Below are 115,443 nucleotides of genomic sequence, written 5' to 3'. Positions count from 1 at the left end.
ATTAAAAATTACAATATTTAAATGATTTATTTAATTGAAAATTAATTAAATCATGTAGCTAAAGAATAGTCATTGATAAAAAAATAATTTTTAAATACAAATAATCAGCTGTTGGAAATATTGAGTTGGAGTATTAAAAAAAGCATCTGTTCTTTTTTGGAAAATGTAATAAAAAAAAAAAAAAAAAGAAACTTAAGACATGTGTTGTATATTTTTTCATTCGAAAAGAATCCCTTGACTTTTTTTTTTTTTAACAATTAAAATTAAATACTGTTTGTTTTTAAATTTTCCAAGTTAAATTTTTAAAATGCATTAATATTTCATGATTTTTGAGTAATTTCTATCAACCAAAAAAAAATTTCGAAATTGTTAAGTATAATTATAAATATATATAACAGTTGACTATGAGAAAGACCCCATAGGTTTTACTGGTTTGTGGCACGCGCTGCCAGCTGCCTCACAGCTGTCTCCATTTATTTTACACACAGTATTACTTATAATATATATTTCTCTTTTATTTTTTTCTAACACACAAAATTCCCCGGCTTTTCTCTCCCCCAGCTCTTGGGTTCATCCTCATCCCCCACAGGATGTTTTTTTCATATTTTTTCATCATCGTCATCATCAGCACCATCGTCATCATCATCATCATCGTCATCATCATGATTGCATTTAAAAGATGAATATAAAAATCAAAATTGATTTCGAATTTCGATCAATTAATTTTATATTATACTTAAAACAATGACTCCTTGTTTCCTGACAATTTTATTCAAAAACAATTTGCGGTTTCTCATCCGGCTTTGGTTAATATTAACAGGATATATTTTTGTCATCCTGAAGTGTCCTAGTGATGCTTGAAGCTGCGTCCGGGGGCAGTGTCATATCATATTACATTGAGGGAATAAAAAAATAAAAATAACAAGTGGAAAGTATCGCTTCGTGTTGAGTATATCGAAAAAAAAAAAAGAATTGTTCAACACAAAAAAAAATAAAAGATACACCGTTTTTTTTTTTTTGTATAAAATAATGATAAAAAACAGGAAGTAGAAGAACATTCAACCCTTAAATTCTTTATAAATTTAAATATATTATTTTTAATTGTGTTAAAAAATAAGTAGACATCTGGAAGTATTTTTTTTTTTTTTTAAATATAATATTGATTAAGATATTTAAAAATGTTTTTTATAAAAAAAAAAATATAAATAATTATTCGTTGCTTTTTTGAGTTAACATACACACGGTATCTTTTTTAAAGACAGAATTATATTCTGTAAATAGATGAGCTCAACTTCCCCCCTTTAAATTACGTTCCAAAAATAAAATTAAATATTTTTCTATTAACAAGAATTAAAAAAAAAAAAATCTTATATATTAAAATTTCTTTATTTATCTGATGTTAAATTGCTCAATAAATAACATCAGTTTTATGTTTTTTTTTTTTGCAATTTTTAAATAAATATAAAATTACTATCGAAATTTTAAAATAACATCTGTGTTTTTTTTTTTAAAACAAGTGTACAAATAAAAGTATAATTTTTTTATTGGGAATAGAAAAACAATTGTTAATTATTTTTTTTTTTAAATGAAACAATTATTTATTTTTTTGTCTTTTTTTGTTCTTTAGCTAATCGTTGATTAGCTTTTTTTTCTAGCATGTTACAAAATTCAGAAAACATCATACCAAGTGATGGATAAAATAATGGTAACAATGATAATTGTGATAATTTAATTTGCATATTATCAAATGCAATACCAACATTTGATAAATTAAAACCAGCTGATGAATCTGGTAACATTGGCATTTTAGAATAACGTTGACTAAAATGTGTTAATAATGTAAATTTCGAATTCATATTTTCACCAATTTTAATTGCCTCAGAAATTGTTGAATGCATTTTTTTTTTTGCTTCAAATTCAAGATTATCTTCCATTGTTGCTTCATGAATTAATAAACTACAATTTTTTCCAAGTTCAACAAGTGATGTGCAGGGTCTTGTGTCACCACTAGATAAACAAATAACAAAACAAAATAATTATATATTTATTTATAAACAATTAAATTATATTAATTTAAAAAATACCTGTAAACAATTTTTTGCCCATCTTGAAGAGTAAAAGCAACACCAAATGCATGAATACAGTGTTCAACTTCAACAGTACTAATATCTTTAATTTTAAGATTTTTCTGTATTTCATCATCAGTACTTTGTGCAATTGTCTTAAAGCCAAGTATCAATGATTGATTTGGAATAAGATTATATGTTAATTTAATTTTTTCAAATTTATGATGATAAAATTTAAGCCATGGTTCAATTTGTTTTGGTGCAAAAAGATAAACTGGTTCTTGTGTTAGTCGTTGACGTTCTTGAAGAATTCCCAAAAGACCAAGATGATGATCAGCATGAAGATGTGATACATAAATTGCTTTAATACTTAATACAACTTTGTCAGCTTCTTTGATACCAAAAAATCTTATAATTTGACCAATAGTACCTTCTCCACAATCAATAACAATTGATGTATCTTCATCAACTCTCAGCAATAAACCAGATGTATTTCTAACTTTATTTGGTATGCAAGAACCAGTACCAAGTACCAAAAGCTTTGGAAATTCAGGTTGTTCTTTTAAACTACTCAATTGATTATTTATATTTTTTTTAAGCTCCTCCAGGGATTCTTCAAACCCATCAACATTACATACTTCTTTAACATCAGCATTTTTATCAATTTTAACAACAAATGATGAGTCAATACCATCTGGTGGTCTTAAATTAACAGTATTTAATGTTTTAGCACGATAAACTGATAATCCATCATCAATAAATATTTTATTCAACACATCATCAGTAGTATCATCATCAAAATTTTTATCATGTATCATTGGAAATATATTTGAATCAAGAAGTGTCAATTGATGTTGAATTCTATGAAGTGCTTCATAATTATAACAATTATTTTTATCATTTAAAATAATATGTTGTGTATTATTTGTAAATTTTTTCATCCATTCACGATATTTTTTGTTAATTAATATATTTTCTTTTGTAAAATGGATGATATAATTATCTTGATTTTTTAACACATCATTTGTTTGATATTCATTTAATATTTCATTTTCAATTAATGAATCTAAATAATCTTCATCTGGTATTTCTAAAACTGCAAAATTAAAAACAATTAATTAAATTAATAATTTCAAAGATATTTTATAATTTTTTTTACCTATAAAAAGTGGTCCAGGAACATCTTCATCACAAACTTCAGAACTTTTAATATATTTATAATTTGTTGAGTTAATGTCATCATTATTTTTACATTTTTCTTTGATTTTAATATCATAACCAGCTTTTAATAATGCACAATATGGTCCAGGTTTAATTTTAAATATTTTACTTAATTTATTTTTATCAAGACCACCTGGTTTATTATGTAATTTACAAATATAAATTAAGCAACCACGTATTTTATCAATTTCTAAATTTTCATTATCAAATTTAAGATATTTATTTGGTGGATTTGAATAGCTACCATCTCTTTTACCATTTAAATTATATTCATGTCCATAATAGTCATTATCATCATCATCAATAAGTGTATCAGAATCATCATCTGTACTATCATTATTATGTTTTTTAATTAAATTAACATATTTAATTGTCATACATGAATCTTTAAATTCATCATTACATGTTGCTTCATTGACATTTAAATCTCTTAATAACACAAATTTTCTAGTTGCATTAAATAGCTGTGTTATACCTTTTGGACCATGTATATTTATTTTTTGTACACCATAATCTTGAATTGTCAATGACATACCAGGCAAACCTCCCATGTTTTTCCATGTTGGAGTTGTGAAAAAAACATGTTCCAGTTTGCCTAGTTTGAGGTGATGCTCATGGGCAAGACGTTGAGTACCTTCACCACAATTAAACAAATATTTTGAATGATCAGTTGACACATACAAGCTACTTGGTGATCCTCTTGTTCCACTACCCAATATCTTTAATAAAATAAATTAATTTATCATTATTTATGTAATGTAAACAATCAATTTACAATTATTAATTACCTGAAGAAATATTTTTCCTGATAGATAATGTTTATCTGTACTTAGACCTTTTGCACGATTAGCATCTTGCAATAATTTGTGTATTTCTTCAAGTGTTATGTCACTGACATCAATTGGTTCTGTCATTTTAAAATTAAAAAGAGCACATTCATTGATGTATTTCAAATCAATTGATTATTGATTGTTTAAAATATTATTTTTATATTACTTAATATCACGCAATATTGTTGTAAACAATGTTATTATTTTGTTGAACATTTGACGTATTGTTTTTTATTTTTTTTTTTAAGGTTAACTTAAATATACACACGTGTGTTACAAGTCAACATGATAACAATAATAAATGTTCTGTTTAGCCAGCTGAGCATTTAAAAATGTCGGAATAATATCAATTGTAAATAAAATAGTTTTTTTTGTAAATGAAAAAAGATAATTTAAACGAATAAAAAAAATATTCATGATGACAAAAATGATATTGTTTTTATATTTTAATTTATAATTATAATAATAAATCAATTGTCATTATTCATTAATTTTTAAAAGAGACATAAAACTATACATTTTTTTGTAATAATTATTATTAATACATATATTTATTTATTTTCTTTGCATAAAATAAATTGATTTCTCGTGGAAAAAAAATACAAGCGGTTTGACAAATTATTTTATATTTTTATTTATAATTACAATAATAATTATATTACTAGTGCTATCATAAAAAAAGTTTTTACAATATTCTGTTTTTTACGATTAAAATTAACGTATATATTTTTTTTTATCAACGTTAAATATAGTTTAAGAAAATAATTAAAATTACGGAAATCCAGATAGAATAAAAACTGTGGAAAACTCTCCCCCGCCTTGACCCTTGTCAAGCTGACCTGAGCTATTATCCACGTGTAAGTACAGCAACAATAGCTGAATTAAGAAATCATTTTTGTAATTTATGTCAAGATGATACACTAATGGGGCGACGTTCAGCATCATCAAAATTGGGAGAATTTGCGAAAGTTGTTGAAATCGAGTATTTAAAATCTGATTCAATTCTAATGTTTGTTATACTTGCACGAGATGAACAAGATTCTGATTGTTTATTAGCTGTTGATGCATGTGTTAGTATATTGCAACATTATTACAACGAGAAAATGTTGAACAACGTGTTATGCCAAAATTACGTCAATGTGCTGCTGATTTATCATGGCGTGTACATTATATGATTGATGATAAATTTATAGATCTTGGAAAAGCAGTTAATTATAAACGTACCACATTCCGAAAATATAATTTTAGTTTTTCTGAGTCATTAAATGTGATGGTTAGTTTAAATAAATATATTTGATAAAATTGATGAACATATAACATTTCTACATTGTTTTTTAGTAATCTCATGCCGAATTAATTACTCCGGCATTAATGTTATGCCGGAGTAATTATTCTGGCATAAGATGAATGCTGAAGAAAATGCTCCGGCATAAAACTAGTGGCGGACTAATTTTTCCGACATTACTTTCATGCCGGAGTATTTACTCCGCCATCAATCTCATGGCGGAATAATTTTTCCGCCGTCAATCTCATGCCGGAATAATTTTGTCGGCATGAAGTTAATGTCGGAAAAATGAATCCACCACTAGTTTTATGCCGGAGTTTTTTCTCCTTCACTGATCTAATGCCGAAATAATTTCTCCTTCACTGATCCCATGCCAGAATAATTTCTCCGGCACGAATCCTATGCCGGGATAATTCCTCTGCCATCAATCCCATGCCAAAATAATTCCTCCGCCATCAATCCCTTGCCGGAATAATTTTGCTGGCATTAATCCCATGCCGGAACAATTTCTACGGCATGAATCTCATGCCGGAATAATTTCTCCGCCATCAATTCCATGCCGGAGTAATTTTTCCGCCATCAACTTCATGCCGGAATAATTTCTCCGCCATCAACCTCATGCCGGAATAATTTCTCCGCCATCAACCTCATGCCGGAGTAATTTTTCCGCCATCAACTTCATGCCGGAATAATTTTTCCGCCATCAACTTCATGCCGGAATAATTTCTCCGCGATCAACCTCATGCCGGAATAATTTTTCCGCCATCAACTTCATGCCGGAATAATTTCTCCGCCATAAATTTCATGCCGGAGTAATTTTTCCGCCATCAACTTCATGCCGGAATAATTTCTCCGTGATCAACCTCATGCCGGAATAATTTTTCCGCCATCAACTTCATGCCGGAATAATTTCTCCGCCATAAATTTCATGCCGGAGTAATTTTTCCGCCATCAACCTCATGCCGGAGTAATTTCTCCGGAAATGGGCCAAAAACGGAGAAATGCCGGAGTAATGCCGGAGTAATATTTCCACCAGGGCGATTACTGTTTAAAATATTGGTTTATTTGATTTATGGCTTCAATAAAATTATTTTGAAAAATGTTAAACTTTTATTTATGTATAAGGACCTTATTGATTATCCCCATATGTTTATATATTTTTGTCCCCTCCAAACCCCCTTTGATATAAAAATTAAATAAAAACAATTAAAATATTCAATTTATTCAAGAATTTATAAAAAATAAAATAGCAATTATATTTTTACATATTTTTTTTTTAATTTATCATTTTGGTTTATTTTATTTAACAATTAATTTTACGTTTGAATTAGCTGTCCAAGCTTTGTCAAAATTCATAAATAATAAGCATTCACCAGAAAAAAAAAAGAAACATGTAAAATTTAAGAAATAATTTTGGTGTTAATTTTTTTCTTAAATAAAAATATATTTTTCCACAACTTTTTTATAAATTTAAACTGTATAATATTTTGAAGTAATTCAATCAATTTATTTTCATTGTTGTTAATTAATAAATGAATAATTAATGTGCCAAATACTGTGATACTGTGATTAATTTAAATTTGAAGTTATTTATTTATATATACAATAGATGGCTGCTGCGCCCTAGCACGCCCCCCGTTTAAATCATTTTTGGGAACTTTTGTTGTTTGATGAAAAATCCCTCCCCAAAATTGCCAAAAAGAGGGGAGAAAAAATCTAGTGGTTTTTATTATATTTCAGTGCGGTTACATAATTAAAATTAAATAAATTAAATTAAATAGGACAATGGCGTCTGTACAAGTAACACAAAATAAAAAAATGAAAGTTCCACAAATTGAGATAAAAGAGGTAAATAATTAATTGATTATTAGTTTTATCGCTTGTTGTGTTTTGTTTTTGATTGATAACTAACTTTAAATTGTGTAAAAAAAAAGAAAACATGGCTCTTGATTTATCTGTTAAAGTTTACCCAGGGGTTGAGTTTGGTTATTTTTTTATTATCATTACAATCTTGATGTATTATTTATTTAATTTACTTATATGTTGATATTTCCCCACGAAAAAATATATCTCCTGGATATACGCCATTCGAATATATCCAGGACATATCCGAATGGCGTATTTCCAGGATATATATTTTCCAAATAACATCGACAGGTTGGTAATAATTCATATATCAATGAACAAATGAACCATCTGTACAAGCCAAACAGAAGCCTGTACAAAAGCTGCTAAACAAATTGAAAGAAAAAGCAGCATGTTTTTTTTATTTATTTTATTATTTAATCTATTTTTTTTTGTTAGGGAGGAGATTTACTCAATTTTTTTTTTTTTTTTTTTTTGATCTTGTAAATAATTCACTTGCTCTAAATTAATTTTATCTTTTCTTTGATAATTCAAATGTCGATTATTTAAATTATCAAATTTATGATTCAAATTTTAATTATTTAAATTATCAAATTTATCATTACTCCGAATTTCTCCGTTATTACTCCGAATTTCTATCAAATTGACCCATGCGGAGAAATGAGTGAATAATTTTTTTTTGGTATGGAAAAATTACTCCGTAATTTTTCGGCAGTCGGCACTTTCGCCGAAAGAGACTAACGTAGAGAAATGTAGAAAAATATTCTTTACTCGGAGAAATTTTTCCGAATTTTCTCCCCATTTTTTCCAAAACAGAAAAAAGTCGAGAAATGATGATGAAAATATGTTTTTAAATTGTAAAATTTAATAGTGTTGTATCAATGTTACTATTTTTATATTGTACGTAAGGAACAATAATTAATAATAAATACTCCATTCGAAGTTACCGATTTTAATGATGAATTATTTGTTTTGTTATTATTTAAATGCAGTGTTAAATGCAAGCATTAAAAAAAAAAAATTAGCTCGTATGTTTTTGCGTTCCTTACATCTAGCAATAAAAATTAATAATCAAATTTAAAATAAAATTAAAATTTAGTAAAATACCAAAATTTAGTGTAACAAAGATCGAGGGGCTATTCATCACCAGCAACCCCTAGAATTACTGACACCACGGCTACGAAATGTAGTCAAAAAACACAATGTATAATGATAAAAATATATAAACAATTTTTAGAATTCATATTTGATTAATGAGTTTGTTAATTTATTTGGTTTTTTATATTCTTCTTTGAATATAGTTCCCTAATAAGTAACAACAATTTAAATAAAATAATAAATTTTGTAAATATAGAAAAGAAAAATAGAAGTTTAATTAATTATTATAGGTATATTTAAAGATAAAAAAAAAATTATCGAAAGTTGATAAATTTAATGTTGTTTAAACTCAACCACAAAATAAATAATTAATAAAAGTAATCATAATGATAGTTATAAAAAAAAAAAAAAAAAAAACAATTATTAAAAATTATATTTGATGAACAGAATGGATTGCTTCGAATCAAATAAACAAAATCAATATACAAATTAAAAAATGACAAGCTAATATTATTAAATATTTATTCTAGAATATTTAAAGATCACTGAAGCAACACAATTACCATCAACATCATCAACAACAGCATGTATAGAAAATAATTAAAATTACAGAAATCCAGATAGAATAAAAACTGTGGAAAACTCTCCCCCTCCTTGACCTTTGTCAAGCTGACCTGAGCTGACCAAGCAAGCATTATGGTATAACACGTTTTTTCCGTTCTGTTGGTTCTTTTCGTCAGATTAGTCTTGGCTTCGGTAGCAATCACGCCATTTACCATCATATTAAAAATATAACCTCGCATATTAATATAATGAAAACAGGTGCAATTAATACTCAATCGGTCATGTCAACCATGCAGCAAGAAGTAAGTATTTAACTATACATCATGTTTTTCATTATAATTCAATACCTGATGAATTTATTAATATACCAGATAAATTCTCAGTTTTTAATTAAATTAAATAATAAATTATTCTATTTTATAGGTTGAAACTGCAACTGAAGTAAGTGCACGTGGGCTTAAACGTAGTGCACGTGCTATATCACCCATACCAACTGAAAATGAATATACAAGTGATAATGATGATGATGTTAACGACGGTGATGATGATCATACTTTACAAGATATTGATTATGCTACCAAAGAATTAAATATTGCGTCTAACCAAGAAAAATTGAAAGAGCGTGAGGCATGCATGGAGACCATGCGATCACTATTTGCTACTGAACCAGAACTTGAAAGAAGTAATATAATCAAATTAATAGTATATAATTTATAATTAAAAAAAAAAAGATTGTATAATTAAATAATCTCAATTTTTATTTATTTATTATTTCAGTTTGCAAGGATTGGAACAATAATTTTGTTGATTCAAATTTAACAGAATATACATTTATTCATTATACCAGGGATCTCTGTGAAACAAACCCTGATGATTCAAAATATATAATCAATCTCAAAGGAAGTAGTTTGACAAAGCTGAGTATTTTTAAATCTTGTTCTTCTTCAGTGATGCCATTGATTAAGTCTAATTGTCCAAATCTCAAAGAACTGGTAATTACTTTTGATGAAATAGAGGATGAAGATTTTGAAAATTGTTTTTCCAATATGCCTCAACTTGAAGTACTGATAATTCGATTGAAATGTAAAAATTCAATTGTACCAATGACTTTGGTTAAGTCATTAGAACAAGTTAGTGAAATCTTGATAACGTTTACGCTCTCAATTACACCAAAACAAAATGAACTTTGCTCATCAGATTCATCAGTTTCAGTAAGTATACATTGTTACAACTATAATTAAAATTAAATAAATATATTATTAATTTTTTATTTATTCTCAATAAATAATTATAAATAATTTATCTTTCAGGGATTTCCTCCATCAACTGAAGCTTTAACGACTGTCATTAGTAATATGAAAAACATCGAAAAGTTAATGTTTTATTTAGATCATGGTATTACAGATCAATTCTTGATAAATCTTGTCAATACTGCTACAAAAATAAGATTTTTGTATTTCACGGGTACAGATATTACTGATGCTGGTATAAAAGCAATTAATGATGCAAAAGAATTGGAATACTTAAGTTTGGAATGTTACGAAGAATCAGCAAATGAATTCATCACGGATCAATCACTTGAATGTCTATTCAACAAGAAAATGAAATACTTGAATTTAGCAAATTGCGATAACGTCACTGATAGTGGAGTGATTACACTTCTTACGAACTTACCAAATTTACGTACTCTGTATGTTGAAAATTCTGAGGTAACTGATGAAATTCGCGAAAAAATTGCTGAATTAAAAAATCGTGGTATAACAAAATTAATCTTATTTGACTATTGAAACTCGTTATGATAATTATTAATCAAAAGTTATGTTTCTCGGTGTATAAAGCAGCTGAAAATACTGATAACAAGTAACATATAATATATATGCTGTATAGTTTTTCATGAACATATGGATTAATTTTAATAAAAAAAAATCATAAATTCATTCAATGTTAAAATTTAATTGTAATAATTTAATATAATAATTAATAATTCAATAGTTTGCTTTTTTTTTTCTTGGAATAATTTTTTATTATTTTCCTTTCCATGGGATTTTTTATTTTTTCATGATGATCATTCAATAGTTGACTGATAAAATATTGTTTATTATTTATATTTTATTTCAGGCTTGTCTTTATTTAAAAAATATATAAAATAATTCTGATAAAACATGAGCCATCTGGCTGACAGACTCAATCCAGTTATAAGTTATAAGCTTATAAGTGTGTCTTTTTTATCTATCAAGTACTGAATTTTTCCTTCAATCCATTTCCTTGATATCATTGTCAATAGCACCAGATATTTTTCATTAGATGTAGCAGTTTTAACCTTGTGAAGAATAGAAATCGCAATTAATAATATTTAAAACTCGAGTAGATTATTTTTTTGTTTTTTTTTTTTTAGTAAATGATTAATTATTACTCGATAAGTGTTGTTAAGTGTATAAATACTAAAGTTTTTTCATGAAAAATAAATCTAGTTTATACCAAAGTTATATTTAAATTGAGTTTATACCAAAGGTATTATTGTTTAAATAAAATACAAAATCATTTTCATTTATTAAAAAGTATATAAAAATTTATTAAAGTTTCCTTTTTTATTATGAGATGAATTGAACAAATGAAAATTAAATATATTTATTTATGAAAATATTTTATTGGTAATATTTACATTTCTATTTCTTGAAAATGCATACTTATTTTATATATTTTGGTGTATAGGTAAGTTTTACGTTTTTTAAAAAAATATGTTGAGAAAAAAAAAAAAAAATTATAACTTGTTATTATTATCAGTAGGTACATTTTTCTAGAATTGTACAAAATTCAGAAAACATCATTTTTTAAAACAAGTGTACAAATAAAAGTATAATTTTTTTATTGGGAATAGAAAAACAATTGTTAATTATGTTTTTTTTTAATGAAACAATTATTTATTTTTTTGTCTTTTGTTCTTTTTAATCGTTGACGTGCTGGGAAAGTATCAGTCAAAATTCAGAAAACAGTACTGATGATTCGATTGAAATGTAAAAATTCAAATCAAACTCCAAATATACATCTTTACTAAATGTTGTAAATTTAATACTTTCAATATTTTTTTCACAACTGTTGAATATCAATGAATTATCAACTTCATGTAATTATCCTATTGCTGCGAAAGAACTTGAGAATGTCCTTCTAACATAAAATGTCCTGGTTTGTCAAGGTTTTTTTTTCCAACTAATCTGATATTCCTGGTGAAAATATTTCTCCGCGTTTACTCCGATCATTTTCTCAGTGACTACGAATTTTCTCCGAGATCTTTGACGAGGGAAAATTTTTTCGGCCGTTTCTCCAAAAGACTCGGGTGAAGAAATGTTCGGAAAAATTTCTCTGAAACAAGAATATTTCTCTCCATTTTTCTCCACGTTAGACTTTTTCGGAAAAAGTGCGGAAAAAGTTGAAAATAATTATTCTACGCCAAAAAAAAAAAAAGTTCTCTCCTCATTTCAATCTTCTCAGCTCATAATTATGGAGGAGGAGGAGGGTGCTCAGCAAAATGTCCTGCTACGAGATTCGGCACATATAGCGACCCTGATTGATTAACAATATAATTGCAAAATAAAGCTTTGTAGTTATTTAATAACATAAACAATAGATATAGCTGCTGGTGCACCCTGGCACGCCCTCCGTTTTTCGAATGATTTTTGGGAACTTTTGTTTGATGGAAAATCTCTCCCTCAAAATTGCCACAAAGAGGGGAGAAAAATCTAGTTGTTTTTATTGTTGGTCCTTGTGGTTACATAACCGCAGACATTAAATATCCACAATGTCAAAGAAAACAAAAAAATGAAAGTTAATGGTGCGCTATAAAAAAAAGCAGCAGCAAAAAAAAGCCCGGCAAAAACGAAATTATCAACAGTATGAGTACCGAAAGACAATGATGAGGGTCTAGTGTACATCAAGAGATTGAAAAAAAATTCAATTTATATTATATATAATATAAATTTCTATAGAGATTTATTATGTTATAATAGGGAAACCGAGATGCTTTGTTCAAATTCTTTTCCTTTTTATTCAGTGAAAAAATAAAAATATTTCTATTTTGAAAATACTACCATCTTTAAAAATATTTCCACAGTTTGATAAATAATTTCAATTTCAATAAAACATTATCAAAAGTATTGTAAAACCATATTTTTTGACAAAATCAAATTTGATAAAATATGTTATTTTAAATTTATTTATCATTACTGCAAATTTCTCCGTTATTACTCCGAATTTCTATCAAATTGACCCATATGGAAAAATGAGTGGAGAATTTTTTTTCGGCGTGGAAAGATTAACCCGAACTTTTTCAGCGATTTCACCTCAAAAGACTAATGTGGAGAAATGTAGAGATAAATATTTTCGACTCGGAGAAATTTTTTCGAAACAGACAAACGTCGAGAAATGATAACAAAAATATGTTTGAACTGTAAATTTTAATAATGTTGTATAAATATTATTCCTACATTCTACATATAAGGAACAATTGATAATGCCACATTTAATTATAAGTTAACAATGAAAATTCACTCACTATTTGTATAGACAAGTAATTGTAGCTAAATAATTTATAAAAATACTTTAAAACATATAAAAAATTTCAAAGCAACAAGTGTTCAGTTGGCTGAACATCCATTTCCAATTTAATTATCCTCAACCAAATCTCTTCAACAAAAACATAGTTAAAAAAAAAAAAGAAACAAAATTTATATTCATTAAATTATAGGTATAATTAAAATCTAATACAACATTGACGTGTATATAAAAAAAACTAAACTAAAAATACATTATAATAAAAAAATATATATTTTCATGTCTGACGTGATAGTCTTGTTGATGGAATAAAGGTATTTCCATTGACAAAACTTTTGTCATCTTGTGTTATTTGTCTGCCTCTAGCATAATAAATTGGTTGAGCCTGTTGAACTGGCCACGGTTCAACGAGATTAGGAAAGTTGCTAGAATCAGGTTGATCATAATATCCATAGTCTGGACGAAATGGTTCCGGGCCATAGGCAGGTGGTTCTGACAGTGTTGATGGTGGACCATATAAACCCTGATAATTAAATCCTTGATTATAAAATGGTCTATAATTATAGCCATTTTGTGGTGGTCCATATGTGTCTTGTACCAAATTAACATCACTTGTATTTTGTGCATTTCCACCATAATAATAACCATTTATTGGTGATACTGTTGTTGTTGTAATATTTTGTTCTTTAGGCTTCTCTGTAGGCTTATCTGTTGGCTTCTCTGTTGGCTTATTTTTGTCTTCAACTACATCTGCATTCATGTCTTCCAAATCATCAGCTTCACGTGATGCAGATGAAGGTTTTCGTGGCTTATTATTCTCATTCTTAAACATAAAAACAAAAAATATTATTCTCATACATTTTCATAATTAAAAATAAATATAATTATTCTCACCAATGCTTCAACAACTGATGATCTAATTAAATCTTTTAATGCTGAAATATTATCAAATCTACTTGAATTTTTTTTTAATTTTGTCTCTTTAATTTCCAAAGAATCATCGTCATCATCACCATCAATTGTTTCATCAAATTGTTGATGAATCTTTGAGGGTTTTCTACTGTTTTGTCTCTCTCGATTGTTAATAGTTAACTTGGCATCTCGAAGTAACTTATTGATTGGTTGAACTTGTTGATTTGATAAATAATTTGATAATGCAAGTTGAATTTGTTCATTGATATTTGGATAATACTGAAGCATCGAAAATAATTGATTATTTAATTGTGATGCTCTTGGTGTTACCAGAGGTCTTACAAGTTCATTTATTGATGACTCATCATCTACACCAGTATTAATAAATTTTTCTAAATCTACCAAAGCAAACACTGATTTACCATGTCTTTTATTTTCACTTGTATTTTTAACTGATAAATTTGCCTCGTTGACAAATAAATTTGTTGAATTTATTATTCTCAAAATATTCTGATTGTCATCAACTTTTTCAGTTGATAAATTATCAAAATTTCTTGCAATTTTATTAACAACATTTCCATTAATTTCTATAATTAAATAAATAATTAAAAATAAATAAATTGCAATATTTTTTTTTCTATAAAAAGTGGATAAAATAAAATAGCTTACCAGTTGAAAAAAAATTCAGGATGATAGTTGTGAGGATAATATTCAAGTGAGACGTTCTCATGTTGATTGTTCAAATGTTAAACAAGTTATAATATTAATTTTGCAAAAACACACATAATTATTTATATTTATATATGCGGGTTAAAACTACCCGCATTTATTAATAAACGAAAGTTAAAACTTTCACGTTTTTTATGACTAGGTTATCACAAACTTTTACATAAATATATGGGAATAATTTTATCTAAACTATTTAAATAAATATTTGTTTTAATTGTTTACTTTATTTTCATGTTTATTTTTTTTTTCTAAAAAACATTATTTCTATTTTTTCTATAGGCAAATTAAAAAGCAAGAAATTTTTCCCGCTAGAAATTTATGCGTGCGCATGTATCAATGGTGTGTGTTTGTGTGTGTGATGACAACAAAATAATAAAAAAATAAATAAAAAATACTCACTCACATGTTGATGATCAGGGCAGCAGAACAATATTGTTATTAAATTAAAAAATAAAAATGGATAATGCAACAAAAGTCAAAGCAGAAGAGCCTGAATTAATTCCTGATTTTGCAAAACCAGAAATTCAAGAAGCCAGGGCATTTTTAAGAGAAAGATTTCTAACATTTATCAATGGAATTGTTTGTAAGTTTATTATCAATAATATTCATAAATATATATTTTAATTTATTGTATTTGTTTTAGCCAAAGATGCAAAATTTAATTTATACGAAAATTCAAAAGTATCTGGTGAATTTCGAGGCACTGATGTTGATTGTTTAGAATTATATGTCAAAAATTTATCAACACCATTGGGAAAAATACCACAAGCAGTACTAAGAGCAACAGATGTTATAACATTCGAAATAGAAAATTTAAAAGATGAATAAATAAATCTAAAAAAGAAACTCAAACAATATGTTGATAACTAAAAATTTATTTGTCTTTTTTTTTCATTCAACCTTTAGAGATAATTTCAAACATTGTATATTTACAGAAAAAAAAAAAATATTCTACGATCTTCTCATACTCAACATGGTATTAATTTCAGAAATAAGACGTCTCATTTGATTGATGATTTCCTTAAGATGACGATTCTTAGCAATAACTTGCTGTAATAAAAAAATTAACTATTAATTTTTTGCATAATTAGATATTATTAATAATTTAAAATACAAAATTTACCTCAGTAGCTTCTTTATATTCTTCATAAGCAATTCTATATGCTTCTGATGTTTTTTTTTCTTCAGATTTCATATCCCATTCTTCTTTTAGAGGTATTAAACTTTCAATATGTGTATATTCCATACCTTGTAATTGTCCAGTTTCATTACTTCTTTCATAAATAACTCGTAAACGACGAAATAAATAACTACATGTACGTAATTGTTCAACAAATTTAATTTTTTTTTCTTTAGCTATATTTGCACCTTGTGCTGTACCTAAAATACAAATAAATATCAATAAATAAATTGTACAAATATTATGAATTATTAAATAAAACAAACCATTTGGTAATTGAAGTGTTTTAAGTGTTGAAAAACATTCAACAACTCTCATGAGAATTTCTTGAACAGTTTCTTGTCCAAATTTACACAATGTAATTGCATTGTATTCTTTATTTTGTGGTTGTTGACCAGTTTGATGTGTCTGTGGTTGTTGTTGTTGAGATTGTTGTTGTTGTGATTGATCTGATTGACCAGATTGTTGTGGCTGTTGTTGTGGTTGTTGATGTGTTTGTGATATTGGTGCTTGTGATGGTTGTCCAACTTGTCCAATTGGTTGATTACCCTGTGCAACTAAATTTGCTTGTTGTTGTTGTTGTTGCATTTGCATTTGTTGTTGCTGTTGTTGTAATTGTTGTTGCTGTTGTTGCAATTGTTGCATTTGCATTGATACTGATTGTTGTACAGCTAATTGTTGCTGTTGCTGTTGTTGTTGTGCATTTGACATGACCATGGAATTTCCACCAACGTTAAATTGTTGAGGACTAACCATACCTGTGTTTAACAAATTAATTATTATTTGTTTTTTTGTTTTTTTAATTTTAATAATGATAATTTAATAAATACCTCCTTGTTGTGGTCCCATCATACCTGGTACCATTTGTCCACCACCAAATTGACTTCTCATTGCTTGTTGTTGAGCTGTTGGAAAACCAGATGGAAAAGGATGTTGTTGGCCTGACATTTTGTATTTTATACAATTTATTTATCAACTATTTATCTGTAATTAAATTTTTTTATTTATTATAAGTAAAAAGTTAGGTTAATCATTAATTATTTGAATAACTAATTCAAGTATCATTTAAAAAATAATATTTATCATTTAGAAAAATTAAAAAATAACACTAAACCTGTATATATTTCTATTGTAGATTATTTTTATTTTTTTTTATGAAAAACAATAAAAAGTATAAACATCAAGTGACATTAGTTGTTGACAGTTTTACTAATCATAACAATGTACATCAACACATTAACACATGTTCAGCTTTTGTGTGTGTAATGTGTATGTGTATTTCGTTGGAGTATTCAACAGCAGAGGCAGCACAATTCAGAGCACTTTTTTATGTAAACATATTGTTGTTATGACAGGTGATTCAACAAGTTACCATGGCTACATGATTAACAAACAATATAAACAATTAATTGTTTATAAAATAATTTACTTTTGATTGGTAATATTTATTTGAAGCATGGATTGGACTACTGATAATGATAATTCATCAAAAAAGGTAGTAAATTTTGTTAAATTTATACAGTTATCATTTGGAGTAATTAAAAATATTGTTTATTTATTTTTCATTAGAGCTCAAAAACAATGGGTGATAAAAATTATTTACAACAATTAATACCAAGACTTGGTAGACGAGCTGGTCAAAATAATTTACAAGAAGATAATACAAAATTTGATGATGATTTTTTGGAAGGTAGTGGTGTATCATCTGGTGCATCAACTAGAAGTCGTCCTTTTGCTCCACCAAGAGCACGTAAAACTGGCTGGGGAGATGAATTAAAAAGTGCAAAGTATGTTATTTTAATTTTCAAATATTAAATTTAAATTAATTTCTTATTTTTTAATTTTAGAATGAGATCAGCAAATTTATTAGAAACGTGAGTTTATTTTATTTTCTAACTTAACTTAAAATATTAATAATGTTATTAATTTTTTTGATAGAGAAATAAGAAGAAGATCATCTGAAGAAGACGATGGTAATTTTCTAAATAAAAAAAAGAAAATTAATAAATTTTTTTTAATGATTTAAAATCAATTACAGATATTCCAGTGATACCTGATATTGATGAAATTCAGGAAGACAATATGACCTCACCAGACTTAGCAAATGCTCCCTCGTAAGAAAAAGAATAATAAAATAAATAACACCTTTTGATATATTAATTTCCCCGAGAAATAAAAAACTAATTAATTTTTATTTTTAGTGTGGGAATTAATCGTGTTGCAGCATACAAAGAGCTGGACAGTGATTTATTAAAAAATTCATCATTTGCAATGATAGATGATATTAATCTTTCATTGCTAACTGAAAAATTATATCCAGATAAATTACTTGATGAGCCTGATGAAGTTTGGAGCTGGGATCAATTATTTATCCAAGTATCATCAGAATTAAACAGCGAATTGATAAATTAATTTTAAATGTAACATAATTAAAAATATAATAACTAATAAAATATAATTTTAATAATTAAATAATTGTCGACTGTTTTTATAAGAATAATTTAAAAAAAAAAAAAATCCAAAAAACATGGCATACTGCGATCTGCAGTGCCTTGTATATGGAAGCGACAAATTACCTCGTCTGACCTATTCGATTGCCCCCCAATTTGGAAATCGCGGTTCGAGGAGCGACGTGAAAGCTCAACCGTGCAGGCGTTATTCAAATCCTTGATGCCGGGACATTAAGAATTTGGTAACGCGCATCGGGAGCCGCACACAAGCTACTTTGAAGCGACAATGTGACTCAAAACAGACTGAACAGATCTGCTGCAAACGCATTAGCGATCGATGTACAGCTGTGATATCACTAGCACACACTTCCAATAGCTAAAATTTTGAACTTGTATATATACTAACTATGTCTGACTTCACAACATGTGAGTAAATTTTCTTTACATTTCGCGGGTTAGCGGATTATCCTTTTGTTCAATCCTTAAATATAATTTGAAATGATAAATTTATTTTTTTATTTTTTTTTCTTGTAGGCTAATGATTTTTCGTTGCAATTTAAAGAAAATTATTAATTGTTTGTTTAATTATTTATTAAATTATATGGCATAGAAGAAAATTGGTCAATTTACTGTTGAGCTTGTAGAAATCTACTGTCATTTTTGTATTTTAAATTTAAATTTTTCTCTATCGAAAATAAAGACGTAAATTTAGTTGAAAAAATAATATGTAAATTTTATGTTTCGATTGTGGAAAATTTTATTCACGAAATGAATAAATTAAAAATATTTTTGTAATAAAAAAATGTTTTATATTATCTATAAAAAAAATATATGAAATCGAGTTGAAAAATTTTTAAAGATATATAAAAAATATTTTAAGAACAAAATAAAATTTTGATTTAAAGTTATAAATTGTTTGGATATCTTTTTATCTTAAATTTTATCGAAGGGATAAGCTGTGACGAAAAAATTTCGAAAGATTTATATTTTTTTCGATTGAATTATTTTTTAAGAATAAATAATGAGGGAGGCTTGCCATGCGCCTGCCGCTAGAATATTCAACAGAATTAACATCAGTCTTGAAGGATCCGTTGAGAGACAAACATCTCATTTTGAACGTGATTTTTATTTCAATAAAAAAACTTAATCATATAAATTAAAAAACAAAAAGACAAAAAAAAAAATCAAGTAACTTTGTGTAAAAAAATCCAAAACAACAATTTTCTTTTTAAAAAGTTTATTTAAAAATCAAAAGACAAATTTTTGTGTTAAATTTAATCAAGAACAACAAAGATAATTAAAAAATTTTTTTAAAGATTCAAAACAATAAATAAACAAAAGTGATAAATTAAAACCAGAAAAGAAAAATCACCTGGTGATGAAACAAGTGTTATAAAGAGCGACAAATAAATAAAAAAAAAAGATAACACACAGCGTGCTTCGCGTGTACAACGTGACTTTATTTATTATTTTTTTTTATTAATTCCCCTTCTTTCGAATCAACATGCCATTAAATCATTTGTTATTTATTAATCACTGCATTATTATTTTTCCACACCCCCTTGGTATCGTCAAACAATGAATACACAACATAAAAAAATAAAATAACAATTTTTTTAAAATAAACAACATATAATTTATTATATAAATAATAAATATTGTTTATATTTTTTTTATAAAATTAAAAACATTAAATTTTATTCTTTCAAATAATACAGTAGTAAATTTTTATTGTAAATAAAAATTATTTAATTTATAATAAAAAAAAAAAAAATACTATTTGCTTGAACAAATATTAAAAGTAATTACAAAATTAAATGAATAAAATTTAAAAAACAATTTAAACAATTGAAAAAAATTGTTTTAAAAATATGAATTTATATAAACAGTTTGATAAAATTAATTTTACAAGTGATTATGATGATGGTGATGATAATAGTACAACAAATATCAGTAATATTATAAAAAATTGTACAAATGATTATTGCATATCTGATGAGGATTACATTGATCTCATTGCTGATTATCTTAAACCGACAATTTACGGTTGGTTTCTCATAACAATGCATACAATTGTTTTTTTCGGTGGTATTATTGGTAATTCATTAGTTTGCATTGCTGTTTATAGAAATCATTCAATGAGAACAGTTACTAATTATTTTATAACAAATTTGGCTTTTGCTGATATATTAGTTATTTTTTTTTGTTTACCACCTACTGTACTTTGGGATGTTACTGAAACTTGGTTTTTTGGTGAAAAATTATGTAAAATTATTTTATATATACAGGTGAGATATTTAAATTAAATAATTTTTATTTATATTGTATTTTTTTAATTTTATTTTAGATTTTTCGCGGGTGAATAATTTTAATTCTAATTAGAATTCTATAATTTCGGCGATTGATTTCACTTAAAAAAAAAAATATTTCTAAGCTAATATTTTATGAAATTATAATTCTAGTATTTAGAAAACACCTTAATATTATTATTCTAAAATTTTAAGGAATTAATTTCAATTATTTTTATTTTTTTTTAAATTTAATATTTTATATTTTTCGCGGATGAATAGAGAAAATTCTATAATTTCGGCGATTGATTCCACTTGAAAAAAAAAATATTTCTAAGCTAAATTTTTATGAAATTATAATTTTAGTATCTAGACAACACCTTCATATTATAATCCTAAAATTTTAAGGAATTAATTTTAATTATTTTTATTTTTTTTTCAATTTTATATTTTTCGTAATTGAATAGAGAAAATTTTTTTTTTTTTTTATAATTTCGACGATTGATCCCGTTTAAAAAAAAAATATTTCTAAGCATAATTTTCATAAATTTTTGCTACCAACATTTAGACAACAGCTTAATATAATTATCCTAAAAATTTAAGAATTAAATTTCAATTATTTTTATTTTTCTCGCGGATCAATAGAGGAAATTCCATAATTTCGACAATTCATCCAATTTCAAAATTAACTTATTTTTATACTCCATACGTATTGCTTTTTTTTATCAATTAAAATACTTTTAGATTAATGTTGAATAAAAGAAAAAAAGTATCTGATATGACGATTTATTTTTTTTTAATTGACATTATGGTCAAGTATTAAAAAAAAACATGGAAAAATAATTCTTTCAAGTATTTAAACGAAAAGAAAAAGAAAAAAAAATAAGTAAAATATCAAAAGCTCAGTCAATATACAAGTGACATTAAACGTTCAACTTTATTAGACTCTATCACAAACCCTATTAAATTACCCAGTTAATGACATTATTTAACTTTAAAAGTCGATCAATTATAAACAACTTTGTCAAAGATATTTTTAAACGTCGTTTATCAATTATTTCTTCATCAACGTATTAATAATAGCTGCATAGTAATTATTATGCATTAATTTAATTTTTTTTTTTTGATAATAAAATGGGGGAGGCGTCAGTGCAATTCGGCAGCTAACAGCCTCACGTTCACAAAAATTATGTACTGGGTATGTCTTGATAGCCATACCCCGCCGATTCAATATTGAACCAACGCGCTATTAAAGTAGCGAGCACCCTTTTTAATCTGAAGCAAAGATTCAATTTTTATTTATCAGCTTATAAGCTTTAAAATTCATATGAAAAATAAATATTAACACAATCCATCTAGTGGTATCAGCACCAAACAAAATTTTATATTTTTAATAATTATTTTCGATTAAAAAAAAAAGGAAAATTTTAATTTAAAAAATTCTGCAACTGACAAGTTGATAAAAAAAAAAATCATACTTGATTGGAAAATTATTAGAGAAGAGAATAAATCATTGGCTCAATTTTTTCAAGATTTTTTTTTAATAATTTAAAATCAAATTATCATTTGATATATTTAATTTGATATAGGTGTGTGTTACAGGTAATATTTTATCGATGCTATTATTATCTTTCTCATTTGCCAATTTATTATACGTAAAATATCAATAACTTGTAGAAATTTTAAAAGTATCTTTTATGCTAATTAACATACTAATAAAATTTATTAAACAATGATGATAAATTATCATAAATAAGCAAACAATATATAATTGAATCAAAACTTGGAAAAAATTAAATTTACTTGATGTTAATAATAATAAACACGCAGGTTAATTTATAAATTTAATTTTTTTTTTTTTTTGCTTCAAGTGCGTGACAGAAGAATCACAAATTAAGGTCAGGTTCAAGCATTATAGACTCATTACGTTTTAAATAAATAACGAAAAAGAAATTTAAAAAAAAAAACAACTTTACCGGGTTGTAAATGTAAAAAAAAAATTTATTATACTTTTTTATTTTCATTTATTTTCAGCTGGAAAATAAATATGAAAAGTATATTCAGGAACATTGGGGGGTTGAGATAATTATTCTTTTCAATTAACTGATAATGTTTTTTATATTTTTTTTTTTCAGACGGTGTCTGTTAGTGTTAGTATCTTGACCCTAACATTTATATCAATCGATCGTTGGTATGCCATATGTTTTCCTCTGGAATTCAAGTCAACAACGAGTCGTGCAAAAAAAGCAATTTTATTTATTTGGATTGTTTCACTTATTATCGGTAAGTTTTAATGAAAAAAATGGGAAAAAAAAAAGTTTCATGTGTTTCTTTTTATTACCTCTATTATTCTTAGATTATTTTTTATCACTTTTTTTTTTTCCTTGATCTTTTGGACATTTTTATTTTTGATAAATAATGTTTTTATATTATGTATTTTTGTTGTTGACAGATGCACCTGATCTATTTGTCTTACATGTAGAACCAGCAAGCCATCTTAAAGTTGATACAATTTTTTATACTCAATGTGAAACATCTTGGAGTAGAAATAGCGAAAAAATATTTATTTATACTAAATTAATATTTTTTTATTTTGGTCCATTGACGTTTATGTCATTTGCATATGCACAAATAATACGTGTTTTATGGAAAAGTGAAATACCTGGTTATAATTGTGAGTAATCATCAAAAAATATCATTTCGAAATTTCGATTTTTTAAAGTAATATTATTTCGAAATTTCGATTTTTTAAAAGTAATATTATTTCGAAATTTCGATTTTTTTTTTTAAATTTTTCTATCGATAAATTTTAATTTAATTTGGCAATTATCTTTATGAAATTATTAAATAAATATTTAGTTGATTTATTTATTTATAAAATTTAATATTTATTTTTTTTATTTTTATAATATTTATCAATTTTTAAACGTATTTATGTTCATTTTTAAAAATAGATTAACAATGACAAAGGTCAAAAATTTTATAAATAAAAAGATAAAAATTATCATATTTTATAAATAAGTAAAACATTAAAATGTTTTTAAATTTTCATTTAATCATTGTTTATATTAAAATTTAATTAAATTTTAATTACAAAATAAAATCATGAAATTAACGAGTTTTTAAACTATTTTTCTAATTGAATTTTTTTGTTTCTGTGTATTTTTAAATGAATTTTTAAATTTAAAAGAAAAAAAAAAAAGATTTAAAAAAATAAACACAACAAAGCATGGGTTTTATATCGTTGTGTAATCGTAATATTATACTTTGAGAATATCATTTTTGATTCTCCACGACGCAATATTTTTATATCTTTAAGAAAAAAAAAAATATATATTTCCAAGAAAAACGGCTAGACAAAAATATTATAAACCTTATCATAAATCCATTACAGGTAATGTTCCACCAGTTACTGAAATAACATCATCAACAATGATTCATGAAAACCTTGAAGGACAATTAAATTCACGAAGAAAAGCAGCTAAAATGTTGGTAGCTGTTGTTCTTGTATTTGGAATATGTTATTTTCCAGTTCATTTACTCTCAATACTAAGGTAAAAGAAATAAATTAATTAAAATAAATCTCTTCATTTAAATAATAATTAAAAATTATTATTTTTTTTAGATTATCATCAATTGGTCTACCATCAAATGATTTCACAGTTGCATTCAGTCTCATAGCCCATTGGCTTTGTTATGCCAACAGTGCAATTAATCCAATTATTTACAACTTTATGAGTGGTAAATTTTATTAAAAATATCTATATGTAAATTTATATTTTCAACCCCAAAAAAAAGCCATAAATTAATGCCAAAAATAGATCAAGATAAAGAATTAAAATTAAAAGAAAAAAACACAAACAAAAATTCAAATAAATCATAAAAAAGATAATCATCAACTAACTCTGTCGTCATAATGGATTACCACTTGCATATTTACACAAAATAAACTTTTTTTTTTTTTTATGATCAAGTAATAAAGCTGATGATAAAAAAAATTATTATTTTTAATAATCATAAACATTAAAATTGTATTTGCTTTAATTAAATTTTGTTTCAGGTAAATTTCGTAAAGAATTTAAACATTCATTTTATTGTGCTCATGGTGGATCATCTTACGATCGTAAATTTGATGGAAGAGTTGTATATCAATTTCCTGGTACATCACAAATCACCGGAGGAAGACAACGTACTTTAAAATTTATTTTTAAAAATAATAATAATAATATTGAAGGACACAAAAGTAGTGAAATTATTCCACTAAGTGAAATATCTCATTCACGACAAAGTAAAAGTATTTAAATTAATTTTATATACGTTTTTAATTTATTAAAATTATAAATAATTATTTTTTTAATCATTTTTAAGTCTATTTTAATGGAGGGGTTATTTATTTGTTGATAAATATTTTAAATACAAATGAAATTTTATTATTACTATTATTATATGTCGTGATTGAAGAAAAAAAAAATATTTAAAAAAATTTATAATTTACTAATTAATATGAATCGTGTTATTTTAAGTTTTATTATTTTTTTTTTTCATAGCTTTTTTTTTTGTTTATTTATTATTAACTTGCACCGGAATATAAAATATTTTTTTTTTTTATATATATGTTATTATATGAATTTTTAATTAATTGCAATTGTTAAATAAAAAAATAAATAAATTAACAAGCATAATTGTTTATGATAATATAAATTGTTTATAATATTTTTTCCTAAAACATTTTTTTTTTTTTTTGTTTTAATACTAATTTATTGTTAGTTTTGCAATTTTTGTGATTAATGTGTAATCGTATTTCAGTATTATTATTTAATTTATAATTTTTAATTGAAAAAATTATGTACAATTTATGTACTCAGACCAAATAATTTATTACAGGCACATTTAAAAAAATTCAAGCAAAATTGACCTTGCTTTTATTATTTTAATATGGTCATACATATATTGCTTATTATTTTGTTTTTTTTTTTTTTTTTATATTAATTACAATTGTTTTTAGATTGCAGAAAAATATCTATCGGCAAGATTTGTCTTAATTATATATATTTTAAATTGCAAGCAAATATTTTATTTATAATTTTTGAAGTATGTATTTTTTAATTATCGATACTAAATTGATAAATTAAATTTTATTTAATTTCAATTATTTTTTATCAGAAGAAAAAACTAAACTATTTCTTTTTTTAATTATTACATTTATAATTTTTTTTTTTTTTTTTCGTTCAACAATGAATGATACTAATAAAAATTTAAAATTTTTCTTTTTCCAATAATTCATCTACAATTCGTTTCGATTTTTTCTTTCGCATTTTTTTTCGAAAATATTACTAAAACATGAAAAATAATTAAAGCGTATTATTATTTTTCCTACAATGGAGCTATTTTTAATATCCTCCACTTGATAATTATTTAATTCAACTAAATATCGAAATTCACGAAGAGAAAAAAAAAAAACAAAAAGAAAAAAAATATATTTTTAAATCCCCTATGAAAAATGTTGCTTTACATTTAATGATTAACGTAACTATTAATTAATAATTTTATAAAAAAAAATATATATGAAATATATGTTCAATATTGATTGATATTTATATATGTATAAATTTTTCTTACCAAAATTTTAAGCTGCTGCTTTTTCCAAAACATGATTATCATTAACAACTTCATCAATTTTTTTAAATTCAATATCATTGTTATTCGAAACATCGTTATTCAATTTATCAACAATATTTATTGTTGATTTATTTATTTCATTTTCAGCATCATTATTATCATCATTTAATGATGCATTATCAACAGCATCAACTGTTTTTTTAACTTCAATTATTTTATTATCTAAAATATCATCAGATTTAATTTTATTTTCATCAGCTACAATTTCTTCATCAACATTATTTTTTATTTCTGTTATTAATTCAGGTTTTAATTCATCAACAGTTATTTTTTTTTCTTCATTAATATCTTTTTCTTTATCAATTGATATTATTTCTTCTTCTTCATCATTATTTTCTTTATCAATTGATATTATTTCTTTTTCTTCATCTTTATTATCAATTGTTAAATTTTTTTCTTCAACTATATCATTTTCTATGACAATTTTATTATCTTTTTCTTCAACAATATTTATTTTTTCATCAATATTTTCTTTAATTGAATTAATCTCTTCAATTTTCGTTGCAACTTCTTGTTCATTTTTATTTTTTGTCAAATCAAAATCAGTATTATCAGTGATTTCATTAATTATTTTATCATCATTATCATTATCGAATTTTTGTATTGAATTAGCTGGATTATTTTGATAATTATTTGGATTATTTGTAACTGGACGACCACGTCCTCTGCTTGTTTGATAATTTTGTGAATTATCAGGTGGTGGTAAAATTGGAATAGCTGCTTTTGGTCGTCTGACTGGTGCTGGTTGTTGTTGTTGATGATGATGATGGTGATGATGAAGATGTGATTGTTGAGCTGGACTATAATAAGTACAACCCTGTGGTTGAAATAATTCTGGTGGTGGTGGTGGACCTTGTGGTTGTACACTTGGATTATAACCCTGATATCCAGGATAAGCATTTTGTGGAAATGCTGGACCATTTGGTGCTGGTACATAATTTATAAGACTTGGTGGTGCTGTTTGTGGTGGTATAAATTGTGGTTGTGGAACTAAAAATGCTGGTGGTGCATAGCCAGATGGTTGACCAGTTGGAGCTAATGGCATAACAGCTTGTCCAGCCATTGGTGGTGCTGTTGTTGGTACTGGTGTTGCTTGTTCAAAATGTCCTTGTGGAAAACCTGCAATATTTCATAATAAAATTATTATAATTGTTTTTATTTTTACTTTTCAAACACTGTACAAAATTAAAACCTTTTAAAATAAAAAAACACACATATTTAAATATTTATTATTCATACCTTGTGATTTTATAACACCATGTGAATTTCCAGCTACTCATCATTATGTTAATTTCAAATAAAAAAAAAATTCGTTAGATAAATAACAAGAATTTGTTAATAATATTATAGGATAAAATTAAATGAAATTATTAATATAAAAAAAAATAAAAAATCTTTACCTTGAGGAGGATAAAAACCATGCTGAGTATGTGGTTGAGGAAGTTGAGCGTGTTGATTATGTGATTGTGGATAAGCTTGTTGTCCAGGACCATCTGGTATTGTTGGACGTTGACGAAGACTTGAATAACGTTTTGGACGATTAGCAACAACATCAGGCAATGGCTGTTGTGGCTGTGTTTGTGTTTGTTGTGGCTGTTGTTGTTGCTGCTGCTGTTGTGGTGGCTGTTGTTGTTGTTGTTGATGAGAAGAAGAATGTTGATGAGCTGGTTGTTGTTGTTGTTGTTGCTGTTGTTGTTGCTGTGATGATAACTGTTGCATTCTAGGTTGCATTGTTGGTGCAGTTGGTCTTTGTTGATTATTAGATTGAACATAAAAGTTTTTATTTTGTCTTGCATTATTATGAAGATTATGATAAACACCATCATTAATATTCATGTGTTTAACATCATTAACAATTTGTTCATCATGATGATGTTGATTGACATTACTACGTCTATTATTATCATTTGTTTGTGTTATTAAACCATTACCACGTCCTTTTGGTTTTGTTGTTGTTTCCATTCTATTACCAATTAAATTATTATTTGGATTTGGTTTGAAACCACGTCCTCTTGATCTATTTGCTGATAGACTAACACTCTCTTGTGTTTGATTACGTTTATTACCATGATTATTAATATTATTAATATTATTATTATTGTGTTTTATATATTGTTGATTTAATTTATCACCACCATCATTATTATGATTATTTCTTACTGGACTTAATTGTTCATTTGTATATTTTGCATCTTTTTTCCATGCTGGATTTGTTGGTTCATTTGGTGCTTTATTTTCATTTGTTTGTAAATTATTTGTATCTGATAATTTTGATTTTTGTTCATGTTGTTGTTGTGGTTGTAATGGTGGAAACATTTGTTGTTGTTGTTGTGGTTGTTGTTGTTTATTTTGATGTTTATTTTTATTACTATACCATGCTGATGATATAACTGGTTCATCTGTTTGTTTATCAACTTTATCATTTGTTGTTGATGTACCTTTTAATGCTGGAAATTCTTCACCAGTTTTATTTGAACGTCTTGTTTTTTGTGATGTATAATTGTACATTGGTTTACCATATGCCTCTATATCTTCCCAATGACGAGTATATTTACTTGGTCCACGTCTTAGAAAAAAATAAATAAACATAAATTAAATAATTGCAAGAAAAATTAATTTATATTAATTAAAAAATATATTATTACCCATAACGACGACGTCTTCTAGCTCTTGGTGGACCTTCCTCGTTTCTAATATCATATCCATAAACAGCAATAAGTTCATCATGACTTTTTGGTGCTTGTTCATTTTGATCAAATCTATCATGACTCCATTTATCATCTTTTTCTTTCCATATTTTTTTTCCATCTGCGTCTCTTTCTTCTTCTGGTTCTTCCTCAACAATAACTTTAATGCATTCTCCTTCTTCTTCGTCATCTCCTCTATAATCATGCTCATAAAATGAACCACGTTTTGGTATATACTGAGGATCAACTTTAACTTTATCATTATCAAGTTTTTTAGATGGTTTATCCTCTTCTTGACCATCACCACTCTCACGTTTTACACCATCTTTTGATTCAGCATCTGATTCATCATCACTACCACTAGCTGTATCATACTCTGACTCATTTTGTTCTTGTTCTTCTTCCTTGTCTTCTTGATCATCGTCTTCTTCTTCTTCTTCTACTACTGGTTCAGTACTCTGTTAATAATAATACTCCAATTAAAACAAATAAAAAACTTCATCCAAGCAAAATTAATATACCAGCAATCATAACCTCAGAGATAGAAATAAACTTTATACAAAAAAAAATAAAAAATAAATTTACAGAAAAAATATTATAACGAGTTTATCAACACTTGCAAATAAAAAATAAAAAAAAAATAAAAAATGCATGATGATACCGTAATACAGACGACCTCAATTTTCATAACAAAAAAAATATAAAAAAAACATACATACATTCACCCGGACATTAACTAACTTGATCGAATACGACCCAGAATTTTTTTACATTTTTTTTTTGCTCAAATTCATCTTTTTTTTTTTTTTACTAAATTTTTCAACATATGTAGGTATATATAGAATTTATATATAAATTGCAAACGATCAATGATTATGAAATTCGTTGCAATGAATTATATGACAATAATGATTAATTAAATTAATAGATATTACCTTAATTTCCTTGGATGCATTTAGTTCATCAATTGAACCAGAAAGGTCATCAGAACCAGCCGATTGTTCAGATTGACGACGACGACGTGTATCAGACATTTTTAAATAACTTGTGTTTATTGTTAAATTAAAACACTGTTGTTGTTGTTGTTGTTTTATTTTGTCTCTATTGTTTATTTAATTGTTATTAAATTATTACCAATCAAACGTCTTGATTGAAAATTCTAAATCACTCGTCTCTTGGAGAGTACACAGCAGTTATCTCTCTTTACTATCAATTTTATTTCTCTCACTTTAATTCTGGTTTGATTTTTCTGGTGAAAAATAAGGCGGGGTAATTTTTATATCAAAGGGGGGTTTGGAGGGGACAAAAAATATATAAACATATGGGGATAATCAAGGTCCCTAGATTAAAATTATTAACATTTTTCAAGGTCAAGTAATATGAGCCCTTGTTTTATGACTAGTTAATACTACAAGAATGTCAGATTATTTTTGTATTTATTTTTCATTTAATTAAGGGCATATTTAATAGATAGCTGTATTGATTTATTTACTTGTTTTTTTATAAATAAATAAAACCGGTTTAGCTGGATAATCAAGCCGCCATTTCGAAATCAAATCAATCGAAATAAAACTGCATTATCTAGCGATGATAATTGATAAATAATTATAGAAAAAAAAATTAATAATTATATTTTAAAAATATATAAATAAATAAAATGTTTATAAAAATTATTATCAACAATTTAAAACAATAATTAAATTTTTTTTTAATTGTTGTTTTACATGGAAACTCGCTCAGATATTATTCCAAAAATTTGATTGGTTATTTTTTTTAACAAACAAAATGGCAGATTCTTGGTAATTTGCGACACAAACTAGACATTAAAAAAAAAAAAAAAGTGTCTGATTTCAACCTCCAAATTTCAACGTGGACGGTGATCCATTAAAACAATGACCGTTCCGGCTGTTTTTATGGATCTTGCTCCTGAAGATCAGGTAATTTATTATAAAAAAATTGTAAATCAATACTAGCAATTTACATATAAATTAGTCATGTAAATTGTTTTTGTAATGTACAACAAAACACACTCACTGTCATCTTGAATTGAGAGGTTATGTTGTCTAAAATTAATCAACACAAAACTTGATTAATGCATAAATTTTTATTGTTATTAAAATATTAATTAATTTTATTTGTTTAAATAATACAGGCGCAAGAACTACGTATTTTCTTCAAGGGTCTCGGTGCAGAAATAAGTGATGAAAAATCACCAAGAGGTATTGAAGATGATTTACATAAAATCATTGGCGTCTGTGATGCCTGTTTTAAGGAAGGTGACGAAAAAGACATTGAAAATATTTTAAATAACATTGTATCAATACTGATTCATATACCAGTTGAACGTGCTGAAAATTTAATCCTAGCATTTTGTGAAAAGCTTAAAAAAGCAACTGGACTTACATTAGGTTCAGTATGTTTAAAAGCATTGTGGTTATTATTTCAATCATTAGAAGAAAAATCACCAATGAGATATCATGTTTATTATAATTTGGTACAAATTGCACGTAATGTTGATCAAGTTCAAGCTGTATACAGTGGTGTTGAAGATCTTAAAGAACAATTTAAGGCATTTCCACCAAATAATGAACAAATGCAAAAGCTATTACGTTTATTACATGAAATATTATTGAGTTGTAAAAAAGGTGATCAAGCTGCAGCAGTTATGGTTGAGCTACTTGGTACATATACTGCTGAAAATGCATCAGAAGCACGTCAAGATGCACAACATTGTATTCAAGCTGCTCTTGCTGATCCAAATACATTTTTATTGGATCCATTACTTGCTTTAAAACCAGTTAAATTTTTAGAAGGTGAACTTATTCATGATTTGCTATTTATATTTGTTCAAGAAAAATTACCAGCATACATTACATTTTATAAAAATCATAAAGATTTTGTTGAAACACATATTGGATTAAATCATGAACAAAACATGAAAAAAATGCGATTATTGACATTCATGCAACTTGCTGAAACACATCCTGAAATGTCATTTGAGACAATACAAAATGAACTACAAATTGCTGAAGAAGATGTTGAAAGTTTCATCATTGATGGTAATTTTATTTATTTGTTTGTTGATTATATATTAAGCCCTGATGTTATTTAATTTATTGCTTGATTTTTTGTTGATAATCTTGGATAATTATCATCAGGGAAAATTAAATGAACCTATACTGGCTCGATTGGCTATCAATGTCATTCGAGTTATCGAAGTATTCGACATAATTAAAATGTTTATTTGATAAATAAAATTTTGTTTGTTAATAACAATGTAATAATATTTTTTGTTTGTTTTTTAACAGTCTTAAAGACAAAACTTGTACGTGCACGTATGGATCAATCAGGACGTAAAGTTTTGATTTCAAACACAATGCATAGAACATTTGGTAGACCACAATGGATGCAACTACGTGATTTACTTGCTGCTTGGAAAACTAACTTGTCTAGTGTCCAAGATGGTATGAAAACAGTTGCTACTGCACAAATGGAACTTGCTGCCAAGGCTAAAACATCAAAAGCCCATTAAACATTTAATTGTTTGTTTTTTTTTTTTTTTTTTATCATATTACTTTTTCCATATGAAAAAAAGAATTAGTAATAATTTTTTTTTTTAAACTAAATTTATCATGTCATGTATAATGAACTTTTCAATACTATAAAAAATAAATTGATTCTATACTGAATCTTAAAACAATATTCAATTTAATATTTTCAATTTTTTATTAATTTTTATATTTACCATAAATATTTTTGATAAGTACAATTAATTTTATTGTTTTAGTGAGAAAAATTAATTTAAAAAATGATTTATAATTACAGATTTTAATTTATTTTCCAATTGATATGAAAATTATGTTTGTTGATGATGTTTATATTTAATATTCTGCGAAAAAAATATTGTCCTAGTTGTTGAAAAAGAGCATCATGATGGAAATGGACTCGAACAAGGTAACTAATAATTTACAAAACTAAATTCATTTGTATAATATGCATTTACATAATAAAAATTTTAATAATTAAATAAATCATCAATATTTTTAATTAATTAATTAACTATTATTACTTTTCCATCGAAATTTAATTTAACTTTTTTATTTTTTCGAATTATTCAACTATTTTTCTATCCTCCTGTTGGCAAATATTTTCCACTTTTATTTTTATTATTAATATACTTTTATTTTGTTTATCCAGAGGATAATTTTTTTTTCTTTTTTTTTGAATATTATAATGCCTATTTTTATGTATGAGAAAATAAAAAAAATATATATTTCAAATAATAATTATTATTAATTTTGAAACACAGTTGATATAAGACAAAAATAGGTTTTTTTTTTTTTCTTTTGTTAAAAATAGGGATGAGTAATTTGACGATAAGAAACGTGACTGGTGATTAAGAATTTTTGTTTTATTTTTTTTTTCTTTTTCGTCACCAATGACTTTTCTAATACCAATAATAAAATGATAATAATAATCGAAGCTCAACTTGCTTACATGGTTTATAATTTTTTTCTTTTTTAGTTTGTCAGTGGCAGTGTCAGTGTTGATAGTTAATTTTAAAAATTCAGTACAATTGATACAGTGACTTTTTTAATTAATAACACCTGTATATATTTTTACAGTGATCTATTAAAACTTAAAAAATTAAAATTGTAAATTTAATAAACAAAAAGGTAAATTTCTTCATAATTTTTAACTAGAAATAAAATTATTTTTATATCAAAGTACTTCATTTAAATAGTAAAAAAAAATTTACATTTAAAATTTTTAATAATATTTCTACACAATATAAGCTGTATAAAATTTTGTTTATTTTTTTTTTTGTTTAAACTATTTCAAATGAGTCATGCAACGTGGCCAAGCAACAGGAGGCATGTAAATATTATTTTTCAATTGTTGTGACACGTTTACACAATTGTATAAATCAATTATTAACACTTAATAAAATTATTGTTTATCTTTTTTTTTTTATAGAAAATCAACAGTTATAAATTGACAAAAAATATTAAATTACCTGGAGCTGAAATTTATACAAAACAATAAATAAAAAATGAATATTACGTTACAAAAATTTTCAATTCTATTATGGAAAAATTATCATGTTCGTAAGAAAAATTGGATATTTTCTATATGCATTCAAATGTTATTAACAATAGCAATATTTATGTACTTCCATCATGAAACACTTCAAGTATTAAAAAATTCATTATCATTGTACAAATCAAATTTTAGTTTTATTGAAATGGATTGGAATAAACGTCCAGAAGTAATGTCAAGACTCTATACACTTCAATCAAAATATTATGAATATAAAAGTTTAAAAATACTCAAACAATGTCCAATTAATAACGTAATAAATAATAATAATATAACTAGTGATGATAAAAAATGTATTTTAAAATTTATAAATGATAAACTTCTTTTAAAATATGAAGATACTATAGATGATACATTATTGGAATTATATAATGAATGTTCACTTGAACATCTTGATTTGGAAAATGATAAAAGTATAGATTGTTTTTTGGATTCTGCAGAACGTAAAGAAACAATACACATTCGTTATTCACCAAAAATTGATGATACAAAAAGATTAATGACCTTATTTGAACGCTGTTCATTTTCTAAATTTATTGACTTAAAAATTCATAGTTATTTTAATAAAAATATATCTTCTGTTAATATTCTATTTGAAGATGATAAATCAAATGACACAAATAAAATATTTAAAAATGGATTACAATATGATATATTTGTACTATCAATGCAACCCAATGAAATTGATTCAAGTGTAATTAATTTAATTCAATCTTGTATTGATAAATCTTATATTAAACTTCAAACAAATACAAGCATTATTGATGAGCCTGAATTTTCAACTAAAGAATATTCATATTTTGATCGTTTTAAATTTATTTATCTTCAATCAATGTCATGGAGTTATTCAACTGTTACTTTGCTTGTAATTTTAATTACATATTTAGTTGAAATGACATATATAGTAAAAGAAAAAACAAGTGGATCAAATGTGAGTAATAAAAAAAACATAACACATTTATTTAAAATAAATAAATAATATTATTTTTATATATGTTTAGGTATTGATGTCATTGAATGGAGTTGATAATTGGTTGAATTTATTGAGTTGGCTTGTCACTGGTGTCATTTGGAACATGCCATTGGTGGTGACAATTGTATTGTTGCTTAAATATTCATGGGTATCTGATGTACATTTATTTCTAACAAATGGAAATACAATTGTTGTGATTTTACTATTACTATTACATGTCATACATCTTTTTTGTTTTGGATATCATGTAGCATCTTATTTCAATGAAGGTATGTTTGATAAAAAAATTATTACGTTTTAATTTTTTCGATTAAAAATACTATTGTTAATTGTATTTATTTTTATAGCATGGAATGGAGTGAGTGTCTCATTGGGAATCATCAGTGTTACATACATATTTAAATTAGTGGTAAAATTTATGTCTAATAAAAATATAGATACTAATCGTTTCGACATATATCTGGGGCTATTTATTCCAAATTTTTTAATTGAAGAAATTTTTGATGAAATTAAATATCATGAAGTTCAAGGTAATTATAAATTTACTGATAAAAGTAGCATTTTTATTATTTTTTCTTTGACAATTTATATTTATTTACAGGGGTTGGAATTGGCTTTACAAATATGTTTTTAATTGAATTTGATAGAAAGCCATTTGAAGCATCAATTGGTATGATAATGATACTGTCAATATTCGCAGCAATGTTTCATTTTTTCATGGCACTATACATTCATGCAATTTTACCAGATAAATATGGTGTAAAATGTCATCCATTTGGATGGTTTTTAAATAAAAATAAAACAGAAAATAGTCAAATTCAACTGGACTCTGATGAACTTGAACAGAATGAAGATTTTGAAAAAATTCCTGCTGGTAGTCTTGTAGCAGGAGTACAAATTAGAGGCCTTGAAAAAAATTATAATACAGGGTTAATTAGAAAAAATGAATTTCATGCATTAAAAGGAGTGTCAATGGATTTTTATCATGGTGAAATAACAGCATTACTTGGTCACAATGGAGCTGGTAAAACAACAATGATGTCAATACTATCAGGATTAATTGAATCATCAAATGGAGTTGTTATAATTAATGGAAAAAATATTCTAGATGATAATGTTATTAATGATAATGTTGGTCTTTGTCCTCAAGTTAATATAACAGTTCCAGATTTAAATGTTTATCAACAAGTTTTATTTTTTGCTAAGCTACGAGGTAAAAATAAAACTCCAGCACAAATTAAAGATGATGTTGATAATTTAATATCAAAAGTTAATTTACAAGATAAAAAAAATTGCATACCAGATCAATTATCTGGTGGACAAAAGAGACGTTTGTGTTTGGCAATGGCTGTGATTGGTGATGCAAATGTATTAATTTTTGATGAACCAACATCAGGACTAGATGCTGAAAGTAAACGTGAAGTTTGGGATATTATTTTAGCATTAAAAAGTGACAAGACAATATTAATTAGTACACATGATATGGAAGAGGCAGATATTCTTGGTGATAGAATTGCCATAATGCATTCAGGTAGACTTAGTAGCTATGGAAGTTCTATGTTCTTGAAAAAATATCATGGAAATAATCAAGTAGAAGTTAGTCTTTCACTTGAACCTGATTGCGATACGTCCAAGATACTTGAATCAATTTGTGACAATGTTAAAATTTTAAATCAACGAAATAACACAATTGTTTTAGCAATTCCCAACACTCAGTCACTTCCTGAAGTGTTAGATAAACTAGAAAATACAAAAAAACATTTAGGAATTACTGGTATAAGTGCGTCAATAATAAGTTTGGAACAAGTTTTTGTTAAAGTTACTAATGAACATGATGATAATATTGATGAAAAAAACAATGAAATTAATAACGACTCAAAACTGTTTGATAAAACTACAGGACTTGATTACTTCATGCAAACTTTTTGGGGATATTTAATGAAGAAATATGCATATGCAATGAAAAATCCATGGAGTTTTATTCTTCGTCTCATTCTTCCTTGTCTCATAACAGCATCAATGTTGTTATATTTACTGGAATCATCTGAACCAATTGACACGACAAATTTGTCTCTAAATAATCAATCAATTTTATTTTACAAAAAATGGAAAGACACTGAAGATAAATTAATATCAAATGAACATATTACAAAAAGAATATCTGACAAAGAAATGATTGTTACTGCTAAATTTCATAAATCAAATAGAACATTTAATATTAATCAATTATTTTATTTAAATAATGAAAGTGATGAATATTTTAAAATTATAAATGGCATTTACAATACTTTATTAAAAATATATAGTAATAATTCAGATTTAAATATTCGAGCTGATAAAAGTGATATTGTTGCATTAGCAATTAAAAAAGCTCAACATAGGAACGAAGAAAGAATAAGCTACATTAGAAAAATTGCTATTTTAGAATTTATGATAATATTGACGATTATATTTTTGTCTTTTTATGTAACTGAGCCACTTGGTGAACGAACAACTGGCATCAAGCTACTCCAAGACATGACTGGAGCTTCAAAAATTTTATACTGGGCAACTATGTTTATTGTTGATTTTGTTCATTATACAATTACCATTTTATTACTATTGACATCATTAATATTAGTTGATAATATTTTAAATACACAATTGTATAATTTCGAAAATATTCCAGTTCTTCTGTTACTCTTCTTGGCATTTGGAATAACTGGTTTACCATCAGTTTACGTTGTAAGTTTATTTAAAATTTCTAAACTTGCATCAAAATTTTTTTTAATAGTATTGCCTTTGGGTATCTCTCTGCTTTGTGAAATTTTTTATGGTTTACTATACAAAGAATACCAAGATAAGAACCAACCTGTACCAAGTGTTTTAATACTAGCTAATATATTTTTACTAATTCCACAAGTTAATTTTTGCTATTCAATTATTCATTTTCATTGGATCATTTACAACAATGCAATCTATCTTATTAATCCAAATGATCGAATTATAGAACCATATTGGAGCTTTAAAAAATATGGACAACTATTGTCACTGCCATATTGTTTAATTATCTTTGTAATATCATTGATAATATTTATTGCTATTATGATCATTGTCGAGCAAAAATTAATAACAAAAATTATCAGAAAAATTAGAAAGAATAATTTGAGCATAAGTACAATTGAAACTGATGAATTGGTACAAAAAGAAACAGCTATTGTGAGTGAAAGAATTGAAAAACATCTTACTAAAATAGCTGATGATGATGAAGATAATGAAAATGTTTTCTTGGCTCATGAATTGAAAAAAAATTATGGTAATTTACAAGCTGTTAAAGGAATTAGTTTTCGTGTAAAGACAAGAGAATGTTTTGGTCTTCTTGGAGTAAATGGTGCTGGTAAAAGTACAACTTTTAAAATGTTAACTGGTGAAGAAAGTCCTCATCATGGTATGATGTACCTAAAACAAACTGGTATGCATGAAAATCATCGAAAATATTTATCTCAAATGGGATATTGTCCACAGCATGATGCTCTTATAGAGCCATTAAATGCCTGGGATCATTTGTATTTATTTGCAAGACTAAGAGGAATCCCAGAGTCACAAATAAAATTATCAGTTGAAGGATGGATAAAACAATTAAATTTAGGTGCTTGTGCTTCACGTCCAAGTCATACATACAGTGGTGGAAATAAGAGAAGATTAAATATTGCTTTGGCATTGATTGGTAGGCCGTCATTGATATTGATGGATGAACCAACAACTGGAGTTGATCCAGCAGCAAGAAGATCACTCTGGAGAACTTTAAATTATTGTCAAAATTCTGGCCAGTCAATGATTCTTACTTCTCACAGTATGGAAGAATGTGAAATTCTCTGTAATCGATTGGTCATCATGGTGAATGGAAAGCTAGTTTGTGTTGGTGCAGTTCAAGAATTAAAACAACGTTTTGGTGCTGGTTATAATATTCATATTAAAATATCACATGTTTCAACAGCTGAAGATGTGCAACAAATTAAATTCACCATTGAGTCAACTATCATTTGTCAAAAAATGGATGAAAATAGTGGTTTTCTTGGGTATCATGTTACTGATCCTTGTGCAACCTGGACAGTGATGTATGGTATGATGAATACATTGAAAAATAATTATAAATGTATTGAAGATTTTACAGTACTTTCATCAACACTTGAGCAACTTTTCATCCAGTTTGCTAGAGCTGAGAATCATCATCATGAAAATCTTCCTTAAAACAAAAGAAAAAATTAATAAATGACTTGAATATATGTATATTAATATTTTTTTTTTCATTTATTTTTTTTTCTTTTTAATTAGAGTTTATATGTAAAAAATTTATGTACAAATTTATGTAATTTTTATTTAGGAATTATTTTACAGGGTACATAATATATTACTGATGCTGGTAAAAGCAGTAAATAGTGCAGAACAATTGGAATATACTTTAGTCTTGCCTTATTTACCAAAAAATCAGCAAATAAATTAATCACTGATCAATTACTTAAATGTCTATTCAACGAGAAAATGATATACTTGAATTTATCAAATTGCGTTAACGTCACTAATAGTGCAGCAATTACACTTGTTACAAAATTACCAAATATAGTTTATTTGTATTTTGATAATTCAAAGGTAACTAGTAAAATTTGCAAAGAAATTGATGAATTAAAAAAATGTGGTAAAACAAATTTATCCTTATTTATAATTATTATATTATTAACAAATTTAGTTTAATTTTGTTTTACAAATTACTGTATCAGTAAATTATGACGAAAAATGAAAATATCAGGAATTTGATAATGAGAATTTAGAAATTGATAAAATACGTTTAGTATATTTTTATAATTAATGTGGTATATAATTATTCATGTTTATTACACTACATATAAGATATAAATACCTATATATTTAAAATCAGAAATTATATATATGTATACATAACTTGGCATATCTGAAAACTCTCCCCCTCCTTGGCCTTTGTAAAGCTGACCAAGCTATGCACATGGTACACGTTTTTTTCTGTTCTGTTGGTTCTTTTCGTTCTTTTCGTCAGATTCGTCTTGGCTTCGGTAGCAAACACATGCCATTTATCATTATATTAAAATAAGAATTAACCTCATATTAATATGGAGACAGGTGCAATTAATACTCAATCGGTTGATAAATCCATGTCAACCATGCAGCAAGAAGTAAGTATTTAACTACATCATGTTTTTCATTAATCATTATAATTAAATACCTGATGAATTTATTAACATGCCAGATAAATTCTCAGTTTTTAATTAAATTAAATAATAAATTATTCTATTTTATAGGTTGAAACAGCAACTGAAGTGAGTGCACGTGGGCTTGAACGTAGTGCACGTGCTGTATCACCCATAACAACTGAATATGAATTCACAAGTGATAATATCGACGATAGTGATGATGATGATAAAAGTTCTGTTCTTCAGATGAAAAAAGACTCCGAAATAAAAATAATCGAGGTTGATGAAAAAAAATTAAAAGAGCGTGAGACACGCATGAAGCACATGCGGTCAATATTTGGTACTCAACCAGAACTTGAAAGAAGTAATATAATCAGATTAATAGTATAATTTAAAATTGATAAAAAAAAAAAAAAAACCATAATTAAATAATCATAATTTTTATTTATTTATTTTTTCAGTTGCCAAGGGTTGGGCAAATGCGTTTGTTGATTCAAACTTTACTGAATATCATTTTACTCATTTATGTGATACTAACCCTGATGATTTAAGATACATGATCAATCTCTGTAGAAGTAATTTGACAAAATTATCCATTTCTAATTTTATGGATTGTCCTTCCTCCATGATGCCATTGATTAATTCTAATTGTCCAAATCTCCAAGTACTGGAATTGACTTTTTATGAAGTGGAGGATAAAGATTTTGATAATTGTTTTTCCAATATGCCTCATCTTGAATCACTGGAAATTCGATTGAAATTTGTAACTTCAACTGTACCAATGACTTTGGCTAAGTCATTAGAACAAGTTTGTGAAACCTTGAAAATTTTTTTAATTGAATCAGAGGAAAATCAACTTTACTCACCAGATTCATCAGTTCCAGTAAGTATACATCTTACAACTATAATTACAATCAAAGAAATATATTATTATTATTTTTAATTTTTTTAATTCGCAATAAATAATTATAAATTATTTATCTTTCAGGTATTTTCTCCATCCACTAAAATTTTAATGAGCACAATTTTGAAGATGAAAAACATTGAAAAGTTATTTGTTCGTTTAGATCATGGTATTACAGATGAATTCTTGAAAAATCTTATCAATAATGCTAAAAAAATAAACACATTATTTTTGAGGGGTTCATATATTACTGATGCTGGTATAAAAGTACTTAATAATGCAGAACAATTGAGATACTTTGGTCTTCACTTATTTACCAAAGAATCAGCAAATAAATTCATCACTGATCAATCACTTGAATGTCTTTCCAACGAGAAAATAATATACTTGGATTTATCAAATTGCGTTAACGTCACTAATAGAGGAGTAATTACACTTGTTAAAAACTTACCAAATATACTTCATTTATTTGTTAATTATTCCAAGGTAACTGATGAAGTTCAAAAAGAAATTGATGAATTAAAAAAATGTGGTAAAACAAATTTATCCTTATTTACTTGTCATGGGGATGAATTATAATTCCATATACAGAAAAAAAAAGCCATGTTTCTCTGTATATCAAGCATCTGGAATACTGAAAACGAGTAACACATAATATGTGTGTAGTTTTTCATGAACAAATGGTTTAATTTTGTTGAAAAAAAATATTGTAAAACCATATTTGTTGATACAAGTTAATAATCATGAATTTCTTTAATATTAAAATTGAATGACCATATTTATACATGGTTCAAATTATAAAGGTTAATTATATAATAATTTAATAAACATAATAATTTATCTTTCAATTTCAATGTGTTAACTTTTTTTTTCTTGGGGTGATTTTTTATTATTTTCGCTTTTATGATATTATTTTTATTTTTTCTTTCATGGAATAGTTGACTGATAAAATATTGTTAATTATTTATATTTTATTTCAGGATTGTCTATTGTCTTTTTTGTTCTTATTTCAGGCGAAGCCCCTCCCTCCCTAAACTTAAAAAAAAGAAAATTATATTATATTGTATAGTCATATTATCATTATATTTTTTTAATTTATATAATATATTTATTTCTCTCAATGAAAAATATTATTTTATTTTTTGTATCAATTGATAAATGATATTGACAAATTGATAAATATATATAAAAAAAAATAAAACAATTTTTTTCATGATATTCTTGGTACCTTGGATATCCCTGGTAGAAATATTTCTCCAACTTAATCCACCATTTCTCCAACTTTTCTCCATCACTTCTCCAACTTTTCTCCATCATTTGTCTGACTTTTTTTTAACTTTTTAAAAATAAAACTGAATAAAATAAAAGAAAAATAATTGAAAAAAAAGGAAATATTCTTTAAAAAAATTTTTCACTCAAGTAAAGTTTGACCTGATCAATGGGGAAATTAAAAAAATTACACAATTATTTTTCCATGTATAGATGAAACTTGTATATATCCAGAGCGGTAGGTTGGATGGTCATCTTGCCGCAAGTCAGACAAGATGCATCTTGCCTTAAAAATGTTTATTAAATATTAATATTCAATACTCAGTAAAAATATAGTATATGTTCACTTCCAATAACAAAACTAATTAGTAATAAATAGATACAATATATCCAATTAGTGTCGGGGGCATTCTTGTAATCAGAAAAATATATCATCATTTTTTTTTGTTTTCGATTCTTAATAAATTATTTATCTTTCAGGGAATTATATAATTCCATATACGCAGTAAATCAAAAACCATGTTTCTTGATATACAAAGCAGCTAGAATGAGAATTTAGAAATTGATAAAATACGTTTAGTAAACTTTTATAATAATTGTGGTATATAATCATTCATGTTTATTACACTACATACAAGTATAAGATAAGATATAAACCTATTTAAAAACAGACATAATTTGACATCTTTTTTATCAACTTCAATCATACTATGTACTATTTTCCCCTCAAATACTATCATTTTCCTATCTTCCTACCTGGCATGGACCGTGGTGCATCCATACAGTAGTAAATTTACATAGATATGTGTACATATATGTATATGGGTGCATCATGGCTACCGTAGGCTACCGCCAGAGTTGGTAATACCGGTAATCCCGGTAATACGCTGGACCGCTGGTCTTCGATCATTTTCATCGTGGCTTTGGTGCACGTTGGTGGCAATCAAATATGGAGACTGCTGAAAATAATACTCAATCGTCTTTGAAGCAAGAAGTAAGTTTTTAATTATAACATGTTTTACATTAATTAAAACCAAGAAAATATTCCTGTTAAATTCTTAGTAAGTATTAAATTAAATTAAATAATATATTATTCCATTCTATAGGTTGAAACAGCAAATAAAGTAAACTTAGTAGTTTCACGTGGTTATGCATTTGTAAGGGAAAATGACGACGATAAAGAATATGTTAAATATGATGATGAGGATGACAACGATGATGATGAATTTCTTAAAGGGTATATTCTTGGGCTAGAAGAAGAAAGAAAACGGTCCGAGCGTGACGCAGAAAAATTCGAAGAGCGTGGCACATGCATAATGCACATGCGGTCATTATTTGGTACTCAACCAGAACTTGAAAGAAGTAATATAATCAAATTAATAGTATAATTTAAAATAAAAAAAAAAGTAATTGTATAATTAAATAATTATAATTTTTATTTATTTATTTTTTCAGTTGCCAAGGATTGGCAAAATAAGTTGATTGATTCAAATTTAACAGAATATTTATTTACTCATAGTACCAGGTATGGACGTAAAACTAACCCTGAAGATTTAAAATATATAGTCAATCTTTGTGGAAGGAGCTTGACAACTATAAATATCGGAAAATATTGTTCTTCTTCAATAATGCCATTGATTAAGTCTAATTGTTCAAATCTCAAAAAACTGCTCTTGAACTTAAACATAATAGAGGATCAAGATTTTGAAAATTGTTTTTTCAATATGTCTCATCTTGAAATACTGGAAATTCGATTTGAAAATTCAACTGTACCAATGACTTTGGCTAAGTCATTAGAACAAGTTTGTGAAACCTTGAAAACGTTTACAATTGTAATTGAACCAAGACAAAATCAACTTTACTCACCAGATTCATCAGTTTCAGTAAGTATACATTGTTACAACTATAATTACAATCAAAAAAATATATTATTATCATTTTTAATTTTTTGATTCTCAATAAGTAATTATAAATTATTTATCTTTCAGGAATTTTCTCCATCAATTAAAACTTTAATGAATACAATTGTGAATATGAAAAACATTGAAGTGTTGAAATTTCATATAAATCATGGTGTTACAGATGAATTCTTGATAAATCTTATCAATAATGCTAAAAAAATAAACCTTTTAGGTTTAACGAGTACATATATTACTGATGCTGGTATAGAAGCACTTAATAATGCAAAACAATTGGAAACCTTTGGCTTAACAACTGCAAAAAGATCAGCAAATAAATTCATCACTGATCAATCACTGAAATGTCTGTCCAACAAGAAAATAACAATGTTGACTTTATCAAATTGCATTAACGTCACTAATAGTGGAGTAATTACACTTGTTAAAAATTTACCAAGTTTATTTTATTTGAAATTTAATAATTCAAAGGTAACTGATGAAATTTGCAAAGAAATTAATGAATTAAGAAAATGTGGTGAAACAAATGCAATGATTCTCAAATAATACCATATACAGTCAATCGAAAACCATGTTTCTCGGTATATAAAGCAGCTGAAAATACTTATAACGAGTAACATGTACAATATGCGTGTAGTTTTTGATCAACAAATGGTTTAATTTTGTTTTAAAAAAATATTGTAAAACCATATTTGTTGATACAAGTTAATAATCATAAATTTTTTTAATATCAAAATTTAATGACTATATTTACATGGTAAATTATAAACTTTAATTTTAATGATTTAATAAACATAAATGATTCAATTTCAATGTGTTTACTTTTTTTTTTCTTGGCATGATTTTTTATTATTTTCACTTTCGTGATATTTTTCATTTTTTCATTATGATTATTCAATAGTTGACTGATGAAATTTTGTTAATTATTTATATTTTATTTTAGGATTATTTATTGTCTTTTCTGTTTTTATTTAAGGCGAAGCCCCTTCCTCCCCTAACTCCAAAAAATTAGTACATAAAAAAATTAACAAATTAAATTAACTTTTATTCAGTTTGCTAGAGCTGAGAATCATCATCATGAAAAGCTTTCTTGAAACAAAAGAAAAAATTAATAAATGACTTGAATATATAATATTTTTTTTTTTTTTCATTTATTCATCTTTTTAATTAGAGTTTATAAAAAATTTATTTACAAATTTATGTAATTTTTATTTAGTAAAAAAAATATTATTTTGATATTTTTCGATTCAATGAATTCCAACTGTTTGTATAATCAATTTTTAAATGACCATATTTTGTAAGACCAAATTTTGATACTGGTACAACTTCAACATAACAATCATCCTCATTTTTAAGTATTTTTTTTTTTAATGTAACATTTTTATCGACAAAGTCACGTCGATTGTTGCTCGACGTGTTGTGATAAATAATCTCACGTTTTTTAACAAGGTCACTGTAAAATAAAAATATTTATAAATACCATAATGTTTGATCATCAATTAATTATTTCACAATAAATACCTTGCAGTGACTTTTGCTCGTGATACTTTACGACGTTTTGGTACCTCCTTTATCCGTAAATCCTCGAATCTTTGATAATCGAGGTCTAAAAAACAATAAAAAAATACCAAAATTAAATAAACATCAATTTTCTAATTTAAATATCGCCCAAGGTTTAAACACTGTCTTGATTATTAATTTAAAACTTGGCAAACTATCAAATTAATAAATAAGAAAGTATATCTATTTGTTAAGAATTATTCAAGGTCATTATAAAAAAAAAAAAAAAATCGATAGACCGTAAAAACCATAAGAAAGTAGTTTGAATATATATCTCTATCAAAGAAAGTTAATTTACTTTGCATTTCTCTAAACAACCATATCTAATATCGCAATAACTGTAACAATAAAAATTTTATATTTCATTAAAAATATAAATTATATTTTCAATGAATAACAATATTACTGATGCAACACAAATCAGCAAAAAAAAAAAAATCCGGAAGTGAATTATTTTTCAATGATACGTGATGATAATTTTAATAAATATATAAAAATATTTTGCACAATACAAAACAGTTATACACCTGTGTTACATACAGTTATAATTTAAATATTAAATATTAATTTTAATATTATAAACAAGATTAAAAATATTATAAAAAAAATAATTTTTAATTTTTCACACGGAGAAAAACGGTAGTATGAATATCCGGTGATTTTACAATGCAATTATTTATTTATTTATTTTTTTTTCTATAAGATAACAAGGCACCTTGATTTGGCAAATTATATAAATTTTATTTAAACAATTATAACCGATCCCTGCTATTGTAATAATTTCACCTCTAAATATTTTATTTTGCATTTTTTAAATTGACTAATATTACTTACAACTTAAAAAACAATTTAAAATTTTATTTAATTAATATTAATTATTCAAAATTAATTAATAAAAATCTATCAACAATTTAATTATGATTCTATATTTTAGCTGATATATAAAGCAAGGTCATTAGAGTGAAATCGAGAGTTAAATTAAACTCAATGATTGAGTCTTATTATTTTAAAAAAAAAATTATTAAATGTCGTCTCAACTTTCACAATTAAATTTTAAATTGAAATATAAATAATAATTAAATATAATTTATAATTCAAAAAATGATTTATTGCTTGTGTTATTATTATTTTTTGATGTTGAGTCATTAATTTGATGCGGGAAAGTGAATGTTTTTTTTTTTTTTTACTAATGAGCTTGCACAATTTACCAATAAATTCATCATTACATAATTGTATAAAAAAAAAAATCAGTTTGTCACATGGATTTACGTTTTTTAATTGAATATTTATTAAATTTATTCACAAAAATTATACAGTTTATAACTGATTTATTTAATTTTTTATCATTGGTAATAAAAAATAAAAAAAATACAACTTTAATCATATATGGAAAATATTTGAAAGTCTGTGTAAATAGCTTTCTTGATTGTTCAAACGTTTTGTAAAAAAAAAAAAATGAACTACAATTGAAATAAACAGACCAAAAAAAAAATAATAAAAACCATTAATTAATTTTCTTTCGATTTGTTTCGATGAGTGATGTTATTTCTAACGATATTTTTTATCTCTTATTTTTCACTTTTAAAATGTATGTATATTTTTAATTACAATGTGCAATTGTGTGATAATTTAATATGATAAATTCAGATTATAAATTTTTGAAATGTAAAGATATTTTTCCGAGGATTCCGTTATCAAACGGTGCTTGAATAATCGCTCCATGTGCATGATAAATAATATGAATATTGCTCAAATAGTATTTATTAAAAATTGCTTGAGAAAAAAATTATAATAAATAAGTCACGAATGATTTATTAATATACTGCAAGTAAATTATTTGCTGATTAGAAAGGACGCGTGAAAACATTGACCCAGGCTTTAGACTTGAAATAATTGATGTTTTATTAAATAAACAATTATTGTGTCAAGTTCACAGGTGTTGTAATCATAACGACATTTTAATAACACCATTATTCTATATTATTATTTTATAAATTACATATTTTCTTCTTTTACAAGTAGATCAATGTTTTGCATTAAAAAAAAAATCAAGTAAAGTTGATTTTCTTTTAACAAACCATTTATGGAATTTTTTCTTTTATAAATTCTAATTTTGTTATATAAAAATTCTATTTATTGGTAACTGAATTTTCAATTTTCTTTTTACCTAAATATTGTGAAAATTTAATTTACTTTAGCATAAAATTACAACTGAAATATAACACCAATTTTAAAAATTTCCAGGACAAAAATAAACAATTATAAACAAAAAAAAAAAAATGAGAAAACTTGTGAATACAATCTGACAACGTGAGAATAATTAAATAACTTAATCGTCATTGAAAATGATGAAAAAAAAAAAATATCATAAACAGGAAGTAACTTCCTTTTACGCTCAGTAGATAATCATTCAAGCTGATCCGTCTTTGGTACATCTCTATTTATATTTTTTAAGAAAAAAAATCTTTCCAGAATAATGTCACAAACTTTCCCCATACTGTGAATATAATCTACTTAAGGGAAAAACAAAAATAAATATAAAAAAAATATATTAACAAATCCGGAAATGAAAAATTGCTAATTAATGATTTCAAGGAATTTTTATTTTCCAATAAGTCATTTGGTTTTTTAAATTTTCAGGGAAATGAAATTTTATTATCAAGCCACGCATCGGAGAATAATAGAGACCGATATAACATTATTTATAATAAATTATAAACAAAACTCAACGATGCAATCCACACATCACGCTCACAACAGGTGTTTTTTTTTTTCATATATATTTTTTTTTAAATATTTTAAAAAATAAATAAAACTTTCTACTTTGATAAATTGAATATTCGAGAAATTTTAATTATATTTTTTTATATCATCTTGTAAAATTTTTATCAAAATATCATCGTTTAATATATTGCACTATTAACCTGTTCATTGAATTAATATTTAAAAAAAAAAAAAATAGTAAACAACTTTCGTCATCGAAATAGCATGAATTTTTATTTCGAAATTCGTTCATTTATTAGGGCAATGTAACACGACAATAAATGACAAGATTCAAGTGTGTATATGTGTAGATTTATAAGTTGAAAAAAAAAAATATTTATATTGCAAAATAATACCGTGGGATGTATGGTCAAGGTGGGCTTCCTACAAAGCATTGAATAAATTTTTTTTTTATTTTTATTCTATTTTACTATTTTTTTTATATTGCGATGATGATGTACTGACTTTTATGGATTCTCAAAACGTGGGAAATATTTATATAATAATAAAATAATATTAGTAATATTTTTTTTATGAATTGACTTGCCGGAAAGTGGTTGATATAGCGGTGTATATTGTGAATTACGAATTTCTGAAATTGGTTGATAATGAGAATTTGGATTGACACTTTTTGATGAGCCAAAATAAATTTCATCAACTGATGCTGGAGCATGATAACCAGGTTCCCTATGGCTCGGCGCATACCTTAAAAAATTGAATGAAAAAAAAATATTATAATTAAGATAAAATGTCTTTAAAATATTTAAATTATTTACCAATATTCTGGTTCTATTTCACTCCTCCGATGTGAAATTTTACTATGTTTTTTTTTCGTTTGATATTGTGGAGCTGTTGCAACACTGTGTCTTCTTAAATAAGCATAATTTTCCAAATCCCAAGGATCAACATACTGTCGTCCACTACCAGTGTCACCTGAACTTTCTGATGATCTATGTGAACCAACAGAATTCCAATAAATCGACGATGCACCTGGCATTTTAATTTCACTCTTCAAAAAAAAAAAAAAGACAACTTAACGTAGGATAAACATTTTATGTCACATTACAATTTTGATTGTAATATAAAAATTAAATAAACAAAAAACTATAGCAATGTGAATATGTATTTTTAAATTAACAAATTCCTTTCTCTCCTGATCACGTTGATGTCTACAGGTACTCTGACATCAAGCAACTCACTTGGCACAAGTGAAACCGTACAATTTCACACTCCTTCATTTGAACACCCCACCTGTGTTTCATCAAATTATATTTGCTGATGTTATTACTCTGTTTGTTTACAAACAATTATATATATTTTTTTTTCTTTCATTACTGATGACGACAGGCTAATAAATAAAATAATTGAATTATTGATTTTTTTATTATTTTTTATTTTTTGATGACATTTTTGTTTTTTCTCTTCTTTTTTTCGATTCTATAACAAGTATGACCCACATTTTTTTTTTTTTACTTGACATACTTTTATAATAAATATATCATCGAGTAATTGTTTTACTTATTTATTATTATTTTTTTTTTTAATTTTTTCGTATATGTATAGACTATATATATGTATAAAAACATAATATTTACAGACATGGGAAAATTGTCACATATAATTCCTTATTATTTTATTTTTTTTATATAATTTTTTTCTTTATTTCAATTTTTTAAAACTGATGACGATAATAGGATTATTTTATAGTAAGTAGTTGTGGATTTTTTAAATAATTTTTTTTATTGTTAGTAAGCACAATTACGGCAACACTCACATGCACACTTTAATCACTTTTTTTTTTTTTTAAAACATATTTTCCTGATTTTAAAATTATTATTAATATTATTTTTTGCGTGCCTGAATGTTTTTTATTTATTTTTTATTTTTCTATACAACTCGTTAGTAATTTTTCTTTTTGAAAAACATCAAAATCATCAAGCATATTTTATTCAATGACTTGTCAATTTTTTATTTATTTTTCTTTATCATCATTGTACGTTACGATCAATATTATTTTTCACAATTTTTATTAATAATTTTAGTTCACAATATTCGTCGATCTTAATAATTAGTGACTATAATAGTTTTTATTTTTTTTAATGTATATTTTCCTCGGTTAAAGAGGAGTCTCGTCATACAGAGAAAGAGAGCTCATTGTGATGGATAATGCGCTTTTTCAAAGTCATGATTTTACCTCTTTTTTTTTTAAATCTTATCTTCTTTTTTTTTTTTATTTATTTATGGCATTTTTTTTTTTCTTTTTGCGTTAACAATATTGTCATATTGGAGTGTATTTTATGTTTATTATTTTATCAACAATGAGCTACTAAAATTACTACATTATTTTCTTTTAAATTGTAAGCCAAAAATGAACGTGCATAATATTTATAATTATTTTTTTGTTTATCTAAAAGTTATCATCAATTCTGAATAAAATAAAAAATAAATGGATATGTTAATATTATATAATAATATGATTATATCAATTATTAAAAATTTGACAATGCAAGTGATTTAAATTTTATAACTTTATGGCACACGTTTAGTATCAATCACTTTGTCAAATTTAAAAATACCAACTCTACGTCAATCACTTGCATGATTAAATAAAGTTTAAAATATTATTTTTTGTTTTTACAATCTTAGTTATAAATTTTAAAATGTTTTTTATCTTCAAGTATGTATGTTCCATTTGACAAAATTGTTACGCATTACCTTATAAAATTTGAATTTAAAAAAAAAAATGACAAAAAAGATATATATAAATATTAAATAATAGTAATAATAAGTCAAAAAAAAAGAAGAAAAAGAAGAATAATCATTTATCGCCCAGATTGACTGTAAGGCTTGATTTGGTATTATTTTTTTTTTTCGATACTAACTGCAATTAACTTATTTATTTACAAAACTAGTTTATGTCCATGAACTGCTCATACACAATCTCTCAACAATCAAAACTCTTTAAATTTTTCAAATCATTTAGTTTAATTTTTCAATTTTTTTTTTCTTTCAAATAATTATCTAGCTAATTTTTAAATATTCCAAACTGTCAACAGTTTAAAATTAGGCAAATAAAATGACTGTCAATTCCAAATATGAAAAATAAAATAATAAATATCAAGACAATTATTTAAATAATAATGAGTGTATGATTTTTCTTTTTTTTAATAAAAAACATTAGAATTAACAGTCTAATTTAAATTTTATAAACCGACTTTAAAAAAATCGTTTGGAAGCCAGTTATATTATCAAAATAATCATTTGATATTTGTTAATAATAAAAATATTAATAATCATTTTTGAAAATTTAAAAAAAAAAATAAAAAATAGCAACTAAAATTGAGAAATGAAATTTAAAAAAAAACATGTTTAACTGAATACTATTTTCTTTTTTTGTTTTTTTTTTTAATTTTTTTTTTTTTGTATTAAAATATGAAGTAACTATAATCAACAGAGGGCTCATTATAATGATTATTTGTTTATAATAATGATGGTAAATTTAATTAAACCTAAATGACAAGAGCCATGTCTTTTTTGTTTGGTAAATTAACTTTTTTTCCTTGCCAAAGACTATTGTGTATCGTGAATGCATCAATTGTCACTGTTAAATGTTTAGTATGTACTTGAGAAAAACATTTACCACCTGAATTATATCTGTAATTAAAAAAAAAATATTTAACATTAACAATTAATATTAAAATAATAGATAATAGATAATAATTTTTAAATATAAACTTACTTGAAAAATCTATCAAACATATTATCAAGTACTTGTTTTGGTCCAGTACCACATAGTTTTGTTATTTCTTCACCATCAGGACAATATGAATAAAGTGCTCTAAATTGACATCCAGCATCACGAAATAATATCAAAAAATGTTTACTTTCTGATCTAGCAATTTCATCAAGTACACGTCTTTTAGCATCTTTATTAACTGAACCAGGAAAAACACAATATTCAACAGCATTTAACATTATTCCACGATTTGATTTTGTCGTTGGTTGTTTATACAATCGAGGACCTGAATAAACAAAAAAAAACAATACATCAAATTAAAGTCCAAGCTTTTAATTAATATTAGTAAAAAAAATTATATATTTCTATGTACCATTGTAATCCATCATTGAACTAGCAGTACTACTAATATCACTGCTACCATCATCGAATTTTCTTTTCGACATAAGACCAGGTGGTAATGATCCAGGACCAGATGGTGATGGTAAATGTTTTGTGCTACCCATACCAGGACTTGGTGCTCTTCTTGGTGGTGTTGCACGACCCAAACCACTGTCTGTATCTGCTTTAACAATTTATAAATATAAAAAATCAATTAATTTAATATTAATTATTATTTAATTATTATTTAACCAAGGATTAACAAAATAATAATTAAATTAATAAACAAAAACAAACACAAAATTAAAAAATTAAACAGGAACCTTTTTCCCATTAAACGACTATAAATTTTTAACGATAATTGTTTAATTTTTATTAACCAATAACCATTTATATATTATGTTTTTTTAAAAATAAATTAAAGCTAATTTTATGTCTATTTGGTTAATTTATTAATTATCTATTTTAAATTCTATTAATTATTTAACCTGAAATACAATTTTATGGTGATTTTTTTTTTTTTGTTATATTAATTATATATACATGTGTGGGTGTAATGTGAAAACCATGAATACCAAGTGCTTGATAAAATTCAAAGAAAAAAAAAAAGCTCAACAAGTGTTAATTGAAAAATAATTTCAAAGTCTCATTTCAATTTTTGCAAAATTAAAAATAAATAATAATTCTATTTAAAAAATAATAAACATTTTTCAAAATTGAATTTTGAGACTTTGATAAAGTACTATAAAAATTTAATTAAAAAAAATTGTTTTGTGCTTACACTCAGCTTTTCACCATGCATCTCAAGTGTATTATTACAATATGAAAAAAAAATAGTAAAAAAAAAAAAAATAGATTGAACGCTCTATAATTAATGAAACCGTATGAAAACCACAAAAAATTAACAAGCTATACCCTCGAATGAATAAACAAAAAACAATTAAAACAAATAAAAAAAAAAAAACAATGACAAAAAAAAAAATAAATAAAACAATGATCAGGGAAAGACGAATTAAAATTCGTTTTTTTTTTTAGTTATTAAATTTTTTTTCCAAGCCATTTGTGTCTTTTTTTTTTTTGATTTTTTTTTTCTTACCACACAAATTCATCAACGAATTTGATTTTCTTCCTTTAAAGTTTTGGTAAGTCGGGTATTTTGTCCTGCCTCTAACCTGTTGCTGAGGCTCCTGTGAATCTGCAATATAATGCAACGTATTTTTCGTTGTTACATTACCCAAGCCTTTTTCAATAAACCACCGAATAATATTTCATTTAAATATTTTCAAATAATAATAATTAATTTTCCCTAATAAATTCAATCGAACGATTTTCATCACCGGGATATATTTATAAATGCAACAAACTACAATATAATAAAACAATATAAAAAAAACAATGAAGTTTTTGGTGCAGCTGGTGCATTTAAACTGCAAACTCAAATAATCTACTTAAAATAAATATTTAATTGTTTTTTTTGCTTTAATATTTAAGGTAACACACTGTATCGACACTCAGTATAAATAAATAAAATAAAAAACTGAAAAATAATGAGATTATTAAACATCAAACAATTAAACATACCTCTTGATGTTTTGTATGATCCACGTCGTCCAAGTTGTGTTGTACTACGATACGGGGAACAACCTCTACCATCATCTGGTGAATCTACTGAAGATACTAAAAACGTCAAAACTATTACAATGTGCATAGTAAATATAAAATATTTAATTACTTTGGAAATGAATTAATTAAACATGTAGAAAAATTAAACAAAAAGAATCATATAAATCATGCTAAAAATTAAAAAGAAAGAAAATAAAAAAAAAAAGATAAATAATGTGAGTGATTGAGTGCATGTGTATGTGCATACCCTTGAGACTGCCACCCCTGTAAAAGGGTCCACCACGTCGATCATCACTATGAGCAGATATAAGTGTATCCTGTGAGCCTCGAAAATAATCACGTTTCATCGTTGGTGATGTCAGCGACGCTACATTCAAGTGTATTAGTGCAAAATAATAATAAAATCGAAAACAATAAATAAATCAATTAATTATAAAAATTAAAAATTAAAAATAATAACAATTGTTGTAGTAAATTGTTTGTGATGTAAAAAAGAATTCGAAAAACAAAAAAAAAAAAATTGAATAAATTTATTTACATGGGAGAGATGTCCTTGATCTGATGAAGTAGATTTTTTTTTTGTTTAAATTTATCATGCAGAGTTAAAAAAATACCACAAACAGATTATTGATGATTTTTTTTTTTGTATTAATTTTACTCACCAGTACTGAGATTTGATGATGAACCTTTTTTTCCACGACTTGGTGTTAAAGTACCAGAGTCTAATTCAGAACTATGATCAACATGAATTGTTTTTGGTCTTTGACGAGCTGATACAGTCTTATTACGTAACTTTGGAGTTGGTTTTATGGCATTAAGAAGTTCTTTATCAATAACTTTGCCCTAAAATAAATGAAAAACAATTAAATAAAATTTATAAAATAAATTATATAAATATTAACTTACTTCACGTTCAGCTTCTTCAATAGCTTTTTTTAATTTATGTTGTTCTAATATAATAGCACGTCTTTGACGATCTTCTTCTTTTTTTCTAGCACGTTCTTCTTCTTTCATTTTTTCTTTATCTCTTCTTGCTTGTATTTCAGCTTCTTTTCTTTCTTTAAGTTCTTCTTGTTGTTGTCTACGTTGTAATGATAACATCATTATTTTTTCTTTTTTACGTTCCATTTCATCAATTGAATTTGGATCTAAATTTGATAATTGATTACCAATAACAAGACCAACACCAGATGTACGATTTTCATCATTTGTTGTTGTTGTTGTTGTTGCTGTTGTTCCTTCACGTTGTTGACGTTCTTTTATTATTTCTCTTTGTAATTCTCTATCACGCATATCTTGACGTTGTTGTTCACGTTCATCAGCTTGACGTTGACGTTCTCTTTCAAGATCTCTTTGTGCTTCAATATGTCGTTGTCTTTCAGCACTATTTATTGGTGGTGATTCTGGACGTCTTGTAAAATCTTCATTTTCAATAAATGATGATACAGTACGTTCTTTTTTAGGTGAACGTTTAACACGTAATGTTGGTTTTGGTTTTTTAGGTGTATCACTATCAAATGATATATAAAAACCTTTTTCATTTGTTTCATTTGTTTGATCAAGTGGTTTTATTTCAACTGGTGGTAATGGTGATACTGATTCACGTAATGTTCCACCATGTGGTTGAAATGAATTACGTGATATTGTTGGTGTTGTTGATGTTGGTTTTGTTGGTGATGGTATTCTATATGTTCTACTACCAGATGTTATATTAAGATGACGTATACCTTGTGATACAGCATCATCATCATTACCAATAAATGATATATTTTGTGGTTCCATATCATCAACTGGTGGTGCCGGTACTGATGTATGTATTTGTGCATTATTATGACGTTTATCAATTGTATTATCACATGTTATTGGTATATGATGTACTATACTTTGTTTTTTAACTTCTGGACTTTCATTTATCAATTGACTTATTCGATGTACCTAAAATAACATTTTAAAATTATTACTTTAAACATATTGCATCAATTTATCATTATAATATCAATAAAAAGAAAATATAAATATATATTTATAATTTACAAGGTCAACTAATTTTCAAAGCTATTAAAAATAGAAAAAAAAAAAAAAAAAGGTACTTGACACTCCTAGTTGTTGTTAATATTTATTTAAATAGTAAAAGACAAACCTCGTCAATGGATTTACGCAAACGACTAATCGTAGTCATTGAAAAAAACATATTTAAAAAAAATTAAATATATAGGTATGTTGTTTAAATTTGTATATGATTTATCACAACAACAATTGTTCAGTGGGTCGAGACCGTGTACAGTAGGTGTGCAAGAGTAAAATAACTATCCCTATTTTTTTTTAAAATAAAATATTATTTTATTTTGTCTGTTTGTGTGGGAAGACACTCACATGTTTGTCAACAATAATCTTTAAATGGTAAATTACATCATCAACCTGTTTTAAATGATGACTGTATGAGTAAGATTTTTTTATATTTCTCAATCCCCACCATTAAATAAATATAAGTTTATTTTTTCATATTTATTTTCTTAACCATAGCTTTATATATTTTTAAAATTTATATATTTTCTTTCAACACATTTAATTGATATAAATATATATATTTAAATAAACTTACAGCATTACGATGTTGAGGACTAGCAGATGTTGCAGTTGATTGATAAATATTACCAGATACTGGATAATTTTGTGAATGATGTATTTGATTATTTTGAAGACTATGTTCACCACCACTAACACCACCACCATTTAAATATCTTTGATCTTGAATATTATCATGAAGTACAAAACCTTTTTGTGGTGTTATTGGTGAACCCCAAGTTCTTGTATCTTGATAAATATTTCTTGGATCTTGTTGATAAACTGGTTGTGGTGCAAATCTTGGATCCATTGATTGTTGAAAATTAATTTGTGTCATATCATTATTTTGACTTGGTGGTCTTGCCCATGTTCTTCTTTGTATTTGTGCTGGTTGATCATGAAGATAAAATTGTCCTTGATGATTATCTGGTAATCTTTGTGTCATTGAATTAACTTGTGGTGGTAATGTATAATTTTGCATATGTTGTTGATTTAAACTTTGTATTTGTATTTGTTGTTGTAATTGTTGTTGCATTTGTTGTTGATGTTGTGTCATAATATGTTGTTGTTGTATTTGATTTTGTTGTGTTGCAAGACGTTTTATTTCAGCTTGCATATCACTCAAATAATTTCTATGGGTTATTGATTGATGATACTGTTCACGATCCATATTTTCAATGTCTGGTGTTCGACGAGTTTCAATAAATGGCACTGTACCATCTTGATCACGCCACTTGTTTTCAATGTCTCTAACATCTTCACCACTTTCCTAATTAATAAAATAAAAAATATATATTAATATTTCAAATTAATCATTTGAATTTAACATAAAATTTTTATAAATACACATAAAATTTTATTATAATTTATCAATTTTAGTTTTTGTTAATATTGATCTTGTCTTGATATTTAAATAGCCATTAGTTTTGTTACATTCTTTATTTAAATTATTATTTTTAATATTATTATCATCATTTATTATTATTGACAGATAAGTTGAATTCATTGACGATGTTGAACCATAAATTGATTCAATTGATTCTTGTGATTCAACTCTTATCAATTCATTTGAATTTTGATAATTATTTGTTGCTCCAAATGATATTGAATTTTTATTCTCAAATAAATTTAATGATTTACTTAAAAATTTAATTAATACATTTAATTTTTCAATTATTATGTCAAACATTTTATTTAATTTTCTAAATTGCCAAAAAGTATATGTTTATTTCTTTTTTTTTTTTTCTACCAAATATATTATCATCGTTGTTCTTTTTTTTTTTTTCTTAACCAACTTCTCTCGAGACACAAAAACAATGATAGACTATTTTCTAAATTTCATCATGATTTTAAATTAAAAATATTTGTCTAAAATATTTTTTACCTTTATTATTATTATTGCAATTATTTAGAGAATTTTTTTTTATAAATTAATTTGTCTTTTTGACAATTGAATTGACTTGTAAAAGATTCAAGATGATACTGTCACACGACATTTATCAATATTGTTTGATCAATATTATCTTGGATATATCTTGATAAATAAAAATACAATCTACATATATATATGTTTTTTTTTTTTATCTAGTTATTTATGTCAAAGATAACCATAACAACAATACCAACAAAAAAATTAATATAAAAAAAAATTAAGTACATAGCCATCACCAATAAAAATTAAATAAAAAAGCGACATGCATTTTAATTTGTTCAAAAAAAAAAAAAGGAAAGTATAAAAGAAAAAAAAATATAAAAAAATAAATAATATAACTCGTTGATGAATGGCCATGATGATTTTTCATGGGGGATAATTTGGTGGGTGGTTTTTGTTAATGAAAGGTTTCTTATCGTACCTTCAATGAGAAAGGACGTTGTGGTTTATCTTGAACAGTCTGTTGTGGATGAGTTAATGTTGAGTTAATACTTGAAGATTTATCAACACCACCACCACCACCACCACCACCAGAAGAGGACATTGGAGTAGGGGGAGCATGCTCCACGGGACTGTCACCGCCGGATGTTGATGATGAGGGTGATTTAACTTTACCCTGTAACCAGCCCAACCACCAACCAGTGCTGTCTTAACTACTAATGATTTTGTGACTATTTTTTTTTTGTCTTTTTTGTTTCAATATCACACAGCCAAGCTACTAATTAATTTTAATTAATTATTTTTTTAAAAACAAATCTGTCTAATATTTGTTTTAATTATTTTTCAAAAAAAAAAAAAAACAATAATCCCCTTATTTTTAATTTTAAAATAAAAATATAAATTATTAACATTTGGTATTAACAATAAACATGCATCCTTTACCAATTTAACAATAATAAAAATAAATAAATAAATAAATAAATTAAATAAAATTAAAAGTGCAATATTTATAAAAATAAAATTTATCATTTAATAATATTTTGTGCTATTTTAACATGCGCTAATAATAATAATATTAAAATAAAATTAATTCAAAAAATATTTTTAATTTATAAATAATAAAATTTACCTTAGTAACAGCTTGTAAAAATGCTGTTTTATGAACATCTTGTCGTATATTTGTTTTTTCAACAGCAGCTTTTCTTTTTTCATTTGCAATACGACGTTTTCTTTCTTCTAATTGTAATTTAATATCATTTGATTGTGATGGTTCAACACTACTACCACCATTTTCAACTTTTGTATTTTGTTCTAATTGTTGTGATTGTTGTGCATATTGTTGTTGCCATGTTGTTGTATTTGATAATGTTGCAAATGTTGTTTTTTTTTCATTATTACCAATACCATTACCATTACTTTGTTCATGTTTATTAATTGTAAAATTACTTTTATTTGCAATACTGTCATCTTTATTTCTTTCAACTAATTTAAAATTACTATTGTTATCAGTATTTTGTTTTCCATATGTTGCAAAACTAGCCATTTTTTTAACTTTATTATCATCATCAATGTCATCATTATTATTATCATCATTATCAATGGAATGTAATATATTTTTAATTGGTGTTGATGAATTATTAATATTTGTATTTGACATTTGTCGTCTTAGTCTAGGTGTTTTTGTTGGTTCATCATTACTATAACCATTATCAGCAAGTATATTTTGTACATCACTACCATAAACATCTTGCATCATTGTACGTATTGGTATTGTTGGTTCAATAGCAACACGTTTACCACTATGTACAACCATTTCTTTATCTGGATTTCTAATACAACCAAAATTTTGTAAATTATCTTGTGAACCACCAAAATTTTCAATTGTTAATTGTGAATCATCTGTAACACTATTACGTCTTGAACGTCTACCAGCATATGAACTTCTTCTTTGATCTTCCCAATTACTTGGTCTTCCAGCAGCTTCAAATTTTATTAATTTATCATCAGTCACTGAGCTCAATGTTGGTATACCTTTATTACGATGAATTACAAAATTTTCTTCAGATCCACCACGTCTAAACAAAAACGCAAAAAAATAAATACACATTTATAATTTATTTTTAATCAAGTTTAAATGATAATTTACAAACCTGTCATCATATGAATGACTCTCAGCAGTTTGATGTAAAGATTGAGATTTTCTAACAGATATTGGAGCTGACGTTTTTGCAACTGAAAAATATCAAACATATTTTATTAAAATAATCAATAAAAAGACTAATAAATTTTTTAAAAACCAATCAAATTTATGAGTAACTAAATTATTCAATTTTAACTATTGATGACTAATGATTAACCAGGATATGATAAAATCATAAAAAGCTAATGAAAAAAAAATAAAAAAAATCAACAAATACATTGCAAACAATATAAAATAATAAATCAACTTCAAGTGAAAGTAATTGGTGATATTGAAGAGAGTAAAAGTTTAAAGTGCAAGCGAAGAATAAAAAATATCATTCAAGCTGTGTAAACAAGCAGTGCTTTCAAATGTTAATATAAAAAAATAAAATAAAATAGTAATAATACTATTGAAAATAATAAAAACAAATACTAATTAATCTTTTTGATTAATTTGCATCAAGTTGATACTAACAACAACAACAGCAATAACAACAATAAAACTAAAATAATAATAAATGAAGAATATAAAAATATCAATGTTGATGAACTGATTGATAATAAAAATTGAAAAAAAATAAACAAAAAACTCTGTTGTATTGTGGAATGATGTTGTTTAACAACAACGTATACCTGTGAAGCCTGGAGCTGATACAGATAGGTTGCTTCTTAGATCAGGTATTGGTGTAATAGATTGTGGTAGACTTCTTTTATGTGCTACCCCGTGACTATTACGAGGACAAGCTGTTGAATTCACACCGTAACCATTAAACCGATGTAGTTTTTTTCACGAAAAATAAGAAGAATAAGAAGAATTGATAGAAGACAAATATAAATCATCAATATTTTTGCTTGTTTTTATCATATAAAAATACATCTAATTAAATTGTTTTTATTAATTTAAATTTAAGCTACTTTTTGTTTCTATTTCAAGGGATAATTATTTTATGTAATATTGAATTTATTATTTAAATTTATTTGTGTAAATGTAACACAATAAACAAAAAGTATATAATAAAAATAATAAAAAATAAAATCAATTAAAATTATATTTGTGAATTTAAATAAAATTTATTAAAAATTACTGACACATTGATAAGAAGCGTGATACTATTTTGACTGTGAGCAAAAAAAAATTTAATATAATTGCTTCAAGTCAAAATAGAACTTCATGAATAAATCAATAATAAAAATAACGCAAAGGAATAACGAACAATTGACTTTTTTTTTTTGTTTAAACACAGTGCGTTGCCTCCACCGATCATATTATTCCACCACCAATAAATAATCAAACTAATAATTACAAAGAAATACATGTCGGTGTTGACATACGCAAAGAATTTATAAACAAATTAATTTATATATTGTTTTTCTTTTTAATCATTGGAAAATTAATAAAATCAATTAAAATTATTTTACTTATCTCAATGAATTTACATACCATCAAGATATTGCATTGCTCTTTCACCACCAGGATAACGTACACATTTAACTGGATGAATTTCTAAGACATTATACATATCAGCCAAAAAAACAACTAAATTTTGTTTCATAGATCTGTAAAATAAATAAAAATAAAAATAAACACATGATTAAATAAATAATTGGTAATGTAATGCTTACCCTCTCATGTAGGTAACATCTTCTGGTTGCATATGAAATATTGAATATGGTAAACATCTCATACAAAAACTATGAACAAGTGATAAATTATGTAATGCATCAGCAACAGATGGTCTTTTAGATACTTTAATATTTTTCCAATTAAGTTCATTTGGACAATAAAATGCAATAACAGCAGCAAGACCAACACCATCACATAATGATTGAAAATCTTTAGTATCTGGTAATTCTGGTAATTTTTTATGTTCATCAATAATTGTATCATTATCATCATCATCATTATTTTGTTTAATTTTAATAATAAGTGCATTTGATGCATGACTTATCCATAATAATAAACCTTTTTCATGATCATTTGGTATATCAATATGAGCTTGTGGATTAAATCTTTTAATAGCAGCAACAACACGATCACTTGTTACAACTTCTTTAGCATATAATACCATAAGTCCTTCTATCACAGCCATATGTGCTGACATTTTTAATGGTGAATTTTGTATAAGTATTGTTTCAGTTAATGTTGTATTATTTGGATCAGATACATAAACACCTTTACGTGCAAGTGCTTGTAATATACCCCAATGATTTTGATTATGATAATTTGGATCTGAATATATATTTGCTAATGCTAAACAATATAGCTCAGCATTTGATAATGATTGAACTATTTGAGGCTTGAGATGTTCTTGGTCCTGTAATAAATAAAATCACATTAGCTGATTATTTACAAGTGGTACTTTAAAAGAATAAAATAAACATCTAGATTGTACTTGAAATGAAAATAAATTTAGAATTTATTGGAACAAAGCCAATTGTTCAAGTCTATTAGTAATTTTTTTTCATAGAAAATTAGTGATTTTATTTTTTATTTTGATACTAGTCAATTGATTTTAATGACAAAAAATAAAAGTAAATTTTTATTTTTCATTTTACTGATGGAAATTCGAAATTTACATCAGTAAAATTTCATGCTTCGTTAATTATTTTGCTGTTGGCTAAAAAATAAAAATTGCAAACGAAAATTTATCCAGAATTTATTGATGAAAATTGAAAAATATATGGATATAGGTCAAGAAAAAAATGAAGATGATGTTTATGATATTTATTGATTTTTTTTATTACCTCATGATCTCGATAATAAGGCTCATGGAGGTTGTCTGGTACTCGGTTGTTGAATGCTTTTGATAAAAGCCATTTTACGGAGGCACGTTGTTTCGCCTGTAAATAATATAAAATACAAAATATTAATTAAACAATTAGATAATCCATAAATCATAAAAATTGATCGACAAAAAAAAGAAGAAAAAAAAAACAAATTTCAATTGCTTTTACAGCTTGATAACAATTTGTATCTTTTATTTAATTTAATAGGATAATTTTAAGATGATTTTTATTCTTTTAAATTTATATTTTTTTATTTATTTCTTTGGTTACTTGTAATCGGGGTCAAAGACACACATTATAACCAGGACTGGTAAAGGGGGTCGCCACTCGTACGGAACAGGTATGTGATTATTTTATCGATTATTCGTTTATTTATTTTTTATTTATTTATTTATTTATTCAAAAGATGAAAAACATGATAGACAATATTTTTTAACTTTTACATCTAGCAAAAAAAAAATACCATCATCAAAACTTGATTTATTTTTTTGATAAAAAATAGTAAAACAAATTTATTATTCATTTTACTATTTAAAAAAAAAATTAATACACAAAAAAATATCAATAAATAATAGAAAAAAATAGCAATAAAATAAATTACAATATTGAAAAAATGTAAATAAATTTCTATTTATTGTTTTATATTATAAAAAATTGATGATAAATTATATTGAAAAGGTCATTAATCTTTATAATATTTAAAAAATCAATTTATATTTATTTATTATTTGAGAACTGATATATAAAAAATTGATATTAAAAATATATACTTGATATCTTGAAGATATAAATTTATATTTACAATGTGTTATATATATTTTTCTATAAAAAGACACAATGTCATCATGAAAAAGCAATTGGATATATTCATCGCGGAAGGGCGTTGTTGCAATATTAAATAACTAATATTATTTCATGATTATTTAGGGTCTGATATAATATTTAATAATCCAAAACACAAAAAAAATAAAATAAGATAAAAATAAAATATCATATCAAGAGAAAAATAATATTTCACAATTTTTCTTTACCTTGAGTTTTAAAAAAAATATTATAAAAATAATAATGTAAAGAAAAGGAAGTTGTTGTTTTATAGCTCGAGGTATGTTGTGTCTTGACGAGAGGGTTAAAGCATAAGGCAATCATTCAGGCATTACCATTTTTGGTAAATCAATTACTAAGAAAATTCAATGTACAATCATGATTAACGGATTTTTCATAGTAACATTAACTTAAAATGAAAGAAATAAATAAATCTTAATTTGTCAACAATGAAATTATTGTTTATAATTTATTAATTTAATTTTATATACGTATATTTAATAATAATCATTAAAATTTAATATTTTTAAATGTCTTTTATACAAATGTGGCAATACAAGTTTTCACTAAAAGTATTTAGTTCTAATTTTTTTTTTCTACTATGTATTTCCATAAAACAACTTTAGAAAAAAAAAAAACACAAACGTACAAGGGATCTATGGTTCTATGATGCGTGTAATTTTTAATTCTGATCATTGGATACGAAAGTTATTGAAAAAAAAGTGAAGAAATCTACCGGTATTGAAATTTATAAAAAAAAAAAAAAAAAGGAAATATATATTCATTCACAACGCGTGTCTCTAGTTGAAGAAAAATATAAAATCGATGATGGTAACCTTCGTGTGAGTCACTGACCTTGCTAAATATAATTTATAATAAAAAACTGTCACCAACAACGAAAAAAATAAATAAATAAATAAAGAGATGTGTTTTAATATTGTTAATTAATTTTTATTAAATAATGATTTTTAAAAATGGAAATAATACTTTGATGAATGAAATAACTGGAAATTTTTTTTCATGAGATATTCATGATGTTGAAGATTCAACTTGTCTCGGTTGTTGAGCCCGTTAACACTGTTGTATATATTTTAAAAAATTTTATTTAATAGAAAATAAAGTTCAGTAATAATTGAATTATTTGAAAAATTAATTTAAAATGTGCATAGAATATAGATTTAAATATTTTACCGTATAAAATTAAACGAGAAAAAAAAAGTATATATATATTTTTTCTAACCGGAAGTTTGATATTTAATTTTATTAAAATAATAATTTATCAAAATTATTGTTAATAAATAAAAAATATTAAAAGAAAATGCAAGCTTTAATATACCGGTTAAACAGGTACCATGTAAATACCTGGAAAAACTGGATCCAGGTCTAGGTCAATAAAATAAAAAAAACATCTTTGAGCACATTTAAAATGTATGGTATTTTTAGTTCAACTTTTTGTTTATGTTAAGTTAATTTTACAAGATAATAATGATAAAGAAAAATCATTATAGCTCACCAAAATAAGCTTGAGTATCCAAATCATCCGTTCAACACTTTAATAAACACTTATCTAAAAAAATGATAAATATATCCATGATATTTTTACGACAACATGTTCAACCGACAAACAAAGACGAGCCTTTGAGTTAACAATGTTCACTTGAAGACTGAGCAATGAAATATCATTTTAAAAAAAAGTTTTTTAAAAAAAGAGAATTGTGCTTGAAGAAGAACTCGCACTGTTTCGTATGTGGATCATCGTCATCATGCATCGATGATCATCTGTTAACTGTTTTGTTGTTAAACATTAAAATGATTTATTAAAAATACAAATTATTTAAAAATATCAATAGTTTATCAATAAAATCAATAACAAATAAATTTATTAAAAATTAAATTTTTTTTTTTAAAATACTTCAAGTGAAAGTGGACCATGATGATGAAATTATCTGATAATTATAAACGAAAAATATATTTAATAAATAGTTGTGTAAAAGGTCAATTAATATTTAAAATTTATTTGATTAAAATTATGTAAAATTATTTACGAAATATTAATTTAAATAACAGTGTTGTTTTTTTAATTTTTACATTATGTTTTATTTTTATTTTCACACACGATTTACAATAATTTTATATGATTTTTTTAAATAAAAAAATCATGTAAAATTACTAATCCATGACTGCAAACGATAATTAATCAGATTTAATTTTAAATTAAACTTTAATTGTCAGAAGAAAAATAATAATTGCTAACTGTAAAGAAAAAAGAAAAAAAATCAAAATCAATATAATGATGGGTAAATGCCAAAAGTCGTGAACTAATTTCTTTTTTTTTTTTGTTACGAGGAAGAGGAAAGGCTTGGTCTGATGATGCTGGTGCTAGACTAGCACATAACAACTATTTTTATACCAAAAAAAAAATAAAGAAAATAAAATTCCAAGTTTACTTTCTGTCAGACAATTGATTTGCCTCAATTTAAATACAAAATTTTATATTCAACAACTAAAATTACATCATAGTTATTAACAATAATGATTTTTCTCATAAAAAAAAGATAAATGAATAGACACAAGGTAACATGTGAAAAAGAAAAAAGGTAATTTGACAAATGATTAAAAAAAAAATATATTAAACAAATTGTTTATTTATTTTTTAATCAAATATTTATTAAACAAATTGTTTATTTATTTAAAAATTTTTAATATCAAGAAGACAGATTTTACTGTTTTGAAAAATAATTTTTTAAATATAAAGAACAGACAGAATGGAAGACAACAATCATTTGCCATAATGTTTATATAGAAATGAAAAAACAAATTAAATATCACAATTTTTATAAAATATGAAATATAGAAATAAAAAATATTTATAATAATATTTGTTTTTCTCATTGATTTAAAATGAATTAAAAACAAATATTGAAATATTCTAAATTGATTTATTGAATATTAAAATATTGAAATTATAAATGAATTTTAAATTTTTAAAAATAAATAATATTGAAATTGTAAAACTTTTCTAGACAGTTACTATTTAAAACAACATGGTTTAGACTTACTCCTAACCTTTGTTTCTATTTTCCACAACATATACTAATGACTTATTATTTATTAATTTTTTAAATTCTACACTCCTTAATAATTTAACAAATATGCTGACTTTACTAAAAAAAAAAATATACTAAAATTCCAAGTAATTATTTAATCAGTCATAACAATTGTAATCTTTTATTATTATTTAAAAAAATGATGAACTAATTGACCGGAATAAGCTTAAACTAACACTTAAAGTGCCTCTTAAACTCAAGTATTTATAAAAACCTCTTTAAATACAATATAAAAAAAAACAGGAATCTTTTATTGAGAGAAAAAATATAAACTAAATATCGAAAGTTTAAATTTTCTTTCAACTATTTTTTAAACATGTTATCACTTTTAATATAAAATAATATTGAAAGTGACTTTACGAGGATCAGCACCTTGACATTCCAAGACATTTCCATTCTTGGTAATATCAAGTTTTAAAATAAATTAAAAATTCATTATTAATTTTCATTTTTTTTCAAATAAAATCATCAACAAATTAATCCAGTTAATTTGATGATTCTACTAGTTTTTCTTGATAATATTCATAAGCAAAAATTACCCATAAATATAAAATTTAATTTTTTTTTCATATTTAAATATTTTGATAAGTATAATTCGATTATAATTTTATCCTTGTATTAATTAATAGCATAAATGTGGGTTTATAAAAAAAAATAAAACTCACATATATTGTTGTGACGGAAGCATTTCTAAACATATTCCGGATATCGTCAATGTCTGGCTCACAGGACGACTTTGGTGCTGTCGTCCTCGGAGCCAGCATGACCTCACTCGCCATATAAATTTTTTAATAAATAATTTAATAATAAATAAATTTGCAAATATATCAATTAATATATTCATCACAATTATTGTAACACATATTAAACTGTTGTATATCCAAAATAACTTTGCACATTAAAAACAACAACAACAACACACACGAAATAATAGAAAATAAATTTTTTAAATAATAAAAATATATGAATAAATTAATTAATTAATGTTAAATAAAGTTTTTAATTTATTAATTTATTATTAATTAACGTATGAAATTTTTGTAGCGATACAATATGTAAGAATGAAGAAAATCAACTGACAATGTTATGCAGTTTCTCGTTACACTGAAGTTGTTTGAGAGTGTAAAATAATACATATCTTAAACAGAGATGTAAAATTCATTATGGATATGTACTAAGTGAGAGAATGTTATGTTACTTTTAAGAAGGGATATTGTAAGCAATGTGATCGTGTCAGTCGGGCCTTGATACCCAAACAAACAACACACAGTGTTTCTTATTTTTTATATTGTTTTATAACAACCTCCAGCAAAATAATGCGTGGGAATTGTTTTTTTTTTTTTTTTTTTTAAATAAATATTTGTCTCATTTATTTGGTGAATTTAACTATATTAAAAGCAATTTTTTTTAACTTTAAATAAATTAATTTTCAATTGGTTTAATGAGCAAAAAAAAAAAGCAGCTAACAAATGTGATAATTTTTGTTTTCTAAATATGGAATTGTAAAATTAAAAAATCATTGCAATTATTATTATATTTTTTTTTCGTTTTTAAATGGATTTAAGTTGTACTTTTTTTTTTTTTTGCAATATTATTTTAATAAAATTGAGGAGAGACATCATTCGATTACAAATTTTCACGCCTACATAAAAATTACCTGTAAACCTGAATTTGTATGATACTTTCGCTTTTACCACCCACTTTTAAAAATTAACAAAAAAAAAAAAATAATAATTTTCTTGTTGTTTATGTTAAATGAAAATTCATAATACAAATAATAATTTTCTTTTTGATAAATCAATGACAAGTGTGCTAACAATTAAATAAAGTAGAAAAAAAAAAAAAAACTCTCTGTTTAATTTAGACACTTTACGTAATCACAATTTAAAAATAAATAAAACAAATAAATTATTTAAACAATTTCTTTTGAATAAATTTAATTGTTAATATTTTAATAAGCCTCAAAAAAAATGTATATCAAAATGATCTTTAATAATTTTTCTTTTAAATGTAGACCACTTAAAAGACGAAAAAATGAAAAGAAAAAAATTAAGAAAATATTTATTAAACACACCCAAGTAATTTGAATATTATTTATCGATGCATCGAATCATCAGTAAATAAATAACCTTGCCCACAGGAAGTGGTATACCATATACGTCCTCGCGATCAAAATAAATAAAAAAAAAATTATTAAATTAAATAGTAATAAAAAAAAAAAAAATGACCAACAATAACTTTGAAGTTGGTTATAAAACTTGATCATGATTTATGAATAACATTGTTATAATAAAATAAAAATAAATAAAAATTAAATCAACTAACCTGACGTGTTTCATTGGCATCAGTTGCTGATTGTTTCGAATCCCTTCGTCTGTCATCTCCCATGTTACGATCCATTGAATCGAAAACATGGACAGCCAGATTGGTATGATCTTGTGTCAAATTATTAATATCTCTATCCTCGTTATAATAATTATTAACAAATGATAATTTATTTATATTATCAACACAATTATTATCAACTTGTTCAAGTGTCTTCGTCGACGATCTTGATTTCGCGACGAAGAGACGCGATATAGTACTCCACATTCACAATTAAACCATAAATTGTTCTATTACTTTTTATCGAAATATATTGAGCCACTTGTTATGACTCTTGATAAATCATCAGCTTTGTCACATAAACATTTTTAAAATCTGTAAAATACATAAAAACAAAATTATTATTTATAAACAGTAGTATGATTGTTGTTAAATTTATTAATTTAATATTTATCATATTATTTAAAGCATGTTTAAACATAAAATATTATTGGCTTTTTTTTCGATTTAAAGCACTTTCAAATGTGATGCAACAGAATTATTTAAATTAACATCTTGAATTGGTGTTTTATATATTTTATAATTAAATTATAAATATTATATTTATATTTATTATTTATAATAAAACATGTGAAGCTGGATAAAACAGATTTAACATTGCACCTCTATCGATTTTCTGGCCAAACGGAAAGTGGCACGATTCTCTGCTGTTCGCATTGCTGAGAGAAATCAGGGTGAGGTCCATAAAATCATCTTGGCCTCTATTTAATTATCAAAATGACAATATTAATATTTGCCAATTAATTAACAATATCTAAGAATTAAATTATTTATTAATTTTAAGTCACACAAGCAATGGGCGTACCTGTTTTTTTTATTATTTTTTTTTTCGTTCCAACACTTTCTTGAAATTATAAGTGTGTTATTGTATATCTGACAATAATTGAATGTAAAAAAATAAAACAATTAAAACCTGGCACTTGTTGATTAATTAATTAGTATTAATAAATTATTTATTTTGATGATTGTTAATATTTATTAACATGTCAAATGTATTATTATTATGAAAATAAAAACACCACTTATTATTTTCATCAATAATATGATTTTTCTTTTTTTTTTTTTTTTTTTCCACAAACACTTAACAAACACCAAAACAATAGACAATATTTTTGATAATATTTATACTTTTTAATTTTGTTATTTGTTGATGAATAATTTGTCGACACGTTTAGCCGGTTTAGATAATTTAAATATTATTAATAATTATAAATTTTGAGCTGTCTTTGTCAAAAGAATAATCACTAAGTTGCTGAAAACTCCATGACCGCGGCACATTCGCCGACCATTGTAAAAAAAGGCTTTTTCGATTGTTTAGCTCGATCGACTTGCTGCCATGTTCAGGGAGGTAGGTAATGCAGGAATTTTACGTAACTACTGTCAAATAAAAATAGCGGGAATATTTGAAAATAAAATATTAAAAAACATCAGCGATCAAATTTAATCTATAAAAAAATGATTTTTATTAAATTTTCAATTTATTTACATGAATAAAATTAATTAAATTTAATTTAACGATAAAAATATATATAAATTTGATTCAATGATAAATAATGTTGTCGTTTTTTTTGTTTGATTATTGTAAATTATAAATTGATTGATAATTTAAAAAAAAAAATAAAATAATAAGTTGTTATTATTAATGACAACCGCAACTTTTAACAACCATATTTTTATATTTTTTTAATATAACACTTCCGTCTTCAAGGGTGTAGAGAACTGATGTTGCTGATAATTTTGTTGGTGCACAACATGGTTTTGGTACTTCAGATGGTTTATTAAGATGTACAAGTGTTTGAACAATAGCATGATTTGTTGCATTCATATGAGCATTTAATGGAAAATTACATTCACCAGCACAGTAATAAGCATCATATCCATCTGGTGCAATAATCCATTCCTTAAAAAAATATATAATTTAATTAAAAATATTTTAATTTAAATGATAAGTAATTTTATAAGTCAAAAATATATTTACCTTCCATTTTAAATCGACAAAATTAACATAAAGTGTATGAAGTTTACAAGTTCTTGAATCATACTGAGTTATTGAATCTGAAATTTAAAAAAAAAAAATAATTTATTCATTTATTTGACTATTTAATTTGATAAATTTAAAATTATGTTAATATATTTTTTTTAAAAACTCACCACCGTATGAATATCGATGGTCAAGACTTGATGATTCACTTTTTTTTTTTCTTCTAACATCACGTTTTTGACGTTTTTTTTTCTCACGCAAACCTGAACTTTTGAAGAAGCCAACCATGAAAGGATGTTTGTCGGCACTACCACGGAATCCAACAATACCAACGTCTTCCGGTTTCATTTCATGAACTGCAATCAATTTAAACTATATTATTTTTTTTTATTTTTCATACTTTATTATAATTATTAGCATAATTTTTACATAACAACAATGTAGTTTATTTTTAAAATATTTTTGCTTTGATTTAAAATCAATTGAACAATTTTCTCTAGCTTCATACTGTTAATTAATTTTATATATTTAAAAAATATCACGTGCTTTGTTGAGTTTGTTTATTAATAGCATCAACCTTCATGAATATTTAAAATCACTCGAACGCAAGAGCCATTCACTTTGTCAAATATATCCATTTAATTTATCCACAAAAAAAAATATTATTAATATCTAAAAAAACCCAATAAATAATAGTTTAATTTTTTTTTAATATTTTTTTTATTATTCAAAAAAAAGAAGAGGAAAATAAAAATTAACAAGTTTAAAAATTAGAATTATAATAAGCTGTGTTTTTTAATTTTTAAAGTGAAAAAAAATTGATAATATTTTTAAAAATTACGAGTGTTGCAAGATGAATCTTTAAATATGAAAAATATTTTTATACATGCACATGTTGAAAACATATATTACATTCAAATGATTATTGTGGTTTCGTGAAAGCTATAGTAAATTGGTCGTTGAGGAATGCGCATTTACAACAACTGCAAACACCTGACAACTTGTTCAACTATACAAGCCAATATAAAATTTAAATAATTCAACAATGTTTATTTATTTTTAAATTAACTCTCAATACTGCCAACATGATCTATTAAAATTCTTCAACGCTTAACTAAACATGCAATATTTATTTCTTAATTAATTCTCAATTAATTTTTTTTCTATCCTTTTTTTTTTTGCACACAAAAAATTAAATAATTATGTAAAATTAAGTCATTGATTAATACAAAATTCAAGGATAATAATTTTCTATTTTAATTTAATTTAACTTTTGTTTCTTTCAACAAAAAAATCAGTAATAAATTTGAACCAACAGAATACATGACTATTTATTGTATATAATAAAATCCAACATATTCCTTTCGAAAGTGTCAAGGGAATGGGAACTACGGAAATTTCCGATCGAGCCTGTGTTTTTCATCAAATATAAAAATTTAATTTTCACCTCAAAACTTACTCAATTATTTAAAAAATTTACATGGCAATATTAAAAATACAAATTTATAATTTTAAAATCATAATATCAAATTTGAATAATAATTATTAAACTGCGTTTATATACGCATTAAAAATATCCACATATAAAAATTGATATCTTGTTGGATTGAATGATCAAAGGTAAACCGGTTCATGCATTAATTGCGTTTTAAAATAGTAGGAGAATAGCAGTGGCTATAATTAAATAAAATAATAAAATTAAACAAAAAAAAAATTGGTAAAATAAATTGACATAAATATCGGGTTAAAGAAAAATTAATTTTGGGTTCTTTATGTTACTTTTTGCAAAAAATAATAAATGTATACATAGCATGTTTAAAAAAATTAAATAATAAAAAATAATATTACCAGATCTATCAGCCGGATGAACAGATAAATAAAGACCTCTATTTCCATCTGGATTATTAATCCAATGTTGCAATGCTTCACTGACATTCAATGTTATCCAGCCTTCTTTATTTATTGTTGTATTTGCAGAATCAACATACTGCAATTCTTTACTTCTGAAATAATTAAATAATAAACATCCTAAATTTTCTTGACTCTTAGCTATAGTATATAAATTTTAATCTTTTTTTTATATTTAATTTATTTTTATTTACAGTGATAATGATTAAGTAAGAATGAGAATGATGTGTCATGGTTTTTTGAGAGACAAAAAATAAATACACAAACTAACTGCGTAGGCTAAATAATGCTTCATCATTTTTATTTTAAATATTATATATATTTTTTTTATTTTAAAGCCGTTGTCTACTCGGTTAATTTACCTCAATTTATGGAATCGCAGTATTTCCTGTTTTAAAAAATTCCTCAACACCAGACATATAAAAAAAAAATAATAAAATTATCAACTAGAGAAATGAGACTCACTTTTTTTTCAATTACAGATAAATTAATTAAAAAAAAAAAAAGTGAAATGAAGGTCAAGGTTATTTAACCTTGATATAAAATACATAGACAAAAATGATAATTTAATTTTTTTAAAATTTAGCTATATCATAAGCATGAGAAGAAAAATAATTTTAAAAATATAAAATTCATAAAGTTTTTCAGGTATAGACTATTTTTTCTTTTTAAAAAAAAAAAAAAATGAAAAAGACCGTCTAATTAGGTACACGAGAAGGACCTTAAAAATTATATAGTTAATTCTCAGTAACTACATGGCTGAGGAGAATGTTCAAGGGACCAATACAAATTCTAAAAAAAAATACACAATTATGTCTTCTGGGTGGTTGATCATATTTTAAAAAATACTAAAATTAAATATTTTTTCTAAAATTGCCTCATCATCAAGTGTTCGAAATATTAATTTTTCGAAATTTTCTAAAGCTGTTATTCGAAATTTAATTACAATAAATGTTTCGAAATAAAAATAAATAAATTACCCATCATCTGTTTTGAGAACTCGATAAACAGTAACCATAAATGATCCACGATTTTTTTTATGTTTAATTTCCATTGATCTATAAAGTCTCAGTTCAGCACCAATGATATTTTCACCAGGTGGTATTTCTGAAATATCAAACCACAGTCTTTTTCCACGTTCATGTCGTACACCAGGAACATGATGATCTGTTGAATAATAAAAATAAAAATATATCATACAATCAAAGCAGCAAGTGATCTCAATAAATTGACACAGTATTTTTAAATTTATGTTAACAGTTTAAACTATGAATTGAATTGATTTGTTAATCACATCTAATTTGACATGAAAAAAAGAAATACACACAAGAATGAAGAATAAAATGTAAAAAAAAAAAAAACAGAAAATTGTAGGTTGTTGAGAGATATTGAAGATAGATTGGATCAGGTTGAAAAAAAAAATTTCCTAATCACATAACAAGCCATGAAGAATTCGCAGCGTGAAATCAATGGTAAGATATTTTTTTTTTTTCTATTTTTTAATTCTAAACCGGACTTGGGATTTTGAACTAGGTCCTATATATTATTTTCAAGAAGGGTTCCATGACTGGACTAAACTAATGCTCCCCCAGATAAGAAATGTAACATTTTTAATTTGTGTGTTTTTCTTTATTATTTATTTATTTATTTTTTCATTATTTTTTTTTTTTTTAGAGAAACGGTCACCACATTCTTCTTGAGGCACCTGATTGCTGAGTATATTGGTGAGCTGCTCCAACTCGCCACTAAAACACACGGGGTGGTCCGAATTTTTTGGCCCCCAGTTTCGTTTTTTTTTTTTTTTTTTTTTTTGAACCCACATATATCTTTTTCTCTCTCTTTATTATTTTTTTTGATTTTTATTTTCTTCGAATTATATATCCTTCGTCCCTGTTTGTGTCTTGATTCATCTCTCTTTAACGAATTCCTGATTGGTAACCCAGAAAAAGCAATAAAAAAAAATATAAAATAACATGCAAAATTAACAGCCAAGTTGAGACATTTTTGCCTTTGAAATGGCTTTTTTTAAAAACTTTTTTCTACTGCTTTGGGCAATGAGATGTATATTGACTCTGTGAACATTTTGTGATTTTTTTTTTTTAGTTTTTTTCTTTCAATTTATTTTATTCATTCTATTAAATATTTTATATTGACCCTTTATTTAAGTTCTCATGCATCGTGAGAGTAAATTTTAAGTCAAAAGATGAAGGTGATTATTTTATCGTTTCCTTTTTTTTTTTATAGTTTCTTAAAAGCCGCCAATTTTGTATTCGTTCATCTGTGATCAAACGAAAGGATATCACATTGAAATAGCTCAATTTCGGTTAAACATCAGAGAGACCACCTGTGATTTTTATCAATTTAAATTTTTTTTTTTTTTTTTCTCTTAAATAATTTCCGGATCTGCCTTGATTTATTGAGTCATCATCTCATTATTAATTTGAAAAAAACAATATTATTTTTCAACAAAAAAAAATCAATCAAGATGAAATTATTAAATGATAAACAAATTAATTACAGACAAGTTAATAATAAATTTAGAAAGATGAGATTAATATGTGTTGATAAAAGAAAAGTTAAAAAAAAAAATACTTACTGTGAGCAGCAAATGACATGATGACATCGCTCTGGTCGATGGCCCTGAGATCTTGACCGGTGAGGTTGAAATCCCCGTCGGTTTTATACTGATGATACTTTTGTACGACCGGTTTTCCATCATCATCAACATCATCATCATTATCACCAAGTGCATTTTTATAAATATCAATTAAAAATTCAGCTGCTGAATTTTTAATTTTTGTTGATCTAGTATTTCTTGTTAATGGTCTATCTGGTAAATCAAGAAAATCTAATATTTGTTCTTGTATTTCACGTTTTTCATTTTGTGTTATTGTACGATGTATTATTGTTTGATAACCATTGTCAGCATATAAACCACTTGGTTTTGATGATAATACAATTTTTAAATTATCATTAATTAATATATAATTTATTAAAAATATTGTTAAATAATAAAACCAATCACTGTCTTTAATTTTCTTCATTATTATTTAATTTATTTTTTGTTTAAATATTATAAAAAATTTGTTGCATTTCTATGTATGTGTTTATCATTTGATGATTTCGTTAAACTAATTAAAAAATAAAAGTCACTTTTTAACAATTTCGTTTGATTTTTTTCTATGAAATTTTTGCAATGTTTTAGTGTTTCGAAATAATGTCAAGTATTTCGATTTTAATTTTGTGATTGATAGTTTTTTTTTTTTTTTTTTGTAATTTTATTATGAGTTTATTCGCGCGCGGAAATTACCAAGATGATGATAAGAGGTGAGCCCGCTCACGCACGAATCACCGTTTCGTTTGACTGGATGCTGAGCTTCCAGATATATCTCAGGAGCCAGAATCAAGAAAACTCTCACAACTTGTCGTTTGGCCTTTACCACCGCCTTCTCAGGAGCGTAAATATTATTATCAAGAACCCTAACTTAATTCTTTCACTTTTAATTAATAAACAACATACGTGTTAACACACATCACTGAAATATCTTAACATTCATTTTCTTATATTATATTATATAACTAAATTATAAAAATAATTTTATACATTTTAATATTACATTTTTTGTTAATTACTTATTTGTTTATATAAATAATAAATAAAATTTCGAAAAACAATTTGTTTTACATTCGAAATAGCGTAATGATAGTAAAAAAAAAAAATTATTAAACTTAATTTGATTTTTTAAAAGTATTAATAAATGATAAATCGAAAAATATTAACTATTTTAATCTATTAACAATTTAATATATTTACATAGATAAAATTAAATTATACAATTATTAATATCTAATATATATTTATATGAAGTATACCTGAGTTAAATTGTATAATTTAAAATTGTTATTGCTCATTATTGACAACCACAACTTTTAACAATCATATTTTTTTTTTTTCTAAAGACAGCGGCATCTTGGCTAAAATAAATAATATGTAGACGAGCTAATTTTGTTGGTGCACAGCAGGCTTTTGGTGCTAGATCTGGATTCAAAAGATTAACAAGTGTTTGTACAACTGCATGATTTGTTGAATTCATATGAGAGTGTAATGGAAAATCACAATCACCAGCACAATAATTTGCTTCATAAACTGCTGGTTCAATAATCCAATCCTACAAAAAAAAATTAATAAATTGTCTGTAATATTTTGCTATAAAAAATACACAATTGTAAAGAAAAAAAAAGAGGATTTTTACCTGCCAATTTAGATCTATAAAATTAACACGAAATGATTTCATTTGACAGGCTTTTTTATCAGATGAATGAACATTACGTCTTTGTTCTGAAAAAAAAACAAACAAAAATTAACGAAAGTGTTTTGATAATTATTAATTATACTGTTGAATTTTTGTACTAACGATAAAATGGAATTTCATCATCGATAAACGTTGAGACACTTCTTTTATTTCTTTTATTTTTACGTTTTCTATGATATCTCTTGTGATCTGTATCGGGAGTTTGGAAAAATCCAACCATGAAAGGTTGTTTCTCAGGAGCACCATTTACTCCAACGATACCAATTTCTTCTGGTAATATTTCGAAGACTAAAATGAAAATTTAAATATTTTATTTAGCTGCGAGGAGTAGTGATATGCTATGAATTAAATTCGATTGAAAATATATATTCTTACCAGATTTATCAGCTGGTTGAATTGATATATAAAGTCCTCTATTTTCTCCTGGATATCTCACCCAATATTGCAATGCTGCACTGACGTTCAATGTCATCCAGCCTTGATCACTCATATTTTTATTTATAGAACTAATTAATTTCAATTCTTTTGTCCTAAAAATTAAATTAAATTTGTTAAATTTTTTAAAGTATAAATGTTAATTTTTTAATTTAAAATATTTGTCATTTTAAAGCGATTAAGATGCAAAGAAAATAACAAAAGTTTTTCATTTTTATTTTATAATAAAGCAACCCAGCATGTGACACAAAAAAAGTGTTGACGCACGTTAAAATGTATGTTTGAATATTGGATTTAAAAAAAAAGAATTCAATTCATTACAAAAACTACCTGGGAAAAAAAAAAAATATGAAAGTCAAGGTTGTTCAACCCTTAAAGTTGACACTTTATGTCTAGACCTAAACAAAATGTCAAAAGACAATAGAAAAAAAATTGCTGTCGAGACACAAACTTTCAGTATTTTCTTTGTTGTTAAATTCTTTATCTCGACCACCACTTGAGCCAAATGAATGAAGAAAAATAAAATGAAAAGAAGAGAAAGATAATCCCATAAAGAATAAAGAAAATATTTTAGTTTTGGTGCAGACAGGCGCCAACAAATTTTCTTTTTCAAAAGCCGAATAGAAAAGAACTGTCTTATGATGTACATGAAAAAAAAAAAAAACCTTATTATTATGACAATTCTCAGTAACTTTTTGTTCAAAAAAATACTTAGAAAATCATTTATCTAAGCAATTACCTACACTTGTCATTTAGACATGAATTTTCCAATAAATAAAATAGAAAAAAAAATAATTAAAAAATATATTTACCCACGATGTGTTTTAAAAATTCGATAAGCACTAATTTTAAATGGCTTATTATATTTTTTTTGTTTGATTTTAAGTGAACGATAAAATCGCAATTCAGCACCAATAATTGCTGCGTCATATGGTACCTCAGACATATCAAACAATAGCTTTTTTCCTCGTCTATTAGTAACACCAGAAAATTTTCGATCTGTTAAATTTAAAAAATAAAATACATATTAATAATAAAGAAAATAAATAATTTAAAATAAAAAGAAGAAACTTACATTGAGGTGTAAATGATATGATGACATCACTCTCATTGGCAACTCTGGAATTCAAACCAGGAAAATCACTTTCATTTTTGTTTTGATCGGAATCATATTTGTCTTCTGAATTGTCAAAGTCATCACCTTGATCACTTTGATTAAGATTTTTTTTATAAACATCAATTAAAAATTCAAGTCCTGAATTTTTTGGTGATGGTAATTTATTTTTTAACAATGGTTTTTCTGGTAAATCAAGAAATTCTAATATTTCATTTTGAATATCACGTTTTTCACGTTTTGTTACAGCATGCATTACTGTTTGTTGTCCATTATCAACATAAAAACCACTTGATTTTTCACAAAACACTTGTTTAATACTGTCATTTATTAATAAATAATTTATTATAAATATTAGAAAAAATCTACACAAAGCACTGTCTCTAATTCCACTCATTTTAACACTTTTTCATTCACAATTTTGTCTTTTGTCATTCACAATCACTTGATAATAACACAATTTTTTAGCAAGTCTATCAATCAAATAATTTTGTCGTTATATTTTTACACCTGTACTTTATTTTTTAAGCTTGAAAATTTAATTAATAACACTGTTTAAAAAATGAATTATTAAATTTCAAATTTCATATAAAAAATTATATATTACCAGTTTAATTTTTGGAGTAAAATTTTTTACAAATGACGAGAGCTTTATGGACGCACGAGCCACTGTTTCTTTTTGACTGGATGGAAAACTCCAGGCGACTACAAGTATTTCCTCAAGGGCTGAAAATACGAAAACTCTCTGAATTTTTTATTTGTCCTTTTTACCACCACTGCTTTTTCAGGAGCGTAAACACAAATATTAAATACCCCAGCTTATTTTAGTATCTCTATAAATTTATTTTTAATTAATCATCAAGACACGTTACTGATAATCATTAAAAAATAAAAAATTAATTTAATTTATAATCAAAAAAATTATTTACATTAAAAAAAAATGTTTAATTTATTAATTAATTTATATATATATGTATATATTTATTTATTTATATGAAATTAAATTATTCTTAAATAAAAAAATATTTTTTAAAAATATATCTAAGTTAACGATATATTTTATAAATTAATTAAAGAATAATATTAAAATGTAAATTTTAATTATTGACAAGCACAACGTGTAGCAACCATATTTTTTAATTTTTTATATAAAATTCTATTTCCTTGTGAAATAAGTACTCGTGTTGCTATTAATTCAGTTGGAGCACAACAAGCTTTTGGAGTAGGATGACGTTCATTTGGTTGAAGAAGATTAACAAGTGTTTGTACAACTGCATGATTTGTTGCATTCATATGTGAACTTAATGGAAAATTGCATTCACCAGCACAATAATATGCCTCAAATCCATCTGGTGCAATAACTACATCCTAAAATATAAAAAAAACCATTTAGAAATTAATAAATATATTACAAAATATGGAAATTAAATGATATTAATAATTTATATTTACATGAACACCAAGATCTCGAAAATTAACATAAAATGACATTCGTCGACAAGTTTTTGGAATATAAATTTCTGATGGATCGCCTCTTTGCACTAAAAAATTTAAAAAAAAAAAAAGCAATTATAATATATGTTATTAAATTATTTTAAATGTTAATTATTATCATCAACTGACCACCAAATTGTTTATTGGCAAAATCAAAAAGTGATGATTCGCTTTTTCTTTTTCTTATTTTTTTTATAATATTACGTTTTTGACGTTTTTCTCTGTTAATTAATTCTGAATTTTTAAAAAAACCAACTAAAAAAGGTTGCTTTTTTAGTGATCCAAAGTGTCCAACAATACCAACGTCTTTTGGTACAATTTCGAATTCTAAAATTAAATTAAAAATTTGAATTAATTTATTCATTGATTTTAAAATAAAATATACAATTTTAAATGAATATAAATAACAAATGAGAATTACCAGGACGACCAATTGGATGAACAGATAAATAAAGACCTTTATTATCTTCTGGATTGTTAACCCAATGTTGCACAGCTTCAGTGACATTCAATGTCATCCAGCCTTGATCTTTGATTGTTTTATTTACAGAGCTAACAAACTTTAGCTCTTTTTTTCTAAAAATTAAATTAAATAAATAATCAAATGTCATTGTTCTCAGACATTTTCTAAAGTATAAATGCTATTTGTCATTTTAAAGTAATGAAAATAAAATAATAGAAATGTTTGTTTGTTTTAAAAAATTCTTTAAAACCACTGGAAAGAAAAATAAAATGTCAAGGTTATTAGTCAACCCTTAGAATAAAAATTTCATGGCTCCAAACAATATTTAAAAGACAATAGAAATTTTTTCGTAAATACTATGAATTTTATTGTCATTTTTCATTTTACTTTTTTTTTTTTTTTGAAAGTTTTATCTAGTTACCACCACTCGAGCCAAGCGAATTAAGATAAAAAGAAGAATAAGATAAGCTCAAAAAGAATAGAAAAATCTTTTCAGGTAGACAAAAAGTATTTCCTTTAAAAAAGAAAATAAGAACCGCCTAATTGGGTACATGTAGAAGGACCTCATGGCTTATAAAGATAAGAAAAATATGTGTAAAATTTTTGTCTTCTGGGTGGTTCATCATATTAAAAATTTAAAAAAAAATTGTAAAAAATTATTTACCCATAAAGTGTTTTAAAAATTCGATAAACAGAAATAACAAATGTTTTAGGAATTTTTTGTTGTTTTATTTTTAATGAACGATAAATTCGTAATTCAGCATTAACAAGTTGTTCACCACTTGATACTTTTGTTACATCAAACCAGATTGTTTTTCCTCGTTTATGATTAGCATCAAAAAAATTTCGATCTGTTAAATTTAAATTGAAAAAGAATATATCAATGATACAACTCATTATTACAAGAAATAAAATAATAAAAAATTAACTTACAATGAGATGCAAATGACATGATGACATCACTATCATTGATGGCTCTAAGATCTCTACCACTCAAATTAAAATCAAAGACTTTATTATTTTCACTATTATTTTTTTTACCAAGAGCATTTTTATAAACATCAATTAAAAATTCAGATGCTGAATTATTAAGTAATGGTACATCATTTCTTGGCAGTGGTCTTTCTGGTAGATCAAAAAATTCCAATAAATCATCTCGTAATTGAAGTTTTTCTCTCTTTGTCGGAGTATGTACTACTGTTTGATATCCATTATCAGCATAATAACCACTTGATTTTTCACAAAACACTTGTTTAATACTGTCATTTATTAATAAATAATTTATTATAAATATTAGAAAATAATTACAAAAACCACTGACTCTAATTCCACTCATTTTATAACTTTTAAATTTTACTTTTTTCTATTATTATTAACTGGAGAATTTAAAAAAAAAAAGACAAAAAGTTATTTCATTTCTACTGGTTCATTATAATTGATGACTATTGAATTTTTTATTTAAAAAATTTACTCTTTTATAATTAGTTTAGATTTTATGAAAAATTATATTATGTAATATTTCGAATTTCGAATTTCGATTTCGATTGATAATTGATATTTTAAATTTGAGTAAAGAGTTAGGACAATTTTTTTGGTGCACAAGGATATTGTATCAAATCGAGGACGAGAGGATAGACGTGCAAGTCACAATTGGTTTGAGTGGATGTTCTTCTAAATGTTCTAAATATCCTTCAGGATACGAACTCATTCCACTTGTCGTTTGGCCCTTTACCCCCGCCTTTTCAGGACCGTAAATATCACCATCAAGTGCCTAAAATCAATTTCTAACAAGAATTTATCTTTCAAATTTTATGCACCAACATTAACACATCACTGGCACATGTTCATCATAAATTTTCAACCCCTAAATCTCAATAAACTTCAAAAATATTTATTAAATAATTAAAATCTAGTTTTTAAATTTCTTTGGGCATGATAATTATCTAGTTTTAAATATTTTTAAAAATATAACATGATTATTTAATTTATTGTAAAGAAAACCAATAAATAAGTTGATTTTTTTTTGTTTAAAAAATTGTAAAAAATACTCATCTCAGCAGGGTGTTAATAATATAAAAAAAAAAAAGAACAATTCTATTTTTAAATTTAGTATTTTTCATTTATAAATAAATATTAAGATAAATGTACGATCCTGAAAATTTTAAAATAGGACCGCCTTCGATACTAAAGTAGGCGGTGCCAATTTTAAATTTATTTGGATCCGAAAATTAAGATAAATGATTGTCTGACAATTTTTTACAATGGCAACATCATCAAAATTTTTTTTTTCAATAATCATCTAGAAATAAAACAGTCAAATAATTAAAAAAAAAAACAAAACATCATAGTAGATAAACAAAAACTTGTTTGTGATGATTATTAAAATTATATATAGTGGATTTATGAAAAAAAAATAAATAAAAATTTAGTGGAAGAAGAAGAGAGACACTGATGAAGACAGTAATGGCCCAAGGCAAATTCTCAACATATTTTTTTTTTTATCCTACTAAATTGAAAGACATCAAAATGAATAAAAGAAAGTAAATTTAATGTAAATATTTTTATTAGTTTACCTTTTTTCAGGGTGTCACCAGGTCATGCTTCTTCATAAATTTAATAAAATTTCGATTGAAAAATCAACACACAATATTAGTTTCAACATCTTCAAACAATACTTTGCATCTTTATTGGAGTATTATTATTAAAAAATAACAGCATAATAAATTTATAAAAGGATAATAAAATTCTGAAAGACAAGTTAATTATTAATGATAATTAGATATTATTTATTCAGTAAATTACTTAGGAAATATTTACAATATTATTATACGAAAAAAACATAGTAGAAAATGAATTTAAAATAAAAAAAATTGATAATTTAATTGAATCTTAAGTTGTAGTGAAGAATAACGATAATGTTTGATAAATTTATATTCAATTAATTTAATTATAAATTTACTTAACGTATTTTTCCATGAATTTTCTGTGAAATTCACTTCTCAAGCTGTCATTAATAAAGACATCATGTCTCTTTTTTGGCTCTGATCTTGCACAATTTTTAAACACAACATCGTCATCCCAACGTCGACGAACTTTCATGTCAGCTCTTGCTGGTTGAGCTGCATAAGTTAACAGAGGATTACCAGATAGAATATTTTCTGTTCTGATTCTTTCTTCTTCTTCACGTTTTTCATTCTCCTGTTAACAATAAATTATTAAAATTAAATATTATTCATGTTATTTATTAAATAAAAAAAAATAATAAATAAATAAAATTAATTATCATCAAGATATTTACCTTTTTTGCTTGTTCAACAGCACGTTCTTTTTTTATTTTTTGTAATTCAGCAAGTAAAGATGCAGTATCATCTTCATCATCACTATCAGAATCGGAATCATCATCATCCAAAGGATCATCTGCATCAAGACTAGCAGCTGGAGCTTGATCACTTTTTTGACGTTTTGGATTTGATGCTGGTGCTGGTTCAATCATACGTCTATTATTTGTTTTATCTTTTTCACGTTCACGCTCTTCAAGCTCTTTACGAAAATCACGGTTTCGTAATTCTTCAATTGTACCTTGTCCATGTTCTCTATATAAATAAAAATATAATTGATATAAAATAAATAAATAAATTTTATTAAACTAGTCATTGACAAATTAAATTGAGGTTATGTTTTTGTTGATGGATTTTTTTCTAACAGACATTATTTGTAATAGAAAAACAAATAAATTCAAACACAAAAATATAAATTATAGCTTTCGTTTTATTTAATAATAAATAGAATATAAATTAATTTTGTAATTTACCTGTATTTGAGCTTTGTGTGTGATGGCAAATCTCGACTACTGTATTGTTTTGAGATTGCACTTAAATCTTTTTCTCCACGACCTTGGCCACCACGAGCCGTATCATAAGTTGGTCTTGCTGCAGTTGACATATTATTTTAATTATTTAATAATGTTATTAGTTATTTTATTTATAAATATTATCAAATGATTGACGAGCAAAGTCGTATGTGATTATTGACAGTTCAGATGGATGATATATATTTTTTTTTTTTTATTTTCCGCCATTTTAAAAATGGCGATGACATTAAAAGCGCGCTAATTTTCAAAACTTAAATAAGTAAAAATATAAATAAATTTGAATAAAAATATTTAAAATTTCTTTATTAATTATAATTTGGTATGTCAGGAAATATTGTTGTTATATTTTTGGAATATTTAGAAATGAGTTTAGCTGTATCACGCTGTTAAAAAAAATAATAATTAAATCATAGAAAAAAAATATAATAAAATAATTATTTATACAAAAAAAGACTTGGATTTTTAATAACTGTTACTTCTTGAATAATAATAATAACGTTTGTTTATTTAAATAATTTATTTACTTAATAAAAAAATTATTATTAATTATAATGATAATTATGGAAGTAGCTACATTTGTTTTTCATGTGTTTAAATTAATAAACCTATACAAACGTATTTAAGTACTATTTTTCAAGAGTATTAAGATAAAATATTTTTTATTATTATAAAGCAAGAAATAACAACTGGATAAATATATTGAAATTAGAACATTATTTATTACTTTTATTAAATTATTACACTTGTGGTTTTATAGTTTTTTTAAACTTGAACCAAATATATGTATGCTTAAGTATATATTAATCTTCATAAGTATCTCGAATTAATGAACGTTAATTTTGAGTCAATTATGCATATTATTGACGCTAATTCATAAAAAAAAAATCAATGGATTATTCAATTGATAAATAATTGATTATTTATTATTTCATTCAATTATAATAACAGGTTCATTAAATTTTCAAAAACCTCAAATAAATATGGGAAATTTAATGAAAAATAATTTATAAAAATTGTTAGCAGTGTTCCTTTTTTTTTTTCAAGTTAATGACGTCTAATGCCTAAGAAGCCCACTATCAAGTAGTCTTCTTGGTGCTAATTTAATCTAGCCTATGCAGGTGGTCAGCAATTATTAATTGATTTAGTTTCAAAACCTAATTTTTTATTTTAAAAATAATATTTTATATTTAGCAGAATGTATTATTAATATTTTATATTTAGCCTTACTCAATTGTGTTAGGCTATAAATATAAAATATTATAATAATACATTCTGCTCATGTAAGCCATGGTATGTACACATATTATATCGGTAAAATCCTCGTAAAAATTTTGATATACTCATCGAAACCCTCGATGCCGATGCATGATTTTAAGCCAAAATGGAAATGATAAATCATAACCCTGGGGTAATTTCCAGTACCGTAGATTTCTTCTAAAAGAAGGGTAGAAAAAGAGATAGGAGATTCGAACCGTCGATTTCTTCTAAATGAAGAATTAAAGAAGAGATAGAAAATCGAGCCAGAAGAAATAGAGGTTTTAGAACTTATCCCTGGTGGAAATATTTCTCCACCTTTTGTCCAAGTTTTTCTCCACTTTTTTCCGAAAATAACTCATAATTAGAGAAATGGCAGAAAAAATTAAAATAAATTTTCGGTGGAGAAAGCTTGAAAAAATAGTGGAAATATTTCTCCGCCATTTCTCCAACTATATGGATCATTTTCGGAGAAAGATGGAAAAAAATATTGAGAAATGGCGGAGAAATATTTCCACCAGGAAACTTGTCGGTACTTTCGTTTTTGAGATTTAAAAAAGACAATTTAACAAGTAACAATAATAAGCACATTATGTTGGTAAGCTTTTTTTATTTATGTTAAAATACTTACGACATTTATATTTATGCTACAGTAATTACAATACGAGTTATAAAAAAGCATCTTTTTTTTTAGACAATTTATGATGATAAATCTCTTCTATAGTTTTGGGTAAATTTACAGAAAGAAAAAGTTCCATAATGTATGTAAATAACGGCGTCTGTTCCTCTCTGAAATCGAAGAAAAAACATCCCTTTTGTTAATTTGTAGGCATTTAACACAAAAATAATAAAATATCATCTTGCCATCCATCATACTAATTAGAAATAAAGTATAATTTTTAGCAAAATTAATTTTAAGCTAGTTAGTATAATGAATGGCAATATGATAATTTTTTTTTTTGTATAAATGTTAATAAACTCCTTAATATCACTTAAAGTACATTCTGTAAATTAAAAATAGAAAAAAAACAAAATGTTTATCATATAATAAGTTATTCAATAAATATTAATCAAGTATTAAATAAACACTTATTTATTTTAAATATTTACTAGATTTAAATATTATCTAGAATTCAGATAAATAATTGTCTAAAAATTCCTTACAATTAATTAAAAAAAAAAAACATCCTATAGTAGATATAATCAAAAACTTGTTTGTGATTATTAAAATTAAAATTATATAGAATGGATTTAGTGAATGAAGAGGTACATTAATAAATTATCAACATATTTTTTTTTTTTATAGATAATTCATAATTTGATTAATGAGTACTGTCATGTATTGTTATAAATAATTGTAATTTATTTTACTCAAATTCAACGGAGGGTTGTTAATTTACCTGTGTAAAATTTGCCTATATATAGCATGTTTTTAATTTTGCTACATTTAAATTTTTCCCGGGTAAAAAAAGAATCCAATATGGAGACCACAACAAATATGGCAGCTGTTTGTTATTATTATTAATTAAAAATAAACAAAAAATTTTTTATAAAATTAATTATTGTTTAAATAATTAATAAACAATATTAATATTTTCATTATCAATATATATTTTTTCAAATTAAATAACATAGCTATGAATAAAATGGATTATTTATTTTTTTTTAATGTCATGTTGTCAAATGATAATAATTGTTGATTGATCAATCTACTCAGGTGATTCCAAGTCAATTAAAAATTACCATTTAATTATTGTTTAATAATTGACTGATCTTTTATATTAATCTACTATTAATTTACTTAAAAATATCATATTTTAAATAATTTCTGTCAAGTTTATTAACTTTCAACACATAATGTTAAAAATATTCAAAGAAAGTGTCAACACGTGGTCTGTTTCATCAAAAACAATTACCAAAAAAACAATAGATAATTATGGAAAAAAATTAGTACATACAAATAATGAAAAAGCTGTAAGTTTAATATAAATATTATTTTTAATTATAGTATTGATAAAATTAACTAAACGTATTTATTTTAAATTTTCAAGGGTTTATTTGGAATATCAAATACAAATTCAGGAAGAAAATTGCAACATCTTAATGAACAAATGATTATAGATGCAAATTGTTTGTTAGCAGAAGCAACAGACAATAATAGAACCAGAAAAATGGTACAAATAATTGATGATTTGTCTGATACTGTCACAAGAACATCTGATGTTGTTAAATTTATCAGTACAACACATCATGATGAGTATATAAAAACAGCAGCACAAATAATTTATCAAAATGTTAATGAAAAAATTACAAAGTAATTTATACAATTTAATTTATTATCAACTAAAAATATCATAATTATTATTAACAGTTGTTTATTTTTTTAATTAGATTGAATATTGATCAACGACTTTACAATGCTGTTGAAAAAATAACAGAAGCTGGTGACATTCAATCAACAACAAACATTGATGACTACGTTTTACAATTATATGTAAACAATTGTAAAAAATCTGGAGCTTTGTTATCTGATGAATCAAAAGAAACAATTATAAAGCTACAAAATATTATTTCTGAAGTTGGTATTTAAATTAATTTTATAAAAATTAAATTATAAATGAGATCATATGTAAAATATTGATGTTTTTTTTAGAACTCGATGGCAATGATGAATGGTTTTTATATTCTCCCAAATGGAAAACGAAAAAATGAACGAAAATTTGAAGTAGTTGTTCAAAAATTGCTAAATTCACGACATAAATTAGCTGAAATTTGTGGTTTTTCTAATTATGCAAATATGTAAGTGGCTTTTCATTCGTTAAACCATAAAATCATGTAAAAAGATAAATTAAAATTCTATTTTTTTTATTACAGGGCAGTTGAAGGAAGTGCTTTGGGATCTCTAGATGTCGTTCACAATTTTATAAATATTCTAAATGACAATTTAAAAGACACAGCAACAAAACAACAAAAAGTAGCAAGAAAATATGTAACAGATGACATTAATTTAGACAACTATAAGCCTTATTTTTCATTGGATAATTGTTGGGAAGGATTAAACATTTTAGTTGAATCATTATTTGGAATTAAATTAGTACCTGTAACAATTGCTCGAGGTGAAACTCTATCACCAACTGTCAAAAAATACGAAGTTATTTGTCAAAATGAGGGTCTTCTTGGCTACATTTATTGTGATTTTTTTGCAAATATTAATGATGTAAAACCTAATCAAGGATGTTGCTATCATACCATAAGAAAAGGTAGATTATTATCTGACGGTACTTACCAGGTAATTAATCCATCTACAATTAAAATTTCTATTTTAAAATTATGGCAATAATTAATTTGCTTCTTTTTTGTATTTTTAAAGAATCCAATAGTTGCAGTGTCTCTAAATTTACCAAGACGAGATGAGAATGATCCATGCTTATTATCATATGAATTAGTTGATTCACTTTTTCATACAATGGGATATGCACTGCATGCAATGTTGAGCAAAACACAGTATCAATATATTCATGGTACAAAATGTAGTCGTGACATAAGTGAAATACCAAGTGCATTGATGTTAAACTTTTCAAATGACCCCAGAATCATTAAATTATTTGCAAAACATTATCAAACACGTGAAGCTATACCAGATAATTTATTAAATAAATATTGTGCAATTAGAAATATTGTTCCTGCAGCAAGTTTACAGGAGCATATATTTTTTAGTATGTTGGATCAAAATTATCACTCAAAAATTCTTGATGAATCTAGTTATGATGTTGTTAAAAAAGTACATGAAAATTATGGAATTAAAAATGATCAATCATTAAAGGTAACTATTATTATTTAAAGTTAAATAAATTATTCAAAATTATTAATTTAATTATTTTCAGTACTGCCAAATGCATTCTCCTGAAATTGCTGAGTATGGAGCAACATCATATTCATACTTGAGCTCAAAAGCAATTGCCTCGTGGATTTGGCAAATGTATTTTCAAGATGATCCATTAAATAGAACAGCTGGTGATAAATATCGTTATGAATTTTTAGCTCATGGAAATGGAAAAATTTCATCAAAACTTGTTACTGATTTTGTAAAACAAGATATAACTGCTGAAAATTTAGCTAAAACACTCATTGATGATATCAAAAATAATGAAGATCAAATTCAATATATTGAAGCATTAAAAATTTAATTGTTAATTTTTATTTTTTTGTAAATAAAAATATACATTTTTCCTTCATTTTAAAGTTTATTTAAATTTGGAGAAAGTTAATCTACCGAGGAGATTAGACATCAAGGACATCCTCTTCACTGTCACTTTCGTGTTGAAGTTTAGAAACATTATTTGATAACAAGTTACGTGTATTTTAAATTGACATTAATGTAAAATTTTTTGCAATATTAAATGTTGCGTTAAGAATGCAGTGTATCGCTATAGATAGATACAGAAAAAAAAAAAATTACTATTGCTGAATCGACTCTTTGGCAATATGAGTGAAAGGTGGTTATTTTAATTTTTTCTTTATTCAATTTTCAAGTTATTAACGACAGTTTTGAGTTGAGCGTCAATGCATGAAGATATTTAATTTTGTTTTATCAATAAAAGACACTTAAAATGTGGTTTTCATTGTTGGTTACTTGTATTTTCATTTGTTTTATAAAATTAATATTATCTTGGAGACGTCCATCTTCATTTCCAAATGGTAAAATAAATGATTTCATTGAAATTATTATTTAATTAATTAATAAACTATTAATTTTTGTAAATTCAAGGTCCAAAAGGTTTGCCAATTGTTGGAAATTTATTTGATTTAAAAAATTTGGTAGATAAATTTGGCTCACATGGTGCTGCATGGTGTCAATTGGCAAATGAATATGGTCCAGTTGTTGGTCTTAGACTTGGCTTTGGAAATCCTTTGATAATAATATCTGGCTATGATGCTGTTATGGAAATGTTAAATCGTCGTGAATTTGATGGACGTCCAAATGGCTTTATCTTTAGTCATCGTACCCACGGAAAAAAACGTGGTGTTCTTTTTACTGATGGAAAAACTTGGACAGACCAAAGAAGGCAACAAAAAAAAAATACAAGAAAAAATATCTAATTTTTATTAAACAATATTTATTGTGGGTTTTTTTTTTTTTTTTAAGGTTTTCTATTAAATGTCTAAAAGATTTAGGATGGGGAAGACAAACAATGGAAGAACTTATTCTCGAAGATGCTGGAGGTTTAATTAAAAATATTGAAACATTATCAAAAAAAGGTGTTATTAAAAATTTAAATAACTTGACCAACTCAGCTGTGATAAATAGTTTATGGTCACTTATAGGAGGTACTCGGTAATAATAAAAAAAAAAAAAAGACTAAATTACAAAGAAAATAGTCAAGATGCTTGTAAATGAAAAACAAAATTAATAAATTTTAGATATGATGTAGCAAAAGGTGATGCAAAAATAATGAAGACTCTTCAAATATTAAATGATTCAATCAGAGAATCAAATGTATCTGGTGGCTTGTTGAATCATTTTCCATTTTTAAGATTTATTGCACCACGTTTAAGTGGCTACAGAACCATCACAGATAGATATCGTCTAATGTGGTCTTTTTTTTCGGTAAGAATAACAGAAAAATAATTGTTTAAATTAATTAATAATTGATTTATTTAAAAGGCAGAAGTATCATCACACAAAGCCTCAAAAAAACCTGGAATTATGAGAGATTTAATTGATACTTATTTGGAGGAAATTAAAGAACATGAAGAAGATCCAACATCATCATTTAATGGTACTTAAATATTGTTAATTGAATGTTTATTATTTAATTTTTAATAATTAAAAAATAATATTATTATCAATTTTAGAAATGGAACTAATTGCATTGTTGAAGGATTTATTTAGTGCTGGTGTTGATACGACAACGAATAGTATTGGTTTTACTCTGGATTATTTAACAGTAAATCCTCATGTTCAAGCAAAAGTTCATGAAGAACTTGATAGAGTTATTGGCAGAGATAATTTACCCTCAATAACAACAAGAAATTCGTAAGTTAATTTTGATAATACATAGAGATTAAGTAATTATTAAAAATATAATTTAAATTTTAGTTTACCATATTTAAATGCAACACTTGCTGAAGTTTTAAGACTTTCAAATATTGGACCAACTACAATACCTCATCGTTGTACAATTGATAATACAAAATTTATGAATTTTAATATTAAAAAGAATTATACATTACTTGCAAATATAATGAGTGTTCATTTGGATAAAGAACATTGGGGTGATCCAGAAGTATTTAGACCAGAAAGATTTATCAATGAAGATGGTGTTTTTGTTGTTGATCCATGGTTGATGCCTTTTGGAGCAGGTTACTTAAATTTATTATTTAAATGTTGTGTTTTGTTTTCAAGTATTTGAATGAAATATTAATTTGTTATTCAAGGTCGGAGAAAATGCTTGGGCGAAGCTTTGGCAAAGAATGGACATTTTTTATTTGTTTCTAGTTTGTTGCAAAAATTTGAGTTTCAATTACCACCAGGACACAGTTTACCATCAATGACAGGAATGGATGGCTTTACCCTTTCACCACCAATATTTGATATTCTCGTTCTTCCAAGATGAATAATACAATTTACAATTAAATTCTTAGCTGTTATTTTAATTGATTTAGTTTATCTAGTAGAAATAAATTAAGGTATCCAAATAATTTACTGATCAATCAATACAACCCAAAAGAAAAACAAAGCCCCTATCAAATTATTCATTTAAACATCTTGCTAATTAAAAATAAATTTATAAAATTGTTCAACATAAACATCAATACTAAATGTTAATTAAAATGATGTAAAAAAAAATAATACAAACAAATTTGTTTTTAAATTATTGAATCGTTTATTCAAATGAAAAATAAACTATTATACATTTTTAGTATAAACGTTGTGGTTTTCCCATTGATGATTTAATGTTGAGGGAACGAACATTTTGCCAGTGTTTTTTCAAAAGTGAAACCAAGAAGTTAATTGACAAATGAACATTTTGTACAAGCTCATCTGGGCTCATTTCAACGTGTCCAACAGCAACAGACAAACAAAGTACCTGAAAAATAGATAATAAAAATATGTTAATTATTTTATATAAAAAATTAATTAAACAATCATAAATATTATTAATTTATTTAATTGTTTCAACACAGATTGAGGTTTGATGTCATGTTTAAACACCATACACACCCGGTGCTGAATTTTTTTTAATCTACTTCCGTTGACGACCTACAAAGCTAGATTGTTTTTGACACAATGCAGGTGCTTTTTAGGAAGTACAATAATAACAATAATAATTTGATAATTATTTAATAAATTAATTACCTTTTTCATTTGGAATTTGATTGTTGTTTTGACTTCATCAATCTTGGCAGTCATTGATTCTTGATGAGACAAAAGACCAGGAAATTTACCAGCTTTGTTCAAACCTGGACCCAACAAACGTGGGATTTGTTTGATCAAGGATTCACTGGCCAAGAAAGCATCGTATTTTTTAGCTAGAATTAAACAAATAAAACCAACAATTAATTTACAAATACAACAATCAATTTATACAAGTAAATTTTATAGTTTTGTTTTTTAAATGTTTCAACACAGATTGAGGTTTGATGTCATGTTTAAACATCATACACACCCGGTGCTGAATTTTTTTAATCTACTTCCGTTGACGACCTACAAAGCTAAATTGTTTTTGACACAATGTTGGTGCTTTTTAGGAAGAATTTACTAATTTATTTACAAAAAAATCTCAAACAATTTTTACCTAATTTCTTGACGAGTTTCTTGTTTTTGTTTAATTTTTTTAAAGCTTCAGCATCCATGAATGGAACATTGTTTGCTTTGGCTTCGTCACAATGCTGTTGATCACCAAGAATGCATACCTTCATTTTTGGTCTTGGGATATTCTTCAATCTATAATTAAACAAAAAACAAAATCACATTAATTATTGCTTTTACAAGACTTAAAGTATTCTTTTTGGTCTTTTTATTGTCAAGATTTTGACTGTCTCATTGTGAGGTGATTGACTTACCAACAAGATCAGAAGATCATGTTAATAAAAAAAAATATAATTATTATTTAATATATGATTAAACAATAAAGACGGTAAAAACCTCCCCAATTAATTTAAGACCCTGGGTGCAGGTCCGCCAAGTAAAACTCAGCTCCCTGATATAAATGAGAAGATCTTTTCGTGTATCAAAAAAATACTACTTTTAAATAAATGACAAAATTCATATCATGAAAATAAAATACGAAAAGAACTCTCAAATTCAGGTAGAAACATACTTTACTGTTCCGGAGAAACGCTTGTCCTTCTGTGGATCGTAATTTTTGAGTCCAATTTGTAACTCAATTGTCTCAACGAAATTTCTTTTTTTTTCTTGTGATCCTTGAATGGCGGCATTGACGCATTCGTAGAGTGTATCACGTGATACTTTGGAGCTGAAATATATAATTAAAAAAATTAATTAGTAACAATTTTAATATAAATTTTAAATTATTGCAGGGATATAATTAGAACAGTTGGAATATACTTTGGAGAAACAAGCTGGGGCTTTGAAGAAGCCAGCTAATTGTCCAGCTAAAATGACCACGTGGAACCAAGTTAATTAAATTATGGTTTTTTAGGAGAAATGTCAGCATACACAATTAAGCACAATGTTATATAGAACAATCGTCTCTACTCTGTGTGTATGTTAGATTAATTTTCCTTCTGTTGTCCCAAAGATAATATGTAGATTTAATATTATCTCTCTACTGCAGAAGGGTAATACTCAATAATTATACAAAGTAACCTCAAATATGAGCTTACAAATGTGGCAAATTTAATTTATCAAAAAATGGCTTGATTATTATTAATGCTAATACTAATTGAGATATTATTTAATTATCAAATATGGTAATTGGTTTTATAATATTTGCAAATTGCAATTAGTACTTACGCCATGATGAAGCTTGATGAAGCTGGTGAATGATCAACGACCAGACGGGTTCGTGAGCATTCGATGAAGGATGGATTTCTTCAGATTTTTTGGGCACCAAGAGGGACTTTAGTTGAAGGTCGCTTTGCCGGTGATATAGCCATTTCAAAATGGCTGCTATTTTCTAGATTACTTATGGAAAATTACGATAGAGTATTTTTCGATTTCCGTATATTTGAAAACTACAAAAATTAATTATAATTAAAACTTGAAATAATTAAAGAATTTAAATGAAAAAAAAAACAATTATTAAATAATAAAATTCATGATTATTAATTGATAAATTATCTTGATTATTTTTTTTTTAAATGTGTTTAATTAAAATTAGAATAAAAATAATTTATACCGGCATTTGACAAGCAACATAACCTCCAGATCATAAATCATAATAATTAGACACCAACAACGATAACGTTGTTTTTTTTTGTCGAAAAAAAAATAAATAACAACAAAACATTTAAACAATAATAAACACATCATGTCGGTGAGTACAATAAACAATTAAAATATTAATTTTTGATATTTAATACATTTATTTTTTGTTTGTTAAAACTAATTTTTTATTAAACAAAAATAAACAATAACAACAACAATGTAATTTACATATGATTAATAAACATTACAGCAACAAAATATTGATCCAAACAAGGAAAAAAAGAGGAAAGAAAGTATCTTGGATTTATCAAAATATTTAGAAAAAAATATAAGAGTTAAATTTGCTGGTGGACGTGAAGCAGCAGGTATCCTCAAGGGTTATGATCCTCTTCTTAATTTGGTTCTTGACAGTACAACAGAATACCTCAGAGGTAAATAATTGATAAACAAATCATAAAAAATAATTAGTTTTTTATTAATGATTATTGTGTATCCTTAGATCCAGATGATCCATACAAGTTGAATCAAGACACAAGACAATTGGGATTAGTTGTTTGCAGAGGTACATCTGTTGTCTTAATTTGTCCAGTTGATGGAATGGAATCAATACAAAATCCATTTATCCAACAAGACAGCTAAGTTAAAATAATTATCTTCAAATACATAATAATAATATCAATAGAAAAATATTGTTTAAAATGTCAGGGATATTTTTTTTTTCACTCAAAAAATCATTTTACAATTTAAATAATTGTTTTTTATATTTTTGTTCATTTTGATTATAAAAATACTTGTTGTGGCTAAAATAAAAAAACAAATAAATATTTGTAATTTAATATGACGAAATAATTAAACAAGAGTGTTTTTTTTTCTTTAATTTTATTGATAAAAAAAAAATTTAATTTAATATTTAATCAGCACCAATTTCATTTCTAAGCCATGGATATTGTTTTGGACATTTAAAACAAGTATTTAAATATTTTTGTGATTTTAATACTTGACTTGGTAATTTACAGCTATTTGGTATATCACATGCAATTTCACTTGTTGTAAATTTTTTTCTACTACATTGCCAAGGTTTAAATGATGATAAATCATCAACAGATGTTGGTTTTTTCATCCATTCAATAACTTGATTACTCGTTACAAAATAAACATCTGGTAAACTAAGTAAATAATCCATAAAAGTCTGCAAAAAAAAATACGATTAATATTGATTAAGAAATAATTATTAATGCAGTATTAATTAACTTACATTAAATGCAAAAATATTCATTGGTTTTCTAAACCACATAGAGTTAAAATGTAATCCAAATGGTGCACGATTTGTCAAATAATGTCTTTCAAAATTTAACATAAACATTTCATATACTTGTTCAACGCTCATATCTGTTGGACACTCTTCAACAACAGCACATGCATACTCCTTAAAAAAAAAAAAACAACAAACGAAACAGATAAATAATTATTAACAAAATAATTTAATGATAAATACATACACCAACAACAAGTTGATTAATTGGTAATTCCCAAACACCTGGATAAGATCTTGTTGGACAATTTTGACCTTGTTCATCACAAGAATGTGGTATACGATAATCAAATGAATATGGCCATATTGGTGGATCAGATAATGGTGCTATTATTGATGAATCATATATAAAACCAAATTCTTTCATCATCAAAAATTGACGATTCCATCCAACTTGTAAAAATGGTGCACGTAAACCACGTATTTCATTTAATCTAACAGCACTAAATTTATGAATTATATTTGATACACCAATCATTTCATCAAACCAATCTTCAAGTGTTGCATTTTTAGACCACCATTCTTCTGGTCCACGATGTCTAAAATTTTATTAATTTTATTCTATCATTATTTTTACTATAATTTATATATTTTTTAAAAAATTATTACGTTATTGAATGAGCAGCAATTTCATGTCCAATATTCCATAATTTTTGTACATCACGATAATCAGTATAATGATGACTAACATAGAAAGTTGCTCTAACTGGACATCCGTTTGGATTTTTTCTTTCATTACTAAAAAGTTCTAAAAATAAATTTAAAAAAAAAAAAAGAAAGTATTCATTTACATATGAAATTATTGCTTGTTTTTTTTTTGTTCATTTAAAAAATTAATAAAATTCCATGAATAAATTAATTATATATACTTGAATATAAATCATAATTTTCTGAATTAATAGCATCATCAAATGTTATAACAATCATTTGTGGTATATCTGTTATATTAATATTTCCTGGTACTTCTGTTCCATCATATGAACACCAACATTCTGGTGGATTACACTTCAATGGATCACAATTATTTGCTGCATTTTTATCATTTTTTTCATCTATAAAAAATTTAATTAACAATAAGGAAGTGTTGTGTTGATTATTTATCTATTTTTATAATATAAATTTTATAATATATTTTTACCACACCAGCCTTCATCAGAACCATCAGGACAATCAATACTTCCATCACAAAAATAAATATCTGGTAAACATGTATTATCAGCACATGATAGACTACCATTTTTACAATTACCATCATCAAGAAGTGGCTTTGGTGATTGTGGTTCTGTAAATAACTTTTAAAAATTAAAAAAATCATATTTATCAATTATTTTTATAACAAATTATTATACATAATTATTATTATTAATTTATTTACCTGATGTCACATCACAATTATCAACGTTTGATTTAAAATCACATATTTGTCGTGTTACATCGAATAGTAATCCATCAGAACATTTAAATTCAAATACTTCATTGTCTAGAAATAAATACAAAAGTGAAATTATATAAAATGAAAGTGAATTAAAAATAACTTGTTATTATTTTTATTCTGCACTAGTTTTTGCTAATTGAATAACGAATAAAATCCCCATGAGAATAAAATATATAATATCTTTTTACGTAATTAATTAATTAATTTATTACCTAAGCAAAGATAATATTTGGCACATTCATTTAATGTCCAAATACTTGTTTCTATTCTATCTGGATTTCTGTAAAATTTATTGTTTTCTATACATGCTGTTGTTGATGATGTTGATGGTAATTGTGTTGCTTCAGTGATTTTTAAATATTCTAGAATATAAAATGTTTTTTTTTAAATTAATTTTTATCATCACCTTGAAAGGAGTTGGTGCAAGCAAAGCAAGCAAAGTGCATTGATGCAAATAATATAGATCACACACACACATACACATTTATACATTGCATTATTTTTTGCATTATTTTTTGTTTTATCTGCTTATTAATATTTACTATTTATTTTTTATATTTATTTTCACTTTAGTATTGCAAGAGAGGAAGTGAAACTTCCTGTGTTACTTGATTTTATTTTTTTTCTATTCATACGACCTCAAATTTTGGATAAATATATTTGATTTTTTAAACACAAATTTAATTTATTTTTTTTTTTAACTTTTTATAGGACATAACAATTTGATGAATATGTCTTACCGGTTTTTAGAAATAATAGTGCAACAAGCACATTTCTAAATGACAACAAACTAAGCATGTTTTTTATCCTCAAAGTTTTTTTTTTTTTTTTTAAATTTTTTGATATATATATTTATTATTATAAAAATATTTCTCTTATTTTATTATTTGACTTGTTTTCTCCACGGCTCACACTTTCAAACTGGATGTCTCCCACCTTGAGTTACCTCTTTTTATGAAAGCACCAATTTTTTTTTCTTTCTTTTTTACTTTATTTGTACGAATTTATGAGTTAAAGAATTAAACAATAATTATATACTTGTTGATTAATTATAAATTATTACTATGATTATTATTTAAGTTATTAAAATAAAAAAGATACTATTTTTTATATTTCCTTTCTTTTGATTATGGTTTTTTGTATTACATTTTTTTTTTATTATAGTGATCAATAGTATCAATTGCAATGTCGCCATTGGATGTGGTGAAAGTTTTATTTTCTTTGGGTCATCTTTAATTGAAGTATATCAATTATTTTTTTTTTTTCTTGGACAATTATATCCACTTAAATATTTTTTTATTTATGACAAAACAAATGATTGATACTTTTTTTTCTATTTTATAATTTTTAAATTGTTGGAAGTAATTTTAAAATTTATTAGTTTATATTTTTATATTTATGATGTGCAGGGTTAAACTTTCATATAACATGTTCATATAACAATAAAAGGCTTTACATAATAGAGTCATGTATTTACCAGTTGGTACCTGAGATGCATATTGTAATTTTCTTCTGTTGATGAACGAACTTTATTTATTGATTAATTAAAGTACTTGTTATTGTTAAATAAATAAATTAAAATAATTTTATATAAATAACTTTTTCCACACTTCTTCCGAAAAAGTTTAACGCGGAGAATGGATTAGCTGGAAATCAAACAATGCAAAATCAAGATGACTGTATATAAATTAATTCCTATTATTCCCAAGGTTATATCTGCTACATTTAATGATAAAGCAGCACAAGTAATATCTAGACAATGATATTAAAGTCTGGGATTAAAGAAAAAATTCAGTATTTAATAAATTAAGAGGAACACACTGATATAATATAACTGAATTGAGTCTCAGTCCAGATAGCTCATGTTTTATCAAAATTATTTTATATATTTTTTAAATAAAAACAGAAAAGACAATTAACAATCCTGGAATAAAATATAAATAATTAACAATATTTTATCAGTCAACTATTGGATAATCATAATAAAAAAATAAAAAATATCATGAAAGTGAAAATAATAAAAAATCATGCCAAGAAAAAAAAAAGTAAACACATTGAAATTTAATCATTTATGTTTATTAAATCATTAAAATTAAACTTGATAATTTATTATGTAAATATAGACATTAAATTTTGATACATATTGAAGAAATTTATGATTATTAATATGGTTTTACAATATTTTTTTAAAACAAAATTAAACCACTTGTTGATCAAAAACTACACGCATATTGTACATGTTACTCGTTATCAAAATTTTCAGCTGCTTTATATACCGAGAAATATATGGCTTTGGGTTTACTATATATGGATTTAATGTAGCCACTTAAAACATAATGGTATTACGAATAAATTTGTTCTACCACATTTTTTTAATTCATCAATTTCTTTGCGAACTTCATCAGTTACCTTTGTATTATCAACAAACAATAATTGCAAATTTGGTAAGTTTTTAGCAAGTGCAATTACTCCTTTATTAGTGACGTTAATGCAATATGAAAACCTCAACGTTGTTATTTTCTTTTTGGATAGACATTCAAGTGATTCATCAGTGATGAATTTATTTGCTGATTGTTCGTTAAATAACTCAAGACTAAAGGATTTTAATTGTTCTGCATCATTAAGTGCTATTATACCAGCATCAGTAATATGTGTACCCCTTAAACTTAAATAGCTTATTTTTTTAGCATTCTTGACAAGATTTATCAGGAATTCATCTGTAATACCATGATCTAAACAAACTGCTAACTTTTTCATGTTTTTCATATTGGTAATGACAGTCATTAAAGCTTCAGTTGATGGAGAAATTACCTGAAAGATAAATAATTTATTATTATTTATTGAGAATGAAAAAAAAATAATGATATTATGTATTTTATTGTAATTACAGTTGTGACAATGTATACTTACTGAAACTGATGAATCTGGTGAGCAAAGTTCATCCTGATAAATTGAAAATTTTTTCAAGGTTTCACAAACTTGTTCTAATGACTTAGCCAAAGTCATTGGTACAGTTGAATTCTCACATTTTAATTGAATTATCAATTTTTTAAGTTGATGCATATTGGAAAAACAATTTTCAAAATCTTGATCCTCTATTGTGTGAAGGCACAAGATTAGTTCTTTGAGATTTGAACAATTAGACTTAATTAATGGCATTATTGAAGAAGAACAATATTTATAAATATTCAGAATTGTCAAGCTACTTCCACAGAGATTGACTATACATTTCAAATCTTCAGGGTTAGTTCCACGTCTATCCCTGGTAGCATTAGTAAATGAGTATTCTGTTAAATTCGAATCAACAAACTTATTTTCCCAATCTTTGGCAACTAAAAAAATAATTAAATAAAAATTATGATTATTTAATTATACAATTTTTTTTTTTTTAAATTTTAAATTATACTATTAATTTGATTATATTACTTTTTTCAAGTTCTGGTTGAGAACCAAATAGAAACTGCATGTGCTTTATGCGTGTCTTACGCTCTTCAAGTTTCTTTTCGTCATACTCGATTAATTTTCTTTCATAATCTTTTTTGAATTTAAGATTCAACTCTTCACATGAAAGATCATTATAAGCTTCATAATCATCATCATCATCATAATCATCATCATCATCATCATCATCATCATCATCATCGCTACTATCACTTGTAAATTCATCTTCAGATGTTATGAGTGATACAGCACTCGCACTACGTTTAAGCCCACGTGCACTCACTTCAGTTGCTGTTTCAACCTATAAAATAGAATAATTTATTATTTAATTTAATTAAAAACTGAGAATTTATCTGGCATATTAATAAATTCATTGGGTATTTAATTGATGAAAAACATGATGTAGTTGAATACTTACTTCTTGCTGCATGGTTGACATGGATTCATCAACCGATTGAGTATTAATTGCACCTGTTTCCATATTAATATGCAAGGTTATTTTTTTAATATGATGATAAATGGCATGTGTTTGCTACCGAAGCCAAGACTAATCTGACGAAAAGAACCAAAAGAACCAACAGAACAGAAAAAAACGTGTTATACCATGCTTGCTTGGTCAGCTCAGGTCAGCTTGACAAAGGCCAAGGAGGGGGAGAGTTTTCCACAGTTTTCCGGTTTTCGTCATTTCATTATAATTTTTTTTTCTTGAATTTTTAACTTAATTAAAAAGAAGAAAAATTAAAAAAAAAGTTGTCTCATCAATTTTTTATGTCGTTTAACTTAATAAATTTACATTATATACAGCTAAATTCAACAAATCCACGACAAGATTTTATTTATTTTTCGACAATATAATTATCTATCTAATAATTCATGTAAAAATAATAAAAAGGCTCAAAAATATACAATTCATCAATTAAAAAAAAAAAAAAAAGCTATTGTCTAATGAATCATTAATATAATTTAAAAATAAAATAAATTGTCCGACTATCACAGCAAACAAAAAATTATTGGGAAAAAAAAAAAAGTTTATCGAAGTTCAATTGACGGTGGTTTAATTAGAAATTTTCCAAGAATTTAGTATATATTTAGTAATTCATCAACATACAAAATACATTTGGTGGATCAGATGGCTGTACAAAAAGTTTTGCTGCTCACTTACAACACCACAACAACAAAATTTATTTCAAAACAATAAACAAAATACAACATCATCAATGCTGACAAATCCAAGTCCATTTGATGGATCAATTAATTTATCTTTTACTTTTGGTAATAATAATAATTGTGGCAGTCAAAATGTTGGTGTTAATTCTGGATTTGAAACAAGTGTGTTGACAAGTGTTTCATCAAACCAAGGCTATGGAAATGCACCAGCTATGCTAGTACTAATATTCAATAAGTCAACTATTGAATAATCATAATGAAAAAATAAAAAATATCATGAAAGTGAAAATAACAAAAAAACCATGCCAAGAAAAAAAAACGTAAACGCATTGGAATTGAATCATTAATTATTATGTTTATTAAGGTATTACATTTAAACTTTATAATTTAACTTTATATTTAAAGAATATAATATGGTCATTAAATTTTAATAATAAAGAAATTATTAGTTATTAACTTGTATCAACAAATATGGTTTTACAGTATTTTTTTAAAACAAAATTAAACTACTTGTTGATTGAAAACATCGAGAAACATGGCTTTTGGTTTACTGTATATGGAATTATGATAGCCACTTATGACATAATGGTAATACGAATAAATTTGTTCCATCAATTTCTTTGCGAACTTCATCAGTTACCTTTGTATCACGAACGAACAAAGCTTGCAAATTTGGTAAGTTTTTAGCAATTGCAATTACTCCTTTATTAGTGATGTTAACGCAATTTGAAAATTTCAAGTCTATTAATTTTTCGTTGGATAGACATTCAAGTGATTGATCAGTAATCAATTTATTTGCTGATTTTTCGTTAAATAAGTCAAGATTAAAGTATTTTAATTGTTCTGCATTATTGAGTGCTATTATACCAGCATCAGTAATATATGTACCCCTCAAACTTAAATCGCTCATTTTTTTAGCATTATTGATAATATTTTCCAAGAAATCATCTGTAATACCATGATCTAAATGAACTACTAGCTTTTCGATGTTTTTCATATTACTAATGACAGTCATTAAAGCTTTAGTTGATGGAGGAATTTCCTGAAAGGTAGATAATTGGTTATTATTTATTGAGATGAAAAAAAAATAATGATATATATTTATTTAATTGTAATTATAGTTGTAACAATGTATACTTACTGAAACTAATGGATCTGCAGGTGAGCAAAGTTCATCCTGAATTGAAAACGTTATCAAGGTTTCACAAACTTGTTCTAATGACTTAACCAAAGTCATTGGTACAATTAAACTTTCAGATTTTAATCGAATCATCAGTTTTTTAAGTTGAGGCATATTGGAAAAACAATTTTCAAAATCTTGATCCTCCATTGTGTGAAAGTGCAAGGTCAGTTTTTTGAGATTTGAACAATTAGACTTAATCAATGGCATTATTGAAGAAGAACAATATTTATCAATATTTATAATTGTCAAGCTACTTCCACAGAGATTGACTATACATTTCAAATCTTCAAAGTTAGTTTCACGTCCATCCCTGGTAGAATCAGTAAATATGAATTTTTTAAAATTTGAATCAACAAGCTTATTGTCCCAATCCTTGGCAACTGAAAAAATAAATAAGTAAAAATTATGATTATCTAATATCTTTTTTTTTTTCAATTTTAAATTATACTATTAATTTGATATTTATATTACTTTTTTCGAATTCTGGTTGAGCACCAAATAGTAACTGCATGTGCTTAATGCGTGTCTCACGCTCTTTAAGATATTTTTTGTCAGCCTCGATTAATTTTTTTTCATTATCTTTTTGCATCTGAAGATAATACTCTTGATAAGGATCATTATCATCATCATCGTCATCGTCGTCGCTATTATCACTTGTAACTTTATTTTCGAGTGTTATGGGTGATATAGCACGTGCACTACGTTTAAGCCCATGTTCCCTTTCTTTAGTTGCTATTTTAACCTATAAAATAGAATAATTTATTATTTAATTCAATCAAAAACTGAGAATTTATCTGGCATGTTAATAAATTCATCAGGTATTTAATTATAATTTAAAACATGATATATATAGTTGAATACTTACTTCTTGCTGCATGGTTGACATGGATTCATCAACCGATTGAGTATCAATTCCACCTGTCTCCATATTCATTGAGGTTAATTTATTAATATGATGATAAATGGCATGTGTTTGCTACCGAAGCCAAGACGAATTAGACGAAAAGAACCAACAGAACAGAAAAAAACGTGTTACACCATGTGCATAGCTTGGTCAGCTTGACAAAGGCCAAGGAGGGAGAGAGTTTTCCACAGTTTTCCGGTTTTCGTCATTTCATTATTATTTTTTTTTCTTTTTTCTTTATTTTTTAACTTAATTAAGAAGAAGAAAAATTTAAAAAAAACAATCGAGCTTCATTAAATCGTATAAGATGTCTCATCAATTTTTTATGTCGTTTAACTCAATAAATCTACAGTACAGCCAAATTCAACAAATCCACGATAAGATTTAATTTATTTTTCGACAATATAATTATCTATCTAATAATTCATGTGAAAATAATAAAAAGGCTCAAAAATATACAATTTATCAATTAAAAAAAAAAAAAGCAAGTGTCTAATGAATCATTAATATATAATGATTGACAGTATTACTGCAATTCTTGATTTGAATTATAAATTAAAAATATAATTAACATTGTAATAATTATTAAAAATAATGTCAAATTATTATACTATCATTATTGATAAAGTAATTTAATACCGCATTAATAAATTTAATACATTAATTAAAAATAAAATTAATGAAAAATATTTTGTATACAAGTAAATTGATACAAAAAATAAAATAATATTTTTCATTGAGAGAAATAAATATATTATATAAATTAAAAAAATATAATGATAATATGCCTATGATTCGTTGCATGATCAACCACGTTTGACGTTAGAGTTATTGCTTGTGATTGCCTTCTTTGTATTATATTATATAATGATGCACGGCCAAGTTGTGCAGGTGTTGGTGCAATCATAAATGATCCTTATGTTTGATTAGTATCATTTGCCCTGACTGGTGTTGTATCCTTATTTGAATAATTTGTTGAATGTTTTATGCTTTTTTTTGTCATTTCGATGCGAGGTGTATGTGGTGTTAATGGTGGTTTATGTTGTTCATCATTATTATTTGATATTGATAAAAGAATACTATTACCATCATCAATATTATTTCTTGATTGATCTGATTTAATATTGTTGTTATTATTATACTATACTATTGTTTTTATTATCAATATTATTATTGTTGTTATAAAATTGTACATGATTTGAAACAATACTGTATTATCATTATTTTTTTCTAATTCAGCAATTCTGATACTTAATCATAACATTTCCGAAAATTTCTTCACTCGAGTCTTTTGGACAAACGGCCGATAAAATTTTACTTCGTCAGAGATCTCGGAGAAAATTCGGAGTTACTGAGGAAACGATCGGAGGCCGAAGCCATCGCGGAGCAATATTTTTACCAGGGATATCAGATTTGTTGGATAAAAAAAAAAAATGCAATAATAAACTTTAAACAAGGTAGTTCAATTATAATGAGAATCTAAACTCATCAATTTAGAAATTATAATAACATTGGCTTTGCTAACATAAATTAAATTTCCATTTCGAAATTGTAGCAGCACTACCCGGGATAAAATTGTAGAGTCTTTAAGACTCTTCATGTTTAGATATAGAAGCATAAAAAGTTCGTAAAATAGGTCTTCGTGTTTTTGTAATAAAAACCAAGTATATTTAAAAATATAAGGGCCGGTTTTTTCGTCCACAATTATTACAGTTAACTAAGGATTAAACTCGTCGTCAACTATATAGTTAACTAATGGATTTGGTAATCGATAAGTCGTTAATCCGTAGTTAATTAAATTTTTTAAATGATAAGTTAACTGTCATTGTGGACGAAAAAACCAGCCTTCAATAATTACCAAGAGAAGTTTACGCTTCTTGTTTACGCAAATTGTTGATATAAAAAATTGAATTATTCATACAGTTTTTCTAATACAAGGTATATGAGTATTTCAATTTAAAAAAAATAGATTGCTCTACTTACTGTTAAATGAATTTTCTCTGAGATTGAAAAAATATTAAGAGAGCCAAAAAAAAAAAAAACAGTCGATAAGTACTTTTTGAAATATTTCAAATTATTCTTTATATACATATAGTATATTTTTTTCTTCATTACTTTTTCTTAAACTTTTATATTGAGAGGAGAGAAAAAAAAAAAAAACCAAATTGAGACTACGGTCTCTTCTTCTTCCTGCCTGTTCCTGCCACATTATGAGAAAAAAATTAATAATAAAATTCGACGTGGTCAGTTGGACAATTAACTTGATTGTTTGTTTTTTCTTTTTCTTTTTTTGATTCCTAAACAATAATAATCGTAATGATAATAATAGTAACACTATACATGTTGTTAATTGTAAACGTAATGTAATTTAAAACAATAATTTCGAAGATTGCCTATCTGATAAACATTACAGTATACATATTTCTATAAGTATATATAACTAAAGTATATACATTTTTTTTTTAATAATTTTTTTTTTTTTCTTTTTCTAGTTTCTCTGATGTACCATATTTTTTTTTCTTTTTCATTTACAAAATTTATTAATTATTTTATTTAAAAAGTTTTTACTTATTAGGGAATTATATTCAATGAAAAATATAAAAAACAGATGAATTAACAACTCATTAATCCAATAAGAATTCTAAAAATTGTTTATATATTTTTTGTGCACTCTTTTTTTGTGGGTTTGCACAGGTTGGCAACTCTGAGGTGGATGAAAACAGGTATTTCTATTGTCAACGTGGTTTCTATTGTCAACAGGTAGGTGAGCTTGGTGAATTTAGACATATTATTTTCATTATTTTATCCAATTTTATCCACATGCAAAAAAAAAAAAAGAAAAAAATCATAAATTCATTTAATATTGAAATTTAATTACTATATTATATCCTTAATTATTTACAATGAACATCAAAAGTTTAATTGCAATAACCTAATAAACCTAATAAATAATGTTTCAATTTCAATGTATTTACTTGAACAATTTATTTTTCCATCCATATTTGTTGTTGAATTGTCCATCATTGTTGATAAAAAAAATTCAATTATTTATACAGTATTTCTAATACAAGGTATGAGTATTTTAGTTTAAAAAAAATAGATTGCTCTATTGTTAAATAAATAAATTAAAATAATTTTATATAAAAAGCTCATTGAGCCTGAAATAATTCGAGATGTTACTGAAATTCTGGCCCTAATAAGGATGAGTTAAGGTTTGCTTGATCCAATCTTGACCAAGTTATCCTTAATCAAGCATCATGATCAAATCTTGATCAAATTTTGATCAGGCTTCCCGTGTTAAGGGAACATTGATCAAGTTTTGATCAAGACTTGAAGTCAAATCAAGCTAGCCTGACCCGATTTCCACTCGGGAATTAGCAATACACGGAGAGAATTTTTCTTTTATAATTACAGAAGGCTCCAGTATCACCAGGGCCACTCCATTAGATTTTAATAAGAACCAACGAAATTCTGAAAGAAAAAATCGAAATTATCAAGTGAATGGTCTTAGGTCCTGGTAATACTGGAGCCTCCCGTAATTATAATAGGAAAAATTCTCTCAGTGTAATTATAATAACATTGATTACATAAAAAAAAAAAACCACGAGGCACTCAGGAAAAAAAAAAAACACCACGAGGCGACCTACGACAAAAAAAAATTACAAGTCATGTTAAATGGCTGTTTTTTAAAAAAAATAATGAATAAATGACGCGAATATGAAATTAAATTTAAAGAAAAAAAAAAAAAAAAAGGAACTTACAACTGTTAACTCGTGATTGAAATTATAGACAAAGGTACCAATTGATACCAATGTTATTAAAATTTCTAAACTCATCAGGAATCTAATTTTTTTTTTTATCTAATTAATCTGATATCCCTGGTAAAAATATATTACTCCGTGATGGCTCCGGCCTCTGATCGGTTCCTCAGTAACTCCGAATTTTCTCCAAGATCTCTGACGAAGTAAAAATTTACCGGCCGTTTTCCCAAAAGACTCGGGTGAAAAAAAGTTCGGAAAAATTTCTCCGAGTCAAGAGATAAATAATTGAAATGCCGTTTTCATTTTTTTATATTTTTGTCTTTTTTAATAATTATCTTGTGTTTTTTATTATTATTTGATATAATATCATGCGTATGTTATTGAACTACACTGCAATAAATTCTTTTAAACTACTCTATACAGCTATACTAGTACACCAAGTACATCAATTGCTTCTAAATCAACATCAGTAATTAGTAATCCATTTGCTCAAAATGCTCAACAAATATCAGCTATTAATTTATTCAGACAATTAATAATATCAAAGTTTGGTATTGAAGAAAAAATTCAGTATTTAATAAATTAAGATAGGGACACACTGATACAATTATAACTGGACTGAGTCTCAGTCCAGATGGCTCGAATGTTTTATCAAAATTATTTTATATATTTTTTAAATAAAAACAGGAAAGACAATAAACAATCCTGGAATAAAATATAAATAATTAACAATAGTTTATCAGTCAACTATTGGATAATCATAATAAAAAAATAAAAAATATTATGGAAATGGAAATAATAAAAAAATCATGCCGAGAAAAAAAAAAGTAAACACATTGAAATTAAATCATTTATGTTTATTAAATCATTAAAATTAAAGTTTATAATTTACCATGTAAATATAGACATTAAATTTTAATACATATTAAAGAGATTTATGATTATTAACTTGTATCAACAATTATGGTTTTAGAATATTTTTTTAAAACAAAATCAAGCCACTTGTTGATCAAAAAATACAGCATATTGTACATGTTACTCATTATCAGTATTTCCAGCTGCTTTATATACCGAGAAACATGGCTTTTCGTTTACTATATATGGAATTATAATTGCCCCTTGAAACAATGTAATAAGACTAAATTTGTTTCACCACGTTTTTTCAATTTATCAATTTCTTCATGAACTTCATCTGTTACCTCTGTATTACAAACAAACAAAGATTGCAAATTTGGTAAGTTTTTAGCAAGTGCAATTACTCCTTTATTAGTGACCTTAACGCAATTTGAAAGCGTCAACGATGTTATTTTCTCGTTGGATAATTGCTGAAGTGATTGATCAGTGATGAATTTATTTGCTGATTGTTCGTTAAATAACTCAAGTCTAAAGGATTCTAATTGTTTTGCATTATTAAGTGCTATTATACCAGCATCAGTAATATGTGTACCCCTTAAATTTAAAGAGCTTATGTTTTTAGCATTATTGATAAGATTTTTCAGGAATTCATCTGTAATACCATGATCTAAACGAACTGCTAACTTGTTGATGTTTCTCATATTACCAATGACAGTCATTAAAGCTTCAGTTGATGGAGAAATTACCTGAAAGATAAATAATTTATTATTATTTATTGAGAATGAAAAAAAAATAATGATATATTTATTTAATTGTAATTATAGTTGTAACAGTGTATACTTACTGAAACTGATGAATCTGGTGAGCAAAGTTCATCCTGATGAATTGAAAACGTTTTCAAGGTTTCACAAACTTGTTCTAATGACTTAGCCAAAGTCATTGGTACAGTTGAATTTTCACATTTAAATTGAATCATCAGTACTTCAAGTTGAGGCATATTGGAAAAACAATTTTCAAAATCTTGATCCTCTATTGTGTGAAAGTGCATTATCAGTTTTTTGAGATTTGAACAATTAGACTTAATCAATGGCATTATTGAAGAAGAACAATATTTATAAATATTCAGAGTTGTCAAGCTACTTCCACAGAGATTGACTATATATTTCAAATCTTCAGGGTTAGTTTCACGTCCATCCCTGGTAGAATCAGTATATGAGTATTCTGTTAAATTTGAATCAACAAAACTATTGTCCCAATTCTTGGCAACTGAAAAAATAAATAAATAAAAATTATAATTATTTAATTGTACAATTTTTTTTTTTTTTTAATTTTAAATTATACTATTAATTTGATTATATTACTTTTTTCAAGTTCTGGATGAGTACCAAATAGTGACCGGATAGGTTTCATGCGTGTGACACGCTCTTTGAAATTTTTTTCGTCAGCCTCGATTAGTTTTCTTTCATAATCTTTTTTCATTTTAAGACTCAACTCTTCCCATGAAAGAGCATTATAATTATCATCATCATCATCATCATCATCATCATCATCATCATCATCGCTACTATCACTTGTAAATTCATCTTCAGATGTTATGGGTGATACAGCACGTGCACTACGTTTAAGCCCATGTGCACTTACTTCACTTGCTGTTTCAACCTATAAAATAGAATAATTTATTATTTAATTTAATTAAAAACTGAGAATTTATCTGGTATATTAATAAATTCATTAGGTATTTAATTGATAAAAAATATGATACAGTTGGATACTTACTTCTTGCTGCATAGTTGACATGGATTCATCAACCGATTGAGTATTAATTCCACCTGTCTCCATATTCATTGAGGTTAATTTATTAATATGATGATAAATGGCATGTGTTTGCTACCGAAGCCAAGACGAATCTGACGAAAAAAACCAACAGAACAAAAAAAAAAAACGTGTTACACCATGTGCATAGCTTGGTCAGCTTTACAAAGGCCAAGGAAGGGGAGAGTTTTCCACATAGTTTTTCGGTTTTTCATACCAGTCAGACAACACTATAGATTACTATTTTCAAGTAGTTTTGTGTGTTTCATTTAAAGTCCAAATATTTGTTTCTAATCTATCTGGATACCTGTAAAATTTATTATTTTCTATACATGCTGTTGTTGTTGATGTATTGATGGTAATTGTGTTGCTTGAGTCATCTTTAAATATTCTAAAATAAATATATATTAATATTAGCTTGTCATTTTTTAATTTGTTTATTGATTTTGTTTATTTGATTTGAAGCAATCCATTCTGTTCATCAGTTCAGCAAATTAATATGATTTTTGATAATTGTTTTTTTTTTTTTTTCATTTTTATAACTATCATTATTATCACTTTTATTAATTATTTATTTTGTGGTTGAGTTTGAACAATACTAAATTTATCAAGTTTTAATAATTTTTTTTTTTTTTTATCTTTTAAATATATAATAATTGCATTCAAAAAAACTTACCAGTTACGAAATCACAGTCATTATTATTACAACAGATCTTGTGGCCTTTATTTTTTATTTTTTTTTTTTTTCTCACTATTTTCATTTACATTATAAAAAAAAAATTGAAAAGTAGCGTTGTTTAAAAGAATTTATTGCAGTGTTCAATAATATACGCATGATATTATATCGAATAATAATAAAAAACACAAGATAATTATTAAAAAAAGACAAAAATATATATATAAAAAAATGAAAAGGCATTTTAATTATTTATTTCTTGACTCGGAGAAATTTTTCCGAACATTTCTTTACTCGAGTCTTTTGGAAAAACGATCGGAAAAATTATACTTAAATCGTTTAAAATGTCTCATAAATTTTTTTAATAATTCATGTAAAAATAATAAAAAGACTTAAAAATATACAATTTATCAACTAAAAAAAAAAAAAAATAGCTAGTAATTATTGACAGTATTATATTGCAATTCTTGAATTGAATTGAAAATTGAAAATATAATTAACATTGTAATAATTATTTAAAATAATGACAAATTATTATTATCATTATTGATAAGTTATTTAATATTAAATAAAAGTAAAATTAATAAAAAATATTTAGTATATATCAAGCAAATAATTATTAATGTGACACACTCTTTGAAATTTTTTTCGTCAGCCTCGATTAGTTTTCTTTCATAATCTTTTTTCATTTTAAGACTGAACTCTTCACATGAAAGAGCATTATAATCATCATAATCATCATCATAATCATCATCATAATCATCATCATCATCATCATCATCATTGCTACTGTCACTTGTAAATTCATCTTCAGATGTTATGGGTGATACTTTTACTTTTATTCTATCTGGATTTCTGTAATTTTAATTGTTTTCTATATACATGCTGTTGTTGATGATGTTGATGGTAATTGCGTTGCTTCAGTGATATCTTTAAATATTTTAGAATAAATATTTATTAACATTAGCTTGTCATTTTTTGATTTGTTTATTGATTTTGTTTATTCGATTTGAAGCAATCCATTCTGTTTATCAAATATGATTTATATTAATAATTGTTTTTTTTTTCCATTTTTATAACTATCATTATGATTACTTTTATTAATTATTTATTTTGTGGTTGAGTCTAAACAACACTAAATTTATCAAGTTTTGATAATTTTTTTTTTTTTTTATTTTTAAATATACCTATAATAATTAAATTCCTATTTTTCTTTTCTATTTACAAAATTTTATTTAAATAGTTATGCTACTTATCAGGGAACTATTGAATAATCATCATGAAAAAATAAAAAATATCATGAAAGTGAAAATAATAAAAAATCATGCCAAGAAAAAAAAAGTAAACGCATTGAAATTAAATCATTAATTATTATGTTTATTAAGGTATTACATTCAACCTTATAAGTTACCATGTAAATATTAAAGAATATAATATAGTCATTAAATTTTAATATCAAAGAAATTTATGGTTATTAACTTGTATCAACAAATATGGTTTTACAATATTTTTTTAAAACAAAATTAAACCACTTGTTGATCAAAAACTACACGCATATTGTACATGTTACTCGTTATCAGTATTTCCAGCTGCTTTATATACCGAGAAACATGGCTTTTGGTTTACTGTATATAGATTTATGACCACTTATTATAATGACCATTTATAGCCACTTATAACATAATGGTATTACGAATATATTTGTTTTACCACATTTTTTTAATTCATCAATTTCTTTGCGAACTTCATTAGTTACCTTTGTATCACGAATATTCAAAAATTGCAAATTTGGTAACTTTTTAGCAAGTGCAATTACTCCTTTATCAGTGATGTTAACGCAATTTGAAAAACGTAAGTCTGTTAATTTCTCGTTGGATAGACATTCAAGTGATTGATCGGTGATGAATTTATTTGCTGATTTTTCGAATAGATACAGACTAAAGTATTTTAATTGTTCTGCATTATTAAGTTCTATTATACCAGCATCAGTAATATATGTACCCTTTAAACTTAAAGCGCTTATTTTTTTAGCATTTTTGATAATATTTTTCAAGAATTCATCTGTAATACCATGATCTAAATGAACTACTAGCTTTTCGATGTTTTTCATATTGCTAATGACAGTCATTAAAGCTTTAGATGATGGAGAAATTTCCTGAAAGGTAAATAATTTTTTATTATTTATTAAGAATGAAATAATAATAATAATATATTTAATTAATTTTCTTTGTTGTTGCAAGATGTATACTTACTGAAACTGATGAATCTGGTGAGGAAAGTTGATCTTGAATTGTAAACGTTTTCAAGGTTTCACAAACTTGTTCTAATGACTTAGCCAAGGTCATTGGTACAGTTGAATTTTCACATTTTAAACGAATCATCAGTTTTTCAAGTTGAGGCATATTGGAAAAACAATTTTCAAAATCTTGATCCTCCATTGTGTGAAAGTGCAAGATCAGTTCTTTGAGATTTGAACAATTAGACTTAATCAATGGCATTATTGAAGAAGCACAATATTTAGCAATATTTATAGTTGTCAAGCTACCTCCACAGAGATTGACTATACATTTCAAATCTTCAGGGTTAGTTTTACGTCCATCCCTGGTAGAGTCATTAACC

At 25.1% G+C, this 115,443-nt stretch overlaps 22 protein-coding genes and 1 non-coding gene across 40 annotated transcripts; 9 read left to right on the top strand and 14 right to left on the bottom strand.

Moving 5' to 3' along the window:
• Nucleotides 1–1,597: 1,597 nt before the first annotated feature.
• Nucleotides 1,598–4,351, bottom strand: LOC122855293 (ribonuclease Z, mitochondrial-like). Its single transcript, XM_044156544.1, has 4 exons — nt 4,076–4,351; nt 3,226–4,006; nt 2,085–3,162; nt 1,598–2,007 (listed from the first exon to the last, which is right to left on the bottom strand). Exons 1-4 carry the CDS (start codon nt 4,199–4,201, stop codon nt 1,599–1,601), a joined length of 2,394 nt encoding a protein of 797 aa, XP_044012479.1. The 5' UTR covers nt 4,202–4,351; the 3' UTR covers nt 1,598.
• A 9,085-nt stretch (nt 4,352–13,436) lies between these two features.
• LOC122855292 lies at nt 13,437–15,157 on the bottom strand. The gene is made up of 3 exons (XM_044156543.1): nt 15,060–15,157; nt 14,373–14,977; nt 13,437–14,301 (listed from the first exon to the last, which is right to left on the bottom strand). Exons 1-3 carry the CDS (start codon nt 15,118–15,120, stop codon nt 13,756–13,758), a joined length of 1,212 nt encoding a protein of 403 aa, XP_044012478.1. The 5' UTR covers nt 15,121–15,157; the 3' UTR covers nt 13,437–13,755.
• A 295-nt stretch (nt 15,158–15,452) lies between these two features.
• Nucleotides 15,453–16,056, top strand: LOC122855291 (gem-associated protein 7-like). The gene is made up of 2 exons (XM_044156541.1): nt 15,453–15,702; nt 15,763–16,056. The coding sequence occupies exons 1-2, from the start codon at nt 15,576–15,578 to the stop codon at nt 15,945–15,947; spliced, it is 312 nt and encodes a 103-aa protein (XP_044012476.1). The 5' UTR covers nt 15,453–15,575; the 3' UTR covers nt 15,948–16,056.
• On the bottom strand, nt 15,973–17,545 carry LOC122855290 (mediator of RNA polymerase II transcription subunit 30-like). Of its 2 annotated transcripts, none has more exons than XM_044156539.1 (5): nt 17,414–17,545; nt 17,130–17,283; nt 16,566–17,057; nt 16,243–16,499; nt 15,973–16,169 (listed from the first exon to the last, which is right to left on the bottom strand). In XM_044156539.1, the coding sequence occupies exons 2-5, from the start codon at nt 17,245–17,247 to the stop codon at nt 16,071–16,073; spliced, it is 966 nt and encodes a 321-aa protein (XP_044012474.1). In that variant the 5' UTR covers nt 17,248–17,283; nt 17,414–17,545; the 3' UTR covers nt 15,973–16,070. The 2 variants fall into 2 exon arrangements, with proteins under 2 accessions (XP_044012474.1, XP_044012475.1); XM_044156540.1 differs by having other exon boundaries at nt 15,992–16,169; nt 17,154–17,283.
• Nucleotides 17,546–17,624: 79 nt separating this feature from the next.
• LOC122855289 (intraflagellar transport protein 43 homolog) lies at nt 17,625–18,718 on the top strand. The gene is made up of 6 exons (XM_044156538.1): nt 17,625–17,794; nt 17,869–18,086; nt 18,147–18,173; nt 18,238–18,272; nt 18,338–18,413; nt 18,501–18,718. The coding sequence occupies exons 1-6, from the start codon at nt 17,756–17,758 to the stop codon at nt 18,709–18,711; spliced, it is 606 nt and encodes a 201-aa protein (XP_044012473.1). The 5' UTR covers nt 17,625–17,755; the 3' UTR covers nt 18,712–18,718.
• A 1,947-nt stretch (nt 18,719–20,665) lies between these two features.
• LOC122853978 (orexin receptor type 2-like) lies at nt 20,666–25,362 on the top strand (the record flags this gene model as incomplete). Its single annotated transcript, XM_044154388.1, has 6 exons — nt 20,666–21,037; nt 23,173–23,320; nt 23,490–23,711; nt 24,432–24,591; nt 24,663–24,778; nt 25,098–25,362. Coding segments are annotated over 6 exons (1,260 nt in total), but the record flags the coding sequence as incomplete, so codon positions are not given.
• LOC122856056 lies at nt 22,177–22,309 on the bottom strand. Its single transcript, XR_006374126.1, has one exon. It is a non-coding gene; the product is annotated as a U11 spliceosomal RNA (small nuclear RNA).
• Nucleotides 25,363–26,244: 882 nt separating the features above from the next.
• LOC122855288 (protein CASC3-like) lies at nt 26,245–30,740 on the bottom strand. 2 transcript variants are annotated; one of them, XM_044156536.1, is made up of 5 exons: nt 30,339–30,740; nt 29,362–29,861; nt 28,117–29,282; nt 27,956–27,988; nt 26,246–27,835 (listed from the first exon to the last, which is right to left on the bottom strand). In XM_044156536.1, exons 1-5 carry the CDS (start codon nt 30,435–30,437, stop codon nt 26,664–26,666), a joined length of 2,970 nt encoding a protein of 989 aa, XP_044012471.1. In that variant the 5' UTR covers nt 30,438–30,740; the 3' UTR covers nt 26,246–26,663. The 2 variants fall into 2 exon arrangements, with proteins under 2 accessions (XP_044012472.1, XP_044012471.1); XM_044156537.1 differs by lacking the exon at nt 27,956–27,988 and having other exon boundaries at nt 26,245–27,835; nt 30,339–30,736.
• A 465-nt stretch (nt 30,741–31,205) lies between these two features.
• On the top strand, nt 31,206–33,103 carry LOC122855287 (eukaryotic translation initiation factor 3 subunit M). The gene is made up of 3 exons (XM_044156535.1): nt 31,206–31,340; nt 31,556–32,462; nt 32,712–33,103. Exons 1-3 carry the CDS (start codon nt 31,296–31,298, stop codon nt 32,933–32,935), a joined length of 1,176 nt encoding a protein of 391 aa, XP_044012470.1. The 5' UTR covers nt 31,206–31,295; the 3' UTR covers nt 32,936–33,103.
• Nucleotides 33,104–35,170: 2,067 nt separating this feature from the next.
• Nucleotides 35,171–39,706, top strand: LOC122853977 (ATP-binding cassette sub-family A member 17-like). The gene is made up of 5 exons (XM_044154387.1): nt 35,171–35,434; nt 35,505–35,745; nt 36,078–37,654; nt 37,952–38,204; nt 38,250–39,706. Exons 1-5 carry the CDS (start codon nt 35,171–35,173, stop codon nt 39,704–39,706), a joined length of 3,792 nt encoding a protein of 1,263 aa, XP_044010322.1.
• An 840-nt stretch (nt 39,707–40,546) lies between these two features.
• Nucleotides 40,547–42,257, top strand: LOC122853976. The gene is made up of 4 exons (XM_044154386.1): nt 40,547–40,662; nt 40,789–41,044; nt 41,142–41,563; nt 41,669–42,257. The coding sequence occupies exons 1-4, from the start codon at nt 40,600–40,602 to the stop codon at nt 42,161–42,163; spliced, it is 1,236 nt and encodes a 411-aa protein (XP_044010321.1). The 5' UTR covers nt 40,547–40,599; the 3' UTR covers nt 42,164–42,257.
• A 3,334-nt stretch (nt 42,258–45,591) lies between these two features.
• Nucleotides 45,592–50,569, bottom strand: LOC122855286. Its single transcript, XM_044156533.1, has 4 exons — nt 49,869–50,569; nt 49,640–49,797; nt 46,291–46,375; nt 45,592–46,222 (listed from the first exon to the last, which is right to left on the bottom strand). Exons 1-4 carry the CDS (start codon nt 50,087–50,089, stop codon nt 45,997–45,999), a joined length of 690 nt encoding a protein of 229 aa, XP_044012468.1. The 5' UTR covers nt 50,090–50,569; the 3' UTR covers nt 45,592–45,996.
• A 682-nt stretch (nt 50,570–51,251) lies between these two features.
• LOC122855285 (patronin) lies at nt 51,252–71,341 on the bottom strand. Of its 15 annotated transcripts, none has more exons than XM_044156528.1 (19): nt 70,857–71,341; nt 70,655–70,752; nt 69,992–70,366; nt 63,696–63,791; nt 62,574–63,265; nt 62,392–62,507; nt 61,584–61,694; nt 60,920–61,001; nt 59,899–60,844; nt 59,251–59,445; nt 57,435–58,166; nt 55,739–56,767; nt 55,495–55,675; nt 55,080–55,199; nt 54,791–54,886; nt 54,306–54,404; nt 53,202–53,393; nt 52,832–53,114; nt 51,252–52,746 (listed from the first exon to the last, which is right to left on the bottom strand). In XM_044156528.1, exons 3-19 carry the CDS (start codon nt 70,256–70,258, stop codon nt 52,602–52,604), a joined length of 5,382 nt encoding a protein of 1,793 aa, XP_044012463.1. In that variant the 5' UTR covers nt 70,259–70,366; nt 70,655–70,752; nt 70,857–71,341; the 3' UTR covers nt 51,252–52,601. The 15 variants fall into 15 exon arrangements, with proteins under 15 accessions (XP_044012463.1, XP_044012453.1, XP_044012454.1 ...); XM_044156518.1 differs by having other exon boundaries at nt 53,202–53,390; nt 70,857–71,331; XM_044156519.1 differs by lacking the exon at nt 54,306–54,404 and having other exon boundaries at nt 70,857–71,331.
• Nucleotides 71,342–71,488: 147 nt separating this feature from the next.
• On the bottom strand, nt 71,489–77,338 carry LOC122855284 (protein 60A-like). Of its 2 annotated transcripts, none has more exons than XM_044156515.1 (6): nt 76,537–77,335; nt 74,921–75,107; nt 73,881–74,035; nt 72,203–72,388; nt 72,030–72,106; nt 71,489–71,951 (listed from the first exon to the last, which is right to left on the bottom strand). In XM_044156515.1, the coding sequence occupies exons 1-6, from the start codon at nt 76,982–76,984 to the stop codon at nt 71,691–71,693; spliced, it is 1,314 nt and encodes a 437-aa protein (XP_044012450.1). In that variant the 5' UTR covers nt 76,985–77,335; the 3' UTR covers nt 71,489–71,690. The 2 variants fall into 2 exon arrangements, with proteins under 2 accessions (XP_044012450.1, XP_044012451.1); XM_044156516.1 differs by having other exon boundaries at nt 71,613–71,951; nt 73,881–74,032; nt 76,537–77,338.
• Nucleotides 77,339–77,818: 480 nt separating this feature from the next.
• Nucleotides 77,819–80,282, bottom strand: LOC122853975 (protein 60A-like). The gene is made up of 6 exons (XM_044154385.1): nt 79,764–80,282; nt 79,501–79,687; nt 78,629–78,783; nt 78,356–78,541; nt 78,194–78,279; nt 77,819–78,109 (listed from the first exon to the last, which is right to left on the bottom strand). Exons 1-6 carry the CDS (start codon nt 80,197–80,199, stop codon nt 77,852–77,854), a joined length of 1,308 nt encoding a protein of 435 aa, XP_044010320.1. The 5' UTR covers nt 80,200–80,282; the 3' UTR covers nt 77,819–77,851.
• A 621-nt stretch (nt 80,283–80,903) lies between these two features.
• On the bottom strand, nt 80,904–83,095 carry LOC122853974 (protein 60A-like). Its single transcript, XM_044154384.1, has 7 exons — nt 83,068–83,095; nt 82,693–83,007; nt 82,424–82,610; nt 81,718–81,872; nt 81,426–81,623; nt 81,255–81,343; nt 80,904–81,170 (listed from the first exon to the last, which is right to left on the bottom strand). The coding sequence occupies exons 1-7, from the start codon at nt 83,093–83,095 to the stop codon at nt 80,904–80,906; spliced, it is 1,239 nt and encodes a 412-aa protein (XP_044010319.1).
• Nucleotides 83,096–84,514: 1,419 nt separating this feature from the next.
• On the bottom strand, nt 84,515–85,811 carry LOC122855283 (protein CWC15 homolog B). Its single transcript, XM_044156514.1, has 3 exons — nt 85,571–85,811; nt 85,058–85,352; nt 84,515–84,957 (listed from the first exon to the last, which is right to left on the bottom strand). Exons 1-3 carry the CDS (start codon nt 85,699–85,701, stop codon nt 84,715–84,717), a joined length of 669 nt encoding a protein of 222 aa, XP_044012449.1. The 5' UTR covers nt 85,702–85,811; the 3' UTR covers nt 84,515–84,714.
• A 2,818-nt stretch (nt 85,812–88,629) lies between these two features.
• LOC122855278 (mitochondrial intermediate peptidase-like) lies at nt 88,630–91,084 on the top strand. The gene is made up of 7 exons (XM_044156508.1): nt 88,630–88,858; nt 88,936–89,198; nt 89,276–89,462; nt 89,538–89,683; nt 89,759–90,173; nt 90,255–90,707; nt 90,769–91,084. Exons 1-7 carry the CDS (start codon nt 88,742–88,744, stop codon nt 91,069–91,071), a joined length of 1,884 nt encoding a protein of 627 aa, XP_044012443.1. The 5' UTR covers nt 88,630–88,741; the 3' UTR covers nt 91,072–91,084.
• Nucleotides 91,085–91,465: 381 nt separating this feature from the next.
• On the top strand, nt 91,466–93,684 carry LOC122855280 (methyl farnesoate epoxidase-like). The gene is made up of 8 exons (XM_044156510.1): nt 91,466–91,582; nt 91,653–91,950; nt 92,031–92,219; nt 92,306–92,492; nt 92,550–92,664; nt 92,741–92,921; nt 92,985–93,247; nt 93,323–93,684. Exons 1-8 carry the CDS (start codon nt 91,495–91,497, stop codon nt 93,499–93,501), a joined length of 1,500 nt encoding a protein of 499 aa, XP_044012445.1. The 5' UTR covers nt 91,466–91,494; the 3' UTR covers nt 93,502–93,684.
• Nucleotides 93,685–93,747: 63 nt separating this feature from the next.
• On the bottom strand, nt 93,748–95,996 carry LOC122855281 (60S ribosomal protein L10a-like). Its single transcript, XM_044156511.1, has 5 exons — nt 95,865–95,996; nt 95,209–95,364; nt 94,684–94,832; nt 94,245–94,417; nt 93,748–93,975 (listed from the first exon to the last, which is right to left on the bottom strand). Exons 1-5 carry the CDS (start codon nt 95,867–95,869, stop codon nt 93,805–93,807), a joined length of 654 nt encoding a protein of 217 aa, XP_044012446.1. The 5' UTR covers nt 95,870–95,996; the 3' UTR covers nt 93,748–93,804.
• A 199-nt stretch (nt 95,997–96,195) lies between these two features.
• LOC122855282 (U6 snRNA-associated Sm-like protein LSm7) lies at nt 96,196–96,999 on the top strand. Its single transcript, XM_044156512.1, has 3 exons — nt 96,196–96,387; nt 96,529–96,709; nt 96,778–96,999. Exons 1-3 carry the CDS (start codon nt 96,382–96,384, stop codon nt 96,915–96,917), a joined length of 327 nt encoding a protein of 108 aa, XP_044012447.1. The 5' UTR covers nt 96,196–96,381; the 3' UTR covers nt 96,918–96,999.
• A 150-nt stretch (nt 97,000–97,149) lies between these two features.
• LOC122855279 (chitin deacetylase 1) lies at nt 97,150–99,892 on the bottom strand. Its single transcript, XM_044156509.1, has 9 exons — nt 99,766–99,892; nt 99,238–99,387; nt 98,966–99,070; nt 98,729–98,872; nt 98,460–98,642; nt 98,200–98,338; nt 97,778–98,129; nt 97,534–97,704; nt 97,150–97,467 (listed from the first exon to the last, which is right to left on the bottom strand). The coding sequence occupies exons 1-9, from the start codon at nt 99,821–99,823 to the stop codon at nt 97,189–97,191; spliced, it is 1,581 nt and encodes a 526-aa protein (XP_044012444.1). The 5' UTR covers nt 99,824–99,892; the 3' UTR covers nt 97,150–97,188.
• A 10,616-nt stretch (nt 99,893–110,508) lies between these two features.
• On the bottom strand, nt 110,509–112,226 carry LOC122855277. The gene is made up of 4 exons (XM_044156507.1): nt 112,113–112,226; nt 111,698–111,995; nt 111,181–111,602; nt 110,509–111,082 (listed from the first exon to the last, which is right to left on the bottom strand). Exons 1-4 carry the CDS (start codon nt 112,179–112,181, stop codon nt 110,588–110,590), a joined length of 1,284 nt encoding a protein of 427 aa, XP_044012442.1. The 5' UTR covers nt 112,182–112,226; the 3' UTR covers nt 110,509–110,587.
• Between the last annotated feature and the right edge of the window lie 3,217 nt (nt 112,227–115,443).

This window comes from Aphidius gifuensis, linkage group LG4, assembly GCF_014905175.1.
Source record: "Aphidius gifuensis isolate YNYX2018 linkage group LG4, ASM1490517v1, whole genome shotgun sequence".
NCBI lineage: Eukaryota > Metazoa > Arthropoda > Insecta > Hymenoptera > Braconidae > Aphidius > Aphidius gifuensis.
Note: the sequence above shows the minus strand (reverse complement) of the source record. Positions and strands in the feature narration are given on the sequence as shown.

Coding starts and splice junctions, on each gene's coding strand:
- LOC122855288 (XM_044156536.1), bottom strand. CDS start 30,437: ATGTCTGATACACGTCGTCGTCGTCAATCTGAACAATCGGCTGGTTCT. Junction 29,283..29,361: donor AGAAGACGTCGTCGTTATGG/GTAATAATATAT, acceptor TTTTTTTCTAAG/ACGTGGACCAAGTAAATATA. Junction 27,836..27,955: donor TGGTGTTATAAAATCACAAG/GTATGAATAATA, acceptor GAAATATTGCAG/GTTTTCCACAAGGACATTTT.
- LOC122855287 (XM_044156535.1), top strand. CDS start 31,296: ATGACCGTTCCGGCTGTTTTTATGGATCTTGCTCCTGAAGATCAG. Junction 31,341..31,555: donor ATCTTGCTCCTGAAGATCAG/GTAATTTATTAT, acceptor TAAATAATACAG/GCGCAAGAACTACGTATTTT. Junction 32,463..32,711: donor TGAAAGTTTCATCATTGATG/GTAATTTTATTT, acceptor GTTTTTTAACAG/TCTTAAAGACAAAACTTGTA.
- LOC122855286 (XM_044156533.1), bottom strand. CDS start 50,089: ATGCCAGGTGCATCGTCGATTTATTGGAATTCTGTTGGTTCACATAGA. Junction 49,798..49,868: donor GAAATAGAACCAGAATATTG/GTAAATAATTTA, acceptor CAATTTTTTAAG/GTATGCGCCGAGCCATAGGG. Junction 46,376..49,639: donor GCTATATCAACCACTTTCCG/GCAAGTCAATTC, acceptor ATTGTTTTTTAG/ACCTCGATTATCAAAGATTC.
- LOC122855293 (XM_044156544.1), bottom strand. CDS start 4,201: ATGACAGAACCAATTGATGTCAGTGACATAACACTTGAAGAAATACAC. Junction 4,007..4,075: donor CAGGAAAAATATTTCTTCAG/GTAATTAATAAT, acceptor ATTTTATTAAAG/ATATTGGGTAGTGGAACAAG. Junction 3,163..3,225: donor TCCTGGACCACTTTTTATAG/GTAAAAAAAATT, acceptor TTAATTTTGCAG/TTTTAGAAATACCAGATGAA.
- LOC122855282 (XM_044156512.1), top strand. Junction 96,710..96,777: donor TACAACAGAATACCTCAGAG/GTAAATAATTGA, acceptor GTGTATCCTTAG/ATCCAGATGATCCATACAAG.
- LOC122855277 (XM_044156507.1), bottom strand. CDS start 112,181: ATGAATATGGAGACAGGTGGAATTAATACTCAATCGGTTGATGAATCC. Junction 111,996..112,112: donor TGTCAACTATGCAGCAAGAA/GTAAGTATCCAA, acceptor TCTATTTTATAG/GTTGAAACAGCAAGTGAAGT. Junction 111,603..111,697: donor TCATCCAGAACTTGAAAAAA/GTAATATAATCA, acceptor TTATTTTTTCAG/TTGCCAAGAATTGGGACAAT.
- LOC122855283 (XM_044156514.1), bottom strand. CDS start 85,701: ATGTCAACTGCAGCAAGACCAACTTATGATACGGCTCGTGGTGGCCAA. Junction 85,353..85,570: donor CACACAAAGCTCAAATACAG/GTAAATTACAAA, acceptor TTATTTATATAG/AGAACATGGACAAGGTACAA. Junction 84,958..85,057: donor CTGTTGAACAAGCAAAAAAG/GTAAATATCTTG, acceptor TATTGTTAACAG/GAGAATGAAAAACGTGAAGA.
- LOC122855281 (XM_044156511.1), bottom strand. Junction 94,418..94,683: donor GAAACTCGTCAAGAAATTAG/GTAAAAATTGTT, acceptor GTTTAATTCTAG/CTAAAAAATACGATGCTTTC. Junction 93,976..94,244: donor TCAAATTCCAAATGAAAAAG/GTAATTAATTTA, acceptor TCTATTTTTCAG/GTACTTTGTTTGTCTGTTGC.
- LOC122855280 (XM_044156510.1), top strand. CDS start 91,495: ATGTGGTTTTCATTGTTGGTTACTTGTATTTTCATTTGTTTTATAAAA. Junction 91,583..91,652: donor TCCATCTTCATTTCCAAATG/GTAAAATAAATG, acceptor TGTAAATTCAAG/GTCCAAAAGGTTTGCCAATT. Junction 91,951..92,030: donor ACTTGGACAGACCAAAGAAG/GCAACAAAAAAA, acceptor TTTTTTTTTAAG/GTTTTCTATTAAATGTCTAA.
- LOC122853974 (XM_044154384.1), bottom strand. CDS start 83,095: ATGAGTGGAATTAGAGTCAGTGGTTTTT. Junction 81,624..81,717: donor TCATCCAATTGGTCGTCCTG/GTAATTCTCATT, acceptor ATTTAATTTTAG/AATTCGAAATTGTACCAAAA. Junction 81,344..81,425: donor TGCCAATAAACAATTTGGTG/GTCAGTTGATGA, acceptor TAAATTTTTTAG/TGCAAAGAGGCGATCCATCA.
- LOC122853975 (XM_044154385.1), bottom strand. CDS start 80,199: ATGAGTGGAATTAGAGACAGTGCTTTGTGTAGATTTTTTCTAATATTT. Junction 78,542..78,628: donor TCAACCAGCTGATAAATCTG/GTAAGAATATAT, acceptor TTTTCATTTTAG/TCTTCGAAATATTACCAGAA. Junction 78,280..78,355: donor TGATGAAATTCCATTTTATC/GTTAGTACAAAA, acceptor TTTTTTTTTCAG/AACAAAGACGTAATGTTCAT.
- LOC122855285 (XM_044156528.1), bottom strand. CDS start 70,258: ATGTGGAGTACTATATCGCGTCTCTTCGTCGCGAAATCAAGATCGTCG. Junction 56,768..57,434: donor GTCCTCAACATCGTAATGCT/GTAAGTTTATTT, acceptor ATGTTATTTTAG/GTACATCGAATAAGTCAATT. Junction 53,394..54,305: donor TTCGTTGATGAATTTGTGTG/GTAAGAAAAAAA, acceptor AAATTGTTAAAG/CAGATACAGACAGTGGTTTG.
- LOC122855278 (XM_044156508.1), top strand. CDS start 88,742: ATGTTAAAAATATTCAAAGAAAGTGTCAACACGTGGTCTGTTTCATCA. Junction 89,199..89,275: donor GTTAATGAAAAAATTACAAA/GTAATTTATACA, acceptor TTTTTTAATTAG/ATTGAATATTGATCAACGAC. Junction 89,463..89,537: donor TACAAAATATTATTTCTGAA/GTTGGTATTTAA, acceptor TGTTTTTTTTAG/AACTCGATGGCAATGATGAA.
- LOC122855291 (XM_044156541.1), top strand. CDS start 15,576: ATGGATAATGCAACAAAAGTCAAAGCAGAAGAGCCTGAATTAATTCCT. Junction 15,703..15,762: donor ATTTATCAATGGAATTGTTT/GTAAGTTTATTA, acceptor TATTTGTTTTAG/CCAAAGATGCAAAATTTAAT.
- LOC122853976 (XM_044154386.1), top strand. CDS start 40,600: ATGGAGACAGGTGCAATTAATACTCAATCGGTTGATAAATCCATGTCA. Junction 40,663..40,788: donor TGTCAACCATGCAGCAAGAA/GTAAGTATTTAA, acceptor TCTATTTTATAG/GTTGAAACAGCAACTGAAGT. Junction 41,045..41,141: donor TCAACCAGAACTTGAAAGAA/GTAATATAATCA, acceptor TTATTTTTTCAG/TTGCCAAGGGTTGGGCAAAT.
- LOC122855292 (XM_044156543.1), bottom strand. CDS start 15,120: ATGAGAACGTCTCACTTGAATATTATCCTCACAACTATCATCCTGAAT. Junction 14,978..15,059: donor CCTGAATTTTTTTTCAACTG/GTAAGCTATTTT, acceptor ATTTAATTATAG/AAATTAATGGAAATGTTGTT. Junction 14,302..14,372: donor CATCAGTTGTTGAAGCATTG/GTGAGAATAATT, acceptor TTTATGTTTAAG/AATGAGAATAATAAGCCACG.
- LOC122855289 (XM_044156538.1), top strand. CDS start 17,756: ATGGATTGGACTACTGATAATGATAATTCATCAAAAAAG. Junction 18,087..18,146: donor GATGAATTAAAAAGTGCAAA/GTATGTTATTTT, acceptor TTTTAATTTTAG/AATGAGATCAGCAAATTTAT. Junction 18,174..18,237: donor TCAGCAAATTTATTAGAAAC/GTGAGTTTATTT, acceptor TTTTTTTGATAG/AGAAATAAGAAGAAGATCAT.
- LOC122855279 (XM_044156509.1), bottom strand. CDS start 99,823: ATGCTTAGTTTGTTGTCATTTAGAAATGTGCTTGTTGCACTATTATTT. Junction 98,643..98,728: donor TTCTGATGAAGGCTGGTGTG/GTAAAAATATAT, acceptor AATTTTTTATAG/ATGAAAAAAATGATAAAAAT. Junction 98,130..98,199: donor ATTGCTGCTCATTCAATAAC/GTAATAATTTTT, acceptor ATAAAATTTTAG/ACATCGTGGACCAGAAGAAT.
- LOC122853977 (XM_044154387.1), top strand. CDS start 35,171: ATGCAACCCAATGAAATTGATTCAAGTGTAATTAATTTAATTCAATCT. Junction 35,435..35,504: donor AAAAAACAAGTGGATCAAAT/GTGAGTAATAAA, acceptor ATATATGTTTAG/GTATTGATGTCATTGAATGG. Junction 35,746..36,077: donor AGCATCTTATTTCAATGAAG/GTATGTTTGATA, acceptor ATTTATTTACAG/GGGTTGGAATTGGCTTTACA.
- LOC122855284 (XM_044156515.1), bottom strand. CDS start 76,984: ATGAAGAAAATTAAAGACAGTGATTGGTTTTATTATTTAACAATATTT. Junction 75,108..76,536: donor CATGTCATTTGCTGCTCACA/GTAAGTATTTTT, acceptor ATTATTCAACAG/ATCATCATGTTCCTGGTGTA. Junction 74,036..74,920: donor GTTCTCAAAACAGATGATGG/GTAATTTATTTA, acceptor TAATTATTTCAG/AAGTAAAGAATTGCAGTATG.
- LOC122855290 (XM_044156539.1), bottom strand. CDS start 17,247: ATGTCAGGCCAACAACATCCTTTTCCATCTGGTTTTCCAACAGCTCAA. Junction 17,058..17,129: donor GATGGGACCACAACAAGGAG/GTATTTATTAAA, acceptor TGTTAAACACAG/GTATGGTTAGTCCTCAACAA. Junction 16,170..16,242: donor AATATAAAGAAGCTACTGAG/GTAAATTTTGTA, acceptor TTTTTATTACAG/CAAGTTATTGCTAAGAATCG.